Source organism: Anguilla rostrata, chromosome 8 (assembly GCF_018555375.3).
Source record: "Anguilla rostrata isolate EN2019 chromosome 8, ASM1855537v3, whole genome shotgun sequence".
In the NCBI taxonomy this organism is placed as follows: domain Eukaryota; kingdom Metazoa; phylum Chordata; class Actinopteri; order Anguilliformes; family Anguillidae; genus Anguilla; species Anguilla rostrata.
In genome coordinates this window covers 49247978-49386012 of record NC_057940.1, presented here as the reverse complement: position 1 = coordinate 49386012, position 138035 = coordinate 49247978, and the positions used below count along the sequence as shown (strand labels likewise).

General features: G+C 47.8%; 11 protein-coding genes across 20 annotated transcripts in view; 9 read left to right on the top strand and 2 right to left on the bottom strand.

Moving 5' to 3' along the window:
* Positions 1 to 7032, top strand: part of LOC135260228 (GON-4-like protein) — a 23073-nt gene extending 16041 nt beyond the window's left edge. Inside the window, 7 exon segments of the mRNA XM_064345442.1 lie at positions 1010 to 1207; positions 2266 to 2409; positions 2965 to 3261; positions 3577 to 3697; positions 4006 to 4198; positions 4991 to 5093; positions 5705 to 7032. Coding sequence (XP_064201512.1) covers positions 1010 to 1207; positions 2266 to 2409; positions 2965 to 3261; positions 3577 to 3697; positions 4006 to 4198; positions 4991 to 5093; positions 5705 to 5815 — 1167 coding nt within the window. The 3' untranslated portion in view covers positions 5816 to 7032.
* A 108-nt stretch (positions 7033 to 7140) lies between these two features.
* On the top strand, positions 7141 to 18711 carry pdia7 (protein disulfide isomerase family A, member 7). The gene is made up of 13 exons (XM_064345475.1): positions 7141 to 7465; positions 8267 to 8345; positions 8887 to 9004; positions 9370 to 9477; positions 10483 to 10612; positions 11548 to 11661; positions 12827 to 12952; positions 13494 to 13676; positions 14412 to 14520; positions 14707 to 14835; positions 15904 to 15983; positions 16483 to 16540; positions 17075 to 18711. The coding sequence occupies exons 1-13, from the start codon at positions 7305 to 7307 to the stop codon at positions 17162 to 17164; spliced, it is 1485 nt and encodes a 494-aa protein (XP_064201545.1). The 5' UTR covers positions 7141 to 7304; the 3' UTR covers positions 17165 to 18711.
* A 2303-nt stretch (positions 18712 to 21014) lies between these two features.
* cct3 (chaperonin containing TCP1, subunit 3 (gamma)) lies at positions 21015 to 29918 on the top strand. Its single transcript, XM_064345613.1, has 13 exons — positions 21015 to 21171; positions 22402 to 22463; positions 22706 to 22756; positions 23378 to 23657; positions 24329 to 24563; positions 24770 to 24956; positions 25365 to 25514; positions 26087 to 26219; positions 26587 to 26668; positions 26968 to 27148; positions 27722 to 27967; positions 28514 to 28645; positions 29196 to 29918. Exons 1-13 carry the CDS (start codon positions 21144 to 21146, stop codon positions 29295 to 29297), a joined length of 1869 nt encoding a protein of 622 aa, XP_064201683.1. The 5' UTR covers positions 21015 to 21143; the 3' UTR covers positions 29298 to 29918.
* Positions 29919 to 30143: 225 nt separating this feature from the next.
* glmp (glycosylated lysosomal membrane protein) lies at positions 30144 to 36442 on the top strand. Its single transcript, XM_064348530.1, has 6 exons — positions 30144 to 30300; positions 31294 to 31566; positions 32641 to 32835; positions 33165 to 33383; positions 34148 to 34413; positions 34846 to 36442. The coding sequence occupies exons 1-6, from the start codon at positions 30196 to 30198 to the stop codon at positions 35015 to 35017; spliced, it is 1230 nt and encodes a 409-aa protein (XP_064204600.1). The 5' UTR covers positions 30144 to 30195; the 3' UTR covers positions 35018 to 36442.
* Positions 36443 to 36853: 411 nt separating this feature from the next.
* LOC135261864 (transmembrane protein 79-like) lies at positions 36854 to 42584 on the bottom strand. 3 transcript variants are annotated; one of them, XM_064348532.1, is made up of 5 exons: positions 42434 to 42584; positions 40752 to 41527; positions 39570 to 39758; positions 38800 to 39022; positions 36854 to 38024 (listed from the first exon to the last, which is right to left on the bottom strand). In XM_064348532.1, the coding sequence occupies exons 2-5, from the start codon at positions 41323 to 41325 to the stop codon at positions 37832 to 37834; spliced, it is 1179 nt and encodes a 392-aa protein (XP_064204602.1). In that variant the 5' UTR covers positions 41326 to 41527; positions 42434 to 42584; the 3' UTR covers positions 36854 to 37831. The 3 variants fall into 3 exon arrangements, with proteins under 3 accessions (XP_064204602.1, XP_064204601.1, XP_064204603.1); XM_064348531.1 differs by lacking the exon at positions 42434 to 42584 and adding an exon at positions 42049 to 42208; XM_064348533.1 differs by lacking the exon at positions 42434 to 42584 and adding an exon at positions 41878 to 41901.
* A 241-nt stretch (positions 42585 to 42825) lies between these two features.
* On the top strand, positions 42826 to 50577 carry msto1 (misato mitochondrial distribution and morphology regulator 1). Its single transcript, XM_064345611.1, has 15 exons — positions 42826 to 43085; positions 43954 to 44089; positions 44333 to 44402; positions 44581 to 44651; positions 44836 to 44898; positions 45593 to 45743; positions 46293 to 46407; positions 46537 to 46671; positions 47087 to 47239; positions 47890 to 48021; positions 48654 to 48838; positions 48959 to 49063; positions 49478 to 49675; positions 50067 to 50077; positions 50163 to 50577. Exons 1-15 carry the CDS (start codon positions 43002 to 43004, stop codon positions 50276 to 50278), a joined length of 1725 nt encoding a protein of 574 aa, XP_064201681.1. The 5' UTR covers positions 42826 to 43001; the 3' UTR covers positions 50279 to 50577.
* A 1842-nt stretch (positions 50578 to 52419) lies between these two features.
* On the bottom strand, positions 52420 to 64782 carry haus5 (HAUS augmin-like complex, subunit 5). Of its 2 annotated transcripts, none has more exons than XM_064348528.1 (20): positions 64640 to 64782; positions 64002 to 64106; positions 63750 to 63812; positions 63564 to 63596; positions 62933 to 62957; positions 61799 to 61931; positions 61299 to 61458; positions 61101 to 61188; positions 60817 to 60908; positions 60575 to 60629; positions 59362 to 59489; positions 58698 to 58776; positions 57800 to 57948; positions 56997 to 57159; positions 56020 to 56100; positions 55346 to 55491; positions 55055 to 55151; positions 54589 to 54727; positions 53472 to 53604; positions 52420 to 53183 (listed from the first exon to the last, which is right to left on the bottom strand). In XM_064348528.1, exons 2-20 carry the CDS (start codon positions 64097 to 64099, stop codon positions 53078 to 53080), a joined length of 1968 nt encoding a protein of 655 aa, XP_064204598.1. In that variant the 5' UTR covers positions 64100 to 64106; positions 64640 to 64782; the 3' UTR covers positions 52420 to 53077. The 2 variants fall into 2 exon arrangements, with proteins under 2 accessions (XP_064204598.1, XP_064204599.1); XM_064348529.1 differs by having other exon boundaries at positions 64604 to 64700.
* A 3793-nt stretch (positions 64783 to 68575) lies between these two features.
* Positions 68576 to 104592, top strand: ubap2l (ubiquitin associated protein 2-like). Of its 6 annotated transcripts, none has more exons than XM_064345448.1 (30): positions 68576 to 68694; positions 70806 to 70943; positions 71595 to 71672; positions 72483 to 72593; positions 73676 to 73850; positions 74197 to 74292; positions 75362 to 75407; positions 78116 to 78160; positions 79821 to 79927; positions 81074 to 81133; positions 82105 to 82157; positions 83042 to 83127; positions 83607 to 83811; positions 84318 to 84528; positions 85820 to 86178; positions 86598 to 86770; positions 87598 to 87805; positions 88093 to 88132; positions 88736 to 88931; positions 90858 to 90927; positions 91404 to 91689; positions 92438 to 92526; positions 93440 to 93493; positions 94148 to 94229; positions 95310 to 95530; positions 96299 to 96404; positions 98829 to 98987; positions 101225 to 101292; positions 101919 to 102113; positions 102738 to 104592. In XM_064345448.1, the coding sequence occupies exons 2-30, from the start codon at positions 70848 to 70850 to the stop codon at positions 102831 to 102833; spliced, it is 3771 nt and encodes a 1256-aa protein (XP_064201518.1). In that variant the 5' UTR covers positions 68576 to 68694; positions 70806 to 70847; the 3' UTR covers positions 102834 to 104592. The 6 variants fall into 6 exon arrangements, with proteins under 6 accessions (XP_064201518.1, XP_064201517.1, XP_064201520.1 ...); XM_064345447.1 differs by lacking the exon at positions 68576 to 68694 and adding an exon at positions 68701 to 68863; XM_064345450.1 differs by lacking the exons at positions 68576 to 68694; positions 78116 to 78160 and adding an exon at positions 68701 to 68863.
* Positions 104593 to 104993: 401 nt separating this feature from the next.
* On the top strand, positions 104994 to 115169 carry hax1 (HCLS1 associated protein X-1). 2 transcript variants are annotated; one of them, XM_064345489.1, is made up of 7 exons: positions 104994 to 105154; positions 109247 to 109500; positions 109788 to 109963; positions 111426 to 111504; positions 112148 to 112269; positions 113029 to 113146; positions 114255 to 115169. In XM_064345489.1, exons 2-7 carry the CDS (start codon positions 109266 to 109268, stop codon positions 114332 to 114334), a joined length of 810 nt encoding a protein of 269 aa, XP_064201559.1. In that variant the 5' UTR covers positions 104994 to 105154; positions 109247 to 109265; the 3' UTR covers positions 114335 to 115169. The 2 variants fall into 2 exon arrangements, with proteins under 2 accessions (XP_064201559.1, XP_064201558.1); XM_064345488.1 differs by lacking the exon at positions 104994 to 105154 and adding an exon at positions 108253 to 108440.
* A 2289-nt stretch (positions 115170 to 117458) lies between these two features.
* Positions 117459 to 130319, top strand: LOC135261861 (aquaporin-10-like). Its single transcript, XM_064348527.1, has 6 exons — positions 117459 to 117593; positions 119085 to 119211; positions 123512 to 123649; positions 124398 to 124516; positions 125299 to 125516; positions 129040 to 130319. The coding sequence occupies exons 1-6, from the start codon at positions 117507 to 117509 to the stop codon at positions 129302 to 129304; spliced, it is 954 nt and encodes a 317-aa protein (XP_064204597.1). The 5' UTR covers positions 117459 to 117506; the 3' UTR covers positions 129305 to 130319.
* A 6607-nt stretch (positions 130320 to 136926) lies between these two features.
* Positions 136927 to 138035, top strand: part of LOC135261860 (aquaporin-10-like) — an 8622-nt gene continuing 7513 nt past the window's right edge. The window contains exon 1 of the mRNA XM_064348525.1: positions 136927 to 137162. Coding sequence (XP_064204595.1) covers positions 137076 to 137162 — 87 coding nt within the window. The 5' untranslated portion in view covers positions 136927 to 137075. The remainder of the gene's footprint in view (positions 137163 to 138035) is intronic.

Genomic DNA, 138035 nt, shown 5'->3' with positions numbered 1-138035 from the left:
GCAGAGTCAGGAACACGTCCTTTCTCTGATGCTAATGCAGAGTCAGGAACACGTCCTTTCTCTGATGCTAATGCTAATGCAGAGTCAGGAACACATCCTTTCTCTGATGCTAATGCAGAGTCAGGAACACATCCTTTATCTGATGCTAATGCAGAGTCAGGAACACATCCTTTATCTGATGCTAATGCTAACGCAGAGTCAGGAACACATCCTTTATCTGATGCTAATGCTAACGCAGAGTCAGGAACACATCCTTTATCTGATGCTATGCTAGAGATCAGGAACCATCCTTATCGATGCTAATGCTAACACAAATCAGGAGCACATCCTTTATCTGATGCTAATGCAGAGTCAGGAACACATCCTTTATCTGATGCTAATGCTAACGCAGAGTCAGGAACACATCCTTTATCTGATGCTAATGCTAACACAAATCAGGAGCACATCCTTTATCTGATGCTAATGCCAATGCAGAGTCAGGACACATCTTTTATCTGATGGTAATGCCAATGCAGGGTTAGGGTCAAAATCATGTTGGACCCTAGAGAATTATCATCAAAACGCTCAACAATCCAAAACGTTGCGAAGCGAGACGCTCAACAAATCGAAAGAACATTGGCAAAAATAAAAATGTTTCTTTTGCAGTTGTAAGCTCCAGAAAAGTTCCTGCAGATTTCTTAAAGGGGGGTATTTCTAATCGTTATTTGAACCCAAGTGTACAACATATCCCCCATCTGGTGTTATAATAGCTAATATAGGGGTGCCCAAGCTAAGGTCGGGAATATATCCTTCTGCTGGCAGAGTGACTCGCTACAATACCTTGTCATATAGAACACCTCTTAGCTTGGGGCTCAATACCTGCAACATGTTGCATATGTCGGGCAGTGTTACCCCAATGCATGCAGATACACTCATTAACGGTCACAGTGTTTGACCTCCTGACCAGTGGGGGGCGCCAAAGCAGTTTTAAAACCCAGGGAAACCTCTGTCCCAACTTGTTTTCCCCCAGGTCTGTGCGGCCGTGCGGGGCGTCCCGGGGAAGGTGGAGGAGTTCCTGAGGGTCCTGTACGAGTTTGAGCAGGGGGGAGAGGGGCGGAGCTCGGTGGAGCTTTTCGAGCAGCTGAAGCTGGTGCTGAGGGACCGGCCCGACCTGCTGTGGGACTTTGCCGCCTTTCTGAGGCCCGAGCAGGCCCGGGAGTGTGGCCTGGTACTGACCCCATAATCTGCTCTTTATCTTACGTCACACTACACCACAGGCATTTAGCAGACGCTGTTATCCAAAGCAGCTTGCAAAACCTTCTCATTTTTATACAGCTGGATATATACTGAAGCAACGCAGGTTATTACATTACATTACATTACAGGCATTTGGCAGACGCTCTTATCCAGAGCGACGTACAACAAAGTGTATAACCATAACGGACAATATCGAAACCTGAGAGCTAGCCAAGTACAGGGACAACCATAGTTCAACTTGGACCTGATGGTAAACTATTAACACTACAAGAAACGGCACCCAATCTATGGAAAAAAAAAAAAAATGAAAATACAAGTAGTCGTTAAGACAGGCGCATCAACTAAGGTTATGTACCATGCTCAAGGGTACAACGGCAGGGTCCTGCCTGGGAATCAAACCTGCAACCTGCAAACCTCCATAACCATTTTATAAATATGTCCTTGGGTACCCTTAAAGGTGCATAAAATGCATTATTCTTTATTAACAAGATCTGTGGCTTGTAGTGCGCAAAATAGTTTCTCGCTTCTGCTTGTCCATTCCAGTGGCGGGTGGCATGGCGGTTGAGTTGAGAGTGGTGGTGACTCCAGGATAAATTAAAAATGTGGTGAAAAGCTAAAAATCGAAGGGTAAAAACGGATAAATTGCTAAATGTTAGCTTGTTAATGTGTACGATTTAGTGCTTTGTATGACTGTGTGTATGGCTGTATGCAAAAGCATCTGTGTTTAGCTTTTCCCCTCTGTTTCTCTCTCTCTCTCTTTCTCTTTCTCTTTCCCCTCTCTCTCTCTCTTCTCTCCCCCCCTCCCTCTCTCTCTCTCCCTCTCTCTCTCTCCCCCTCTCCTCTCTCTCTCCCCCTCCCTCTCTCTCTCCTCCCCTCCTCTCTCTCTCTCTCCCTCTCCTCTCCCCTCTCTCCTCTCTCTCTCCTCTCTCTCTCTCTCCTCCCTCCCTCTCCCTCTCTCTCTCTGCCCCCTCTCTCTCTCCTCCTCCTCCTCCTCCTCCTCCTCCTCTCTTCTTCTCTCCCTCGCTCCAGCTTGCTGAGCAGCAGGCTTTTGAGCGCAGTCGCCATTTCCTGCGGCAGCTGGAGATGAGTTTTGGGGAAAGCCCCGCCCACTACCGCCAGATAGTGCGCGCTCTGCAGGAGGGGCCCGGCCTCAGCCCCGCAGGTCTGAGAGAGGTACACCAGGGGGCGCTGTGTGAAGTCCTCGCTCTGCAGTCTGTGGGAAAAGTGTCTGTGGACTCTTATTAAACGGGGTTCCCGCTGTACATGAATGAATTAATGAATGAATGAATGAATTTTATTATTGTGTCATGCATCACATGGATGCCCAGCCCACATGGGCTTATATGACACCAACATTTTGCATATAACAGATCCAGAGTAAATCCTAGACCTATTAAAATGCTACAGACACATATCTGATACATATACCCTGTAAATGTAATAGGCGGGGTTGTGAGATTGCTCTGATTTATATTTGAAATTCAAAGGCACTGAATTTCCATTGCAAAACACCCCTAGGTCTGTAGCTGTACACATCTTGTACAGTTTGGGTGCTGGATTTTCGATTTTAGAAGACATGTTTTGACAGTTTTTACCACGCTGTACCATTGACAAACGATGTTCTAGAGATCTTTGAAATGTTGAATCTTAAAATTTTAAATGTAAAATATTGTGGAAACCTTGTCCAAAATAAGTTTTTTGTTTTTGTTCTGTTTTTCCCTTGTCCAGCTAAAAACTCAGATGGCCTCCATGCTCAAACACCACACCCATCTTCAGGGTGAATTCTGGGATTTCTTTGATGAGCTCCACACACCCTCCTCGCAGTCAGTTCATCTGGAAGATGTGCCGTTTTCAGAGGTAGGGGAGGGGACAACTGAAGGACAGGAGAGTAGGACAAGGGCCAGAGGTCAGCGCAAGAAGGACAAGCTTCCTGTTTCACAGGAAGGGGAGGAGCCCCACAAAGCTGGACCAATGACGGTCCGGAGGAGGAAGAAGGGCAACTTTGGCTGCCGCAATACACGCAAGGTTAGGAGCGATGCATAATAGGAGGCTAATGGCGGGTTGTCATGTGGAGGAATGTGATTGGTCAGAAGGGTCGTACCAAGTGTGGCCTTTGGACTGTAATTTCAAACCAAGAAGAGAAACAAGGAAGCATTTAACACCATTAATCTTTTGTATGTGGAAAGATTCTTTTTTTTTATCTGAGTGAGTTCACTTTGAATGAAAACAGCCAAATTCACAGAACACACCTTCCATGTCAATGTGAGTCTAGTATTGGGCATACTTTCCCTAATATTGTAATAGTAAATAAGTATTATTCTGTACTCTCTCCTCTATCAGGGCTCTGTCTCCCGGGCTACGAAGGGGCGTGGTCTCTCGCCTCCTGAATCCAGCACCCCCCCTCCAGCAGCTCACCCACAGGAAAGACTGGAGGAGAGGGAGGAAGAGAGGAGGGAGAGAGGTAAGGAGATAAATGGCCCGTGTCCTGGTGAGAACTCTGTGACCCTTTAAGGTGTGACATCACAAATGCGTGATCAGAATGTTCGTAACTGAACGTTCTAATGCTGATGTAACAATCGCTGCTGGTGACTGAAAGCAATGGAGTTCTAGAACACTGATGCAGAACTTCTGAATGAAAAACATTCCAAAGAACCTGCACTTCAGAGGGTTAAGGAGGTGGTGATGCGAGAACGATCAGGTGGTAACTAGGCACGGGGTGACGCAAGAGGGAGTTGAAATCATTTCTTGACATTTTTGTTCTCTCCCAAGGTAAAGAATGTGAAGAAGAGGAGGAGCCTGAGGAAGACGACAGGCAGCGAGAGAGCGGGAAGGCTGGAGGAGTTGGAGATGCATGCGGTAACACCCCAGCCGCACACCGGACCCTGCCCAGCCCCGACCCCCCTGTCTGTGCCAAAAACGTGTCCCTCACACCCACAGGACAGAAGGTCATCCTCTGGACCAGGTACTAGCCGTTTCCACCCACCCCATCCATATACAGAGTATTCCCAACAAAGTAAACTGAGAATGGCACTCTAAAAGATAGACTGTCAGGGCAACAGATATTAACAAAACTACTATAGCATTGCAGACGTTTATCAGACGACGTACAACAAGGTATAACAACAGGAACAATATAAAAACCCATAAGAGATAAAGATACCTGACAAAGACATGCTGGTCGAATCGTCTCTTTGTAACACTGACTAAGAGCATTCAGAAGCAGTGTGCAGGTAATCCTTTTCTCTTATAGAGCCAAATAAGTAAATAATAAAGTCAAATAAAACAAGACACAAATGGTGAATTGCCGACTTCTTGTATAACTGTATAACCTGCAGTGTATTGTAATGCGATACATCGCTTAGCGTTAAGCAGTGCAATGTATTTGTGATGTATGTGACCTGTGCCTCACTGCAGTCGGCGTCAGTGTTATTAATGAGCACAGGGTGGTGAACGGCTGTCTTGTTTTCCTCCTGTGCTCCTGAGAGGGTGCCAGGTGTGATGCTTCTGGGGCCCAATAGGCTTCTGACATAATGGGCACGGTTGTTGTGTTTTTTTTAAGCTCGCGACTCAAGGTGCGCTCTACTTTTAAGTGACTTTGCTGGTTGTAACATGGGAACTCCCACGAGAGGCATTTATAACAGAGTTGAGGCTTACTGCCGGTATTTTTATTAATTTTAATGTTCACTTTGCACTTGGTTTAATATCTTTGTGTGTGTGTGTGTGTGTGTGTGTGTGTGTGTGTTTTGGGTGACAGGGAAGCAGACCGTATAATCTTGACTGCCTGCCAGCGGAAGGGAGCCAATCAGAGAACATTCCAGGCTGTATCCACTCAGCTTGGGAACAAGACAGCCAATGAGGTGAAAGATATTAAAATATCCTCTTTGTTCATTGGACAGAGAGTGCACTGGATTAAAACGGCAGCTTTTTGCCAGAAACGGTTTGACATATTTACAAGACCTACAGCCATTATACAGATGCATACATTCCCATTTGCTGAAATCTGCTTATTATCTTGAATGGCCAGTAATAGAGCCAGTACAGAGGTCCCCCAACAGAGGCAGTAAGAATAAATGAAGTGAATGCAAGAATAAATTGGGTGACATGGTTTTTGCAGTGGATAGCACTGTTACCTCACACCAAGAAGGTCGTGGGTTCGAATCCTGGCCTGGGCCTTCCTATGTGGAGTTTGCATGTTCTCCCCGTGTCCGTGTGGGTTTTCTCCGGGTACTCTGGTTTCTTCCCACAATCCAAAGACGTGTAGGTTAGACTAAGCGGGGCGGGTATCAATAAAGAGGGCATTGCTGTTAAAGAGCATGTGTGCTCAGTCAATCGGCCCTGTTTAAATAAAGTTAGCAATAAAAAATATGAGGGACCAATGAGTGAGCCAGTGCAAGTTCCTGTTGACTTGAGCCAATGAAAGGGATCGGTGTTGGAGTGTTTATAAACGGATCTCTGTGCGGTTTCCCAGGTCTCCCTGCGCTTCCGGGAGCTCGTGGACCTGTTCCACAGCGCCGCCCGGCCCGGCAACAAGGCCGGCGACCCGGACGAGCTGTCCGGTTCTGAAGACGAGCCGGACTGAACAGAACCAGGAGGGCTGGACCTACAGAGACACCCCCCCCCCCCATTGGATGCAGTGGTCTTCAAAGGGGAAGTCGGTACAGGAGAGACCGAGCCGATGTGTATTGGGTCAGAACCAGAGGAGACTGGAGTGGTGGATCCCAGCAACACCAACATACAGACCCGACTAGACCTGGGGCAAGCCACCAGACCGGCCGCTGGCTTTGGAACCTCCTCCGGACCCAAAGTTGCAGAGACCACAGAACTGAATAGATCGACTATGATTATGTTTACGTCTGCACTGCTCTTTCTGCGGTGCGAATAATTGCACACAATAACCTTTCCAGGGCTGGTCTTGGAAGGTAGACTAGTTTATTAACAACATGAGCATAAGTGGCTTGAACAGGAAATTAGTTTCTGATGAGAAGCTGATGCAAAAGGTCAGAGGATCTGACAGATGTTATAGATACTATTATAGGCAGAGTTGTGATTAATAAACAATAAAAAAACACCAAAAAGGGTACCGAATAACAGAAGAACTGACTGACCGGCAAATTGTGCTGAAGACAGGGGTTGAACTTAAATTTAATTGGGCCAGAACACTGAATAATTGTAGCAGGGAGTTTAGAAAGTACCTTCTAAATCATACATAATTAGTAATATATCCAAAAGATGCCAAATTAGCCTTTCAGTATCAACTTACCCCCAGATGTACAGTAGTACAGTATTATAACTTATTGTGCTTGTTGTATATACAGAATTGGGTTTATGACCTTACAGTATCCTTTATTTACAGTGCAATATTTTTGTATTGTTTTTTATTTGTCAGAATAAATACAGATATGCGTATCTCTAAATATGGGTGTTGAATAAAATGCTCCACTGAGAAAATGTTTTTTACTAAACAAAAGCTTGAGTTTTTTGTTTTTCATTTAATCTTTATGTACTCACACAAACTGGTTTTGGTAACATGTTATGGAGGGATATTTGTCAGATTATGATGGAAAACAATTCAAGGAAATGGACTGCTCACAGAAACCACTGTTTATAACAAATTTTAGCCACTTTTAACAAATCATTTATGGAATTACGTTTTTGTGAGTTGAACAGTTTTTCTATATAACCAGGAACTATCGTTTTATATGATTAAGTGCCTGAATCCATGGAACGTAAATGTAGCCAATTTAGGAAAAGATAGTATTATTGACACCAAGCAAGCTAGAATCAATTGCAGAACAATTGGATGTACCATGACTGACAGGGATGGGAATCCATGTCCTGTTTACATCTCATCACCACTGGCCGTTGTAACCAATAGCAAGGCGGCTTTCCGGCAATGTTCCGCGTACGGCCCGCCTCCCATTCGCTGCTCGTGAGAAAACGCCCGATACGGAGTGAAAGTGAATGTAGGGAAGATTAACAAGATCCGCAACGGTTCCGGTGCATTTTTGCGTCTTTCGGCGTTCTTTTTTTACCCCTAACAAACTCACTGTGAGTCAATCGAGTGAGACATGGCCAGAATACTGCACCTCACCCCCGTTCTCTTGCTGAGTGTGGTCTGGCTTGGAGCTGCTTCTGTCGCGGGCAGCGATGTGCTCGAGCTGTCGGACTCGGACTTCGATTACACCGCGGCTGAGCACGAGACCATGCTTGTGGAGTTCTTTGCCCCCTGGTGAGAAAATGGTTTTCTAAAATGACCGACTGTACCCGGGATCATACAAATAATTATTTTTTACTGGTGTGTGGTTTTTAGCAAGCCAGGCTCGCCTGATACGACATGATTCCGTTACTGGCGATCTTACAGTGAGCTAGCCTTAACCAGCCACTAGGAATTGGCTGCGGATTGCGGACAGGATTACCATATCTAGCTCTCTTGGTAGACATTAAACGCATCTATTCATTCAGCCAGCTGAGAAAGTGTGCTTTGGTAACAGCGTCCATGACCAGAGAAACGCAGGTGCCAAGATCCAGAAGATGTGTCACGTTATAGCTGGCGAGTTAGCGAGCTAGCATTAGCAAAGTTGGAAGTCTTGCTAGCCAGTTTAGCGTAGGATGATCCGTAGTGGGGATGTCAATATATCTTGCAGAGAAATGTAAAACCGAACATGGCACTTTCGTATGAGTTAACATTAAATATCGGACGGGACAGTAATTTCTGGGAATTAAATGGCAAGTCTTTCAGAACAATGATGCGAACAGATTGTGGTAACACAACAGTATTTCACTGTAATTGCTTGCAACATATACACTGCTAGTGCATAAGCTTCTATGAACCGGTGATAGTTGCTTTGCTTGCTAGCGATTGCATAATAGGCATCAATTGCAGTTAATTCCTTGAAAACGATTGAATTAACCCCCAACTCACAAGATAATCTAATGCCACATGATGCTGTATTGTACATAACTTTCCTTTCTGTTATCTTTTCCTCTTTCTTCCCTCGTTTTTTTTACACCACTTTTTTTACCCGGTCAGGTGCGGTCACTGTCAAAAACTAGCTCCCGAATATGAAAGCGCTGCTACAAAACTGAAGGGGACCGTGCCCTTAGCCAAGGTAAGTCGCTAGGTAAATAGATAGATAAACGTAAACTGGCATTTAGGACAGAGGACATAGGTCACGTATGAGTGCGTTCTGCAAAAGTCTGCGCCTATTTACTGGTCCTGATGGTGCGTGGGCAGGAAGATCTTAACGGACGCTGTGAGTCCGATGAGCCGTTCGGGTGCTTTAAAGATCCAACGAATGTGTGTTGGAGTTCTGGGCGGTATGACGCCCCCAAATGCGGGCAACCGCTCCTCAATTTCGTTCATGAGTTCTGTAGACCCTCTGTTTCATGCTCTGTGTCCCTAGTCGGTATGTTAGGACCCATTTAATGTGGTATATACCTAGTTTAGAGGGGAATGCAATGGGTGGTGACTGTAAAGTTGTGCAGTGTTTGCTTGTATTCTTTGAACTTTCCGAGGAATTGGTGGAACTCCGTGACGGTGGAACTCCATCAAACAGTGATGGAATTCTTTTTTTTTTTGGTGCGTGTGGGGAAATATATGTTCGTCTGACGGGATGAATCGGTTGGAATTTAATTTCTGTCGACGGCCAGGTGGACTGCACCGCGAACTCGGAGACGTGCGGGCGTTTCGGGGTTAATGGGTACCCCACGCTTAAAATCTTCCGGAACGGGGAAGAGGCTGCGTCCTACGACGGTCCTCGCTCTGCAGGTGATGTGCATGCTTGCTCGTGTGTGGCGTAAGGTGTGCATTTTGCTTACATTTCTAATTTTGCACCCAGATCCATGTTTATGAAGCCACTGTTTGTTATTAAATCTGATACTTCATCACTATTGTAGTACATATTGTATATATTATTATATATACAGCATATGTGAGCTTTCCTTTATTTTTCTGTGTGTGTGCACATGTGCGTGTATGCATGCGTGTGTGCGTGTGTATGTGCACACGTGTGCACGTGTGCGTGTGTGTGTGCATGTGTGTGTGCACGTGTGTGTATGCATGCGTGTGTGTGTGCACGTGTGTGTGTGTGTGTGTGCACGTGTGTGTGTGTGTGTGTGTGTGTGTACATGCAGATGGCATTGTGAGCTACATGAAGAAGCAGGCTGGGCCCAGCTCTGTCCCGCTGCGCAGTGAGGAAGACTTGGACTCCTTCATCAACCACTTTGACGCCAGCGTGGTGGGTGAGTGCACCTTACCTGGGGGGCAGGCGGGGCCACCCTCACCTTACACCCGAGTTTCTGTGTTACATCACACAAGGAGGGGATATCCCTTACAGGTGTGATTATTCCAGCCATGCACCTGTGCCAGGGGGCGGGGCTACTTTACCACTGATACCTAGACTGGGGGGGGCAGGTTCAATCAAACCACAGTCTTTTTTCTTCTCTTCTTTCATTTTTCCTCTTTCTTTCATTTGCCATATAAAGAGTTGCGTGGCCTTTGTAATTGCAGCAACCAGAATATTTTGCTTTAAGGGCCAGATAAAAGGATAACTATGCATACAATTGGTCATACAAGGTTTATGAGAAAGTGTGTGGTGGTTGAATCCGTTTATTTTTTGACTGGGAATATTCTCCCATGGTGGTTTTAGTGAAACCGTCAGGCACAGCCTGGATTTTGGACAGATGGTGATATTGGGGCGGCAGTGTAGTATAATGGGTGAGGAACTGGTCTTGTAACCTAAAGGTCACAGGCTTGATTCCCGGGACACTGCCGTTGTAGCCTTGAGCAAGGTACTTGAGCTGCATTGCTTCTGTATTCATCCAGCTGTATAAATGGATGCAGTGTAAATGCTATGTAGAATGTTGTGTGAGTAGCTCTGGATAAGAGCGTCTGCTAAAACCCCTGTAATGTACTGTAATGTGGCTTTATCTCTGTGTCTGTAACGAGGCCAGTTTTTAAAAAGCCGTTACGTCTGGGCGTTCGGCAGACGCTCTTATCCAGAGGACCTGAAGCTTTGCGTTGAAACCGTAGCAGATGAGGGGTGATTTCCCACCTCGTGTTCGGCGCGCTGTTAGCCGCGGTACCGTCGCTAGCTAGCTAGCGCTGGCCGGCCGTGCTTCAGAGTTCCTGCTGGATTGTGTGAAAGTTCCCTCCCTCGGTGTCCGTCTGTCCCGCCCGCCCCCGTGCCCGCCCTCGTGCCCGCCCCTGTGCCCGCCCGTGACTCCGTCCACGTCCGTGCCCCGCAGGGTTCTTCTCGGGAGACGGCAGCGAGCAGCTGGCGGAGTTCCAGAAGGCGGCCGGCGCCATGCGGGACAGCTTCCGCTTCGCTCACGCCACGGACCTGGGGCTGGGTGCCAACCACGGCCTGGAGTCCGAGTGAGTGACTGAGAGAGGGGAGGAGGAGGAGGAGGAGGAGAGGAGGGGGAGAGGAGGAGGAGGAGGAGGGGAGAGGAGGGAGGAGGAGGAGGAGGAGGAGGAGGAGGAGGAGGGGGGAGATGAGGGGAGGGGAGAGAGGGGAGGGAGGAGTGGGGAGGAGGGAGGAAAAGGAGAGGAGGAGAGGAGGAGGAGGAGGGGAGGGAGGAGAGGAGGAGGGGAGAGGAGGGGAGGAGGAGGAGGTGGAGAGGGGGAGCGGGAATAGAGGGAGAGGAGGAGGGGGGGGAGGGAGAGGGGCGAGGAGGAGAGGTGAGGGATGATAGAGATGGGGAGGGACCCGTGCTGCAGAGGAGAGGAGTGAACGATGGAAAGAGTGTGAGAGAGAGGATGATGGTGGAATAATAAAACTTTATTTATACAGCCCATTTTAATACACAGTTACAAAGGGCTTCACAATGCAGGTAATAGAAAAATGACAGAAAAATAGATGAATGTATAATTCAAAAAGATATCAGATATAAGGAAAGACAGTAAGATGAAACACTGAAGACCACAGTTGGGAGGGCCTGGTTAAGCAAATACATTTTAAGAAGATGGAGAATCTTCAGGCCTAAGCTCTTCAGGCAGGGAAGAGCTGCCTGTGAAGGCTCGACCAGCCGTCATCAGGAGTGAATGGAGGGGAAGAGAGGGGGAGACGGAGGATAGAAGGATGGAAGTTCAGGCCCGGGTAGGTAAAATAAAGGGAGGGATGAAACACGATCTGAGGAAGGAGAAGAGGAAGGAGGATGATGCTGACGGAGAGCGAAAATGAAAGGGACAGACAGACAGACAGACAGAGAGACAGAAGCACTTTCAGGCACACCGAGCTACAGAGGCCGGTCGGAGAGACTCTTCCACGATGCCCCCCCACCTCACCCCCCCATGTCTCTCTCTCTCAGGAGCGTGCTGTTGTTTCGCCCGCCGCGCCTCAACAGCAAGTTTGAGGAGGGCGTGGTCAAGTTCAGCGAGGCCATCTCTACATCCGCTCTCCGCCGGTTCATCAAGGATAACATGTGAGTGTCTGTCTCTCTCTCTCTCTCTCTCTCTCTCTCCCTCTCTCTCTCTCTCCCTTCTTTTCTCTCTCTTTCTCTCTCATCCAGTTTCTCACCCTCCATCAACTCAGTTCACTTTCAATGGTGATCTATCGCCAGGGCAACAGGAGCAGTGCCATCAAATCATATACTATAATAATAATACTATAGCTATAATAATATAAAATGCAGGCTGTGTAATTGTGCCATAATTTAATATTGAACCGAGCAATAGCTATAACTCTGTTAATGTGTTTGGAAAAATGGATTATATAAACAGTCTTTAGCCAAACGGTAATGGCATTTTACAGGTTAGTGCTGCCCAGCCCTGTTGCTGGAGATCTACCATCCTGTATGTTTTCATTTCAACCCTAATTTGGCACCGCTGTCCCTACTAATTAGCAACTCAATGAGATCTCCAATGAGGTGTGCTTTATTAAGGTTGGAGTGAAGACCTACAGGACAGTAGATCTCTAGGAACAGGGTTGGGTAGCCCTGTCTAGCTGCTGAATGAGGTGTGCTTTATTAAGGTTGGAGTGAAGACCTACAGGACAGTAGATCTCTAGGAACAGGGTTGGGTAGCCCTGTCTAGCTGCTGAATGAGGTGTATGCTTTATTAAGGTTGGAGTGAAGACCTACAGGACAGTAGATCTCTAGGAACAGGGTTGGGTAGCCCTGTCTAGCTGCTGAATGAGGTGTATGCTTTATTAAGGTTGGAGTGAAGACCTACAGGACAGTAGATCTCTAGGAACAGGGTTGGGTAGCCCTGTCTAGCTGCTGAATGAGGTGTATGCTTTATTAAGGTTGGAGTGAAGACCTACAGGACAGTAGATCTCTAGGAACAGGGTTAGGCAGCCCTGGTTTAGAGTAATTCCGTGTCCAGCAACTTCGGTTCAGGTTAGTATCGTGTGGCTGCTCGGGGGACGAGGGGCTCCTGGTGGGACTCAGCGTCTGTCTTTCTCTCTCACACTCCTTTGTTCAGGGTTTTGTTTTCTTTCTTTCTCTCTCGCTCCCTCATTTGTCTGTGCACACAACCTGACACCCTTAATCATGCATATGCAAATATTAGAGTCCTCTCTCTCTGTCTCTCTCTCTCCCTCTCTCTCTGCCCCCCCCCCCCCCCCCGCCCCTGCTGCTTTTCTCACAGCTTTGGGATGTGCCCCCACCTGACCCCTGAAAACAGAGACAGAATGAAGGGGCGGGACTTGCTGATTGCCTACTATGACGTGGACTACGTGCGCAACCCCAAGGGCTCCAACTATTGGAGGAACAGGTCAGCTCTCTCTCTCTCTCTCTCTCTCTCTCTCTGTCTCTCTCTCATCCCCCCCATCTCTCTCTCTCTCTCTCTCTTTCTTCTACCTCGGTCACACCCTCTCCCTCTCTACCACACAAAAACTGCCTAAGGCTCCACTGGCTGTAAAACAGAACCGTGCTTTGTTCTGTTAAAGCTAGATAAGTGTGCAGTATATAAATATAGGTCGTTTGAGCAACCACACATGAGCAATGGTCTCAGCTTCTTGTTGCAAGCTGCCATCTTTGCTCACAGTGAGCTTGAATATGTGGGCGTTCCCTCTCTGGATGCTGTTTATGCCTGAAAAGATGTTTCCTCCCCTATCACATTCATTCATGTGAGTAATCATTTTATTACAACAACTGCACCACACTGGAGTTCAGTCACTGTACTACACTCATAATATCATTTAATATGGATTTAAGTATATGTCTTAAGTATATTCCTGAGTAAGGACGTGCGTGTTGTGATATTTTAGGGGCAATGTGTCCTGCTGCTGAGCCCTCCTCCTCCTCTTCCTCAGGGTGATGAAGGTGGCGACGCAGTTCCAGTCGCAGGGCCTGAGCTACGCGGTGGCCGACCGGCGGGAGTTCCAGGAGGAGCTGGAGGACGAGTTCGGCCTGGCGCTGTCGGACGGGGGGGAGCTCCCCGTCGTCACCGTCCGCACCCGGGAGGGGCACAAGTACACCATGAGGGAGGAGTTCACGTGAGTTTGGGGGGGGGGGGCAGGGGGGTACCCCACCTAAAATCCAAACATTTTCACCTCCTGTTGGCGGTGCCTTGTTCAGGACGGTGGGAAACTCAATGCCTGTTGAGCCAGCCAGGGTCATCTGGACGTGGGGTAGCGATACTGTATGGAGAACACTAAGCAGTGCTGTGTCTGCCCACCAGGGGGCAGTACAGAGTCCAGTGCTGGCTGCTCCATGTCCAGATGCCGAGTCATGCAGTGAGCTCTACTCTAGCATCGACTTCACTCACATTTGAGTTTTACTTAAGAATGCACCCTCGAAAAAGAGCTTTGATGTAAAAAACTGTCTTGGTTGAGTTCATGACATTTGCTCTGTGAGCGTGTACTGGGGTACAGCAGTGTTGCATCTTACTGACGCGTGTGTGTCTGTGTCTGTGGCTGTATGTGTGTGTGTGTGTGTGTGTGTGTGTGTGCGTGTGTGTGTGCGTGTGTGTGTGTCTGTGGCTGTGCGTGTGTGTGTGGCTGTGCGTGTGTGTGTGTCTGTGTGCGCGTGTGTGTGTGTGTGCGCGCGTGTGTGTGCACGTGTGTGTGTGTGTGTGTGTGTGTGTGCGTGTGCGTGTGCGTGTGCGTGTGTGTCTGTGTGCGTGTGTGTCTGTGTGCGTGTGTGTGTGCGTGTGTGTGTGTGTGTGTGTGTGTGTGCGTGTGCGTGCGCGTGCGTGTGCGTGTGCGTGTGTGTGTGCGCGTGCTCTGCAGGCGAGACGGTAAGGCTCTGGAGAGGTTTCTGGAGGATTACTTTGCCGGGCGGCTGAAGCGCTATCTCAAGTCGGAGCCCGTTCCCGAGGGCAACAGCGGGCCAGTCAAGGTGTGTCACTGCTTCAGTAACAGCATCACGATTCTGCAGGAGAAATGTCCCCCCGTTTGAGCCTGCTATCGTCTGCCTCTCTCTGGTGTGGAGAAGGCAAACTGTCACTCACATCTCTGTCTCTGTCCGTCTGTGTGTGTGTGTGTGTGTGTGTGTGTGCGTTTTCCTGTGTGTGCGTTTGCGTAGGTGGTGGTGGCAGAGACGTTTGAGGAGGTTGTGAACGACCCGGAGAAGGACGTCCTCATCGAGTTCTACGCCCCCTGGTGTGGCCACTGCAAAAACCTGGAGCCCAAGTACACCGAGCTGGGGGAGCAGGTGCGGTTCTCCACGGAAACGCCGTGACGACCGAGCCAACCCCTTTCTTAGGGACGTCCTTGGTGTTCAATTAGTGCCAGTGTTTGGGAAGAAGTGTTAAAAAAACAACACTCGAGAGATAAGAGGAGCAACTTTCAGCTTCGCACACACTTACTATATCGGGCCCCATAGTGTACGCTATTAATATCAACCGTAATTGCAAGAGCACATCACAATTACAGCACCCTCATCTTGGTTCTCACCTAACCTCCCTCTGGAGTATAGCGTGGCTCATTCCGTTAAGGCGCTGCGCTGTGGTGCGTGGATGAGCCCCGCAGTCTCGGATCGAATCCAGACTGCGCCAGCGCCGACTGTGGCCGGTAGCTCCGACGGGTGATGGGTCGTCCCGGTGGAGGGTGGAGTCGGAGAGGGATCTGTGTTTAATTGCTCTCGAGCGACCCCCATTGGCTGAAACGGGTGCAGAGGGCGATCATGAGACTGCGTATGAACCGTCTTGTGATGCTGCTTAGCTGGGCTCTGCAATGTGAAAAGCAGTAGCTGCTGAACGGCCTGTGTGCTTCGGGGGAGTCACAGGGTGGCAGTGTAGTATAATGGCTAAGGAATTGGTTTCGGAACCTAAAGGTTGCGGGTTCGATTCCCGGGTAGGGTGCTACCATTGTACCCTTGAGCAAGGCACTTAACCTGCATCGCTTCAGTACATATCCAGCTGCATAAGTGGATTCAGTGTAAATGCTGTGTAAAAAGTTGTGTAAGTCGCTCTGGATGAAAGCGTCTGCTAAATGCCTTTAATGTAACGTGGGAAAACTGCGGACGTCTCGCTGCTCCCGGATTGGTAGAATGGTTCACGCGTGGAACGTTTAAAAAAAAAAAGAAAAAGAAGAGTAACAGAGTGAGTGCATGTGAAATCAAACACAAGGTTTTGATCACACTAAATCTCCTTCGACAGTCCCCAGCATTTGAGATGTATGGTAACATATTCTATTAAAATGGTAAACAGTTTTCACAATAAGAAGAAGAACTGCCCTCCGTGCGCTTTTACGATGTCATTGCCTCTTCCTCTCTGTCCAGCTGTCCGGTGACCCCAACGTCATCATCGCCAAGATGGACGCCACAGCTAACGATGTTCCGACTGGCTACGACGTGCAGGGGTGAGAGATGCCAAACCGTCCAGATCTCTCTCTCTCTCTCTCTCTTTCCTTTCTTTGATCCTTTCATCCATTCATTTCTACATTTCCCATCGTCCTCCTTCTGCAGTTTGATTATTTTAATGGGTTGTGCCTCACGTGTTAGCTTTGGAGCCAAGGACAATTTTGGTGGGGGGGACAACAGCAAACAAGAAATTTTCTTTAGGTCTTTTTTTACGGGGCACTAACAGTTCAACTTGATAATATTGAGGGGAAACCATTTGATGTTCTCACAAAATGTCCATGACTAGAGCGATGCCAGTGTGTTGTTGCCCTGTAATATTTGTTTTGGCTGTTTACTTGTTTAAACTTGAGTTAGAACTGAATTTCGTCCTGTTAAATCATTTTCGGATGACTTTTTACCGTCTGTCATGGTGTATCTGGTATGTGCGCATTGCATGCATGTAAACCTGAGGTTTTACACCCCTGAGATACTCCAGCTAACTGTTCGCCCCTGCCTCAGATTCCCCACCATCTACTTTGCCCCTGCTGGGAAGAAGGACACGCCCAAGCGCTATGAGGTCAGCAGGAAACCCCACACACACCACGCTTTCAGCAGTGTTCTGGAATTGCGTGCGTGTGTGTGTCTGTATGTGTGCGTGCGTGTGTCTGTGTGTGTGTATGTGTGCATGTTTGTGTTGTGTTTGTGTGTGCATGTTTGTATTGTGTGAGTGTCTGTGTGTGTGCGCGTGTGTGTGTGTGCATATGTTTGTGTGCGCTTGTGTGTGTGTGTGTGCATATGCGTGTGTGTGTGTGTGCGTGCATGTGTGTGTATGTGTGTGTATACGTGTGATTGTGTGCCTGTGTGTGTGTGTGTGTGTGTCTGTGTGTGTGTATGTGTGCATGTTTGTATTGTGTGAGTGTCTGTGTCTGTGTGTGTGCTCATGTGCGCGTGTGTGTGTGTGCATATGTTTGTGTGCGCTTGTGTGTGTGTGTGTGTGTATATGCGTGTGTGTGTGTGTGTGTATATGTGTGATTGTGTGCCTGTGTGTGTGTGTGAGAGTGTGTGTGTGCACGTGCATATTTGTGATCTAGGATCCCTCTTCATTTCCCAGGGTGCCCGTGAAGTAAAGGACTTCCTCAACTTCCTGAAGAAAGAGGCGACAAACAGCCTGGTCCTGAGTGGCGGCAGAGAGGACCTGTGAGGCGAATGGGCGGGAGGAGGGAGGAGAGGACAGGTGGATGATGGGAAATGTAGTCAATGGTTCTGAGACTGAGGGGGGGTGGGGGTTTGGCAGCCCTATTATTACAGAGTCAGAGCCCCACCCCCCTTCCCCCCACCACCACCCCCCCACCAAATCACCAACATCAGTCACCCTGGACTCACAAATTCTCTTTCCTGACCACCGTCTGGAAAGTACGAAACTCCCAACAGATCTGACTCTCCAGGTCCAGCGACACTCACCCTTAATAAGAGCGAGAGAGCAAGAGAGCGAGAGAGAGAGAGAATATCTGTCTTGGATATCTCAGCCTCCTCACTTTACAGTGCATCAGTTTCAACCTTGTCAAAATTGAATCTGTCTTTAAACCTGCTTGCAGTTGGAGGTAAGAAGAATGGAGCGTGGTACCAGCAGGCAGGTGTGTAAAGTTGCTTTCCCCGCCCTCCAAGCTGACTGCATATGTAAGCACTTTTATACATCGATTGTTAGGGTTACCAAGAAAGGCACTTCTTCCTTAAGTAATAATGGTTTCATTTTTTATTTGTTCACCCCACCTCATTTGAACGCACTGTGGGCACTGAAGATTGTGTGTTTTATATAGCTGACCAATAACGAGGATGAAATGTGAAAAATATGCAAATGAAAATACAAATATGACAAAATGTATCAGCTTGGGACAATGCCATTATTCAAACTGCTTTGCGTAATGCTACAAATCCACGTTAGTCTCGGCTTCTTCCAGCTCAGTGCTTGACTTGGCATCGCTTGCAACGCTATCCAGGCGCTCTACGGACATAGCTTCAGTTTCTCTTCTTTCTGTTTTGTATGTTGGTTACTGTTCATAGACAGGCCTGTCCAGCAGCAGGCTGAAGAACAAGGCTTAGAAACAGGAACATGGTGAACATTTTGTGAAAAGGATACAGACTCCCTGTGAACTAAATGGTATTAAAAGCAAGAGCCCATTTTAATCTGAATTTTTTATTTTTTATTGCATGTAACGAAAGGTATTTGCGTTGACGCGTATGCAGTTTTTTGAAGAGGCGTCCAAAGGAGCAGAATTAAGATGCAAATAATAATAATAATAATAATAATAATAATAATAATAATGTGGAAGAGGTTGTGCAGATAACCAAGTGAATGGTAATGTAAAGTTGTGGATGCGCAGTCCAGTCACCTCCCCTTCTCTTTTCTGTCTCTCTCTCTCTTTCTCCCTCTTTCTCCTTCTGCTTGTCGCTAACCCTTCACACTATTTCCCCAGTCTCTTTAAATATTTAAATGTGCCTCTCTCCCTCCCTCCTCTGCAGCCACAATCGCTGTTTTCTGGCCATCAGCACCCTGTGTAGGCAGCTATTAAGAGTGGAGCCATTTTTCGGCATTGTCATTTTTTCTGTTTTTTTTAAAATATTTTATTATTTATTTATTTTTAGAAAGATGGTAGCACCGATATCAGGTAATAATGTTTAATGGGCAAAATCCACTGGAAGCAATGAACGCCCCCTTTTGACTGCACAGTTGGTGCACTGAATATTTCCCGATCACTACGTCGTTTTTTTTATTACGGAGCACGCGGTCACGCAGCCGCACTTCTGATTGGGCGGCGTCGACACGAAATAAAGTTTTAAATACCTCGCTCCCATCGCAAACCAGGGCTTTTTACAGGATAATGCATGCAGAAACGCTACTCCCAGTTTTGGGTGATTGGATAACAGCATTTTTAATGCCAGATACTGTCATGGTCCTGTGTTCCTGTCTGTGTTTCCCTTGTTGGGCCGCCAGATGGCGGCACTTCTGTTTTGTGTCCTGCTCCCCTCCTGTTAATTGTATGATTGTTTCAATTGTCTCGTTATCCCATCATGGTCCCACTGTGTCTTGTATCCCCTCTTCTGGTTGATTGTTTTGATCACCTGTGTATGTTACCCTTGTCTATGTTGTCTGTGTCCTTGACTCGGTGCTGGTTCCTTGTGTTTGTCTCCTGACTTTTGTACCTCTCTTGTTTGTTCTTGAAATCTGTTGAAACTGTATGTACCTCCTGTGTTTTTACCTGACAACATGTACCTGCCTGCTTGTTTGTTCCGACTGTATGTACCTGCTTGTTCCTTGTCTCTGCTTCCCGTGTTCTGCCCCGCCTGTGTTTTTGATTTGTTGTTTTCTGTTTCATTAATATTATTTGAGTTGTGTTTTAGCCCATTGTGGCCTTGTCTGTTCCTTGTTTGTTCACCTTGTGTTAGTAAAGTCTTTGTTAATTTTCCCTTTTGAGTTTGTGTTTTTTTTCCCTCTGCGTTTGGGTCCCCCCTACCCGGACCGTCACAGATACACTACACAACTATGTCTAGAACGGTGAATAAGGTGTGTTTTGTCTTTTTTTTTTCCTCTCCAATGAAGGTATACTTTGATGCAACACCTTTTTTTTAGAAAGGTATATATTGATGCAAACGGGATACATTTATGTAGTTGAACTATGTTGTTGTGTAGAATGTCTGTGCTGTTGCTTTTTTTCCTGAAGTTGTTCGCCTTACACGCTTAAATTGCATTGCTTAATGTATGACATTTTGTTTCTAAGATGAGGAACATATACCTAGACTTGTTTTGAGGGTTTTTCTCTTCTTTTTTTGTTCAGTATGGGTCTGCCTGTTCTATCATTTGTTGTGTTTTATTTTCATCAAGAGGAAATGATAACACAAATAAAATGAACAAGATTACTTTGATAACCTTGTATCTTTGTTTGATTGTCTTTGACAGCATGCAGTCTTCAATGCTAAAGTGTATATGTAAATGCAAAGTGTAGATACAGGGGGGGAAATAGTATGCATTCATTTTGGCACCAAGCAGAAAACAAGCACGAGTGGCTCATGACAAACCTTTCCACAAAATCTTGTGCAAGTCTGTGAATCCATTCGGGAGTTATGCGCCTTTTTGTGATAGGCCACGCCCATCGCCACGCCCCCTCGTGGTAAATCGGCCTGAAAGTTACTCAGCTATACCTTCGGTCATGACCCAACGTCCATGCCAAATTTCAGGCACCTGGGGCGAAAACTGTGGCCGCCACGGGTTGGGACACTTTTGTGATCCAGCCGACCAACCGACAGACAGAGCTATAGAGCTGTGGTCACAGCTAAAAATTCAGAACCTACTCACACACTTCATACCACACTGAAGATATCAAATCTGACCATGGCCCTGCAATTAACAACTATGAATTGCCTCCATAGGGGAATAATACCATGAACATTAATTTCACCAGCAAATGCTGTGATGCAAATTCTAGCCATGATGGAAGCCACTCTATTATTAACCTTCAGTTTTACTTTTTTACATTTCTAGTTTTTACAGAAATGCCTGCATACTTGTTCTTTGTATTGCGCCATTTATATAAACTATTTCTGTTTTAAGATTTTTAATTTAATATACTTTAATGTATTTTTCAATATTATGCAGATTATTTAATGTCTGTTGTGTGTGCAGAATAATTTAGTTTTTCATGCAGTCTATAAATAAAATATTCCTTAATATTGCAATTGTTACTGTCTTAAAATGCGGCTACCGTCGCACGTATCAGCTATGCTGCAATTCAGGCTCAACAGTTAATCCCTCCAACACTCGGGAGTGCATTGCTACCAGACAAAACCTCAGATAAACTCTGGGATTATCCGTCTCTGACGAGAAGGCACTTTGCATTTTCGTCAACCAGCCTGTACTGATTTTGACTCCTGTCAATCACATGTTCATTTAACGGAGTCGTCCCTTCTACACTCGACTCCGCCAGTAGCTTGCTAAAAACCCGGCATATGGACGCTGTAAATTTAGTCTGATTATTCTGACCCACTGATTGGTGAAAACAGCTATACATCAGAAGTTCTACATCTCTTATTGGTTAATACCATCCAGAAGGCCCTCCCAAGCAACGCTCCATCTTTCTCGTGCTGCAAAGAAGGTTCGAGGCGGTTGTGACACACGCGCAGTCAAAATGATGGGCCGACCGGTACTCGTGCTGAGTAAGTACAAAAAATACCTAATGTTAGCTACCTAAATTAAGTTTCATCCAAATTAATTCTTACACCATTGTGAAAGATAGTTGCTACAAATTCGTAGATTAGCTCAGGGTACAGACGCACGCATTTGGCCTAGCCACGGATTCTAGTAGTAGGCTACTGACACGAGTGCTAGCTAGGTAGCTAGCCGGCTATTGTGCTCATTCTTTCTTGTCTTGATAAATAAGGAATGGTTCCTGTCCACGCTGGAGTGCTGCATATTTATCCGATTGTTCCTTAACCGTGTTTTTACCATGTTTGGCATATATCTATCTCTAGTTAGCCTTATAACTACTGTAACGTTAGCTAACCCATCCCAGAACAGTCGCACCCTCGCTGAGCCATAGAGACGAGAGGAACGGAACTCGTGTTTGCCCAGTCATGTTCCATGTTGTACGGATCAACTGTTTTTTCAGATAAACGGCTGACCAGCTAACCAAAGAAAACGGCAGGCAGTTTGCTAACCTCGGACGCCAATGTAATTTTTACACAGTTGCATTAGCTAACTGTAACGAGAAATGATTCGGGATTGAGGCTCACGCTATTTGTGTAGCAACAGTGAAGCCTCCGTGATTAGCTTGGTTGCCATTGACACGCCTAATGTTAACTAGAGGATATCAGTGTACCACATTTCAGGGTTGTCGCCTTTGATGTATTCGGTTGCTTTAATGTTTTCGAAGTAAAAAAAAAATGAAATAAAAGAAAAGTCTTCCTATTGTTTCCGTGTAGTCTGTACTGAAAATAAACCCATCAACGAAGAACGTCAAGCGACCAGTACTGTATGCCGGTGTTTTATGTTCCGTGGGCAGGCTCAATCAACGTTTTAACATGCCTTTAAGTTATACATTCTCATTATGGAATTTGAATTTCATTGAGAATGTGTATACGTATGAACATAGATATGAATCTTGATTTCCCCCTACAAATATGGCATTATTGGTCAAACGGTTTTTAGTTTTTTCTTCCTGTACTCCAAAACGGTAAAAAAAAACGTGCTACAGCTGTTGCACTGTTATAATGCCATAGCCAAGATTTGGTACTATATCTGACGTTTGAATATAAATGCAAAGCAATTTATTGGCTTCCCTTTATGCAATAAATGGAACAAATCCATGCATTTTCATTGTGGCATCAGTTACGTTACGTCTTGGCACTCAGAAAGACTAATCTGCGCATATTCTGTTCCGTCTGCAGGCCAGAATATGAAAAGGGAGTCTGGCAGAAAAGTCCAGACGGGGAACATCAACGCAGCCAAGGTGAGCACAGCACGCATCCGTGAAACGTATCTGACGCACTCTCCCGCGAGACCAGCCTACATAAAAAAGCGCACCGTTAATTCATCTACTTTAATTCACAGTAAAAATGACACCTTTGAAGCTTTTGTGCGTTGTGATACTTTTTCTTATAGCTTTGATTAATAAAAAAATGCGTAGCACCTGGGTTTATGATACAATATTGACTGATTCAAGATTAATTAAAATCTGTGTTTGTATTTCAGACCATAGCTGATGTGATCAGGACATGCCTTGGCCCCAGAGCTATGATGAAGGTATGTTGTCTGTGTCAGTTGATCTGTAACAATGCAACAGTGACAAGTACCGCATGCAAGTATTAGTTATGAAACTCCTCAGACGTGGATGTGTGGTAAAATGTAATTCAAATTCGACTCACTCCATCAGTAAAAGTAAAGAAAATGCAGAAAGCCAAAAAGTGAAGTGGTAATGTATTTGTAGGATTTGTAACACAGCAGAACAGACAGCAGCTTTGCTATGACTCACTCATTTCCTTTTATGGTGTCTGTTAGCTCTAGCAGTGTGTATAGTGGTTCTGCAGTCAGTGCATTCCTCCATGGGCTCAGGCACAAGTCAGGGGTCATTTAAAAATGATTAAAGGGTTTGGTCCATTAAATTGTGGTGATCATAACTCTTATGATTATGGTAATTTTTAGACTGTGATTAGAATCTGCAATTGGCTGATGTACTATGTTTTGAAAGAGAATGTCAATGAGCAGTAGTCATGGTGAACCCTAGTTGGAAGAACCCCAGTTTGAGGAGCTCTGTGGGTTGAGATTAGGGGAGTGGCCGAAATGGAGCGGCAGTTGGTTGCTCGTAGAGTTCTGCTCTGACTCCTCCCCCTCTGACTCCTCCCCCTCTGCCCCCTGCATGCACAGATGCTGCTGGATCCCATGGGCGGGATTGTGATGACCAACGATGGCAACGCTATCCTGAGAGAGGTGAGGCTCTCGTTCCCTGCAGCTGGGTGTGGTCAGAGCTCTGATTGGTCGAGGGTGTCCCTGCATTTAATGTGTGACCGTGTCATGTTCCAGTTGGCCACTATTGTTTGTGAAATTGAACTGAAGTGTTTATTAGTCTTTATCATAATGGTTGCTCTAATTTGGCAGATTTTTTTCAAAAATGTAAAAAAAATTCACAGCAGGAGAATGAACTTCTAATGAGCGTTGTTTGGTGCTGTACTCTTTCATGCAGTTTTTCTGCTACGCTTCTTCATATGATGAATTTATTGTTTGTACCATGCAAATAGTTTCCTACTGGTGTAAGTGTCACTTGAGATGGAGTGCCTTACCACTTTTTGTGGTGAGATCATTCTCCCTCAGCTTCTAGCTTAGGTTAGTAGACTGGTTGCCTCAACAGGCATGTATCGATAACGTAGCTTGTAGTTGCGGTTAGGTGGGACGCCAGTGGATTTACTTGGACAGCGAGGCTTATGGTGTCCACGTCCCCACTTTTCACGAATCCAGGCTGCAGCTGGCAGCCGTCCATGAGAGATCACTGCGGGACAGAGTAGGGGCACTCCGTCATCATAGCTACGTGACATCCATGCCCGCCTCTACGTCTGGGTACTTTCATGGGGATTTGGCTTACGATACCATAGCTAATGTGTTATAAACTGATTACTTTGTAATCTTGGCAGGAAACTGCATGCTAGCGTATGCTAGCGTGTCATTTCTATCAATGAGTGCAGTTTGCCCTGGTTCTTTCACTAGGCAGCCGGTGCAAGACTTCGTGTGTTGAAGACCTACTCAGGCTAGTCAGGTACAAGAAGCGGAGTCCTTTCTGTGTTTGGTCCACTGATGCGCTACACATGCTCGGCTGACTCTGAGGGAGGAGCAGTCTGTGCTTACGGTACTCTGACCTTTCTCCCTGCCTCCCTCCCTGTCTCTCCTTCTGTTTCTCTCTCTCTCTCTTTCTTTCTCTCTCCTTCTCTCTCCACCCCCCAGCGGGTGAGATGCTCTCTGTGGCCGAGCAGTTCCTGGAGCAGCAGATGCACCCCACGGTGGTGATCAGTGCCTACAGACAGGCCCTGGACGACATGCTCAGCATGCTCAAGGACATGAGGTACACGCCTCCTCCCTGTACCGTGTCATTCTGACACCTGCTCTCTCTCCCAACACACACACACACTGCTGCTGACACGCGCATGTGCGTGCACACATACACAGACCGACACACACGCATACACAACACGCGCGCACACACACGCGCGCACACACGCACGGTTACTGTTTCCTGGCTGGGGCTAAGACCGTCCCTGTCCTCGGCAGCACCCCTGTGGACACCGACGACAGGAAGATGATGCTGCAGATCATCAACTCGGCCATCAACACCAAGGCGCTGAACCGCTGGGCAGACCTGGCCTGCAACATCGCGCTGGACGCCGTGCGCACCGTGGAGCTGGAGGAGAACGGCCGCAAGGAGATCGACATCAAGAAGTACGCCAAGGTGGAGAAGGTAGGGGTCACGCCCGCCCGCCCACCCCCTCTCCCCAAAAGGGCAGGGGGCTACACGTCTGCCGGCCGGGGGGGGGTTCGGACCGAGCCAGGGCAGGGCCGCAGGGGAGATCACCGCTAGGCTATGAAAAACACGGCAGAATCCAGGAGAGTGACGGCTGAGGGGCTCTCTACCTGCTCCTGTGTGGGTTTAGTCTTGTATAAAACCCGGTCCCAAACTCTGGAATCTCCCCATCTCAAAGATGCTGAAAGCTGTCGTGTGGATTTGATTTGATGCCACCCGCATGTAATTCTTCTTAAAATAGGATAGAGAAGCTAATTTTTTTCTTTATTGTGTGTGTGATCGTGTGATTGTGTGTGCGTGTGTGTGTGCCCGTGATCCTGTGTGTGCGTGTGTGTGTGTGCGCAGATTCCCGGCGGGTACATCGAGGACTCGTGCGTGCTGAAGGGCGTGATGGTGAACAAGGACGTGACGCACCCGCGCATGCGACGCCTGATTAAGAACCCGCGCATCGTGCTGCTGGACTGCTCCCTGGAGTACAAGAAGGGCGAGAGCCAGGTACCGCCGACTCCGCCCACGAACCGCCGGGCTTATTCATCACTATCGGTGTTAATGAGTGAGCGTGTGCGAAGCGAGACTGTATGAGTATGTCGTTATTTATGGACTCGGTCTCAAATTCAAATGCGTCTGTTGCAGGACCAGACAACCGACACCGAGTCTCCTGGAGGTTCCCCTCTCGCTCTCGGCTTAACAGAGAGAAGGGGACTCGTTAATATCTTTCACGCTCATAGTGAAAGATCTCAAACCCCAAGTCCGGGAGAGTGTATGCATGTTATTTCTGGCTTCCTTTCAATCGGTGATCAGTTTCGGACTCAAAAACGTATAAGTCAGCAGAAAGTGCAGACCTTCAATATATGAGTTTGAGATCCCCCCTCTGGGAGTTTGAGGATCCCCGCTCCCGGAGTTTGAGATTCCCCCTCTGGGAGTTTGAGATCCCCGCTCCCGGAGTTTGAGATCCCCGCTCCCGGAGTTTGAGATCCCCGCTCCGGGAGTTTGAGGATCCCTGCTCCCGGAGTTTGAGAAACTTTGCCTCAGGTTGACCGGGAGCTCTTGGTCCTGGTCCCTTGCAGACGGATATTGAGATCACGCGTGAGGAGGACTTCGCCCGCATCCTGCAGATGGAGGAAGAGTACATCCAGCATCTCTGTGAGGAAATCATCTGCCTGAAACCCGACCTGATCTTCACCGAGAAGGGCATCTCAGGTAGGACCCCCCCTTTTCTCTCTTTCTGTCTCTCTCTCTCTCTCTCTCTCTCTCTCTCTCTCTAATCTTGCACTCTTGTTCCCTTTTTTCTAAGTCTGATTACCTTTATTGTCATGACAACCTATGTTGACAAAGCGTTTTATGAAATAACAGATGTTAACAAGGTAAGGAAGTATCTACACTGAAATGGCAGTGGCCTGTTACTAATAGAACACTAATCGATCAAGGAATGAAAGGCACAGGGGAAGCCCTCCCTGGATGGCAGCAGGCTCTTGGAACAGGATGTCAGGATGTCCCCGCGTTGGGCTCCGCCCCTTGCTGTGTGGTTTGTGACGAGCTCGTGCTTTAACTCTCCTCTCCTCTCCAGACCTGGCCCAGCACTACCTGGTGAAGGCCAACATCACCGCCATCCGCCGCGTCAGAAAGACCGACAACAACCGCATCGCCAGGTGGGCCCCGGGCCCCCGCGCCCTCTCCCCATCCTCTTCCCTCTTCTCTCCCTTTTTCTCTCATTTTCTTTCTCACTCACTCTTTCTCTCGCTCTCCTGCTCTTATGCTCTTTCCCACCCTCTCTCCCTCCCAACTTTCTCCATCCCCCTCTCTCCCTCTCTCATCACTCTCTCCATACCTCTCTCTGTCTGTCTTTCTCACTCTCTCCCTCTCTCCTCTCCTCCCCCTGTGTCTCTCTTGGACCTTCACTAACTCCTCTCTCTTTCTCTCTCTCTCTCTCCTTCCCTCGCTCCCTCAGGGCGTGCGGGGCGCGCATCGCCAGCAGGACGGACGAGCTGAGGGAGGAAGACGTCGGGACCGGGGCGGGCCTGTTCGAGGTGAAGAAGATCGGGGACGAGTACTTCACCTTCATCACCGAGTGCAAGGACCCCAAAGCCTGCACCATCCTTCTGAGGGGCGCCAGCAAGGAGATCCTGGCGGTGAGACCCCAAGATAACGCTTCTGCTTTCGACTGCCGAACGATCGAGGGGCACAGTCAGTCTCGGGCCGTCCGTGGGATAAAGCAGGATTTTCAGCCCCTTGTGATCCAGGGGACCCCCCCCCCCCCACCCATACACCCATTTATACTTTGAATATTTATTTTTTAAAAAAGGTTTTATGTTCTGAAATATTTTCCCAAATCTATTTATAGTTTTTGCATAGCAAGTCTGGCCAGGGTCCCTTTGCTGTATTTTCAAGGACCTTCGATGGTCTGCAGACGGAAACCCAGGATTCTTGGCCTTAGTACCATACTCTAGTAGCCCTGTCTTGTACCTTTGCAGCCTTGCTCTACTAGTCTTATTGAGCCAGTGCCCGTTCACAGGTATGTGATTAGAATGTTCTTAACTCAACATTCTAATGCTGATGTCATAATCACTACCGGTGACTGAAAGCAGCGGAGTTCTAGAACACTGACTTAGAGCTTTGAAAGAAAACATTCCAAAGCCTACTCTTCAGAGGGCTAATCCTGCAGTTTTGGAAAGGCGCTGACCGTCTCTGTCCCCCTCTCTCAGGAGGTGGAGCGTAACCTCCAGGACGCCATGCAGGTGTGCCGCAACGTGCTGCTGGACCCCAGCCTCTTGCCCGGGGGCGGGGCCGTGGAGATGGCCGTGTCCCACCGCCTGATGGAGCGCTCCCGCGCCCTCACCGGGGTGGAGCAGTGGCCCTACCGCGCCGTGGCCCAGGCCCTGGAGGTCATCCCCCGAACCCTCATCCAGAACTGCGGGGCCAGCACCATCCGCGTGCTCACCTCTCTCAGAGTAAGAGTCCTCCCCTGCTCCGTGCGGTCCCACTCCCTTCAAAATAAGAGTCCCAGTCACTTTATCTGTTCGTGTTCTTTACTCAAAGTTCCGAAATTACCATGTTCAGACTTAATCTGCGTGCGTATACAGCAGATAAAGTAACAAATCGAAGAAAAAGAAGGCTCTGCACACCAAAAGACGTCTCTGTCTTTTCCTTAAAGACTTGGAACAGACTTTTCAGCATTAGCACACTGAATAAGGCTTAATGCAGAAACGTTTGTCTTAAGTCTTTCATTTGAGGATATCGCTTTAAGTGTATTTGAGGCATCCTGTGGCGTGCAGAGCATTCTTTTTCTTCAATTTGTTACTTTATTTGCTGTTTACCCACCCAAATTAAGTCTGAGCATGGTAATTTTGGAACTTTTTATGACTCAGGTTCTTTACACACAAATACCCCCCCTATTGTGTTCTCTCTCACTTTCTCTGTGTTGCCTCCTCTCTTGTACTTCGTGTGACTGTGCTTGGATTCTCACTTCCTCTCTCTCTCTCCCCCTCCCTCTCTAGGCGAAACACACCCAGGAGGGGAACGGGACGTGGGGGGTGAACGGGGAGACGGGGACCCTGGCGGACATGACGGAGCTGGGCATCTGTGAGCCGCTGGCCGTCAAGGCCCAGACTTACAAGACCGCAGTGGAGGTGAGGCGCCGCGTCTGCGCGCTCGCACCCCGCCGTGCGCACGCGCGCTCCGCCGGGGCCGAAGCCTGGTGTAGCACGCTGGGCGGCGCTCGAGTAGCGGCTGTTAAATACCGAAAAGCACGCGGCTTTCTCCTGTGGGGAGGTTTTACACTGAGGATGAACCTAAATGTTTAGTTGAACTTCCGTATCTGTACATCTACATGCCAAGGATGTTGCCAAGGACTTTATAAGATAATATTTATTATTTTACTCTGATGTTTTTGTTGAGTGTCTTATTAGGAGATTCTAAGCCTGAAAACCAGGCAGACCCATCAGAACAGCAAGTAAAACAAGGAAGGAAAAAGGGGTGAAATCAAACTAAAGACAGACGTACAAAATGCACAGACTATCAAGTGAGCCGTTCCTGTAAAAGCAGAGCTTGTGCTGTTTATGTTCATGGCATCTCTCTCGCGTGCAATATTATATATTAAGGTCTGTGTATCAGTGGTGTCGTTGTGCTGTTGTGTTACAGCTCTCTCTCTCCCCCCCCCTCTCTCTTTCCCTCTCGTAGACGGCCATTTTGCTGCTGCGCATCGATGACATCGTGTCCGGGCACAAGAGGAAGGGCGATAAGGGAGGAGAGGGAATGACTGGAGGACAGGGTGCAGAGTAGAGCGAGGGAGACGGGGTGGGGGGGAGGGGGGGGTAAAAACAGAAAGGTGAAAGGAGGTTGAAAGTCTCCTCCTGAATTGCTTCCACCGTGCTATCTTTGTATCTATGCCACTCCTCTGTTAAAATGAATGCAGGCAGAACACCGAGCTGAAGTTTTTTTTCCCCAAAAAAATGTTAATGCAAACCTGTCCACCTGACTTCTCTTATGTTTACAGTCAGTTTGTAAAAGTAAAGGAGGTATTAGTTTAATGATGTGGGGCAACCCTTAGTTTGTTTTTCTGGGCCCTTGTGTGTCTGTGTGAATTTCTAATGTTAGGCAAAGTTAGTCTGACATCCACGCTGGGACCAAGGGCACGCGCTGGTCAGCACCAAGTATCCTGGCCTCGGACAAGGCCGGGAGGCTGCCTGTTCAAATGCATTTCACTTTGCGGGTTTCATGGAGTGGGTAGCAACAGAAGTGCAGGGTGTGGTCTGTGCTCGAAGACGAAGTTGGCATGGTGTCTTTGTCATGTTTTCAACCCTGAATGTGTGGTTTCATCCACACATCCAGTACTCTGTTTGGTCTGTATTAAGGTTATTGCTTCTGTTTCCAATAGTAATAAACGTGGAATTTAAAATTGTGCTGAAATGTGTCATCTTATTTGTGCATTGGAAATTATTGTCAGTGCAGTGTGATAGAGTGACAGAAGTGGGTATAAGTGCTGTAATTTTGTTTTTATGTATTTATGTGCAAAAGGGAATGGATTAACACTTTGTGAAGCATTACAGAATATTGCTGACCTTTCAATTCTAAAGGTGCACCAATAACGTTAGCAACGTAGTTAGGTCTTGTGACTAAAGCTACGTCACCTGACCAAAACTGAAGTGAAAGGCACGTGATTTGCTGCCCCAGAACAAAGATGGCGTCAGACGTTAACACCACACCGCTACATGTACTCTTTTCGCTTTTAGTTTTGCAGTTTGCTACAGGATTTATCTTCGACGGCGATAAATACAAACGGCAGGTAATATGAACGTTTTATTATCTAACTTGCTACCTATCTAGAGTATCTCAAACGTGAACAGTCATAGCGTGATAATGTGTTGCTCTGTGTTTGGTAGCTGGTTGGCAATCTTGTAAACAGAAACGTTTGGACTTCCTTATTGTATCGTTTAGCAAATAACAGTTGCCTGTCGTTGGTAGTATTTTAATTGGCTACATTTGAATGTGAATAAGTAGCTGCATTATAAACCCCGGTCATTTTCTATCCAAGGAAAATATACGGAACTAGCTGACTTGGCTGCATTGACTATATGTGGAAACATTGTTGGGAGTCAACGTGAACCGAAAGAAAACTGACATTTAAATTAGCCTGCGAGTATTATAATTATTATGTACGTATATTCTTCTTGATTAACTCCGCGGAGAGAGTATGAACAGTTCCGTTTTGCAGTCTACGTGTGAGAATTTCAGTTTGATGGAAACCCAACTGTCAAATAGTGTAGATTTTACATTAGTCAGTGATGAACTCCTCTTCCACTTGTGAACTGAACTGCGAGTCTCCTGGAAAGCGCATTCTATATATCACAGAAACTATTTTGATCACACAAACACTGGAGATGAGTGTGTGTGTGTGTGTGAATATACACATGGTTTATTCAAAAAAGCAAAAATCAAGCAGGGTTATCCGGTGACTGTGTAGCTATGGCAGTTGAACGACCTGCATATATTCTCGATATGAACGAAAGCTACTGAGCTTGTTACGAATCAGTGTTTGTGAAGAGGTCACGCGCCTACTGCTACCGACGCTTATGATAAGGTTAATGAAGAACGATCCTCTGTTGAAACCTGTTGTCCGCTTTCTGTTGTCTATACTCCCCGTTGATAGTTCCCAGGGTCAGCTAACGCGGCTCTGCTGAACATCACGTTTTCTGTACAAAAAAGTAAAACGGATCCAGAGTCCGTGCATTTGGACACCCCGTTCTCACGGTTCTTTTTTTCTCTCCATCCTTCACAGGTGTCCTTTGAGCTGAACCCGGGTCTGAACGCCTCGAGTCCGCTACCCCCTGGTGTCGGCTTGCTGCACGTGCGGGCTCTGGGGGCCAGTGACACCCTGCACTTTCTCCTCTCCAGCCTGGGCGCCCCCGCCCTGATGCTGGTGCACACAAACTCCTCTTCCTCCTCCGTGAAGGTGGACTGGCGCCGCTTCCTCTCGGGCAATACCTCCGGCAGCCTGCAGGTGGTGCCAGAGAGCAGCGTGCAGTACAGCAGTGCGCTGGTCTTCACCAGGGTGAGGATCTCACCCCCGCCTTTTACTTCGACAACAGAAAATAAATGCATCGATCTTAGTGAAGTATTATGTAGACCGTTTAGTTAAATGTGTTAATGTAGGCACAATATTGCTACGCTAAAGGGACAGTTGATTGTAGCGCTATTTGCTCTTCTTTTACTGGGGCTTAATGTTACTCTGTTTTCTGCCGCGCGGCTGCTTGTATAAACCCATTTGAATTCGCGTGTGTAGGCCTACTTTGTTTTGTAAGCCACTGGATGAAAAGAAATGCTAAATGAACGCAGTGTAATGTTATTGCGTAACAGTGATTGCTCGCCTGTGGCTTTTCTACCGTTCCACATACTGCACGTGCCCATTTCTTTTTTTTTCTTTTTCTTTTCTCTTTCGTAATTGGCTGTCTGGAACAGGTTGCTCCTGAAGCAGATATATTTTTTAATTCCTTCTTTCTCTTCTGCTTTTCTACCTAAACTTTCTGAATGTCTCCTTCATTCTGACTGAGCTGGATCTTACTCTTACTACATTTGTGCCTTGTACTGAGGCATTTGCCCCATTTTGACACCCTCAAGTCTTTTCTGTGAATTCTCCTTTTAGTTCTGAGTCCATGCAACGTTTTATTAGTAGAATTATAGCTACTCGAGTCGTTTGTTTTGGAAGTAATGTACTTTGTTAGGTTTATTTGTGCAATAGTAGCATTTTGCCTCCTGTAATGCATACTCTTGTATGTAAACATAAGCAAATTACAGATTTTTTTCATTTCAACAGAAAAATGTGCAGTGAATCAAAGAGCAATCGATACGAAGCTGCATTTCACCTTTGAAATGTGCTTCTGCTTCTGTAAATATTTGATTTATTTGTTTTTTTCCGGTACTGGACCCCTCCCCTAGTGCCCTCTGGGCTCTCCCTCTTTTTTCCTTTCTTTCTCTCCCTCTTTCTCTCATTTGTGCAAATTTGCTTTTGTTGAAGTTGTTTTGGCAAGTAATTGATGTGGCTCCCATGGATAAAGTGAAGCCCCTTCAGGAAAGAGGTGTAACTTCTTTGGGAAGTTTTAAACATGCGCCCCCCCCCCACTCTCAGGTGTGGGAGTACGAAGATAGCAACGACACGGCCGACCCCCAGAGCGTCCCCCCCTCCGGCCTCCTGCCCCCCTACGAGCTCCAGAAGTTCACCTGGCGGAACCTGGGCCCGACCCTGAACCTCACGACCGGCACCGCTCAGCTCTGCGGGGGGGACGGCGGCCCCAGCTTCACCAACGGCTCCTTCTGCCTGCAGGTAACGGGCTTCAGCCCTTTGAAGAGTCGGGGTTTAAAAAAAAATCTTTCTTCAAAATTCCAAGTCATTGGTCTAGAACTCCATTGCTTTCAGTCACCAGTAGTGATTGTTACATCAGCATTAGAATGTTCAGTTAAGAGCAAGGTATTTTTAGTCATAATCTCTCATGTTGAAACTCACCGAAAACCAGCATACACTGCGGCCCTCCAGACTGTACTTTGACATCCCCGCAGTATACGGTTACACTTTTGTCACCCGTTTGTCATACTGCGTGATGGTTTGCTTCGTGTCCGATTGGAACGTTTGATGCCTCCATTTTGCGTTCCCAGATATCTGCGTTTGGGTCCGGGGGTCGCGACCCCGTCTGGCCCGGCCTCCTCCACAGTGCAAACTCCTCCCAGTTGCGGGTGTGGCTGGACGGCATCACGCCCAGGTCCAATTTCTCCCGCTTCTTCCTGGAGCTCCAGACCGTGGGCCGCAGCGAACTCCAGAGCAGAGTGGACATCGTGAGATCCATAGACGACGAGTACACTCCCTCTATATTCCAGGTGGGTGTGTGTGTGTGCATGAGTCCGCGCGCGTGTGTTGGTGTGTGTTGGTGTGTGCATGTGCGCGCGCGATACGTATGTTAAGGTCTGTGTATCAGTGGTGTCGTTGTGCTGTTGCGTTTCAGACGCCATTGCTCCATTGCTTTCGTTTTGTTGCTGGAGGTTTGTGGTGTGCGAGCGTGAGTTTGCGAGTGCATGTTTGTGTTCTCGGAGCGCAAGTGTCTGTATTTGAGGTTCTGTCCAGGATATGCTTTATGGTTCTTGCTTGCCTTCCCAGCCAACGCAAAATGTTCACACAATGTTACTGGAATGCTTGCCAGTGTTATAATATTGCTGCCACATTGCATCAACATGGTGCGGGCATTTTGTGTTAGCTGGGCTGGTTAGCATAATTAAGTTGTGCTAGTTAATGCCTTGGTGATGTTGCGTAGCTGGTCTGGGAGTGCAGTTAGCCAGGTCTGGTGCTATTGCTCATGTAACTCTATGACTGATGTGCTAATGTTCTCTTATGCTGCTAGTAGCTCTGGATAAGAACATCTGCTATGGGAATGTATGTAATGTACAACGGGTTGTGTGCAGAGGTTTGCCCGAGTGTGGTGTGGCTCTTTTGCTTCAGAGATGCATGTTATGTTGGTAGAACTGACGTGTGCTTTGGAGATATTTAGGCTACATTTCCTGCTTGCGTTTGAAGCTGCTTTGTCCCACTCTGGGATTTGAACCCGTTGAGACCCGACTGTGCCCGTTTTGCCCGGTACCCTCCCCAGGTGTCTCAGTGGGTGGCTTCTCCGCCCAACGTCACCTCCCCGGTTTTGGGGTACACGCAGTGGAAGCCCGTGGCCTACCGCAACGCCACGCCCAGTTTGGAGCTGGCCACGCCCTGCCGGCACACGGGGCCCCTGCCCCTGCCCCGGCTGCCCCCCTCCGGCCTCGTTGGGGCCTATTTCGGGGACGGCTACCAGGCCAGCGGCCTCAACGTCACGTTCGGCATCGCCGGGGACCCCCTGTACGACGCCACCAAGTACCTCAGCTGGTGAGTGACGTGGGGAAACGCGTGGTTTGGAGAACCGTTTGTACGCTGCCGCGCCCCGCTCTTTGCGCCTCTTTTCCAATCCCATCGTTCCGGCCCACTTCCTCGGCCCAGTCACGTTTTTGCGGTGGGCGGGACTTTGACACTCTACATTCAGCCGGGCTCTACGGCGCTCCCGTTTTCAGAAACATCTGCTCCTGAAAATTGATGCGTGTTAACTGGGAAAAATCATTTAGGAGCTCATCTATTTGGGCTGCAGTAGTGCGCTCTTTCATTTTTCAACTTAGAAGCTGATGTGCTCCTTGGAAAAAAATGTTAGCGTAGATCCCTGTTGAGATATGCCTATAAGGAAGCCATTATGTGATCGTTTCTGATGGTGGGTTTCTGTGTGCATGGTTCTCCTCTCTCTCTCTCTCTCTCTCTCTCTGTGTGCAGGACTGTTCTGGTGGGCGTGGGTTCTCCCCCCGTGGACTCCTTCTCCCCGGTCGTCATGGTGATCATGGCGGTGGGGCTGGGCACCCCGCTGCTCCTCATCCTGCTGGGCGGGGTCTACATTTGCGTTCGCAAGAAGCGGGCGGAGCCGCTAGCCTACGAGCCAATCAACTGACATTCCCTTATCCCCCAACCCAACGAGCCAATCGACTGACTCTCCCTATCCCCCAGACCCCCATCTGGCTCCAGGCCATTACATGGAGATCCCCCCTTAGCCCCTCCCACAGTTACACGGGTCATATTCGCCACTAGGGGCGCGCTCACGTCACATGATGGATGATACCACCAGGGGAACTGTCTGGGCCTAGACAGCCAATGACTGAGGACGTGTAAAGGAGACAACCAATCATATGAGCCTGCTCAGAATGTCCACCAGTGGCCAGTATTTCAGATCAGAAGCATGACAAATATTGAAACGGGTGTAAATACTGGAATTATACTAATCCGTAAGGCAGCAGGGCTTGCTTTTAAACTTTTAAACATTCCAAAAACCACTTTTAAAAATAGTTTTAGCTTTTTTTAAGTGCCCTGTGCTGCTGGTTTTTTGCTGACTGTTTTATCAAATGTTTTGATATATCTTTTTTTTTTTTTTTTTTTTTTAAACCATTGTTCAGACATATAACACAATGAACTGTTAAGTGGGATTCTGTTTCTGGTCAACTGAAATAGCATTGGGGGCAATTGACTTGCCAAACCTTTCTCAGTTTACCACAAAATCATAACTACTAAGAAAATACTTTTTTTAATTGTTTTTTTTCCTGTACAAACTGAAATGTTACATAGATGAACTCCCAGCTGCTTCAGTGGCTGTGATAACGATGCAGTGTCCTCATGAACGCACAATTATATCTTGGGAAAGCTGTTTGGTAAGATGTTTACATGCGTTTCGCTACGCTCCCTCTCCTTGGAGAGTCTGTGGCCTCTCTGCTGCCCCCTGGAGGAAGGAGGACAATAAGAGTAAGAATGAGTCGTCTTGTAGTTATAGATATGAAAGAGCTGTAAGTTAGGTGCAAAAGGTCATACACAGTGCAAACTGGAAAAGAGGAGAGATGGTGATTGGTGTATAATTATCCAGTCTTTATATGAGAAGCTACTGAGGAGGTCATTTTGGTGAGTAGTGCAGTTTTTTCCTTTTTTTTCTTTCCCATCCCCTGCAAGTAGGTTGGGGGCCAAATAGGTAACGTTTTTTTTAATATAGCTTTTCACATGGTTTGGAACCAATCCGGGAAGCTCTCAAATCACTTTTTTGCAGTGTTAAAATGTGTTTCCAGCTATCCCCCCTCACCCCAAAACTCTTCTCCCTAGTTTTGCATAAATGTCAGCTCTTTAGCATTTTTACAGAAATCTGTGTGCAGTAGTGTGCAGGTACTGTTTAATAAGAGGTTCACATGTTGCTTTGCTCTCTGTTCTAATCACTAAATCTCAAAACAGGGGTTTACATTTTTTTTTAAATTAATAGAAATCATGTTTTAAGTTTCAAGTTGTAAATGATTGTTTTTAAATTATAATTTGCTTTCCATAAAGATTTGCACAACACAAACCTGGCTCTGTTGCGATTCTGTACTGTGACGGATAAACATTTTTTTTTAAGATGGTGGCCTCAGGCTTCACTGCATGTCTTCATTCCCTCTACGCAGAATAAAGCCAGGCATTTATACAGAGGAGTAGTGCGTCTTCTTCATTCGAGAAGGGCAACCCTTTGCTTTAGGCGCTTCTAAAAAAACTAATTTAGAAAATGAATCATCCTCTTCCTAATGGAACCATCTTAGTGTTGGGGCAGAGAATACCTTGACACCAAAATGCAGGTTTGCCCAGAAGAACAGGCAGTCTGCCCAGGTTCCCCTAGTTCCATGTGTGTCGCACTTGATACAGAGTGGAACTCCAGGATATATTTGTTCATCTCTCATGTTAACCTGAAGTTGGACACCAATTGGCTGAAACGCAGACCATATTCATTTTGCAATTTTAATAACTATTAATTTTCAGGCACCATGGGTCCCCCCCCACTATAAAATATAACATTTGAAAAGTGTTCAAGCATTCAAAAACATAATTGGTGGTCAATTGACCAGAAGGGAAAGTCGTCAAAGAGTGCATAAATCAATAGCTAATACTATTTTACTTATACGTGTACCATAATTCTAGCTAATGGGTAAGAGTACAATTTCACCATCAGTCACTGGAAATGGAACCGAAATCTGACAGTGTACATGATTTTAAAAAATAAAAAAGGCACAGACATGTAAACCGAAGACTGCAGTAAACTATAGTGCATAAAATACTAATAGTACAAAACAGTCCTGGTCTCCTGTAGTTAGTGTATAGACCAAAGCTTTCACCCTACAGTGCGTTTTGTTCTCGTACAGTCAAGACAAACATGGGCTTGTCCAAGGCCCTACTTCAGAATGAAAGAAACAGAACAAAACTAGACAAACTAGTACAGTCTCTTTGCCTCCTGTCTCCTATGAATCACAGTCTTGGGGGTGGGGCCTGACATGACTGTTTTTGCCCATATGCAAACCGCAAATCACAACTGGCTGTGGTGGAAACATAGAGCTGTTCCAGTTCTGCTGAGTTTCAGCTGTGTAGGAAACGTAGAGCTGTTCCAGTTCTGTTGAGTATCAGATGTGAAAAAAAAGAGCTGTTCCAGTTCTGTTGAGTATCAGATGTGAAGGAAACAGAGCTGTTCCAGTTCTGTTGAGTATCAGATGTGAAGGAAACATAAAGCTGTCTTCTTGGTGGGGAAAGCAGTATCTGACAGTATGGAAGGGATTTCACTGCAGTGTTCTCAATGCTACAATTGAGCCTGTTTCCTTCAAACCAGTGTTCTACTGGGAGGTGCCAGTCACGTCCAGAGAAGAAGTCCCAGCGTCCCCAGGTCCCGTTCGAGGCCTGGCCGCCGGCCCGAAAGGAAACGCAGCCCCGCCTCTCACCCCCAGAACCTCATGCGGGGGGGCGCGGGTGTGGGCGGGGGCTCCACGGCCAGGAGCCCGCCCCCTCCCTCCAGGGTGAAGATGAAGTAGAGGTTGGCCCCCAGCATGGGTAGAATGGGCAAGAAGGACAGGCCGAACCCCAGGCCCCTGACGGGGCTCCCCAGGGCAACAGACACCCAGTACACCAGCCTGGGGGGGGGGAGCACAGGGAAATGGGTCAGTCACAGGGGAATACCTTATCCAAAAAAGGGCAGGCTTCGTTTCAGTCTAGCGCTAAGCACTGCGATGATTTAAGAGTGGAGGGGGAGGGGGGGAATATTAATGCAGTATCACCAAGCTAATGTAGAAAATACAGGTTCCATTGCAGCTGCCATCATTTACAGAAATACACCGTTGGGTCAAGAAAGTCGTTTAAACAAGAGCTAATCTACAGTTTTACAAGCAGTTTGTAAACAGAATCAGGTGGATACACTCAGAATTCTAGCTTCTATAAACGTATGAGGAGGCTTCAGCTGTAGTCACCATTCTAATCTCTTTAACAGCACAATAAGAACTTTTCTTTACTTTGGTATAAAAGTTCAAATGCAAGCTGGCAGCCTGAAACTAAGTCTTATTGTGGTGAATAACTAAGGCACGCGTACCTAGATCCACTAGTAAGTGGCAGTACGCAATGCGAAGTAACAGCACCGGTACTCCATACTGGTGAATACCAGCCCAATTCAAACACTGGTTTATTGTAAATTTCATCCTGATGTTAGGAACTACCTCCACCTGCACCCCCCACACACCCGCCCGCCCGCCCGCACACACAGCTGATGCACAGTGGTACAGTGTGCCAGGTCATGTAGCAGAAGCAGTGACCGTCGGGGTGCTCAGGACATGGGGGAGTTTCATAAGGCGAGAATAAGGTGTGGGCTATCTGGCTAACGTGTGTAGCGGAAGATTTTTTTTGCGGTGCCTTTACCTGCCGAAGGCGAAGACGACGGTCAGCAGGGGCACCAGCTTCAGCAGGTCCTGGCTGACATAGGTGGCCATGATGGCCAGCTGCAGGAAGTAGAGCAGGAAGAGGGAGAGCGAGTCGCTGGCGTAGCGCCAGTGGACGCTCACCTCCCGGTTCTGCGCCCCCCCGTCGTACAGAGGCTTCGACGAGCTGAACCGGAGCCGGGACACCCCCAGAACCAGCACACCTGGGGGGGGGGGGGCAAAGTCACAGGGTTAAGGTCAATTAACCTTTCAAGATGTGAGATCACAAAAGTCTGATTAGACTGTTCTTAACTGAACATCATAATTCTGATGTAACAGTCACTACTGGTAACTGTAAGCAACAGAGCTCTAGAACACTGGCTTGGAATTTTGAAAAAACATTCCCAAAAAAAAAAAAATGCTCTTGGCAGGGCTATAACAGGCCACTACAGTTAAGAGTTAACCAGATCGCATGGATTCCCGGGTCTGAAATGTTCGCCGATATATTTCTTTTTTAAAATAGGTGAAACCAATACAGGCCATGACAGCTGAAGACTGTTCTCCTGTCCTTACATGATGTTCTATTACTGCGGTCCAATTCTTTGAGCAAACTGGTGTACACGACTAATTAGCTAATTGAGCCAGGGTAATTGATAGTGAAAACGAGACCCTGCACATGCACCTGTCTGGAGGTACCCGAAAGGCCGGCCGGCGTCCGGCGGCGAGCGGGAATCACGATCCCAAACGGGGCGTCCCTGCCAGCCCACTCACCCAACACAATGGGCACGGTGGCGAAGACGGAACAGCGCAGTGTGTAGATCAGCCTAAGGGGGGCGGTGCTGAGCAGCGGGGCGTCGAAGGGCAGGAAGGCGTACGCGCCCCACACCAGGAAGGGGAAGGAGACGGCCGCCGCCAGGACGAACGCTCCGAGCTTCAGGACGTCCCGGTCAAAGCAGGAACCTTAAGGAGGTGAAGGAAGAGGTCTTAATTCTAGCCCCTGTGACCTTCCATTTGAAAACGGTCCACTTTCAGTCTCCATACTTCTTAATACATTAAGTTTTCGTGGTGTTGTTCTGCAGAACAGGGGTCCCCAGCCCTGGTCCCAGAGGGCCAGGAAGTGCACTGGGGAACACTGCAGTTGATCGCTTAGCCGATTGATCAAGTGGTTGATTACAGAGTTTCAGCCGATTCCCATTGGTTACTAATTTCGAAAAATTGAAAGCCAGCAGACCCTTCAAGCCTGGTGTACAGTAAAGTGCACAATGTTTTGTGCAAGGCCTTGCTTTGTTCCGTGTGTGTCACACTTGATACAGAGTGGAACTCCAGGATGTGTTCATCTCTCAATTACACACTATATGACCAAAAGTATCTGGACACCCCTTGGTCTGGGGCTGTTGTTCATGGTTTGGGCTAGTCCCCTTAGTTCCAGCAATAGCGAATCTTAATGCGATTTTGTGCTTCCTCAGTGTGGAGAAGCCGCTTTCCTGTTTCAGCATGTCAATGCCCCCAGGTGCACAGCAAGGTCCAATAAGAAATGGTATAGTCAAGATCGCTGTGGAAGAACTTGACTGGTCTTCACAGAGCCTTGACCTTAACCCCATCAAACAACTTTTGGATCAATTGGAAAGCCAACTGTGAGCCAGGCCTAATCGCCAAACCAGTGCCTGACCTCACTAACGCTCTCCTGGCTGAATGGAAACAAATCCCTGAAGCAATGCTCCAATATCTAGTATAAAGCCTGCCCAGAAGAGTGGAGGCTGATATAGCAAGAAAGGGTGGACTCCATATTAATGCCCATAATTTTGAATGAGATGTTTGATGTCAGGTGTCCACATTTGGCCATATAGTGTATGTATTTAACAACTGTATAATGGGATTACTGCAGAGGCAATATGCACAGTATTAGTGTTACATCCCCTTCTGGAAATTACATATTTATGAAACATTACTCACATTTCGATGTGTTGGAGTTTGTTGACCAATCATAATAGGCGTCTGGTGGGGTGCCTTGGGGGCTAAGCAAGGGGTTTTTCTCAATCTCGCCCGCCCTGAAGGCCGCGCTTTCTGCCGCGTCCTTGTACTTCATGGAGGGGCGCAGAATCGTCACGTTGGGGCTGAAAACCTGGGCGGCCTTCTCCGGCATCCAGTTGGCAGAGTCGCGCTCGTCGATCATGAAGTGGTCTAGTGGCCCTTTGCCGTTCGCCTCCGCCTCCTTCGCTTTCTCCACCTCCGTCCAGCGTCCCTCCATCCTGCTCCCTCTCCCTCCCAGCTCGCTCTCCGTCCGACTTCCCGGGCCTCTCCGTGACGACGACATTGATTCCGCGCTGCCCTTCCCTCCCTCCGCCTGGCTCCCTATCCCTTCTCCCGCTCCGCATTTCTGCCTGGTCAAACCTAATTTCGCCCCCTCCTTCCTTATCTCCTTGTCTCCGGGCCACTGTAGGGTACTGGGCTCCAACCTGGCGGAGCTAACTGGCACGTCTTCGTCCGCTCCCTGCTGGTACCGGCCTAGCATCCGCGGTTCCGCCATGGTCGGGCCACAACCCGGGGCTCTGGCAGCTCCGCAGTGTCCGTCTCTGCGCGCACCTATTTGAGGTTCCCGTTCGCTTTGGACAACCTGTATGTCCGTGCAGGCTTAATGTTCCCCCCTTTCTCTCCACAATATGGAAGCAAAGGACTCCAAACACCAATTGTCAATTTCACACTCTTCCGCTTTCCCTCCAGCACAATGTCTGGAAAGAGAAAAAACTGGTTTCGGTCGTTGTTTACGCACACATGTCCCTTTTCAAAAGAAAGTTGTCGTTAGATCTAAACTCTTACACACGTTCACAATCACATTGGATTTTTATTAGTTTAGCTATTGCTGCTTTGTTGGTGCTATGATTTATTTACTAGGCTACTTGGCCTCACCTTTCGCAAACGGCGTTGTCAGCAACACTAATCTAACCTTAATCAAAAACGTAGATCTCTCAGTAGTCACAGTTTTAACGAGTCCGAATGAGTGTAAAATGCATAAACTGTTAGGAAGTGCGACAATTGACACACAACGAGAAGCACTATAGTAAGTGTATCAACTACTCACACAGACAGGAAACAACAGGTTAATTCAACACAGACTCGATACGAAACTCCACTTAGGGACACCGAAACTTGCACTTGTCCAAAAGGAAACCTGGCATACATGTGTATCTGTCTACATAAAAAGAAATAGCAAACTTGTAGGTAAATATTAAATGTCATAACCATCTCTTACCAGCCACAAACAACAGTCTGAATGTCGTAATTACTGCTGTGCCATCTAACAGCTTCTCACTCTCACGTAATCGCAGTCCTGGTGCAATAGTACTAAAATGTAAAACTTGCGAGGGAGGGGCGGGCTGGCGACAGGTGTGGCTGTGTAAACGTTTTAAAGGTGACGCGATGTGATATGCCTCACTTCCCCTCCCCCTTCTCGTCTGTCATCTATACTTTTTAAAGGCCGATATAGTAGTAACGGGCCAATATATAGTAGTGGGCCGATTCAAATAGGGATAATGTGGTTCAAATATTATGTGCACGTCGTGGATTTCTGTATAACGCATTCTAGCGATCCAACCAGACTGTCTAACTAAAGGAACAGTACCTCTTATTTTACTTACAAGAAGAAAGCTTTCGATAAAATCGGTGATTCTGTGAATTAGAACTGTGGTTCAATCACAGACGGTACAAATACAGTCGTAAGCTACCGCAAACAACGCCGATAAAATGTCGAAAGCGCACAGTTTAGTAGTAGCTGGCGACTTGTAATTAACTATTGATAGAAAGTCCACTGCCTGAGCAGTTCATTTAATGTTTACACTAGTCAAACCAATAGCGTAGCGGATTTATATTTCAGATCCAATCAGAACTCCCTGCACTACACGTGCTCTGGCCTGGCGAAGTGAAACCAAACTATCTTTCAAATTGTGAATTACAACCTCAGCCAATCATAGGAATATATGAATCCCTTTTATCCAATTGAAGAATGTGTTTTACACATCAAATGGGCGGGACACCGTAAACAGCAGCAAGTTCAGTTGAGACGCAAAGTTGTTGTCATGTCTGCAGTCATAGCGCGACAAGGCTTGGTTAGGTGTCATTATACGGATAATTTAAGAAATGATTTGATATTTTGAATAGATTTTTTTACATTTTAGTTGGTCAGAGAGCAGGTATACTCCGAACAGGATGGGTAGTGTGTGTAGAGAGATCGTGACCATACAACTGGGGCACTATTCAAACTTTGTCGGGACACATTGGTGGAATTTACAGGTTAGTGGCTAATTTACCAAGATAGCATAATATACTGATCTACGATAATCTACATTTTGTTGGTAGTTTCAGAGCTCCGATCCATATTTGTTTTAATCCTGAATGGATACAGTCTTCCTTAATTTGCTTTATTTATAGCTATCGTTCGCTAACCCACTAGCCGACATTTTAGTTAGCTACATAGCCAGTAGCAAGCTAGCTTGAATTGTATTAACTATACATTTCTACAGGAACTCCCTCGGGTGCCCAACGACGTAACACTGCATCGATTGCCACTTGGGGCAGCTAGTTAGCTTGCTAGGTTTCATCTTAATCACGCTGATACACAGCGAATTCAAAATTTTGTTTATTCATCGCCCCTGCGCTGTTCCGCAAGATTTAATGGCAAGCTGCATTCTTAGTCGAATGTTCAGTTGTGCTTGAGTAGCCTAAGTTAGATGCCGTAGAGTGTTTTGTAAACTGGAGTCCGGGGTCTCCAATCTGTCATCTCACCAATGCTTGAAATTGGTAAATGGCAAATGGACTGCATTTATATAGCGCGTTTATCCAAAGCGCTTTACAATTGATGCCTCGCATTCACCAGAGCAGTTGGGTGTTAGGTGCTCAGGGACACTTCGACACGCCCAGGGCGGGGGTCGAACCGGCAACCATCCGACTGCCAGACAACCGCGCTTATCTCCTGAGCTATGTCGCCCCATAAATTTAAGAACTATACAGGTTAATGATGCGCGGTGTGTTAGTAGGACTGCGGTCCTTGTTAAAACGAGAACTGATGGAACGAATCACATGTAAATCAGTGTAAAACGCGCATGTGGACAAAGGATTGTTATCTAGTCTTAATTTTGTCTCTGTCCTCCCTTCCCCATAGGATGCATCCCTGTCCTATGAGCCGGACTCGACAGCACCCCTTAGCGAACTGCAGAGTGATGTGCTGTTTCGGGAGGGGATGACGCTAGGGGGGCAGGTGACCTACACCCCCAGGCTTATAGCCATGGACCTCAAGGGTAATCTCACTCAATATCGGAGATGAAGATGGATGTCACGATAGTGAGAACAATACCATGATTCTGAGTTAACCCTCATACTGTTACACAGCAACAGGCCAAATCGATTGTCAGTGCAAAGATATGCATTTCAGGAAGTGACATCAGCATGCCAGTGTGTCTGTTTCTTCACGACCTCAGAACATTTTGCTCCATATATTTTTACCCCATGGTTCTCTCTCTCTCTCTCTCCGGCCCTTTCAGGAAGTCTCCAGACTTTGAGGCAGGAGGGCAGCCTGTATGAAACAGGAAAAGACACCAGTGCTTTCACATGGTCAGTCACGTGTTTGACGTCTTTCTGTGTGCGTTTGTGTGTGCGCGTGTGTGTGTGTGTGTGTGTGTGTGTTTAAATTACCGATTAGGCCCGTGTGCATTTCTAAGCAACATTGCATGTATGTGTGCGTGCGTGCGTGTGTGTGTTTGCCATCATGGCTGATGGAATTTTGTTCCAGGGAAGGGCCAATGATGACGCACAGGGAAAGCCCCCCAACAAAAAACTTATTTCTTCAGGATTTGGACAAACTATGAGGTGATTCTCTCCATCTCTCATCTCTCTTCTCACTCTCACCAGTCACTCACTCACCACTCCTCTCTCTCTCTTCAGTGACATCTGTCTTAGCTGCTCACGTCCTGTCTCTCCTCGTGTCGTGTTCACGCTCAGCCCGTCTGGCTGACTGTGCGTGGCTTCAGTAACAGTACTCTCTGTGTCCAGGAGGGGGAGATACTGTCCGAACCCGAGTTCAGCACAGCTCAGCTGCAGCAGTGCTCAGGTAAGGGGACCAGGGGCCTGTGTCACGACGCAGGGTTACTGAGGATCCAGGGTTAGCTGGATAACAACTGGAGTCAAAACCCGGAGCCCTCCCAAATCTGGAACGTGGACTGAAGTGGAAAGAGCCGCTCCGGGTTTTACTCGGTGCAGCTATTCAGCTAACTTACATTACATTACATTACATTACACGCATTTAGCAGACGCTCTTATCCAGAGCGACTTACATTGTATCCATTTATACAGCTGGATATATACTGGAGCAATGCAGGTTAAGTAACTTGCTCAAGGGTACAACGGCAGTGTCCTACCGGGGAATCGAACCTGGGACTTTTAGGTTACAAGACCAACTCCTTAGCCATTATACTACACTGCTGTCCCTTAGTGGTCGAGCTTCGTGATACAGGCCTCAGGCCTCCAGTTTCTAGACACAGTATTTTCCAACTAATACAAGTAGTTTCACCAAACTGGGCAGCATGCTGTTTCATTACTTATGTCTGTAGGGGTGTTTCTTTACCGAAGTGCATATTATTTGATTGAGGCAGTGGCCATATAAAATGGGCAGGTAAACACTGGGTCATCAAGGCACGTGCCACAATATAGGGATATGAACAGAAAATAGAGTGCCCATTGTCATATAACTGACACCCAGTCCCTTGGCCCTCCCAGCTCGAACTCTGTTTGCCGTTGCTGCACAGGGGCTGTTGCCGTGCCGACGGTGAACAGCAGTCTGGAGCATGCTCAGAAGCTGTACAGGCTGGAGGGCAGCGTGAGAGTGTGGTCGGACTTCCTGAGGATCCACCTCCACCCGAGAACCATCTCCGTCATCAACCAGTACAACCACGATGGGTATGGCACTCCCTTATCACCCGCTCTTCTTCTGTGGTAATCTGCACTGCTCCCTGCCAACGCTACTCCGCCTGTGAATTTGCAAAGGTGGTCAACGACCTTGATGTTCGCAAACTTGATATTTATATGTCAATGCAAAAAATGACCTGATGGTGTCTAGTGCAGCGTTATCTGATTTTCATTTTATTTTTTAAAATGGGTTTTACCTTTCTGACAGGAGAGTAAAGAGGACTTTTTAGTTGAAGTTAAGCCTGCAAATTATGCAAAATTCGGGCCGTAGCTTGAGATAATTTGCGCTTTACACAAAACCGGTTGTTATTAAAATGTCTAGAACGCAGTGTTTAATCTGCAAATTCATTTAGCTAATAAAATAGATTTTAATTTATTAGTTTATTTGACAGACAATATGTATGAATAGCGTTTCTGTGAATGTGACAAGAACTAGCTAGGCAGGCTAATATTCACCTGCAGTCCCAGGGCTGCGTGTTTTGAGTCGGACGGGTGCTTTACGCTGTTGTGTGCTGACTGTGCTCTTGTGTGGGTGGTCAGGGAATCCCAGCGATTGAAGGCTTTTGGCCAGGGGGAGGCGCTGTGCCAGGGGGTGGTGCTCGAGCAGCTGGAGGACCGGCTGCATTTCTTCGTGGAGGAGTGCGACTACCTGCAGGTGACCGTGGTTTTCCCCGCGCGCGTCCGCGCGACCGGATTCAACCGCGACCATCAGAGAGAGAGGGTCTCTCTGCGTTGCTGAAAGCAGATTTTTACTGCACGAATCTCTCTTCCTTTTCCCGTTCAGGGCTTTCAGGTGCTGTGCGACATTGCCGACGGCTTTTCGGGCTTGGGGTCAAAGGTCACGGAGCTGCTGCACGACTCGTACGGTGGGCGGGGCATCCTGACGTGGGGGTTGGCGCCTGTCAATCATCCGGACTCGGTGCGTAGCAGAGCTCTGATTTGTTGTAATCATGTAGCATCAATGTGGTGATGTTACACACATGGCATATACAGCTTAGGTGTTTAATGGTTATGATGCTTAATACGAGGCTGTGGTGTGTTTTCGTGTTACACTTGTATCTCCATCTAGCCCTTCTGTTGCGCTTGTATCGTTAACTTGAGGTTGCAGCTTGTCGTCATGCCTCCTAGTTTGACTTACCATAACTTTCTGACCTAGTCTGTGCTTACTGTGTGAACTGGACTTGTTCATGGTTGTTCCATGAGTATTGTACTTTATATTTTATCAGACCAGTGTTTTGTAGTTGTCCCAATGACCTTTGGTATGCACTTATTGTATGTCGCTTTGGTTAAAAGCGTCTATCAGATAAATGAAATGTAATGTTCTTTGGCTTCAGAGTCCAGTGAAGGAGTTCTACCACCTGATGAACTATGCCTTGGGCACGATCAATATGGCCAATCACAGCTCTTTCTTCTGCCCTCTGACCCTGAGAGGGGGGCTGGGCTTACGTCCGACTCCGCCCGCCTCCTTTCCCCACCTCAACTATGACGTGAGTTGGATGCGTCTCTCGTTCTTCTTTTCCATAAGACACATCATTGGCTCTGCTCAGGCCTAGTAAAACTCATAACCGTTCCAACTGAACGGGCGGCCATATTGCAGTATTTATTTGTGCCTAGGAATTGCTATTTGTTCTTTTTTTCTATTATTTTTTTTCTGGATTTCCTTTTGAATAATGCTATAGCCACCGTTGTGTAAATGTGTGTTATCTGTCTAGTGTTATTTTCTAAAGTTACTGTACAAATTTCTGTTAGCTTGCTTAGCGTTAGTGATTGATTGTTATTGGGCCTCTGAGGCTTCTTGGTGGTGCCGCATTTTGGCTACACTGATGTTCTTCATCTTCTGCACATCGTTCTGGATAAGAGCGTCTGCTAAGTGATGGTAATGTAATGTAATATCGAGGACGCCCAAAAGGACATTGGTCACTTTATATACATTATTCTAATAAATTTTTATTATTTTTTTAAAATTAAGGCTATTAATTTGTCTGGAGATTTCAGAAATCAATGGATATAAAAGGGGGTTCTATTTAAGTGACACCGACATTAGAGGATTCAGTAGATCTAGCGTTGGGCGCATTTTGCCCTCGTTCTGTCGAAGGGCTGATTTTTTTAACGCGTATCCTGCACCCCCCCCTGCCAGCCCACTCTCTGGTTCCACTCCGGCGCGGTGCTGGCGCTGGCCCTGGACTCCCTCACCGTCTCCTACAGGCTGCAGCACCACAGCGCCCCCATGTGGCACCTGGCGGACGCGCTGGCCGTCGCCGGGAGGAAGGTGAGTGGGAGCCGTCAGGGTTTGTACCCGCCGGTTAAACTGATGAGGCGCACGGACAGGTTTGACGAGGCGCATCACAGCTCAGCTGGCTGATGTACGGGTGTCTTTTTGAGGCCTGTGGGAGTGGCTGTACAGCAGTGGTGGACCCCGGGGGGTGGGGGTGGGGGGGGGAGTGGGGTTGCAGGACAAATAGGATAGGAGATAGCAAGGGAAACTGGTGGGGGGGGGGGGCTAAACCCTTTAATTAGCAGGTTTTTTGGAATGTTATTTTCAACATTCTAAGTCCGTGTTCTAGAACTCCATTGATTTCGGTCACGAGTAGTGATTGTGACATCAGCGTTGGAATGTTCGGTTAAGAACATTCTGATCACGTATTTGTGCTTAAACGGTTTAAGCAGGGCCGTCCAGTCTTTTCTGTGAAGGTCCTGTGTGGGTGTAGACTTTTCTTCTGAACTGATTCAACACATCAAGGTCTTTGAAGTCTCGATGAATTGATTTGTTGAATTGAGTGCTTTAGTTGCTTGGCTACAAAAACAACAGAAGCCTGCACCTACTGTTGTTTTAAAATGGTCGGAGAGGTGAGAAAGCGAGATGGGTAATGGTGTGTGTGCGCATGTGCGTGTGTGTGTTAGGTGGTGGCTGCATACGGGGCCATCCCCTTCCCCATGACGCAAGGCAGCAGTCTTCCCGATGCCCTGGCCGGGTACACAGACAAGTTACCATGGAGACCCCTATCAGCTTGCTCGGAGCTGGGCGACGGGTGCTGTTTCAGCCAATCGGTGACTCTGAGGGGCCTGGAGGGGCAGAGCCTTGTCAGGTGAGGGTCTGAAATTTCAGCCAAGTGGTTGAAGGCCTTCACGAACTTCACGAACGTGTGACGATAACGTTAAACACCTTGGCAACTGACTCTCTGACTCTGACCGTATCCCCCCCCCAGCCCGCTGGCCCCTGGGACGGAGCCCGCCACCCCCCTGCACAGCTCCCGAAGCGGAGAGGAGGTGCTGACCGACTTCTTGAGGACGCACTACCCATCCAGTCCTCTGTAAGTCCTGCCCCCCCGCCCCTCCCCCACCACCCAGGGGTGCAGCTAAATGCTGTACGAAACCGACAGGTGGACAAAATGTCCTCTGTGTAGCGGGCAGTCTGAAGACGGGTTACCCAACTCACACTGTCTTCTTAAGACTGCGTGTGAAATCCAGAAGTATTTAATGACAAAAAGACACGTGCAGACAGGCTATGTGTACGCACAAGCTACTTAAAAAAAATCTCATTAAAAGCCCTTTTTTTAAAAACAATTTTGTCTTTTAAATATCTTGTTAAAGCGTTTGAACATTTCTGTTGAGTCGGTAATAATGAAAACGTCTGTGCTGCATTCCCCAGGCAGTGATGCAGCCTGTCGCATTTTTTAAACGAATGTCTCTCCATCGCCTCTTTTGCTCTCTTTCTCCCTCCATAGGGCAGTGCATCTGGTGTCCCAGCCCAGTAAGGTGACCCCTCCCTTCCCCCAGATTTTCAGCCCGTACCTGGACTCCCAGGGGTCCCTGCGCCCCCAGAACATGCCCCCCAACACCGGTGAGTCTCCCTCGCTTCATGCTGTGCGGTTGACTATGTCAGAGTTGGAGTGTGTGTTTGTTTCAGATCAGCATAGCTGTGTGTAGATGCTGTAAGGAAAAAAAAACACAGCTCCGATCTTGATGAAAAAGGCTTTATTCCGATACCGACGGTGACAAAGTACATGACAGGTAATACAAGAATACCAGCAAGCACTCTGGATTCAGCTGAGTTCGTCGATCGGTTTGTGAGAACCGTGACCTAAATACTATTTCGTCTATTGGTTGCCTCGTAGCGTTGACAGATCCATGTATGCTACTGGCTGTTGTTGGTTTCAGAGTTTCTCTGTCTCTTCCTCCCAATCCCTATCATGTCACTACTGTCTCCATTTGGCGAAATCCATGAAATTGTGATATTATTATCTTGATGCATACCAATAAATGTGAGACAGAAACAGAAACAGCCTCTGACCGCCTGTGTCTCGTGCCCTGCAGGCCCAATGCCCGTGCTGCGTCCCTCAGTCCTCCGCCTGGGCCCCTGGCTGTCGAGCGCACCGCGGGCAGCCTGGACCGGAGTGGCGCTTCTGTCAGGGGCCGAATCAGCGAGTGGGAGCCCTGGACAGCTGCGCACCTTGGCGCACTGTTACCGCGACGACCGGGGCGGAGTCCTGCACTCGTCCTCTGAGGACGACGACGACGACGACTGATTGGCTTCTTTAAGAAGGCGGCGTCTCCTCCTCCAGCCCCCTCCCCTCCCCATGCCTCTGCGACATTCCGGCAGTTTCCTCCAGATTCCTGCGGACCGGGGGTCAAGGACGGGTGGCGTTATGCCAGTCATGATTTAAGTTTAAAGGATGGGTGATGGGAGGGAAAGTTTGGAAAGTACGGAAGAGGATTAGGGTCACGTGAAAAAATTTCTTGAGTTCTGACTTTAAAGTCAGAATTCTGAGAATAAAGTCAGAATTCTGAGATTAAAGTCAGAATTCTGAGAATAAAGTCAGAATTCTGATAATAAAGTCATCAGAACTCAAAAAGAAATTGCACGTGGCCCTAATCCTCTTCCGTAGGAAAGAAAGAGGAGATGTGCAAAGACAAAGAAGGGCTCTGAAGGGACAGAGGAGTTGGAGTGTGAAGGAGGACAGGAAAGTGTGGAGGAGTTCTGCCGAGCCTACGGAGCGCTCCTGTAACGTGTATAAAAACCACTTTGCTAAACACAGTGTGTGACGTGGCAGCTGAATGAGAAAGTGTCCAGTCAACAGTCCTGTTGGAATTGACTTTGTCCCAGCGATTTCGAAATCAGGGCCACGACAGTCTGTGATGTTTGTACGTGTATTGGTTTAGCCGGTGGTGAGTGCATGCACGTCTGGTCCATCTGCGAGTTCCACATCCTGGTACGAGTCAGAGAGCACAATGATGTCACGGAAGTGGTGACATTTATTCATTCTGTGAGTTCTACCCCCATTATTCTGATGTGAAATGAATCTTCCCACTGAAAGTCTCAGCTTTTATGGCCCTCCATCCATTCTCTGCTCCTTGTATAGTTGTGGCTCTAGAACGCAGATCAGTCAACAGCCAATGCATAGCAAACATAGTGAGGAATGAGCTTTATCTGCAGTCACTTGGTCCAGTCCACCATTACATAACATTACATTTATCTGGCAGATGTTTTTATCCAAAATTACGTACAATGAGTCCATACCGACAGTCATTGGAAAATACAAACACAGGTCGATAGGTACAATATGATTTTTAGTTTATACCATAACACATTGAGTCCAGTTCACACAGTAAGCATTACTTTCTGACCTAAATCTACGCTAAGTCAAACTAGGAGGCACGACAAGCTGCAACATCAAGATGATCCAAAGTACAATATAAGTGCTGGATGGAGGTACAAGTAACTCCATCAAAACCAGCACACTAGCAGTCTACTGTTTACACAGACATGATACCCAAATATTTAGGGGTTCAAGCACTGCAGGTGCTGCAGTCCTATTGGACTTGTTCTGCTTTTTAAGGAATCACACAGAACCACAGGTGCCCTATTGGGATTATGATTTTTTTCTGCCATAAAAGTATACAGCAAAAATTGTAAATCAGAGCAACCAAATTTAGCAGGTGGGATCCCATTTCCACCTGCTACTGAGGTAAGAAAACCTGCCCAGATTGGCCTGATGGTAGCCCTATAGGAAGAAAGTGAATTTGTCTAAATTCTTTTTTCCTCAGATGCCCTGGCTCATAGTAAACAAGTCTGCCATATTAAATGTTTTGCTTATTTATATTTTCTGAAAAACACTTGAAATGCTACTTCCCCTACAAAAATGCACAAATGTGTGCGTATGTTAGTGTACAGCCTCCTAAGACCAAGTTCCATCAAAAACGGATGAATAAGGAGCCAATGAATTTTGATGTTGCTGTGGATTTTTACGAAAATGCTAAAACTTCAGAACGCAATGTCTGATCATCATGAAACGTGATAGACTTTCCTCATGGCACACCCAGTACTCATGCAAAATTTGTTTTGTTTGGTCAATAGGAGGAAAAATTTGAATGTCCATACCCTAGGCTACACCCCTAGACTGACTCAAAAGTGTGTATGTGCGTGCATGCGTGTGCGTGCGTGCGTGGTGTGTGTGTGGATAGGTTTTTGCTGTGAATCCAGTCCGATAGAGAATACATTTTGTTGCGACCAAATTTTTTTGTTTTCCCCCAAATTCCCAGAAAGAAGGAAGAGTTAATTTTGTTCATTAAACGCATATGAACAAATAAATTCATAAACGAATAAAAACATTTCTGAGCAAATCCCATGCAAATTGCCGTAGCTCAACTACAAGCAAGTTATCTTCAGTGAATTGATTAGTCTTTATTTGACAGTAGAACTTACTCAGACACACTTCCAGAACAGTGAGTCAGAGCAGATGAAGAGAACAGCATACTGGGTTCAGTTCCATCAGCAGCATTATCGCTGTAGCAACAGCAGCTCACATATTCAGAAAAAATTATAATGCATAGTCTTTAGTACGAAACATCTCATCCAAATTACTATTACACACACAAAACAGACCTTATACAGAATACAGAAAAAATATTTTGCAGACGGCAAGGGTTACAAAGAAAGACTTCGTAAAACAGAAATGGTAGTAGTATGTTATTTCACTACGTATCTTCAGAAAGTAAATTCACAAACTTGAGGAATAGCTAAATAAAAGTATCTGCCTTCTGTTGAGCTATGAGTGATATGAGGTGATGGTCTGTGTCTGTGTCTGTGCTGGTGGTGTTCCTGTGCTTTGAGTGATATGAGGTGATGGTCTGTGTCTGTGTCTGTGCTGGTGGTCCTGTGCTTTGAGTGATATGAGGTGATGGTCTGTGTCTGTGCTGGTGGTCCTGTGCTTTGTGTGATATGAGGTGATGGTCTGTGTCTGTGTCTGTGCTGGTGGTCCTGTGCTTTGTGTGATATGAGGTGATGGTCTGTGTCTGTGTCTGTGTCTGTGCTGGCGGTCCTGTGTTCACTCCAAGGCCTTGGCTGCTAGTCTCCACCTCTCCAGCCATTTCTGCAGAGTCAGACCCCCCTTCTGCAGCTCAGGCAGAGCAAACTGAGCAGGCTGCTCCCACCTGTACAGAGAGAGAGAGAGAGAGAGAGACAGTGAGTGAAAGAGAGAAAGAGAGAGAGGGAGTTGGGGAGACAGAGAGAGACAAACAGACATAGACAGAGGGAGAGAGAGAGAGGGAGTTGGGGAGACAGAGATAGACAGACAAAGAGAGGCAGAGGGAGAGACAAGGAAACAGAAATCAGAGGCAGAGAGTGATGACATCTCACTATGCCCAAGACAGAGTACAACCTATAACAACACAAGCTGTAAACACATGAGAATCCCCCCCCCCCCCCGGCGTGGTGCTCACCAGTGGGCGATGGCGCTGGTGACCGGTGCCCCGTACTGCAGGCCCTGGGCCGCACGCCGCCGCAGCTCTCGAACCCAGGGCAGCAGAGTCCGCAGCAGCTCCTCCTCCGCCTCCCGCACATTCTCTAAGAGGGCTGGGCACAGCACAGCAGCAAGCTGAGGATCGCAGTGGGACAAGCATCCACCCACCCACCTGCCCATCCATCCATCCATCCATCCATCCATCCATCCATCCATCCACCCACCCACCCACCCATTATCTACACCCGCTTATCCTGGGCAGGGTCCATCCATTATCTACACCTGCTTATCCTGGGCAGGGTCCATCATTATCTACACCCGCTTATCCTGGGCAGGGTCCATCCATTATCTACACCCGCTTATCCTGGGCAGGGACCATCCATTATCTACACCCGCTTATCCTGGGCAGGGTCCATCCATTATCTACACCCGCTTATCCTGGGCAGGGTCCATCCATTATCTACACCCGCTTATCCTGGGCAGGGTCCATCCATTATCTACACCCGCTTATCCTGGGCAGGGTCCATCCATTATCTACACCCGCTTATACCTGGGCAGGGTCCATCCATTATCTACACCCGCTTATACCTGGGCAGGACCATCCATTATCTACACCCGCTTATCCTGGGCAGGGTCCATCCATTATCTACACCCGCTTATACCTGGACAGGGTCCATCCATTATCTACACCCGCTTATACCTGGGCAGGGTGCGGGGGTGGGGGCTGGAGCCTGTCCCAGAGTGTATTGGGGGAGAGGCAGGAATACACACCGGCAGGCTGCCAATCTATCGCAAGGCACACACACCATTCACTCACACACTCATAACCATGGGCAATTTAGACTCTCCTATTAGCCTAACCTGCATGTCTTTGGACTGTGGGAGGAAACCGGAGTACCCGGACGAAACCCACAGGGACACGGGGAGAACAAACTCCACACAAGGCCCGGGATTCGAACCTATGACCTCCTTGCTGTGAGGCGACAGTGCTACCCATTCCTCCAGCAGCGAGACGGTTCTCGTATTAAAGCAGCGGCTGGGGGGGCTGTGATGCGGGGCGGGGCGGTTGTGTTTTCGGGCGAAAGAGGCGCTCGTACCCTTCTGGTCCGGGGCGGGCAGGAGCGCCCGCTGCCCCTGCAGGGTGGTGCGCGAGAGACTGCGCAGCTGCAGCAGCCGACGCAGGAAGCGCAGCTCCAGCTGCTGGGACACCGTCTGCGCAGTCAGCTGCTCCGGCGCCTGAGGGGAGCAAGGGGGTCAGGAACCAGAACATCAGAGAGTGAGTGTGTGTGTGTGTGTGTGTGAGTGTGTGTGTGTGTGTGCGTGAGTGTGTGAGTGTGTGAGTGAGTGTGTGTGTGTGTGTGTGTGTGTGTGTGTGTGTGTGTGTGTGTGTGTGTGTGTGTGTGTGTGTGTGTGTGTGTGTGTGTGTGTGTCTGTGTGGCGTGCATGTGCGCTGTGTGTGTGTGTGTGTGTGTGTGTGTGTGTGCTGTGTGTGTGTGTGTGCGCGTGTGTGCTGTGTGCTGTGTGTATGTGCGCTGTGCGCTGTGTGTGTGTGCGCTCACTCACCTTGTACATGGGGAAGGCCAGGCTCTCACACAGGCTGTGGAAGGTGGGGCAGTGCAGGCGGTGGATGGACAGCTGTTTAGCAGGGACTCGCTGGACACTGAGACGCACACACACACAGAAAGCAGCTCTCACTCAGGAATAAGCTTTACTGAGGACCCATCTCAGCCAAAAACACACCCAGCAACTTCCCGCTCTGCGTCCGTTAGGGAACAGAGAAACAACCCACAAAGAGCTAGGATTAAGACTTGACGCGCACTCCTTCTCCGTCGCCTCCCCCCGGCTCATACGCACCCGTCGGTGACCCTGCGACTGAGGGCGGCCAGCGACACGGAGCCCGTCAGCCGAACCTCCTGCGACACAGTGTTCCGGAGCGCCGAGGCCGCCCCCGCCACCGCCCCGCACCGAGGCCCCAGCCCGTCCTCCGCGAAGCGCCGGACCTGCGGGCGGGGCCCGTCCAGAACCAGCGGACGGCCACAAAGGAGGGATGAGAAAAGGAGGGAGAGAGAACGGACGAACGGATTGGCTCATTTCGAGAGTCGGCAGAGTTTCACAGAAAGGAACACCGGAAAGCAAAGTAACAGCTACCATCGCGGGAAAATGCGCGAATTTCGCCAAACAAACCCGCACAAGGAAAACAACGAGGACAAACACATCACATACAGCGGCATGTCTTCCTAAGGCCATTTTTGTCCCCTGTAAGGGACATGAGCCTCTGGTCTTGATCTGAAGAACCGCATATTCTCCTGTGCTGAAGCGCACACTAGAACGGACGCGCAACAAAAAATAAATAATATTTTTTGAAAGCATTTTCACTGCAACATGCTTTAGTCATCCAAGACATTCGCATCATCTAAAATACAATGAAGTACTTAAAAAAAAAAAAGGTTGGGCTGGGTATCAGGATGACATCACTGCGAGCAGCGTCAGACTTCCCTCCATTTTATACGGCCCTGTGAGTGGCGTACCTCGCTGTGCACACGTGAAAGCTCGCTCTTGGCGTTCGAGTTGGCCTTGATCAGCCAACGGATTTGCTCCTGCTTGTTAGCCTGCAAATAAACACAGAGAACAAAACAGAATTATGAAATGACAAAAAAAAAAAACACAACGCTGCTACAGGGTGTCATGCGAGATGATGACACAGCACCTAGTTTTCCTCGCTGCTGCTCTCCTTTCTTTCAGACACTTTGAGTGCACGTCGAGTGAAAGGGCAAGAGTACATGGCGATCCAAAAATAAACAAGGAAAAAAAAAGGCAAGTGGAGCCAAAACTCCTCTGCTCTCCAAACAGACTCCTAACCCAGGCCCAATAGCAAGAAAAAAAAAACCAGCCTAAAAACATTCACTGCAAAACCCCATCCTCTCTTTCTGAGGTCATGAGGTCTTACTTAGCTTCTGACTGTTAAGCGTGGACCTGGTGTGTGTGTGTGCGTCTAGAAGAAGCATTTCTTACTGAACAGTTAAAATACCAGCCATTACTACAAGCCATAACAGAACTAGGGTATAAGTGTCAACTTCTAGTTTTTATATTTGGAAGCCTTGGCCATGTTCACAGGCTAGTGGTCAGAGGTCTTAGGATAATGGGGCTGGCAAAATGGAGAGCAAAGCGACTAGCAAAATATTGCTCAGTTTCCTCCATTATAGGCAGTCGCGGTATATGGAGGAGAAGATGTTTCTTGTACCCATAAGGTTTCCTGTCGGTGCAATTGAGATGCAAATGTGTAACCTGCATTTGGTTTGTTTTATCCTTACTGGTATGCTTTCTGCCATTGAAGTGAAGGACATCAGACAGCAACTGAAATATATTTTGGCCCTTATGATGTATTTTATAAATGTGGACTTGAATAAAGAATCAAAATGTGTGTGTGTGTATGTGTGTGTGCGCGTGCGCGCGCATGTGTGTGTGTGTACTGTATGCTCTGTGGGGCGGTCGGTCTCTCGCTCACCACCAGCTCCCGGAAGGCCGTGATGCTGTGCCACTGGCTGCGCAGGCTGCGCAGGGCTTCCTGTCTGTCCTGGGCCAGCTGCCCCAGCTGCGCACACTGCTCCTGCACACTGTCCCTCTGAGCGGCCTGCACCACACACTGCAGCTCCAGCTCAAACACCGCCCTGCGTGGGGAGGGCGAGGGGGGGAAGGGAGGGAGAGAGAGGGGGGACGGAAAGGGATAAAGATAGACAAAGACATAGATAGAGGGAGAGAAATAGATATAGATGGACAGAGATGTAGAGGGATAGACAGAGGGAGATGGATATAAGCATAGAGGGATTGAGAGAGGGAGAGAGATAAAGAAAGAGAGAGAAGGAGAGGGATAGAGGTAGAGGGACAGAGAGATAGAGGAAGAGAAATGACATCGTAGGCAGATACCTCTTTAAATCTGGGTGTAGTCACTTAAATTTTTATTTAAATTTAAATTTCAGATCGAGAAGACAGCTGAGGAAGGCCGAAATGAACAATCACATTTAAACCGAATAATAGCGATACAACTGAGCCTTTTACGGAATAATCGTCTTTTTCCCGATTCTAAAAGTGCATTTTTGAGCCACCAAGGCCTTCCTCATGGAAGCTTCCGGTCCCTTTTAAGCTTCATGTGCTGGCTCTATTCCCTGGCCATTCAGACTCTCCACAGTGCACTAAGCTCAGGAAACCATATCAGGGACACAGGGTTTCAGGTGGGCCAAATTCAGGGGTGTAAAAACTCCAGTCCTGGCTGTGCCCCTTTCTGGAGGTTATTTCAGAAAGCGCGCGTACCTGGCCAAGGGTTCGAGCTGGGCATCGCCCCCCGGCGTTTCCAGCTGCACCTGCTCGCGGAGGGCGTCGAGCTGGTCCCGCTGCTGTCGAACCCGGGCTCGAGTCCGCGCCAGCTGCACCGCAGCCCGCTCCTCTTCCTCCCAGCCCCTCTGCGGGGAGATCGCGGGACTGAGACGCGCTGGAGCGAGCGCGTTTTGGCTAGCACGCACTCGCGCGAACACGCGGCTAACGCAAACTCACTCCAGCGCGCAGCGAACCGCACTCACGCAGCTAAAACACACTCGTGAGTACAGAGAGAAAGCATACTAACTGTAGCAGACAGCATTGACACACTTATTCCCGTATACAGATAAACCATACTAACTGCAACACGTGTGCTGGACTGAGTGTGCAGTGTACTCAGGTGAGTGTGTGCTGACGATGTATTAAAGTGAGTGTATTTCAGCTAGCATGCACCACATTTCATCCACACAGCTAAAGCACACTCATTAGAGCAGATAGCTAAAACCCACTAACTGTAGCAGAGAGCTAAACACTCATTCAAATGGATAGCCAAAGCACACAGTACTATATATATATATATATATAGTTACATCCCCCTGCCGCAAAATGGGGGCGCTGGCTGCCTCAATCTGTATGGGCCGGTCTGTCTGTTTTTAGGGACCTGCACTCACCTGCAGGAGACCTATGCAGGTGATGCTTTCCCTATATAAGGACCTCATCAGAAGGAGTTCTAGCTCTCTCTCTTGCTCCGATTGCTCACTTTGCTATACCCCTACTGGGGAGCACACGGGCCTTGTAACTGGGCTGTGCTCCTAGTCTTCGGACAAACCGGGCAACAGCTTCTCCATGTTTACTTTGGTTGTATGCAGCCGTAACAATATGCGTACACCCGTACCTGTAAAAGAGACTTCACTGAAGGCAGTTCCTCTTCTTCCCTGGAGATGTCCTGAAGCTGTTTGTTCTCATAGCGAAATCTGGTTCAGTGCACATTGAGAAAGACTGTAAAGCTATACCAAAGAGACAAACGGCGCTAGTATCTTCAAATGAATTCCTTTGACACATTTCCATGGACAGGTATGCTGATGTAGACAGAGCTAGGTTTTTATCACAGAGCAAGATGGAAAAACGTTCTTACCGAATTAAAGAATGAAGGGTCATTCTGTCTAAACGTTTTAGGGCTGGCAGAATAGCTTAAGCAAAAGGGCGTGTAACAAAGCATACTTTTACACGTGCCGTGAAAATGCTAGCAGCCTTCTTTTCTGTTTATTTCGGTGTGAAACAGAGCACAAAAGTGTGTCTGGTTCCAGTGGTTGAACCTTTTTTCAGCAGAAAATGGGTCTCGTCACACCAAGGACTACAAATCCCATCTTCACAGACATAAGTTTTGCTTTGCTGCACGTTCATGAACTTATGCAAATGTTATTATGACATCATTCTCCATTAACCAATGGGAAGAAACTTTGGTACTCCCATTAAGGCAGAGGGAAATGGCCCACCCAAAATCAATAAAGGGGCTGCCTGCTAAATATGCAGGGCGTAGCACGACAGAGTGAGCTTACCGCAGGGCGGCCATCTCTTGCTCCACATCCAGGGAGGAAATCTTCTCCTGCAGCGCCCTCTGCGTCCGGGAGGCCTGGTGCAGCAGCGCGGACAGAATGTGGCCGGGGGGGTGAGAGCGGATCAGGTCCTGAAAGGGAGAGAGAACAGAATTACGGGTGGGGGGTGAGAACGGATCAGGTCCTGAAAGGGAGAGAGAACAGAATTACGGGTGGGGGTGTGAGAGCGGACCAGGTCCTGAAAGGGGAAGAGGAAGAGCATTCAAGGAAAAAGAGAGTGAGAGAGAGAGAGAGACCGTAACGCTACCTCTAGCACCATAATGGTAGACTGTACCTTTTCCGGCATGCTCCAGTCAAAATTCCTGCAGGTTTTTAAAATGGTCGTCAAAACACTGAATTACTTTTGTTGCTAAATACATAAACTTTAAGGTGCAGCACATCTATAGGTGAATATCACAAATATAAAATCCATTTTCACTCAGGAACCTGCTCAGATAAGGGATTGGTGATGGCCCCCAACATCTTACAGGGACAGCAAGAGGTGTCACTGAATCAAATGCATCTTTTTTTCTTCTAGATTTGGCTCTGTACTCCAAAATTTTAGTTTGTAATCAAATTCAAATTCACATGTAGTTAAAGTGCAGATTCTCAGCTTTAATAAAATTATATTTTTATTGTATCATTTTAATTTTAAACTTGTGTAGATATTACAGCACTTTTATACATTATTGAGGTCACTGCACATCAAGCAAGAACATAATTTGTGGTAGAGAACTTGCGCAAGGTAATGTGGGAGACTAGTGGTATTAGCTAGCTTGTTCGGCTAGCTAGCAAACAGTGATCTGCTAGCCAGCTAGCAACAGCCCAATATAGCTTTTCTGCCTGTTAGCAAAGGGTTCAGGCTGACAGATTTGACCGAGCTACCTGCTCCCACAGCACCTGGTGTGGCTAGTGTCGCTCGGTCAGATGCTACCATAAATTGTGGTTGCATCTGACACTACCAAATAAAACATATAATGGCTAACCGTTCAGAACATCGGTGTCAGAATCCAGTCCTGGGGGGGCCACGCAGTGCACTTTTCAGCACTAAGTGCTTAAGCTTAAGTCGTTTTGCTAAACAATCCAACACTTTTCTCTCAGGGCTTTAATTAGCTGCTGAAACACAAGAACCCTGAACACGTGCTGCTTGCTGTGCACACTCTCTGCGCTACCCTACCTCCACAGCACTGAGCCAGTGCTGAAACACCACTTCCCTCTGCTCCTGGGGCAAGCTGGGGGTAAAGAGGAAAAAAACAAAAACCGGTGACTGACAGAATGGGTTCGAGATCAAGACAAGTATCGTTATGCAGTATATCATGCTGTGATATTAGCACTCCCTGCTATGTGAGTGTTATGATGTAAGGATGGAGATCTGGGCAGTGGGTGGGGAGTTTAAACAGCTGCGTTAGCAGGACTCACTGCTTGCCGGTGCTGTTCACGGCCTTCAGTTCGCTCTGCAGCAGCGAGAGGAAGAAAAGCAGCCTCTCCTCACACAGCTCTCTCACTGCGCGCTGAGAAGGGAGGGAAGGAGGGAGGGAGGAACGGAGAGAGGGAAACGGAGAGATTCTTACCGCTGGGTCATCTACCCTCAGGAGAAACAATGGGAAATTTACTTGCTTTTTTAGCTTTTCGAGTATGAATGTAAAGACTGAGAGCTGATGCGCTGAGGTGGCAGGTGAGCTCGCACAGGTAGGGTGACTCACCAGGACCTGCGGCTCGGGACCGGAGGGGCCCAGAGAGTCGCCTCCGTCGTCGGGCACAGCGCCGAACACCAGCTCCACCTCCGCTTTCCTGCCGAGACAGACCGAGGCATGTGGGAGGCCCAGCCCTGAGGCCCACGCGGGCGGACGGGACGGGCGGGTTTAGGGTGGGGGGGGAGTGGAACAAGGAGGGGCCCTTACCTGCGGAGCTGTCCCAGGGCCTGGGAGTGCCCGCCGATCCCGCGGCCGCGCTGGGTCAGGGAGAGCCGCTCGTCCGCGCAGCGCCGCCGGAACGCCTGCAGCAGCACGCTCCTCCGCCGGCTCTCCTCGTCCTCCGCCCAGCTCCCGCTCAGCGACCGCTCTGCAAGAGCGCACACCGACCGCTCGCTCAAACCAGCGACCGCTCGGTCAAACCAGCGACCGCTCTGTCAAACCAGCGACCGCTCGGTCAAACCAGCGACCGCTCTGCAAGAGCACACACCGACCGCTCGGTCAAACCAGCGACCACTCAGTCAAACCACCGACCGCTCGGTCAAACCAGCGACCGCTCTGCAAGAGCGCACACCGACCGCTCTGTCAAACCAGCGACCGCTCTGTCAAACCACCGACCGCTCTGTCAAAGCAGCGACCGCTCAGTGCCCACTCTGCAGATGTGGTGCTATAGGCTATCGATAGGAGGAAGTTTATTTTGTGGAGCTTACCGTCAGCAGCCAGCTGTGTCTCGGCCACATTGATCCGACCGTTCAGCTGATCCAGCTCTGCTTTCAGATCCTCAATCTCCCTTTGAAGCTCTTGCCTCCGAGCTGCCTCACTCTGCCCCTCTACACACTCAACCTGCAGGAACAGAACATACCACTTAGTACCACATCAGCACAAACACATACCACTTAGTATCACATCTACGCAAACACATACACATACCACTCAATACCACACAAACACATACCACCCAGTACCACATCCACACAAACACATACCACTTAGTACCACATCCTCACATACACATCCCACTTAGTATCACATCTACGCAAACACATACACATACCACTCAATACCACACAAACACATACACATACCACTCAATACCACACAAACACATACCACCTAGTACCACATCCACGCTTGCACATACCACTTAGTGCCACATCCTTACAGACACATACCACTTAGTACCACGTCTGCACAAACACATACCACCTCGTACCACATCAACACAAAACACATACCACCTAGTACCGCACCCACACAAACACATACCTAGTACCATATCCCCACAAACACATACCACCTTGTACTCTACACATCCCCCAAAATTCATGAGCAACGTGGAACTCAAATTAAGTTCATTTTTGGTTCACAAAACACCTTGCTTAAGCAGCAGTTTAATAATTAGACTTTCACATAAATTCAGTTTGGTGAAAAAATAAACGTATATAAATACATCATGTTGTCAAATAACGAGTGGTTGTGCAGAGTATGAAGGACAAGTTAAAAACCGACCGAACATGCATTTGAGACCTTGGGCTCTCTCACATACTGAGAACAAGCTAAACAACTGAACCGCAAGTCAATGACTTCAATTTCTATTGCTGCACAAAATATTAACCTCTGGACTCAAGCACTTCAACGAACCGAGTCCATATTCAAAAAACCATCAAGGCCTTTTATATTTTTTCTCAAACTGACAAATTTTAGGGGATTTTCAAGGACAGTGGGAGCTTTGGCTGCCACACAAACACGCACCATTGAAACCTAACATAAGCAGAAGTATACTGGTATATTATTACAACACGCAGCAAGTGTGAAGTGGGGACAGGGTGCACGGACGGTCTCACCTCCTTATCCTGCAGCATCTTGAACCTGAGGGATTACAGGGTCAAGGCTAACCACAATGCATGGAATCAATCAAACTTTCATCTGTTTTGCACATACTGGGCCTCATTCACAAAACATGTGTACGGTCACATTTTGATCGTAAGCTGCGTGTAAGAATGTTTCCAAGAACATTTTGCCATTCGTCTTTTTTTCTTTTCTTATTTGTATTTGTTTGTGACTGTTTCCTTATGCAAATCACATGAACAAAATTGTGCATAAAATCTACAAACGGCCAACATTCATCGTCTCATACATCTGAGATCTGCACAAAAACAAAAGTCTGCACGTCTGAACCTCATATTGTTTTTTCACAGGAACATTTTTAAGGACAAAAGTAAGAATAATCTAAGAAAGGTTTTGTGAATGAGGCTCATTGAGTCTTACAATTTGCAACCTTTTAAAGGCAGTCTACTAACTTTTTCCACACCACGAAAATGCTTTGTGCTCCTGATCTCTGCAAAACCATACCATTTTCAGGTGCAAATGCTGCATGGAGAGTATTACCATGACACATAGTCACAAACTGCCTATGTTGTAAATAATGCCTGCAAATGTCGTAAAAAATTGCACATCGGTTGAAGAAAAGGATACCACTGTAAATTCCCACGCATGACTTTCACGTTCCTGGAACAGAGAGAGCAAAGTCATCAAGACTGTGCTTGCCAGAGGAATGGGTTTTACAAAAAAGACGATACAAAACAGCGGGACAATAACATAAACAGACAACTTTAGAAAGATCAAAATGCAAAAAAAAAAATGGTTGAAATGTCAACTCACCTCTGATTGTAAATATGCTGGGTTATATATTTCCATATAGAGGCTCCTTGTCCAAGACACAAACTTAAACGAGACGAAAAGAGTATTACCGTTATGTCCTGTTGAGCACGTTGACATGTTTTACTCTACTTTGGTATTTTCAAGCTATGTCAAGTATATCAAGCTAAAGTCACCATTTCACCGGTGACAACAACAACTCGTTTTGCTGTCTACAATCCGGGACAAGCGGTGAGGGAAAGCATACACACTTACGTTTTGAAGTAGCTGTCATGGGGGAGCTGGTGCGGCTGTAATTTAAATTCTTCTATTGTCCACCGCTTTAGCTGCTGGGGAAGGCTCCTGTCGCTCATGTTGGCACTGCACGTCACACGAAAACAAACCCAACAATCGGACTTCTACCCCGTTCACTGGTATTCCTCAGTATAATTGTACCAACGTAAGACATTTTACGACAACATTGCTTAATAAGGTCCTCGCCGTGCTAGAATTAGCAAGCTGGCTAGATCAGTGGTTCTTAACCTTGTTGGAGGCACCGAACCCCACCAGTTTCATATGCTCATTCACCGAACCCTTCTTTAGTAAAAAATACTATGTGCCCACTAACTGCAGACTAGACTGAGGGGTGGACCTCTGCGGCGGAGGCTCCACCGAACCCCTGAGACCGACTCACCGAACCCCTAGGGTTCGACCGAACCCAGGTTAAGAACCACTGGGCTAGATAAATAGCTTCGTTCGCTGAAATTAGATTTTGTTAGCAAGGACTGTAGTGAAAGTTAATGTAAAAGTGTAGTAAAAGTAAGCTTTCTAGCCAATTAAACAGCGGAATATTGATGTAACCACGGCCTGTCATTAACCTGAAATGATGACATAGAACACAATGTAAATTTTACCAGATCCTTTGTTTCCGAAAGTTGGTAGCCTATTTGCTGCTGACACACATTCGTTCAGTTTCCAACTTCCCGCCGCAGAAAACAACTCTTCTTCTTCTTCTTTGGTTTTGGCTTTGGTTTTGGTTGACGGACGGTAGAACCTTTAACGTGTGTCCACCGCCACCTACTGTGCTGGAGTGCGAGGCCGCCGGTCCTGGTCTACCTACATTCAATTATTTTGCTTAAACCTGCTACTCTAAGAAAACTAAAAAGAGCCTTACCCACCACCCTTTCCCCTTCCCTTTCCGTAATATCCCACATATACTCCATCCCCGCCCAGTTTTTCTGACCCTTTCAAACAATTTCTCCCTATTTACATCATGCAATTCATAAAACATCAGCACATGTTCTACCGTTTCATCTACTAACACAAATCACATAACCCTGTTTCATGTCTCCCAGTCAGTCTCAATCTACTCCATGTGATTTCCCCTCTCCTTCAATTCCAATTCCCCACCTCTTCCTTAACAGATTGGTGCATATTATAATAATTCTTCCCTTTACCACTATTGCCCCATTGATTTAGCCAGATATTGATCCCTGATTAATTGATAAATGACTTGACTTCTCTATGGCCCAGTGCTACCAGTATATCGACCCTCTCTTCTCCCAGAACTCTCGGCCACAGCATTCGGGTTCTCATTACCTTCCACCCCAACATGAGCGCCTCAACCCAGCAGAAACAAACCACCACTCCCATCCTCTCTAACCCCATCAACATTACCATTGTCTCTACAAGCAAACCCCCCTATCTAAGCTACCAGACTCCAGACTATTCAACACTGTTGCAGAATCAGCATATCACTACTCTGAGTGGTTTTACCTCCTCTACTCCTTTTAATCCTATAATCATAGCCAGCATCTTAGCTGCATGCACTGACACAAGATCGGATAGCCCAGTATAATGTGTGAGATCACATTCTGGGATATATACCCCCTGCTCCCACCTTGCCACTGGCTGAGTCCTTAGATGAGTGAGTATACTAACAGATGAATGGCACTTAACTTCAACATACCTCTCCACACATCAACTTACATACTCTCCCTCACCCCATTCTCTTCTGGTGTCAATCAAATCCAAATGGGAAAAAAAAACATGATGGAACATTTCCTAAGGTATTGACAAGCCCTATTTCTATCTCTTCAATTCCATTTTCAGCCATTTTTTGTTTCCCTTCTCTTCTCTCCCAATGGTACCTAGTTGCCATGACTGCAGGATGCCTTTCTGATCTCCCACTCAACCTTGCCCAATAGGCTAGTGCAAGTCTATCTCGCCTTAACTTCAATGGCCATTCCCCAGTTTCAACCTGCAGTGCCACAACAGCTGTTGACCTGAATGCCCCACTACACAATATCAAAGCTCTTGTCTGAATTCTGTCTAACCGTGTGAGATTTGTTTTGGCTGCCTCATCATAAAGAAAGCAACCGTTATCTGAAGATGATCTTATCAATGCCTGATACATATTCATCAATGTTTGCCTTTTCACACCCATATCCTGCCACTGCCCTCATTAAATTCAACACTTTCCTGCATTTTGTTTCAACATGCGCACAACAAAGTCTTCTGGGTATTGAAGTTTATTTCTCTCGCTCCAGGTATTATTCACCTACTCCCAAAAATAGGGGGTCACTGACGGTTCAGGAAATGGTGCAGATGGTGCACTTACATCTGCGTTCCCACAGTGCGTGATTTGGTTAATGGGTCGCTCAAGTGTACAAGCAGAGATTTTGCAGTAGGGAGATATGGCATCTACATAAATAGCTGGTTCCACCTCTAGGGGGCGACTATGAGCACTGAAACAGAAGAATGAATGGGGGTCAATGCAAGTTTTTCATAAAACTCCGGAAGAGAGAAGTCGTTTTTTTTTTATGGAAGACTCAATAGCATGACAACTGGTGCCAGTGCCAGCCCAAGTGGAAGTAGCAAATGCTGTAGACCAGGGGCTACGGTGCACATTTTAGGACATCCTCAGACCTCAACATCACTTTTCAGGCATCAGACAAAATGACATTGTTTCTCACGCAAAAATGCTTCAGGTCTCTGGAAAAACATGATCAAGTCTAAGATGAAGATGACTAAGCAGTCTCTGAGTCTTTTTGGAAATGATACTTCCCTATGGCCACTGAGTGATTTTGGCACTGATTGGCCACTTGATGGCACCATTTGAATTTCCAATATTCAAACAATTGTAACTCCTGTCTCTTTTGAGCTGGAGACTTGTATCCTACCTCACAAGGTGTCCCTCCTCATGACCAACTCTAATCCTTCAGAGCCATAATTTCCACCATTTTCAGCTTCCCACCATTTTGAATTTGTTTTTTAAAATTTTAAAGACATCTCCTACAGCATTCGACCCATCAACATGGAACTTGCATCACTTTTTTCAGGAGATCTACAAAAATGGATACAGTGGTACAGAGTACCTCCCTTTGGCTATTGCATGATTTTGGCATTGACTGGCCACTTGTTAAGTGGTTTAATATTAGCTGAGTGTGTTTGGACCCTGTGTATAGCTGCTTGCAGCTATTTATGTGTCTGAATCTATTTCCATGTGATCATTTTCACAGAGGAGGGTTCATCTAAATAGAATTGGGCCTGGCATAATGTATGGTTTGGGTGCACTTGACTGAAATAACTGATTTTGCTGTAGACATTTAGTATTTATCATTGACTACTTTAGAACATGTTTACATCAGTAGGTGTCCTGTGACAGTGCTTAGATTCTATAGGGAGCCATCAGCTGATCTCAAAGAGCTTTTGTATTGGCTAAAAAACTTGTATTCCAAGTTGTTGCCAAATTTTAGCAAAGGCAAGGCAGCTTTTCTTAGATTATTCTTTCCACCCTATAACACCAGTGGTAAGTTGATTTAAGAACTGGGGAGTTACACTTCATGGCCTAGGGTTGAATTTGCCTGGTCATCCCCACGTGTCTGGATATGGATGATTACAGCAAGGAAAATAATTCCCTTTATTAATTATTTATTTCAGGACACCAATAAAACCCAGCATTAGAGTTATCACTCATAAACGGAAAATGTAGAATTAAGGAAACAAAAATGGCCAAATACACATGCAAATTTCAGAGGTTTTTACATAATGAGAAACTATTGTTCTCGTCGTTGCGGTACAACTATTTCACGGTAGATGGCGGTATTTCACCTTCTAATTTCTTTGATTCCCTCAAAAACACATCAGGCTGATGAAAATTCAAATACTTTCATTCAAAAAATCTGCATGTCTTATTCAGGTATTACAGTTGTATTATTTTATCGTTGTAATTGATGGAAGGAAATATCATCTATTCTAATAAATTGATGGTTGTGTTATTAAATTGACTGAATTTCCCCAAGATATTTCTATTCTTTAACTTCACATAGCAAAAAGAAAACGCGCTATGTTCTCTTAATTGGTTCTTGCTATGTGTGATACTCTAGTTGCTTTTGTTGAATATGGCTGTTGAGAGGCAGGTCTACTATGTTTTTATGTTAAAAGAAAACATGGAAGATAGTGAAGACAATACTATGTTAAGTAAAACTACAGAAATGTGGCTAATTGGTTTGTAATTCTAAATTGCCAGTTTGAATCCTTAGTCGGACATTTCTGTGACACTATTGATTAAGGTCAAACTTCGATTGTGTATCATGTGTAAACCAGATATGGGCGTACAAAAAAAGCATGACAAACACTGTAGAAGGTACTTTGCCTGAAGAATTAATTAAATTGTAATATCAATATTTTCAATCTACTTTTAGCCCTCCATTTTAAAATTCATCCTCCACAAAAATGCGTCATTGAACGTAAAATCATATTCTAACATTGTAATAATGTATTTTGGATAGTATTAAGCATGAGCCAATGTCAAATTAATCCTGTCGTGTCCAATAAGAAAATTGGACACGACAGGAATGAGATATGGCGGGTCACGTGATGAGGGTATCCGTTTTGCCGAAGCCGCTGAACGGTCACATATAGCCACGTGACGCAGGTATCGGGGTGTCTGTGGAAAAAGAAACAGGTAAAATTCCGAGTGTCTCCCTTATTGTCTGGGCGAGGCAATTCGGCTAACTTTCGTACATTAAATAAGGGTCTAAGGGGTTTGGAATTTGTTCCGTTTCGACTTGGACGTTACTGAGGCCGTTCAGTCTTTTCGAAAGCTCGATTTCAGGTCTCCAGCCTGGTTTCTGGTCAGTATTATCGCCCGTTATTTGTTTTCGTTATTTGCGGCCTAGCGGCCTGGTGAGGGCCTCGGTGTCAAGTATGTAAGTTCCCCTGGCGATGGCGTTACGATGGTAAGGATAGTGAGTGATTGGCGGAGGCGAACGACTGGGCTGTTTTCTCAAACCCGAAACGAACATGGATACTAATCGGTCGGGTAAAGAGCAGCATTCGGACAAAGTGTAATTCTTGATATGTTGTTGCAGGGTGAAAATTTATCGATAGCCGGTTACTTATTTTTGTGAATATGGGGTTGAGTGCAATGGCTCCTCTATTGGCCATGAGGTGGTTAGGAGCGGAAGCAATAAAATAACGTTATTTAGGTTGTGATGGCTTTCTAAAACGAAATTACACGACGCTGCTGATATTGTTAGGAAAGAGCGATTCTGGAATTATTTCGTCAACTAGCTTGTAATTGGCCAAGAAGGAACAAGCAGTGAACGTGCAGCTACATCATTGGAGCCCGTGGCGTGCTGTGTAATAACAACAAAGCTATTTACGTGCCCAAATTATTTATTAATAATCAGTGTTTTGTGGTATGCATGTAGTTTGGCTTATTAACTACATTTTGGCAGCACGAGGCAATACATCAGTTTGGCTGAGGCGAACAAACTGGCTTGGATCGTTTAGCAGGGTGTGTGGGATGCGTAGTCAAATAGTAACGTTGCATCATTTGTGCGATATCTCCCATTTATGTCGCATCTTTAGTGGCTAGTTAGCTAAATGCTGTAGTAAATGTTCTGCCTGCCAACGCTATCGGGATATGCAACAGCTTGCTGGCCAACTGGCGGTAACGTTGGTTACTTTTGGCTCGAAGCGTTACATCAGTATTTCAAACAAAGTTTAGTTGTGAACACAGCGAAAATTACCTGTGTGACTGTACAATAGCCTGGCTATCGGAAGGCCTAACGTTAGCAAAGGTTTTTATTTTTAGATACGACTGTACAGAGCAGACAAATTCGTTGTTGTTGGACATTTTCCAAGCTGCAAATCCCTCTTGGGTTGAAGAGTATACAAAGCACTGTCGCTAGCTGGTTAACCATGCTGTGCACAAACTACTTATAACCTTAGCCAACAAACAGTGGTAGCTAGCAACCCGACACGTTGGTACTGTTAGTCGCAGCTTCATCTTCTCTTGTTGTGTATAGAAAATTTTAAAAAATGAACGAATGCTTGTCTAATGATCTAGACGGGAAGTTTTTTTCCTGGTAGTGCACTGTGTTCGTTTGTCATCGCTTCCTGCTTATCAACAATAACCTGTGGTACCCTCGCTGGCGTTCGTCTATGGCTTGTGTGTAGTAAGCCGTAGCTCGCTGCAAGTGGCACTGGCTAGTCCCATCGTTCCTTGCGTAAATTTTGACAAGCGTGGTTACCAAGTTAATTTCTTGCGGTCAGTTTCTTACCATTTAGGTTAGGTTATTCTACTAGCGATCAAATACAGTGAATATTTTATTTGACTAGACCGGAAACAAAACGGGCTCTAATGTGAAGTAAAAAAAATGAAACGCCTTGGCTGTGATTTTAACGAAAGTATAAAGACCGTGCAAAGGGGCAGTAATGACTTGCGTCTTTTGCGTGGTCTGGCACAGCTGTCAACCAACACCGAAAAGAGCACTTTTCGAAAAGGCGGGTTTGGTTTTTTTTTCGGGTCACCCAACGATGCCACGATTCGGGATCTCCTTTTCTGTCAAGAATTCTGACTAAAAGGGTTGCCACTTTATTACATTCTACCAATGCTGCTGTTTGAGACTGCGCGTGTTCTATTTTGTTTCTATTCTGTATTACCGTAGTTTAAACTCTGACCAAGCTCACGCGCAGGTATTCTCCATTTGCCTCTAATCAACATTATCAGTGATGGTTGCGTTGTTTTGATGGTTTGCTCTCCCCTCTCTCTCTCATATCTCTCCCCAGGTGTTATTCCTTTGTAAATACTGTTATTTGTATATACTGTAAATGATGACATCAGTGGGCAGCAGCCGTGCCCGGGGCAGCTGGGAGCAGACGCAGAACCAGACACAGAGCCAGACGGCGCACAAGCCCAGGCCGCAGGTACGTGCAGATTTGGACTTTGAGGGCACCTCTTTACCTTACGGGGCAGATTCTACGCTGTGCGCATGATTTGGCGCGCGTCTCGTTCGTTTAGGAGAAAACGCAAGCCGAGGAGAACCTCAGGCGTCGGCTTGGCGTGTGCAGCCTGGGGCGTGCGGGGTTTTCGGTGTGATGGTTGTGTTTGAGATTCTACACTCAATATTTCAGTGCACACCCCGCCCTGTGTGTTTCCAGAGAGACAGGGAACGTGCTGCTTTTCACTGTCACCTGACCGGTTAAGAGTTGATCTCACAGTTAGTTAACCGCAGAAAACCAGCAGCTCTCCAGACCCCGAGGCCTGTATCACAAAGCAGGATTGCTGAGTTAGCTGGATAACTGCACCAGGTTAAATGCTGAGTAAATCTGTTCTCACTGCAATCCATGTTCCAGATCTGGGAGGGTTCCGGGTTTTGCTCTGTGCAGTTATCTGACTGACTCTGCAATCCTGCTTCATCATACAGGCCTCTTGTCCAAGCAGCATTGCTTCAGGTGTCTGTTTTTGGGGGATGGAGGTTTTTGGAAGTGTAAATGGGTGAGGGGGTGGGGTATTTGGGGTTGCCGGGGGACTGTCAGAATAACGCACCCCCCCCCCCCCCCTCGTTGTTCTGGCAGGCCACAGCTGAGCAGATTCGACTCGCACAGATGATTTCGGACCACAACGACGCGGACTTTGAGGAGAAGGTCAAACAGGTAGGCCTTCCCCCCCCGCACCGTTTCGCCACCCCGTGTGGTCAGGGTGACCCGCGCCAGTGACCAAGCTCCCACCTAACTGGACTTTCCTCCTAAAACCTCTTTTCCTTCCTCCCTCTCTCTCTCTCTCTCTCTCCCCCTCCCACCCTCGCACTATCTTCCCCCTTTCTCTGTCTCTCTCTGGGTCTGTGCCAGAGCATGGAGCTTGCTTTTTCACTTCTGGGCTGAAGTGCAGAATACGTTTGTTTGAACGGATGATTGGACGTTCGAGTATCTCATTGCAATCGCACGCATAGAACATTACTTTCTTATTCTGCATGTCTTAGCTGGTCCAGCCACCCCATCCCTACATTTTAAATGCTAGAACTAAATAAGATGTAATGGAGGTTAGCTGAACATACCATGAGAGAGGTGGTCAGAGCAGCGAACGCTGCTATACGGTTCTCCTGTACCCGACCTGTAACTGCTTGCAAGGCTAATGTGCGCTGTGATGTAGATGGGCTGTAGTCGCCCTGCACACCCATAGGTTCTGCTCTACTCATGAAGTGATGTGGGGAGGGTTAGGGTTAGGGTCAGCCTCTCTCGGGGTCAGAGGACACTACCTGGCTCACCCAATCAGTGTCTCTGTTCTGGTGAGCAAAGTACCGGTTACAGGGTTACTGTCGTGCAGTTGGACCGGAAACTGCGCAGTCTGTGCAGAAACACACTTCAGAACTGCTACACACACACACACACACACCACATGCGCAGTCAGTCAAGGTTCACTCACTGTCCTGTCTCCCACGCCCCCTCCCCCCGCCCTTTTTCCAGTTGATCGACATCACAGGCAAAGACCAGGATGAGTCCATGATCGCACTGCATGACTGTAATGGGGACGTGAACAGAGCCATCAACGTGCTGCTGGAGGGCAGTCCTGACACTGTGAGTCCCGGGTCACGCGTTGGGAAATGTAGTCCGTTTCATCAGTGGGGCCTTGGGAATTGTAGTCTGTGTCATGGATGGGGTATTGGGTAATGTAGTGCGTGTCATGGGTGGGGTATTGGGGAATGTAGTCCGTGTAATGGGTGGAATATTGGGGAATGTTGTGTGCCATGTCACTTTTGTACGTTGCTTTGGATAAAAGCGCCTGCTAAATAAATGTAATGTAAATGTAATGTAGTGTCATGAGTGGGGTATTTGGGAATGTGGTCCGTTTCATGGGTGGGGTATTGGGGAATGTGGTCCGTTTCATGGATGGGGTATTGGGGAATGTAGTGCGTGTCATGGGTGGGGTATTGGGGAATGTGGTCCGTTTCATGGATGGGGTATTGGGGAATGTAGTGCGTGTCATGGGTGGTGTATTGGGGAATGTATTGCAGTTTTGAAGATGTTTAGGAGGGATGCCTTGCTTAGTTGCTGAATGGCTGCTGTAAATCGGTGTGAAAGACCTCAACTGATTTGAAAATAAAACCAAAGAAAAACAATGGCACCTTAGCTGTTTATTCGTTGTCTGCTGCATGAGGAAAATATCAGCCAAGCGTGTACAGATAATTAATTAATTGGGCCGATTATTGCAGGGTAATTGATATGTACGCAAACTAGGCTTGGTGCCAGCCCCGCTGTAGAGGCACTAACTGAATATAAGGGTGTGCTGTGGGTTGTGAAAGGTGGAGAGAGACAGGGAGACAGAGAGAGAGACAGACAGACAGACAGGCTGACAGACAGACAGACAGACAGAGAGAGACAGAATGACAGACAGAGAGGCAGACTGACAGACAGACAGAGACAGAGAGACAGACAGAGAGAGACAGACAGACAGACAGACAGACACAGAGAGTATCAGAGAGAGGCAGTGTGCTGTTGTGGTGTAGTTTGGAATGGCAGGGACAGGTTCTAGAGCAGAGCCGGGAGCAGCATTCCGTCTGCAGTCTGTAATACAGAGAGTCGTGTGTTCGGAGCGCGTCCTCGGGTGACCCTGATGCCTGCAGCGAAAGTAAACAAAATGGCCTCCTCCTCCCCTCCAGGATTCCTGGGAGATGGTGGGGAAGAAGAAGGGCGTGTCGGGGCCGAAGGAGAGCGGCCAGACAGAAGCCAACGAGGAGGGGAAGGAGAACAGGGAGCGCGGGAGCGAGCGGGACGGGGCGCGCCGGAGAGGGGGGGCCCCGCGCCGGGGCAGGGGTTCCAGCCGGGGACGGGAGTGTGAGTACAGGGGGGGGGGTTGAGGGGGAGGGGAGTTCATTGCACCCCACCGAAAAACACAAGGTAGACCCTTAGGAAGGGCACCATCTACAGAGCCTAGTCCTGAAGTGGACAGGACAGCTTATAGTGCCTTTATATATCGCAGGTCACAGCACCTGCAAACAACTTTTATTCTGTTCAGATTTTGAGATGGAACACACAACCCTCTGGTGCATACAGTGCAATTCAGTTTTATTTTTTTTCAAAGTTGATGCTGTTCACCTGCTGCCTCTAAACTTCCTGTCTCTCTCTCTCTCTCTCCCCCTCTGTGTCTCTCTCTCTCCCTCTGTCCCCCCCCTCCCCCCAGTCCGTGGGCAGGAGAATGGTTTGGACGGCGGGAAGGCCGGGGGCGTGTCGGGCCGGGGCACAGAGCGCGGTCGCCGCGGGAGAGGGAGAGGAAGAGGTAGGCCCCATGGGTCCCAGCGCCCCCTCCCACAGCCATCGTCCCCATGTGTGTGTCCAGCCCACCCCCCCCCCCCCCCCCCTTCTGTGTGCCAAGAGCTGAGCCGCCAGGCCTGCGGTCTGTCTGAAGAGCTCTACCAGGATGTATGGGGGCACTTGTTTGCCTTGTATTTGTGTGCTTTAGATGGTTTAACCCCTTTGAAGAGGATGTTTTTTTGGAACGTTTTTTTCAAAATTCGGAGTCCGTGTTCTAGAACTCCGTTGCTTTCAGTCGCCAGTAGTGACTGTGACATCAGCATTGGAATGTTCAGTTAAGAACATTCCGATCACACGTTTGTGATCTCGCCCCCTTAAAGGGTTAAATGCTCCAGCGGGCCATTCGACGGCCCCTGATAGGCTGTCCAGTCAGGGATCTGCCCCTAACCCTCCCGCCTTCCTGGCGTTAAAAGAGACAGAGAGGCCTCCTGACTGTGACCCTGCAGCCTCGTTGGGAAAGAGCCCGGAAGGCACCTCTTCCCCGGGCACGGTTTCACCTCCGCTTCCTCCGCCAAGTGATTCATTATCTGCTGCCAGGCGCCCCGTCCTGCAGTAATGAACGACCCGCTGAGCCTTTCAGTGATTACTCCTCATAACCACGGGAAGCCCTGCTCGAGCAAGATGCTGTGAAGTACAGCTGTAAGATGCTGAACTCTTCTGTAGCCCAGTCGGATCACAGTGCAATTGCATGATGACAGCAGCGGCGGGGTAATGGTTTGGAAACTGGGCTTATATCGAATGAAGGTTGCAGGTTCGACTCCCAGGTGAGGCTCTGCCATTTTGTCATTGAGCAAAGTACCTGGATTGGTTCATGTAGTCTCCCGTGTGTTTAAAAAAAAAAAAAAGAAAAAGAGAGAGCTGTTTAAGTAGCTATGGTTACAAGCATCTGAATGAGTGCCTGGATATTAATGTGTTTTAAAGAATTGTGTGTAAATGAATGAATTTAGAACTGGGTGAACAGTAAGTGGAGTGCCTTTTACTCTAGTGGTAATTTGCGAGAAATCCAAACGTGTGGTTTGTTTCTCTGCCTCCAGGGGGCGCTGGGCGGCGAGGCGGCAGGTTCTCGGCGCAGGGCATGGGGTAAGTCTGCACCCCCGCGCTCCTCTTCTCGAGCGGGGGGTGTCCGTCTCTCCGCCGCGCCACTTTCGCCCAGCGAAGCTCCTTCGCGTTGATTCCCCCCTCCCCCTCGTTTCAAAGAGCAGCACTACCCTCCCGCGCACGGGGCAGGGGAACGAGACCCGTTAACTGACCCGGAGAGCGTCCGGATTTGGCTCTGCCGCCTTCCTGAACACCACCACCGTTCAGGTGGTAACCCGGGCCATGTACAGCTATCCCACGATGCTCTCTTGTCCCTTTAATCACTATACAGTGAAGGACAAATTATCAAAATTTGTGACCGTCAGTCTAGATTTGCTCGGTGTCACCATAACTCCACGAAGGCATTTCTGTGTTCATCTTAAAGACACCCGCTTAGTTGTATACATGTACTGTGCGTTTGTATTCGTGTTTTGGACCACGCGTTGTTTAAAGAGACTTTAGCCCACCGGTAGAAGTGGTTGAAGAACCCTGCCATACACATTATTCTGAGTTGGTGTTGGTGGAGCACGTCTTGGAAGTATAAATGTGATTGTGGGCTGTGGGCTGTGGTCCAGCAGGCCAGCGTCGTGGAGGTTTGTGCTGCTCTTTGACTGGCGTATTGGGTGCGGTTGTCCTTACACTCTTTAAGTTTGGTTGAGGTGTCGAACCCAACCCTGGTCTTTGAGAGCCCCGGCGGCGAACATTCAGGGTGTGGCCATATTTCACAAATATCTCCTTGAGTAAATGTGAAGGATAACCCCATGTGTGAGTTACGTCGAGCCTACGTCTTTATTTTTGTTTGATAAAGCTATTTAAAGACTTCAGTTTGACTTGAATGTTGTTAAACTAGCTTAATTGTCCAACTCGAACGTTGTCGCATGTTATCATGTCAGAAAACTTTGTCTCTTTCCAATTTATCTGTTGCACATTTGGTAAAGCCCTTTTTAAACATTTGTATTAAGATATCTGAAGAAGACACCCTTGAGCAAGGTACAGTGACGGTACTTTTATGGACTTACTGAAAGTTTGATCATAGGAAACATTTTTGAAAGTTTTCGATTATAAGGGTTGCGGTTTTGTTTAATCAAGATATGTGTCATTTAACGTCACCCTTTTATATATATATATATATATATATGTATGTTCATAGAGAAAACTTGTGAAAGTTTGGCCGTTTAATTGCATGAGTTCTAAAGGTAATTTGGACCACGTTCAGTTTTCATTGGGGGTTAGAGGTGATGTGCTGGATAAGGGCTCTCCAGGACCAGGTTTGGGGGGTGGGGGGGGGGGGGGTTGCTGGCGGGTGCTTGGGTGTGATGTTTGTCGCGAGTATGCCTGTGTCTGGACTCTTTGCTTTTGACCGTTTGTGCTAAATGGGGGTTGGGGGATGGGGGGGCGGGGGCGGGGGCGGAGCGAGGCAGGGTACCACGTGACGTGAACCACTTGGTTGGCGTGAGCAAATCTCTGGTCACATGACCCTTTCGAACGCTGGTTGCCGCTAGTGTGCGTGAGCGCATTAATAGACTGTTGGAATCATTGTGCTATAGAGTGCTGCTTTACAGAACTGCCAGTCAAAATTGCCGTCTTTATTTTATTTTTTTACTCTTTGGAAAAGTGAGCAGTGACTCTGGATAAGAGGCAGAAGACAGAGCATACTTATTTAACAATGTTTGCCAGCCCTGACATGGTATGCAGGGTTTGTTTTAGTTTTTTTGTAGCCATTGCGGTCAGTTTACCAGTTGGGCTTTGTGTCGCACGATGTTAAAGGGTGGTGGCTTGTGGGTGTTGGAGGCGAGGAGGGTTTGGGTTGCTGTGGTGTGCGCTGTTGCAGAGGCTTGAATAACTGCGTCCTGTGCGTTTGGCTTTCGTTTGAAATTCACTAATCCTAAAAACCCGAGTGTTGTTTGAGGTGTACAAATGGACAGGCTTGTTATGTGAGCCTCTAACAGCTCTAATACCGGTGTGCTGTTTGTTTCCCGTCTCTGTCTCACACACACACACTCACACACGCAGACACACGCACGCCGTTCGCCTTCCTTCCTGCATGTGTTTGCCTCTGTTTTAATCCTGTGCTCTTCCGCCTTCTCCGCGAAGCTCACGCACTGTTTGGCAGTACCTTCGCCAGCGTCCGTTTGGTAATTGGATCTTTAGTAGTGCCGCAATCTGCCGCTTTGGGGGCATTCATGGACTTTCCAGACCGCCAGGGCCCGTTTCATACAGTACTGTGCAGTGCCCACATGCTCCGACGTGCTTCTCTCTGCAGTCGGCACATGCTAATCGGATGTTGCGCTGCTCATCTCCGTGCCTGTCAGTTTATGCAAATCTGCTAAGGGCTGCTAAAATTCTACCCTTTTCGGGTATTTATACGTCAGTGTGAATACTCCAACTGCTGAGCCGCACTTTCACAAATACTGATGTTAAACCAGCATTGTATGATTACGTATCAGTCTCTTTCCTGTGCACCCGCGAGCTCCTGAGCGTAGCTGTGTAATATAAGCTCAGCTGAAACGAACGTTACGGTATTTACAAAAGCATCTATCAGGACTGTTCAAGGAGCAGTGTAGCGGTTTCATTTTCTTGATCGCAGGGTACTTCCAGGGCCACACATGTACGCACGCATGCACGCAGGCATACACGCACACACGTGTACACGCGCACACACACTTGCTGTTCGGGCTGCTGTAACCGTTGCTGTTGTTTTTCCTCTAAAGCCAGATTGATAAGGGGGCCAGATATGATTGTACAGGAGAAGAGAGGTGAGTGGCCCATAAGCTGTGTGTCTTATCGCCCGGTGTGATGGGTGGGGTGGGGTTGGGGTGGGGTGGGGGTGGGGGGGGGGGGGGCAGGGTAATTACATTGTCATTACACAAATGTTTAAGGGCCGCATGGCAGCCGATGAATGGACACCATAGACGTAGTCACTTGCGATGACCCACTGGGGCTTTTCCCATTTGGGATCTGCGGCGAAATCCGAGTTCCCAGCTGCACGGTATACCGAAACTTCGGTACTTTTTCAGTACTTAAAAAAATAAATAAATAACTGTTTGGTATTAGAATTTTCCGATGTTCGGTACTTTTAGGTGAAATGTAAAAGCCAGGGAAATGTGTCTCGCGCATTACTGATTGAGAGGATGAAAGGTGTAATTGGTCTGAATCTTCGCTAGATGGCAGTAGCAACTAAGGTAGCCAAGTCAGGCGCTTGTGCATTCAACCTCGTTGATACAGTGCAAGCTTCTAGCGAGAGAGAGACTGAGAAGTAATGCCTCTGGCATGTTTAATTTTTGAAATATATTTAATATATTTTTCTATTGTTTAGTATTCTAACGCTATAGGCCTATGCTTATTAATTTGTTGATGAGCAGGCTTCGACTTAAAGGTTGTTAATAAACCAGGTTGTTAATAAACTGTGAATTTGAAAATGAGGTCAACCCTTGTGGACATTACGTTTCTGATCTATTAAGGTCATTTCAGTATCCTTCGGTACAGAATATCGAATCGGTATCGTTTAAATTTCAAGTACCGTTTCAGTATCAAGTATCGTGATACTAAACCTGGTGTCGGTATCAAAGTCAAAATTTTGGTATCGTGACAACATCCCAGCTTCCAGCAACCGTCCTTTTCTAGCGCACCGGGGTTACGCCGGTCGCCCGGGTTACGCCCGTCGCCCGGGTTACGCCGGTCGCCCGGGTTACGCCGGTCACCCGGGGCTCAGAAAGCTGGTCCGTCTGGGTAGGCTGGAGCTCCGCCCACATTTTGGGCCACGTTGTCAACGGCAGTGTTCCGTTAAGCCTAATTGGCTCTCCCATCACCAGGCAGTGAGACTGACAGGGGTGGTGGGCGGGGGGTGAGGGGGGGTGGGTATATGTACGAAAGACTGTGTGAATGGGTGTCTGAGTGTATTGATTATGATTATATGTCTGTTTTTGGGAGGGGGGGGTGGGTCCCTGTTGTGTATTGGTCTTTCTGTCTCTGGTTAAAATGAGTTTCGGGCTGAGTCTGTTAGTGCTGGCTCAGTGACCGTGGCGGGCCAGGTTAGGTTAATATGCACCCCCACCTCACCCCGTATCCCCTTCCATGCAGTCTTCAGAAATGTATAACAGATTTTAGCTTGGGGTTTTTTTTAAATTGATTTTATTAATTTCCCCTCCTGGCCCAGATGTTAATTCAGGAAATGTTCAGTTCCCCCCCTTCCCCTCCCTTTCAGATTCTAATTGAGGATCGGCTCCCCTGTAATGCCTCAAGCTTACACTGAGATATTTATTTCAGATGTTGATTCAGGAAGTGTGATCCCCAACCTCGCCCCCCCCCCCCCCTCCCAGACTACACTCGTCTGGCCCGCCCCTTTCAGATATTCAGCTGATGCTGATTGGCTCCCCTAAGTGCCCCTCGCCTGATTGGCTGCCTCTCTCCCTCCAGGACCTTTAACCCTGCGGACTATGCTGAGCCGGCCCAGGCAGAGGAGAACTACGGAGGGGGCGGGACCTGGAGCAACACGGGGAACCTGGAGCCTGAAGACGGAACCAGTTAGTGTCTGCCTGTCTGCCTGTCTGTCTTCCAGCCTGTCTGCCTGCCTGCCTGTCTGTCTGCCTGTCTGCCTGTCTGCCTGTCTGTCTGCCTGCCTGTCTGTCTGTCTGCCTGTCTGTCTTCCAGCCTGTCTGCCTGCCTGTCTGTCTGTCTGTCTGCCTGCCTGTCTGCCTGTCTGTCTGTCTGCCTGCCTGCCTGTCTGCCTGTCTGCCTGTCTGCCTGTCTGCCTGTCTGCCTGTCTGCCTGCCTGTCTGCCTGTCTGCCTGCCAGCCTGTCTGCCTGACACTGTCACCTCCCATGTTTACCTGTCTTTGTGTGTGCGTCTGCCTGGGTTTGCTTTATTTAGGAAGCTGAGCGGAGTCTGTCTGTGTCTTTGTGTGGTGCGGTCTGTGTCTCTGTGTGTCGGTGTGCTGAAGCGGGTGTGCGGCTCCCGGGTCCCGTGTCCTGCATCGCGGCGAGCCCCACTCCAGCGTTCTTTCTGTTCGCTGCGCGTCGTTACCACGGTTTCACTTCAGACCGCGGCGCACAGCTTGAGTTACCCGCCGGCCATGTCAAACGTGGTTCGGCTCTGTCGCTCCTGACCCATAGTCTGTGTGCGTGTGCGTGTGCGTGTGCGTGTGCGTGTGCGTGTGCGTGTGCGTGTGCGTGTGTGTCTGTGTGTGTGTGTGTGTGAGAGGTGTGGTGAGGGAGGGTTGGGTGTATGTGTGTGTGCGTGTGCGTGTGTGCGTGTGTGGTGAGGGAGGGTCGGGTACGTGTGTGTGTGTGTGTGCGTGTGTGTGAGGTGAGGTGAGGGAGGGTCGGGTGTGTGTGTGTGTGCGTGTGTGTGTATGTGGTGAGGTGAGGGAGGGTCGGGTGTGCCGTGGTGTGTGTGTGTGTGTGTGTGTGTGGTGAGGTGAGGGAGGGTCGGGTGTGCCGTGTGCCGTGTGTGTGTGTGTGTGTGTGTGTGTGTGTGTGTGTGTGTGTGTGTGTGTGTGTGTGTGTGGTGTGTGAGTGTGTGTGTGTGTGTGTGTGTGTGTGTGTGTGTGTGTGTGTGTGTGTGTGTGTGTGTGTGAGTGGGTGTTGTGTGTGTGTGTGTGTGTGTGTGGTGAGGTGAGGGAGGGTCGGGTGTGCCGTGTGTTGATCAGCCTGTCCTCCTCTCCTTCCAGGGCTCGAGTTCTCTGGGGTGGAGGGGACGAATTACCCCAGAAAATTCGACTCTGCCCCCGGTACGACTCTCACCCCGTCTGAGTTCCCAGGGAGAGACCTCCTTTATTTTATTTTCTCTCTGATTCTCCACCTGTCCTGTGCGGAGGTTAAGGAGTACACTGTATGACCGAAAGTATCTGAACAGACTTGTTTTTCATGGTTTGGGCTAGGCTTCTTCGTTCCACTGAAGGCAAATTGTAATGCTACAGCATACAATCACATTCTAGATGATTCTGTGCTTCCCCAACAGTTTGGGGAACGCCCTTTCCTGTTTCAGCATGACAGTGCCCACGGGCACGCAATGAGGTCCATATAAAAATGGTTTTGTTGAGATCGGTGTGGAAGAACCTGCATAGAGCCACGACCTCAATCCCATACAACACCTTCGGGATCAGTTGGAAAGCCAACTGCAAAGCCAGGCCTAATCACCAAATCAGTGTCAAACCTCACGAATGCTCTTCTGTTTGAATGTAAGCAAATTCCTGCAGCAATGCTCCAACATGTAGTGTAAAGTCTTCCTAGAAGAGTGGAGGTTGTTATAGCACCAAAGGGTGGACCAACTCCTTATCAATGCCCATCATTTTGGAGGACACGTTTGATGCCTGGTATCCACATACCTTTGGCCGTGTAGTGTACCTGCGGATGTGTTGAGCTTCATACGTACTGTATTGCTGCAGGGAGGCACACAGTGGCTCTTTCACAACCAGATTATCTTCGGCCCACTGGAGACCATCTGTCTGGGTCTCGAATAATGTCCCGTGAAGTCAAAAGACGTCATAAATACTACGACTGATTTCCGCATGAACGTCAAACGACCTTTCATTTGGCAAGCCAGCGAAAACGTAATTAAATTATGGCCTGTGTGAGACATCTTGCTGGTTTTCTTTTGAGTATGAATAGGTTGCAGTCATTCTCATTGGTTGAAGGGGTGAGCGGGTGTGTTTTGGGCAGCCTGTGATTGGTGCGTCTTTTGGTCTCCTTGTGTCTCCAGGAGCCTGGAGGACAGCGACGGAGGAGTGGGGTACGGAGGACTGGAATGAGGACGTGAGTATCGGGACAGTTGTTGTTGTTTTTTTGGGAGCGTCGGACTCCGGACAGCGAGGGCTGCAGTGTCTGCTGGTGCATTCTGCTTTGGCTTTTAAGTTATTACTTTAAGTGTTCTGTTTGGCTAAAGAGTCCGCACACCTAAATTAGTTTCTGCTTAAAAGAAAAGAACACAAATCTGAAGACTCTATGGCCTTTCACTACTTGAGTTTGGCACCCCTGGTTTACGTGGAAGATGTTCCTAGACTTGAAATCCCACCAAGGAACGATGCATTGTTAATAGACCACAGGAGTAACCATGACAACTATATCATAGTTACCTGAGCGGCCAGAAACCCCATAAATTAGCATCCGGTTTATAAGCTGTGCTGGAAAATAAGAACAATCTGCTACTGTAATTATTTTAGCACACAAATGGAGTGGTCTTAGTTTTAGAGTTTGGGCTCCTGCTGATTTAGGGTGTGGTCTCTGGGTTTGGGCGTGCGGTCTCTGGGTTTGGGGGTGCGGTTTCTGGGTTTGAGGGTGTGGGCTCTGGGTTCGAGAGTGGTGTCTGGGTTTGGGGGTGTGGCCTCTGGTTTGGGGGTGTTGTCTCTAGGTTTGGGCATGTGGTGTCTGGGTTTGGGGGTGCGGTCACTGGTTTGGGGGTGTGGTCTCTGGGTTTGAGTGGTGTCTGGGTTTGGGGGTGTGGCCTCTGGTTTGGGGTGTTGTCTCTAGGTTTGGGGGTGCGGTGTCTGGGTTTGGGGGTGCGGTCTCTGGGTTTGAGGGTGTGGTCTCTGGGTTCGAGGTGTGACTCTGGGTTTGGGGTGTGGTCTCTGGGTTTGGGGGTGTGGTCTCTGGGTTTGGGAGCGTGGTCTCACAGTTTTGGGTGTGTCCTCTCTCTGCAGTTAACAGAGACAAAAATCTTCACAGCCTCCAGCGTGGCCTCCATGCCCCTCCCACAGGAGAACGTCACCATCACTGCAGGACAAAGGTGAGCCACACACACCCTATACACACCCCATACACACACACCACATACCCCCACCCATAGTGCCACACCCATCCCACCGGTACCCATACACACACCACAAACACACAAACCACACCACTCCCCAACACCCATACACACACACACACACCACATACCCGCATGCACCACCGTACGCTCCCCATCATCACACACACCCCCCGTACGCCATGCACACCCCACTGAGGTAACGAAATAAAAACTGCTTGTTTACCTGAGCCCAGCTGACCCGCTGAAGTGCAGACGCACTGCTGGTTCTCTCGCCTGTTTAGCCGCTAGCCTGCTACACGTTCGGCTCCATCAGCGGCCTCCTTTAGCAGAGTGGGGAGGGTCGGAGCTCCCCGAATCTTCCAGGACCCCCCACTTTTTATTGTGGAGCGCCGGCAGGGGCCCCTGCGATTTTTCGTTATCCGTCTGTCACCCCCCCTCCCACCATCTTCTAGAATCGACCTGGCGGTCCTGCTGGGGAAGACGCCCCCGTCGTCGTCCTCGGAGACGGAAGCCGCCGCCGCCGCCGCCGCCGCCCCCGCCCCCCTGGAGCCGCCCCAGCCCCCCTCCCTGTCCCAGGCGCTGGTGTTCAGTAACTCCAAGCAAGGAGCCCCGCTGTCGCAACCCCCCTCCAGCACCCCCTACGCCCAACACAGCATGGTGAGTGACTGACTGACTGACTGACTGACTGACTGTCTGTATCTGTGTCTGTGTCTTTACACGGGCTTGGCTTCCGTCCCAGTTCCCACAGTTCAGCACTAGGCGAACATGGACCTGTGGAAAGCCAGAGTGGGGTTGGGGGTGTTGTTAGATCACAGAAATCAACAATTGACAACAATCAGAATCTGAATTACTGCTGATTTTAAAATAAATAATTAAATAAAAAAACAATATTTGCATAGGCTCTGAAGGATGCTTTTTAGTAGTGTGTGCGTTCCACCTCTCTCTCTCATTCCGCTCATTCTGTGGCACACCCTGTACTCCCATTCATTGTTTTAATAATCCCTCCCCCTCCCTCTTCTCTCCTCCCTCCTTCCCCCTTTTTCCCTCTCTTCCCCCTCTCTCTCTCTCTCTCCCTCCCTCCCCCTGTCTCTCTCCTCTCTCCTCTCTCCTCTATCCTCTCTCCTTTCCCTCTATCCTCTCCCCTCTCACCCTCTCATATCCAGGCCAGTATGCTGAGTAAGAGCTTCGCCGAGGTGGGGGACCCCAAGGGGGGCAGCGGCGGGACGACGAGCGGCTCTCAGTTCCTGGAGCAGTTCAAGACGGCCCAGGCGCTGGCCCAGCTGGCCGCCCAGCACTCCCAGCCGGGCCCCCAGAACCCGGCAGCCTCCGCCTCCTCCTCCTGGGACACCAGCCCCCCCTCCCTGGGGCAGTACGGTGAGGGAGCCATGTGCCGGCGGGGGGGGCAGGGGGGTTTTGGGGCAGGGGCAGGATGAAGATCTAGACAGAGGCCTGGTTTTGTCCCTCATTCACCATCACGTTCTACCTGGTTCAGTGATAGACAGAATTAAAGTGCAGGGGGAAGTGGGATTCGGGTGCACGTTTGTGTCAGATGGAAGTTAAAGCATTCATGGAGTGAAAGGGAAGTTTGAGACGTACTTGAATCTAGCCCATGGTGACAAACGGCAGTTTTTTTAACTCGAGCGTTCTGGAATGACCCCTTTACATTCTAGAATGCAAGCTAAAACCACCTTTATTTATAAAGCGCGTTTTAAACTGACGTTGACCGAGGCGCTGTACGACTTCAGTAAATTTAGAAAAAACAGACGGGGGGGATACCGAAACGTTACACAAAGGCAGTACACCACGATGAAGAGGACCTCAACTGGGTTCCAAGGTCCCGGAGAAAAGCTCGGCTTTCAGCCCAAATTTTGAAGGGTCAGTAGAGGGGGGGGCAGACCTAACTTACCCAACTTAGGACTACATTTGAAGTGCAGAGTAATCGTGGTAGTACCTCGAGCAATAGCGACACGCGTTCAGGTTTTCCGGAACGTTCCGAAGAGCCGCCGAGCTGGCGGGCCTCGTGCGCCGCCCGTTGGCGCGGCTTCGCAGCGGAGCGCGCTAGCGTCCGTTTGATAGCGGCCGCGAGTGAGATGTTCGCTCCTCCTTCGTCGACCCCGCTGGCTGTGTAACTTCAGGTGACCCGAGATATCCAAGGTAACCATGCAAGGTGATAATTACCTGGTTGCGCTCCTGAGCGCAGAACCAATGAACCGCTGACTCGAGCCGAAAGCTGGCCGCGTCGGAAAACGTGACGGAAGACGAAGACTTTGGTCGTCTCGTTCTCCTTTTCGTGCAAGGAGGGTGAAATTTTCTTTCTGTTCCTTGTGCAAAAAAAATCACTTGTGCCGGAAACTTTTTACAGTCTAACCAGGGAGTCCGTTCCAGGAGTTTGAACTGCAGTGCCTCCACTAACATGTTTTAGTCGTCGTCAGGGACGGGTGGGGTGAATACACCGAAGGAGTAGTTCTTGGGGTACTGAAATTTGGGACCCAAAATATTTCATTCATGGGATTTTTTAATATTATGTCAACAGTGGCCTATAGTGGTATATAATATACATGTAATGGTATGAAAGCATTTAAGAGGAATTAAAATCGGATATTGAGCATTGGTATTATGGAGGAAGAGAAGGTGTTGACAGAACCCCCTCCTGTCCCGTCTCCAGATTTGAAGTCCCAGCCAGAGTCGGGGGTCCACTCCTCCTTCACCAAACGCCAGCCCTACCAGCCCACCGCCCCCTCCGGCTCCTCCATGATGGACGCCTTCCTGCAGGACAAAGGCCCCGCCTCCTCGTCCCCGGCCCCCTCCTCCCTGCCCCCGCCGGCCGCGCCCGCCCCCCTTCCGCCCCCCTCCTCGCCCCTCTCCAAACCAATCGCCCCCGTCCCGGCCCCGGCCCCGGCCCCCGCCCCCGTCCCGGGACAGCAGGTGTCCCCCGGCTCCTCGGACCTGCAGTCCTCCAGCCCCCAGCCCCTGCAGCAGCACAAGCTAAAACCACAGAAGAAGAGGACCTCCATCACCACCAAGGTAGAGCCTTCGGTGGAGGACTCTGGGGTGAATCGCCATTGGTTTCATGGTTGGACTTTCTGTTAAGCTAACTGCTAGGGCTAGGTTTAGGGTTAGGGTTAGGGTTTGATGGGCATTACAATGTTAGGAATTGTAACTGTGCCTCCTGATTAACCTGGGCTCTGTTTCACGAAGCAGGATTACTGAGTTGGCTGGATAACTGCACAGTAAGCCTAGAACCCTCCCAAATCTGGAACATGGACTGAAATTTGGGACCCAAATTAAGGTTAAGAGAGCTGTTCTGGGTTTTACTCGGCATAGTTATGGTTATCGGTAATCCTGTTTCGTGAAATGCCCTCCCCCCAGTATAATCCAAACCCTTTTACTGGACGAGAGCGTGTGTGCCCTCTAAGCCGATTGGTCTGTTTCTCTCCCTGCAGATCCCGGCGCTGGCGGTAGAGATGCCCGGCTCGGCCGACATCACGGGTTTGAATCTGCAGTTTGGCGCTTTGCAGTTCGGTTCTGAGCCGGTGCTGCCCGAGTACGACTCCACGCCGGCGACCAGCGCGCCCGGCAACCAGGTCCAGAACAGCCTTTACACGAGCGCAAGCAGGTAGGCCCCGCCCTCTGCCTTCCCATGAGCCCCTGCTTCACTCCTCATGACTTCCATCAGGTAGAGAACTGGAGAACTGGCTCAAATACTTTATTTAAAAATGCTTTACTGCAAGATGCCACTAATACCCCTTCAGGTTACAATAAGCAGAATGTAAACGCGATTTTCACCAGTGTTGAGAACTGAAAGCACCATTTTCACCAGTGTTAAGAACTGAAAGCACCATTTTCACCGGTGTTGAGAACTGAAAGCACCATTTTCACCAGTGTTGAGAACTGAAGCACATACTTTCCACCAGTGTTGAGAACTGAAAGCACCATTTTCACCAGTGTTAAGAACTGAAAGCACCATTTTCACCGGTGTTGAGAACTGAAAGCACCATTTTCACCAGTGTTGAGAACTGAAAGCACCATTTTCACCAGTGTTGAGAACTGAAAGCACCATTTTCACCAGTGTTGAGAACTGAAAGCACCATTTTCACCAGTGTTGAGAACCGAAAGCACCATTTTCACCAGTGTTGAGAACAGAAAGCACCATTTTCACCAGTGTTGAGAACTGAAAGCACCATTTTCACCAGTGTTGAGAACCGAAAGCACCATTTCACCGTGTTGAGAACCGAAAGCACATTTCACCGTGTTGAGAACGAAGCACCATTTTCACCAGTGTTGAGAACTGAAAGCACCATTTTCACCAGTGTTGAGAACTGAAAGCACCATTTTCACCAGTGTTGAGAACAGAAATCACTGTCCACTTGTTGACTGAGGGACGCTGTATTGACACCACCTCTTCCTCCCTGTCCCCACCCCCCCCCCTCCTCTCTCTCCCAGCGAATCGGCGCCCTCCATCCCCAACCCCAGCCAGGACCAAGCGTATCAGGGCGGCGGCCTCCCCGGGGGCGGGCCCTCGTACCCCCCTCAGGCGGGGTCGGCGGGAGGGGCGGGCCAGCCCGCGCTGTACGAGCAGAGGGCCACGCAGACGCGGCGCTACCCCCCCTCCGTCTCCTCCTCCCCACAGAAGGACATGCAGCCCAGCAAGGTGGGTGCACCCCCCCCCACTTCGGTTTGAACCGGTTTTGATCCTCAGTGCGATTCATAACGGCTTTCGCACCGTCCAGCAGCTCTGCTACTCGTAACCGCGGGCAACCGATGGCCCGCCAAGCAGCCATTGGCCGCTGATGGGAAAACTGCTAATGTAACCGTTCTAAGGACAGAAGTATTAAAATGAAACATTGCACACCTTTTCTTTGTGTGCTGTTAACTCTGAATTTGGACAAAGAATGTGTCTCCTTCCCTCACGAATATAACGATGTTTTGCTCTGACAGAACGGGTTCGGCTCGATGCAGACGACGCAGTCGGTGGAAGGTGAGTTGCCGTCGGCGGCCGAGCCCGCGTTCGCCCCGGCGCCCCTGAGCTGTCGAGCCGGCGCAGAAAAATCGATGAAGGATTTTCCAGAAAATGTCTCGTTAAAAGGCTTCGTCACTGAGTCTTAATGAAAGTGAGCGTCGGCTCACGGCCTGGTTATTTTTACATTACATTACATTACAGGCATTTAGCAGACGCTCTTATCCAGAGCGACTTACACAACTTTTACACGGCATTTTACATTGTATCCATTTATACAGCTGGATATATACTGAAGCAATGCAGGTTAAGTACCTTGCTCGAGGGCACAACGGCAGTGTCCTACCTGGGAATCGAACCTGCGACCTTTCGGTTACAAGCCCAGTTCCTTACGCACTGTGCTACGCTGCCGCCATTCACTCCAGTGTGGCTCGTGCGCCAGCGGGCGGCCGTAACGCGGCCGATTTATCGACGTCTTAGCGCCGTGCGCCCCGCTGAACGGCTACGCTTCCCCAGAGAACGGCTCCAGGGGCCCGGTGGAATGTTCTGAGTGTACCTGTGTGTAGGTGCAGGATCCAGCCTCTTTCTCGCCCCTCCCCCCCTCGCCCCGCCCCCCCCCCCCAGCCGCAGCAGGTTCTGCGGTCCCCGCGAAGCCGGTCTCCGACCCGTCCGCCCCGGCTTCGGCGTCCGCCATGGCCTCTTTGACGGACAGCGCGGCCGGCCCCGCCTCTCTGATGACCGTGTCCAATCAGACGCCGCTCGGCACCTTGGGCCACGCCGAGGACTTGCCCCCTAACTCCGTCACCCAGCCCCAGCACAAGTAAGGCCACGCCCCCATAGACAAACAGGAGGGGGGTGGGGGTGGGGGGGGTCTGAAGCAGGGGTCGGGAACCCTGTTCTTGGAAGGTTGCATATTTTAATGGGCCATAAATAGGAATTGTGCTCTTAATTGTTCCATTAGCCTTTTCATTTACATTACAAGGCCAAAAGTATGTGGACACCTGACATCCAACATCTCGTCCAAAATTATGGACATTAATATGCAGTTGGTTCACCCTTTGCTGCTGTAACTACCTCCACTCTTCTGGGAAGGCTTTATACTAGATGTTGGAGCGTTGCTGCAGGGATTTGCTTCCTTTCAGCCAGAAGAGCATTAGTGAGGTCGGACACTGATTGGGTGATTGGGCCTGGCTCGCTGTTGGCTTTCCAATTGATCCCAAAGGTGTTGGATGGGGTTGTGGTCAGGGCTATGCAGGCCAGTCAAGTTCTTCCACACCGATCTCAACAAAACCATTTCTGTGTGGACGTAACTGCTCGGGGGCATTGCCATGCTGAAACAGGAAAAGGCCTTCCCCAAAACTGTTGGGGAAGCACAGAATCGTCTAGAATGTGGTTGTATGCAGTAGCACTAAGATTTTCCTTCACTGGACTAAGGGGCTGAGCCCAAACCATGAAAAACAGCCCCAGACCAAGGGGTGTCCAGATACTTTTGGTCATATTGTGGGCATGATGTGATATTTTGCTTATTCATTCTGAGGAGCTCATGACTGACAGCTTAGGACTGTTTGACTTGTCCCTGTATGGATGTTTTGCTGCAGTGCTGCCCGACCCTGTTCCTGGAAATCGGCCGTCCTGTAGGTTTTCATTCCAACCCTAATTTGGCACACCTGATTATACTAATTGGCATCTCGGCAACGCCTGTAGCTGTTGAACGAGGTGTGCTTTGGTAGGGTTGGAGTGAAGAACACAGAAAGGTAGATCTCCAGGAGCAGGGTTGGGTAGCCCTGGCCTACAGGACAGTAGATCTCCAGGAGCAGGGTTGGGTAGCCCTGGCCTACAGGACAGTAGATTTCCAGGAGCAGGGTTGGGTAGCCCTGGCCTACAGGACAGTAGATTTCCAGGAGCAGGGTTGGGTAGCCCTGGCCTACAGGACAGTAGATCTCCAGGAGAAGGGTTGGGTAGCCCTGGCCTACAGGACAGTAGATCTCCAGGAGCAGGGTTGGGTAGCCCTGGCCTACAGGACAGTAGATCTCCAGAAGCAGGGTTGGGTAGCCCGGCCTACAGGACAGTAGATCTCCAGGAGCAGGGTTGGGTAGCCCTGGCCTACAGGACAGTAGATCTCCAGGAGCAGGGTTGGGTAGCCCTGGCCTACAGGACAGTAGATCTCCAGGAGCAGGGTTGGGTAGCCCTGGCCTACAGGACAGTAGATCTCCAGGAGCAGGGTTGGGTAGCCCTGGCCTACAGGACAGTAGATCTCCAGGAGCAGGGTTGGGTAGCCCTGGCCTACAGGACAGTAGATTTCCAGGAGCAGGGTTGGGTAGCCCTGGCCTACAGGACAGTAGATTTCCAGGAGCAGGGTTGGGTAGCCCTGGCCTACAGGACAGTAGATCTCCAGGAGCAGGGTTGGGTAGCCCTGGCCTACAGGACAGTAGATCTCCAGGAGCAGGGTTGGGTAGCCCTGGCCTACAGGACAGTAGATCTCCAGGAGCAGGGTTGGGTAGCCCTGGCCTACAGGACAGTAGATCTCCAGGAGCAGGGTTGGGTAGCCCTGTTTTGCTGTGATGAAATCTGCGAGTGAATCGGTGTTGATGTACACAGCTAATTGCACTAGTTGAGTAAGTATTGGGAACAGGTTGACCTGACAAAGAACCCTGAACAAAAGAAAGTAAAGGACTATACGTTTATTTATTTTCTTCTCCTCCTCCTCCTCCCTCCCTCCCTCCTTCCTCCCCCCCTCCCCCCCCAGTGCACTCTCCACACAGCCGAACAGTCTCGCCCCCTCCTCCACGGTCCGGACGTCTAACTCCACGTTACTGGTGAGTCCATGAAACGGGCCCCATTTTAAACTTCCCGCGAGATGGAGATTCCTCTTTGTGTGGCTGTCTGTCCAATGCCACCCACTTAAATTCTCTGTTATTGGTCTCAGTTTGGTTTTCCGTGTTACTCCACACGTATTTGATGAGTTAAAGCAGCTAATTAGTTATCTCCCCTCACACAGTTACTTTGAAACAAGTTGCTGTTTAACCCTTTGAAGAGGAGGTTTTCGAGAATTTTTTTACCCCCCAAAATTCGATGCGTTCTAGAACTCCATTGCTATCAATTAGCAGAAATTGTGACATCAGCATTAGAATGTTCAGTTCAGAACATTCTAATCACATATTTGTGACCTCACACGTTAAAGATTTGAAACCTGCAAGTCCCTGCATCTCAAGAGTGGGCATCAGTTTTACCACTGGAATAAAAAAGGTAATTTTAATGTTATTTATGTCTTTTTTTTCTGCTTTCTCTTCAGCACTCTGGTGTGGACGGCGACCCCGGCCTGCACTCCTTCCCCTCGTCCGTGGCCTCTTCCTCGGTCGCCTCCTCCTCCTCGGTGTCGGCGTCGGCCTCCCTCAGCGGCCCGCCCCCCTCGGTCACCACGGCGCCGGCGCCGGCCGGCCTGGGCCCGGTCAGCGGCCTGGCCATCGGGCTCAGCAGCGCCGGCTCCATGGGCCCCCCCGCCTCCTCGGCCGCCGCCTCCTCGGCCGCTCCCCCCTCCTCCTCCACCTCCTCGTCACGCGCCTCGGCGGCCTCGTCAGGTAGGGCCACGCCCTCGACGCAAACCACACCCCCCAGGGTCCCTCGCTTTCTGAAAAAAACCATTTAAGAACCGGGAAAAGTCTTGATTGTGGTCCAGTTATTATTTTTCCACTGTCCCAGGAAAAAAAAAACATCATAGAAAAAATTTAATAAATTATAATGGAAGGAAGCAAATTTTTTGGGTTCATTGCTGACCTGCTAGCTTGCTTGCTCTTGCTCACGATTCTGAGCGAACATCTCCATCCTCAGCTCTGATCTTGGAGGGCTTACCACAGATACTTTGCCCTAACTAGATTGTCAGGTTTTCCATCTCCATACCATTGAAGCTGAAACTTTGATGCACCTTAAGAATATTTATGAAGGCTGTTGCCAGGTACAGCACTGCGGCAGTGGGTGTTTTGTTTTGAACCTCCTGTAGTAGGAGAAGGGGGCAGAATGATTGCAGGAGCGGGTAATCTGGTTAGTCTACAGAATCTCTGTTAACCGCTAATGGGGTGGGGGAAAATATGGAATCCATTTCTTTTCTTGCTTGAAGTATAATCAGACTGAACGGGTGGGTCTTTTTTGGTTGCGTAGAGCTGTTACTCTTTACCTGGAAAGAGTACCTGGTTAATATTTGCATCGCGTGTAAATAATCTGGTCTGCGGTTAAGGATGATTCTGTTCTCCAGCGAAGCTGTAGCTTCTAGAACGTCATCGTTTCTCTCTCTCCTGGTCTCCCCCATCCCCCCCCCTCCCCCCCATGCAGGGAAAGCACCCCCAAACCTGCCTCCTGGAGTGCCCCCCCTCCTCCCCAACCCTTACATCATGGCCCCTGGACTCCTGCATGCCTATCCGGTGAGTACGACCCCCCCCTCCCCCCACCCCCCCTCGTCTGGTCTCACCTGCGCACACTAAAACGTAGGGTCTCACCTGTTTTAAACGGGGTGATGAGGTTTCGCATTCATAAAAGGGGTTCACCGTGGCAACTGCAGAAAATGTAGAATGTTTTTGGTGGCGGGACAAGGGGAGGACCTCAGTGGACGTTAGTTTTGCGAGTAGATTCCACGCGCCTGTTAGTTGCCGTTTTTTTACCCGTGTATGCAGTTGCCCGAGTGCGGAACGGCTTGGTCGGGTCATGTGGTCGGACCCAGGGGCCCCTGGGTATTCGAGTCCAGGCTCGTGCGACCTGCGCTCGTAACGCCAGAGTTATCGCCCCGTCGTTTTACATCGTCTGTTCGTTCCGTTGCGTTAGCTTAGCAAGGCTCTCTTATCCAGAGTGACGTGGCGATGTAGGAGAGCGTAAGCGCATTCGCTTACGCTTACGGCAGCGCCGGTCCTGGCTAACAGCGCTCCCACACCGGGCCGGAGCACGGCTGTGGGCGCTCGACCAGCTAGCGGCTAGCCAGGAAGCGAAACGCAGGTCCCGCTAACGCTACGTCCTCACGCGCTCGGAAAAGCCAGGCATCGGAAAGAAAGGTGCCGACTTGTAGCTCTGAACGTGCCGGTGGAATTTGCCTGAATTTGGGTAGAGTGCTGAACACGCCTAAAAGCCGTTTGGGTAAAAACGTGACACCGCAGGCAAAGCATCCGGTCCGACTGGTCGAGAGTTCTTAACCGCTTTTCCCGCCTTTTTTCCGGGCTCCTCCTTCGCTCTGGCTGCTGTGTCGGGGAGAAGTTGTGCGTACTACCTTTTTTTGGGTAGATCCAAAATGGCGTCCTCCCTAATCTCTGCTGCCTGTCTCCCTCCCCCCCCCTCTCAACCCCCCAGCCCCAGGTGTACGGCTACGATGACCTGCAGATGCTGCAGACCCGGATCCCGCTGGTGAGTCCCGTGGCCGTTCGGGTTCCCACCCGAGTCGCACGCGCCCTTGGGGTCGCTAAGCAACCCGGCCGGCGGCGGCCCCGGCGTCTTCCCTGCCCCAAAGAGGCGGAGCGGGGGGGGGGCTGCCCGTGCTCCCGTTCAGGCCCCTCAACGCCCCGCACGTACCTGCACACAACTTACATTTACATCACAGTTTAGGCATTCAGCTAACGTTTTCCCCAATGAGCTAATGCTCCCAAGCCGAAAAACATGTAGGAGCATCCCGATTTGATGTGCTCCCGAGTCATATTTTTCTTGTTAGCACACGTCAGTTTTCAGGAGCGAATGTCCCCTAAAATGGGAGCGCCGTAGAGCCCGGCCGACCGGCTTCTCGAGCGCCGCTCACGGCGAGTTCGAGCGAAGGAAGGCCTGAGTTTGAAAATCGCCAGCATCCACCATGGCGATTTCACAAGACCGTAATGGTCAGACTATAACTCCCCAGTGACGATAATCCTTTCTCACTGGAATTAGAGTGCGGAACAGAAGGTCGACGTTTCTTTTTGAATGAACCGTCGAACAGGCTTTTGTGATGGGGAGTGTACGTGTTTAAGCTGTGGGTCAGTTGGTCTGTTTCTCTCCTCTCTGTATGACCTGCAAGCCCATGTTTTTTTTCAGGATTATTACAGCATCCCCTTTGCCACTCCCACCACGGCACTGACGGGCAGGGAAGGAAGCCTGACCAGCAACCCGTACTCCGGTAAAAAATATATATTTATATTAAAAACACTGCCTCAACCTGTACTCCAGTAAAAACACTGTGCCTCAACCTGTACTCCAGTAAAAACACCCTCTGCCTCAACCTGTACTCCAGTAAAAACACCCTCTGCCTCAACCTGTACTCCAGTAAAAACACCCTCTGCCTCAACCTGTACTCCAGTAAAAACACCCTCTGCCTCAACCTGTACTCCAGTAAAAACACCCTCTGCCTCAACCTGTACTCCAGTAAAAACACCCTCTGTCTCAGTCTGTACTCCAGTAAAAACACCCTGTTTCAACCTGTACTCCAGTAAATACACCCTCTGTCTCAGTCTGTACTCCAGTAAAAACACCCTCTGCCTCAACCTGTGCTCCAGTAAAAACACCCTCTGCCTCAACCTGTACTCCAGTAAAAACACCCTCTGTTTTAGTCTGTACTCCAGTAAAAACACCCTCTGTCTTAGTCTGTACTCCAGTAAAAACACCCTCTGTCTTAGTCTGTACTCCAGTAAAAACACCCTCTGTCTTAGTCTGTACTCCAGTAAAAACACCCTCTGTCACTCAGAAAACCCTGTAGCTCCAGTAAAAACACCTTTGTCTAGTCTCTCGCCTTTCACCTTTTTCCTAACTGTACTCCAGTAACTTGAAGTGCAAAAACACCCTCTGCCTCAGTCTGTACTCCAGTAAAAACACCCTCTGCCTCAGTCTGTACTCCAGTAAAAACACCCTCTGCCTCAGCCTGTACTCCAGTAAAAAAACCCTCTGCCTCAACCTGTACTCCAGTAAAAACAGTCCTTTTAGTCTCAGTTCTCTGCCATTTCACCTTTTTCCTGTGCCTCTTTCACACTTGAAGTGAAACACAGTGCCACCTTTCACTTGCAGCTTTCTGCTTCTGTTGTTCCTTTCCCTCTTTTCTCTTTCTCTCTCTCTCTGTCTCCCTCGTTGTCCCTCTTTTCCCTCTGTCCCTTTTTCTCCCCCTCTCTCCCTCCAGTTCTTTCTCTTCCCTCCGTCTCACTCTGTGATTGGTGCTCCTCTCCTTCCGCCTTCGTTAAACCACGCCTCTTGTCCCTCCCCCTCGCAGCGGGTGACCTGTCCAAATTTGGGCGTGGCGACGCCTCCTCCCCGGCCCCGTCCACCACGCTGGCGCAGCCGCAGCAGAGCCAGTCGCAGACGCACCACACGGCCCAGCAGCCCTTCCTCAACCCCGCCCTCCCGCCCGGCTACAGCTACACCAGCCTGCCCTACTACACGGGCGTGCCCGGCCTGCCCAGCACCTTCCAGTACGGGCCCGCCGTGTTCCCGGTAAGCCCCGAACCCTGAACCCTGAACCCTTCATGTACTAGCCTGTCATGCTCCTGGCGACCCGTTAACCCCAAACCCCAGCACCTTCCAGTACGGGCCCGCCGTGTTCCCGGTGAGCCCCGAACCCCGAACCCTGAACCCTTCCTGTACTAGCCTGTCATGCTCCTGGCGACCCGTTAACCCCAAACCCCATCACCTTCCAGTACGGGCCCGCCGTGTTCCCGGTGAGCCCCGAACCCTGAACCCTTCCTGTACTAGCCTGTCATGCTCCTGGTGACCCGTTAACCCCAAACCCCAGACCCTTCCAGTATGGGCCCGCCGTGTTGCCGTCCAGCCGCTAACCCTGAACCCAAACCCCAAACCCCAAACCCTTCCTGTACGGGCCTGCCATGTTCCCGGTGACCCACTAACCCTGAACCCTTAACTCTGAACCCTGAACCCTTCCAGTACGGGCCCGCCGTGTTCCCGGTGAGCCGCTAACCCTTAACCCTTAAACGTGAACCCTGAACCCCGAACCCTTCCAGTACAGGCCTTCTGTGTTCCCGGTGAGCCGCGTATCCGCCAACCCTAAGTGGGCGCCCTGCATTTGGAATGGCGCTCTCCAGCAGGAGGTAGCCCGCACTTCCTGTGCCCTTGAAGTATGCTTGGTGATGCGCACTTTGCCTGGTGTTAAGTGGACTTGGCCTTGTGCTTTGTTTGTGTTAGAAGAACACGTGACCTTTGACCTCCATTTAAACATTTTTTATTGGTTTGTTTGTCCCGGCCCAGGTGGCTCCTACCTCGTCGAAGCAGCACGGCGTGAACGTCGGCGTCAACGCCTCGGCCACGCCCTTCCAGCAGGCCAGCGGCTATGGTTCCCACGGATACAGCACTGGTGAGCGACGAACGCGGACGGCGTAGCGCCACGGCGACGCGAAACCCGCTGGCGATAAGAGCACCCGCGAACGTTCCGGCGGACTCGCTGTCACTGTGTGCTTAACCTGCTACGTGCTAACTGGCTACGGAGTCAGAAATAAATGTTGCAAAGGGGGCGGGGGAGGGGGGGTGCCTTAACGATCTTATGTGAGTCTTTTATTTGAAAGTTTGTTCAGCTACAGCAGAGTTGTCAAGGTCTAATCGCCACTGGCACGTTTCTGTGGACGAGGAAGCAGTGAAACCTAGTCCACTTTGTGAGGGAGAGAAAGAGAGAGAGAGAGAGAGAGAGAGAGAGAGGGTTGTGGTGAGACATGCCGTTTGAATGAATTTACCTGCCGAGTGTCCAATTTCAGCGTGAAAATTGTACCATTTCTTCTTGTGGTCAGGTGTGTGTGTGTGTGTGCTTCATGAAAATTAAATATTCTGTCTTTTAGAGAACTGTGGGAAAACATGAATTTTCAGTTTTAAACCATTTCCTTTTTTTTAATTTTTCATTTCTTTTGCCACTTCCAAAATGAATCTGACCGAGAAAAAATTCTTGAATGTTTCTTCTGTCCGAATGGGAGAAATGTATAGTTTTTTTTTTGTTGTTGTTGTTTTTTTTTTTCCTGTTCTGCTTCGTTGTGGTGAACCGCTTTGCCACCATTGAAAGTCTGATGGCTCATTCAGCGAAGACCAAACTTTTAAGTCATTGGTGAACGCCTCACACTGCTGTGTTATAATGGTGTGATTGTAAGAAGGTGCAATTAAAAGAGACCTGAAACCATGCCTGGAAGTGTTAACTGGCTGAGCTGGTTTGCTTGTCATTTCCACTGATCTTTACATTACACTTCGTTCCCTAACACTGCTGCAGACTTTGGGCAGTTGCTTAGTGCGGTGTCCAAAAAAAAAACAAAGGCATCTTAACTACTTAAACCTGTGAATGTAGTCCAACAAACTGTAGACGGCACATAAGGTCGAGTTCCAGTGTTACGGTGCTGACCAATCAGGGGACTAGCTGCCGCCCTCTGGTCCAGCGCTGCCTCCTGATTGGTCAGTTCAGTTGGCCAATTGAATGAAAGAGTCCAGGGGGAATCCATCTGTGCGTTTAGTTAAAGGGGCAGGGAGGGTAAGGGCCATGAATTTGTGCTTCTCTTCCATTGGCGGCAGGGTGGTTCGTGGGTGGAGTCAGAAGGGGTGGGGCGGGGGGTGGCGATGTTTCCGACCACTCGGAGAGGGCTCAGGGGTGGTTTTTATGGCGCCTTCCCCACTGTACACTGCTTGCTTCTCTCTCTCTTTCACACTCACTCACTCCCTTTCACTGTTTTGTCACTAGCATTTTTTCTCTCTTCTGCTTCGTCTCAGTCACTCCTTCAGTTCATTTGGCCTTCTCTACCTCTCCCTCAGTCTCCCTGACTCTGTGTTTACATAAATCTGTCTGTCCACGTCTCTTTCTCTCTCTCGCTCACCTCATCCGCATTCCGGTCTCATCGCTCTGCCTCCATTTCTTAACAGTGCAGCCTCTCTTCCTTTCTGTCCTTCGCTGCTCTCACTCCATTTCAGTCCCCCCCCAATACTGCATTCCGCTCTCCCTTCCTCCTTTGGCCAGTTCCCTCCATCCCGCTCTCTCTGTCGTACAGCTTTTCACTTTCCGTTCCTCTGTCGCTCACAGTGTCTGCCCGGAGTCTTCCCAGAGTGCAGTGCAGGAGGACTCTGCCCGGCAGACTCTTCCCAGAATGTCCTGCAGGAGGACTGTCTGGCAGACAGATCCCACAGTGCAGTGCAGGAGGACTGTGCCCGGCAGAGTCTTCCCACAGTGCTGGAGGACTCTATCTGGCAGATGCTTCCCAGAATGCAGAACTGCGGCAGATTCCACGTGCATGCAGGAGGACTTGCCGCAGACTCTTCCCACAGTGCAGTGCAGGAGGACTGTGCCCGGCAGACCCTTCCCACAGTGCTGTGCAGGAGGACTGTGCCCGGCAGACCCTTCCCACAGTGCAGTGCAGGAGGACTGTGCCCGGCAGACTCTTCCCACAGTGCAGTGCAGGAGGACTGTGCCCGGCAGACCCTTCCCACAGTGCTGTGCAGGAGGACTGTGCCCGGCAGACCCTTCCCACAGTGCACTGCAGGAGGACTGTGCCCAGCAGACCCTTCCCACAGTGCTGTGCAGGAGGACTGTGCCCGGCAGACCCTTCCCAGAATGTACTGCGGGAGGACTGTGCCCGGCAGACCCTTCCCACAGTGCAGTGCAGGAGGTCTGTGCCCGGCAGACTCTTCCCACAGTGCAGTGCAGGAGGACTGTGCCCGGCAGACCCTTCCCACAGTGCAGCGCAGCAGTGCTTGGTTGGCTGTGTGCTTGGCGGGTGTCTAACGCGGGGGGCCGGGGCTCTGTGTGGTGTTGCAGGCTATGAGGACATGAGCCAGCCGTCTGGGAGTGGGGATTTCTGTAAGGGTGGATATAATACTGCTGTCGCTGCCGCTGCTGCCGCCGCCGCCGCCGCTGCCGCCGCCGCCGCTTCCGCGCAAAACAAGCCGGCCAGCTCCGTCACCGGGCCTGGAGTCGGTGAGTCACCGCCCCCCTCGCCACGCCACGCCACGCCACGCCTACCGCCTCTCCCCTCTGTCCGGCTGTGGGATCCTCACACGCGCACCCCAACAGCCCTTTTCCAGTCTCTCGCACTTTCTTTTCCTTTTTTTGGTCCCCTTTTTTTCCTCTTCCCTCCCCCACCCCTCTGGCTATATTTCCATATTGCCTCCTCCCCCTGCCCTCCAGCTGTGAAGCTAACACGCACGGTCTTCCACACCCCCGCCACCCCCCCCCCCCCCGGCACGCGATGCTCGCTCCTGGAGCTCGGGCGGGGACCCGGCCGCCACCGTCGCAGAGGAGCGGAGCGGGGGCGCCCTCGCGGGAACGAAGCTCGGGACGAAGCCTCCAGCAGAGCGGCGAAGCTTCTCTCTGAATCGCTGCTGGACCCAGCCAGAGTGCCTCCTTACAGAAATAAGGGCCTCCTCTGGCTCCTCCTAATGGGCACCGAGCTGCCCCAGCCGGATCACGCATCCTTCAGTCCTGCTGCGTTTGGGTTTCCCTTTAATACCACACTCACCCATCGCTGCCTCTCCTGTGCGGTCCAGCTGCGTTTGGGTTTCCCTTTAACCCCACACACACACCCCCATCGCAGCCTCTCCTGTGCGGTGTGGCTGCATTTGGGTTTCCCTTTAATACCACACACACCCATCGCAGCCTCTCCTGTGCGGTCCAGCTGCGTTTGGGCTTCCCTTTAACCCCACACAATAGGGGCGACATAGCTCAGGAGGTAAGACCAATTGTCTGGCAGTCGGAGGGTTGCCGGTTCAATCCCTGCCCTGGGCATGTCGAAGTGTCCTTGAGCAAGACACCTAACCCCTAACTGCTCTGGCGAATGAGAGGCATCAATTGTAAAGCGCTTTGGATAAAAGCACTATATAAATGCAGTCCATTTACCATTTACCACACACACCCATCGCTGCTTCTCCTGTGCGGTCCAGCTGTGTTTGGGTGTCCCTTTTACCCCACACACACCCATCGCTGCCTCTCCTGTGCGGTGTGGTTGACCAGGGCTATTCGCTGACTACTCCCCTGGCCTTTGTGCCGCCTTACAAACGTCTTTCCATCTTCATCTTTCAGACCTGGCATGTCTCTCCCTCCTCTCCTGTTTCTAGACCTCCTCATTCTAGTCTCTTTCCATGCATTAAAAAAAAAATATATATTTTTTTTTTACTTTGTTTTATCCGGTTCTTACTTTGTCGTGGATTATTCCGTCTTCGCGAGTCAGCGTCTATTTTATATTTTTCTTATTTTGTTGCAGTGGGGCTCCCTCTAGTGGATGTGGGTGTTCATTGTTAAAGATCCTTACTAAATAAAAGGGCAAACAGACTGGCTGCCATGTTGTTTTTAGAACTCTGTTCAAGTGAGGGTTCTTCAACACCCTCACGCGTACCGGTGCTCCTGGTGGATTCCTGAGAGCGCCATTGTCTTTCTCAGAATTCTTTTGTGGGGACGAATGCTCTGCCAAGTGGTGCTGAGTTGGACATGGGCATTAGGGTGTGACTGGGGGGAGAAGTCCTTGTGCATGTTAGACGGGGAAAGCAGTTCAACTCTACGTTTTCCCCTTATTCACACCAACCCATCTGTAGAGCCGGATGATTTTTATGTCAGCAGCCATACCACCATGCACTCTGCTCCTGCTGAATGGCTGAAGCTAAGCAGGTGTGTGCTTGGTTAGTGCTTGGATGGGAGGCCACCAGGGAATACTGAGTTGCTGCTGGAAGTGGTGTTGGTGGGCCAGCAGGGGGCAATCTTCCCTCTGGTCAAATAAAAACCCCAATGCCCCAGTGCAGTGACGGGGACACTGTGCTGTAGGAGATGCCGTCTTTCGGATGAGACGTTAAACCGAGGTCTCACTGTGGTCAGTAAAGATCCCATGACACTTATCGCTAAGAGCAGGGGGTTCCTCGGTGTCCTGGCTAAAATCCCAGATCTGGCTCTCGCAAAAACTTGTCACCTAATCATTCCCTGATTTAATTGGCTAAAAAAATGTCCTCTCCCTCCAGTGGAGCTGCACAATGGCCAGCAATAGAGGATTGTGGTTGTACTGGGCAGCTCCCAGGTGTGAATGAATGTGTATGAGTGTGAAGCAGGGCGTTGCTGCAAAAGAGCATCCGTGCTCAGCAAAACCTACCCTGGGTAAATAAAGGTTAAATAAATAAAAAAATAAAATGTATTTGTTTTTTTTTGTTTTTTTTTTTTTTTTTCTGCTGCAGGAGTTTCTGTGACATCCAGCAACACTGGGGTTCCTGACATTTCAGGGTCTGTTTACACAAAAACGCAGGTGAGCGAGCGCGTCCGTCACAACCGCCGCGAAACATCTAAAAATAAATAAACAAACTTAAAAAATGTAAAAGTCTGTTAACACGGAATTTTTACTTGAGGTCTTTTAGAAATGATGCCTAATTCCATGAGCCCATGAATGGAGTCGGCCATTTTAATTAAAGGAAAGGACAGGAGTCTTAAGGCAATGCTGATTGGTGACTGCATTTCATTAACCCCTTTGAACAGGTTTTTTGGAACGTTTTTTCAAAACTATAAATCTGTGTTCTAGAAGTCCTTAGCTTTCTGCCACCAGTAGTGATTGACATCAGCGATATAACATTCAGTCAAGAGCATTCTAGTCACACATTTGTGATCTCACACCTTAAATGGCTAACCTGTGGATATACAGAGGGCCAAACTGAGTTGGGAAAACCCTCTCTTTTCATTGGCTGGTGTCGCTCCTGTTGTCTTGACGAAAGGCTGGCCGCTTGCCTGATACCTGCTGAAATTCTTTTCTTAATTTTGTGTTCCTCTCCTCTTTCCCCGCTCCATTTCTTCTTTTCACATCTTTCCTCTCCTCTCTTCTAATCGCTGTCATTTCCTCTCCTCCTCTGTTCCTCCTCCTCCTCCTCCTCCTCTCTGCAGTCGTTCGATAAGCAGGGTTTCCACGCGGGGACCCCCGCCGCCTCCTTCAGCCTCCCCTCGGCCCTGGGGAGCGCGGGCCCCATCAACCCCCCCGCGGCCGCCGGCTACGCCCCCGCCCCCTTCATGCACATCCTGGCCCCCCACCAGCAGCCCCACTCCCAGATCCTGCACCACCACCTGCAGCAGGACGGCCAGGTGGGGGCTCGGACGCCGCCTCGTCTCTCACAGACCGCACGCTCGCGGCCGCGCCCGTTCGGGTGACCTCACACTGCAGCACAGCTGTGTCCGTTTGGGTGACCTCACACTGCAGCACAGCTGCGCCCGTTCGGGTGACCTCACACTGCAGCACAGCTGTGTCCGTTTGGGTGACCTCACACTGCAGCACAGCTGCGTCCGTTCGGGTGACCTCACACTGCAGCACAGCTGTGACCTCACACTGCAGCACAGCTGCGTCCGTTCGGGTGACCTCACACTGCAGCACAGCTGTGACCTCACACTGCAGCACAGCTGCGTCCGTTTGGGTGACCTCACACTGCAGCACAGCTGCGCCCGTTCGGCTAATCTCACGTAGCTTCCGCACTGTTATTCACACACCAGCGCTCTTTGGTAACTGTAATGAAAGTGCACGTGCGTGTGCTGCTACCGGTGCACAAATGCTACTGTCACTCATTCATGTCCAGACTGGGCCAGTTGTGAAATGTTGAGGTTATACGCAGGTGTCCACCACCTGGGCCCCATAGTGGCAGGAGCTGGGTTTGCTGAAAGTGTTTGGTCGTGAGTGGTGATGTCACGCTGTGCTTTCCTCCTCTCTCTGCACAGAGTGGCACTGGCCAGCGCAGCCAGAACTCCTCCATCCAACAGAAGTCCCAGGTCAACAAGCCGGCTTACAACAGCTACAACTGGGGGGCAAATTAGTACCACCACCCCCCCGCCCTCTTCAAACGCCCCTGGCCCGGCCCACCAACCAACCAACCTGTCCTGTGTCCCAAAACCTGGAAGAACCTCCCACTTCCCCCTCCTTACCGCCGCCTCCTTACCCCACTGTCTCCGCCCCCCTGCGGACCCCACCCATCTCCAGTTCTCTCTCCGTATGTCATGCCTGCAGTACCTCGCCTGGCCACTGGTGTACTGAGAGGGTTGGCACTGTGGGCGGGGACGGTGCTGTGGGCATGGGGGCGGAGCTTGGCAGCAGGGTTAAATGGTCAAATGAATTAACTGACCAGAATGAGAGGGGGCAGCCATTTTTAAATGGGATGTGTAGAGAGTGGTCTGAGTTTATAGTCTTCTACCCCCTCTTCTCTGTTCTGCGCAACATAGGTCTGTTTTATAAAGGAATTTTTTTCTCTTTTTTAAAGTTTTTTTTTTTTTTAACTGTTGGGGGGTGAGGGAGAGGGGCATGTGCTGGCATTTACTATTTTTGTTTGCCCTCTCTCACTCTCTCTCTCTTTTTCTCTCCCTCCATTTCCCTTTCTACCCCCCTCCCTGTTCTTTGGGGGGGAGGGTTGGAAAGGTCTCCCCACTTCCCCATGAAAGCAGAAAATGGAAGTTCCTTCTGTTCAGTTTTATTTTTAATTTTTTTTTCTCTCCATTACGTTACCAAATTTATTTTTAAAGAAAAAATTCTCAAATCGGCAATGCAGTTCTTGTAGTTTTGTTTTTTTACCAAATATATATATATATATGCGAGCGCACTGGCGTGGGTTCGTGTGGTGTGTGTGTCTGTATCTATACGCGTGTGTGTGTGTGTGTGTGCGTGTGTGCGTGTGTTTGTGTGCGCGCGCGCACGGGGGAGGGGCTATGGCTCGTTGCTGTTGGACGCGATGGGGCAGTAGTAGGCGTGGAGAGGACTCCTCACTGACTGCAGGCCCTTCTTTCCCTTGTCTTTTGCTGCAGAGAAATGCACTTTTTTTCCCACCTTATTTTTTCAACCTGTATTTTCTGCAGGCAAAAGATTATTGTTTTTATTTTTTCATTTGTCGTTATGTCGTCATTACATCCAGTTATCAGTCTGGTCTAGGGGTCTGGCAAATGGGGGGAGTTTGGGCTCTTGACACACGCAACCCCCTGTTCTCCCCCTCTCGTCCCTCCCACGCCAGCGGAACAAGCTCGCTCCTTCAGACTCGGCAAAAACATGGACCGGATCGCCGCTCGCTGGACCGGAGTTATGCTGGAGAGGCTGCCCTCTCGAAAAGTCCAGGGCCCCCCCCCCCCCACTCCCCACCCCCAAATCTGCACCGAATGGAACCAGTCCATGTTCCCTTCGACCCCCATGTGTATAAGTGTTGTGTTCTTTTTCTAACCCCCCCCCCTCCACTCACCCTCCCACCCCTCCACCCTTTCCCTTCTTATTATATTATTAGGAAACTTAAAAGCCGTGATTAATGATGGACAGAGTTGTACAATGGTTTTTGTTTGTCAGTGACTCTTTTCTTTTTGTACTGTGCGTTCAAAAGAATTTAAATGGATAAACTTGTCTTGTATATATATATAAAAAAAACACAAGTACTGTAGTCTGTTTTGTTTGATGGCTTTTTTTCCCCCCCTCAAATTCTCACCCACAAACTTGTTCGTTTTTTTGTTTTTGTTTTGATTTCCTATGTTTTTTATTTTGTAAACTATATAAATATATATATATAAATATTAAGGAAATAAACAAGAAAAAGACATTTCATCATTTGGATGTGAATGTCTTTTTATTGATTCATTATTTTTTATGTTGGACATCACATTGTCTGATTAGTCAGCAGTTTTATTTTTTCCTCCTACGGTTGGACATTAGTTTGTGTTGGGTTTGAGGGACACTCCCACGTTGAAGGGAAAGCTTTGGAGTAGACAGCAGGGGTGTCGAACTAAAGTCCCGGGTGGGAGGGGTGCAGGGCAGTATCTGCGGGCTTTTCTGGTTTCCTTTCAGTCCGCTGCCGTTTACTCAAGGATTCTGTCATACTAAACATTGGCCTCCTGCGTGGGGGGGATGGTGGTGACCACAAAAAAAGAAAACAACTGGGCTACAGTGGACGTAAAGAGCAAGGGGCTGTTTGTGAAGCATGCCTGTGTCCCGTTAGCCTTGCCGCCAGTGTTCTATATGCTGTCCCGTCACGTCTGCCCACACGCGGCGGCTAACCGAGGCCCTGGGGAACGTTCGTTGCCACTTTAGCAAACTTTTCACCACTTGTCAGCGAGACCTGGTGGAGTCCGGCAAATTCTACATGAGCAACAAGGTCCCGGTCAGCAATACCGTAAGCATATTGATTCCTGGTCCGCTCCGACGGTACATTTTGTTGCGTGTATCGTATCGGAGAAAGTGAAGCAGTGGGAAGATTCTGATCGTGGATGCAATCTCCCAAACTACGTCGTTAGCCAGTTATGTCATTCTGAACTTCTGGGCTGGTATAGTTATGAGTGTGTTGAGAGAGCACAGAGAGAGAGAGGGAGAAAAATTAGAGAGTGAAGAGAGAGACCGAAGAGAGAGAGCGTTGGATCACCCTCTGATTTGAGTTTGAGCAACAGGTGCAGGTTACGACTTCCATTCTCACGGCCCCTAATAGCTAAACCTCGACGGCCTAGAAATTGCACTGAGCCCACAATTTCTTACATGACCTTGCTTCTCTTAGCTGTTGAGCCTTAGCTGTTGAAAGCTGGGTGTGTGAGTGCTCACAGCAGTCTTGTGGGCTGGGCACCTTGAATGCATTGCAAAGCTAGCCAATTCATTTTTTTCCAATTTCTGTATCTAGTAGATATATAAGCAATACTCCGCATTTTTGGCACAATATTTTTTTGCTTCTGAATGGCTTGCTGCAATAGGAGTGCAGCACACCCTCCACATTTAAGCTATAGTGAAGTCACTGGTGGTTTTTACATTACATTTATTTGACGGATGCTTTTATCCATAGTGACGCACAATAAGTGCATACCAAAGGTCATTGGAACAACTACAAAACACAGGTAGAACAACTAAGGTACAATACTCATTATGTAACAGTTCTCCCAAGCCATGAACACATTAAGTCCAGTTCACAGAGTAAACATAGGCTACCACTTGGTACCGCTTTTCTTGGAATTGCAATGTCTATCGGATGACTTTGGCACAATTAAGCATTTTGAATTTGGTTGGTATGGCTTCCGGGAATAAGCTCAGCTTCTTACCTGTGAATCTCTAATATGCACCTTTCCTCAAACCTGGCTGAACTCCCTCCTGCTTGAGGAAATATGACAAAAAAGTGAGCTGAAATGCTAGTTACCGTAAAAAATGTAGACCACGCACTAGAATTTTAAACGAAGATAGCTTAACCCTCCTATTATGTTCAAATTAACTAACAACTTTTATGCTTGGCGTCAATTTGACCCCAGCAATATAAACCTGCAGAAAATAATTGTAACGAAGTGTTACCAAAGTTTCTCTCTCAGCTACTTTAGGCCTTTCTACTGACCATCTTAATACCCCAGTAAATAAAACATGACTCCCCCCATCCTCCCCTTATACATCAAGTATTGATTTTATATGACTATTGCGAAATATGCAAATGACTGTACAATCTCATTCTTTGACCTAAAATGGAAAACAAAGTATGTTTTGGTGTTTGCAGGGCTTTATGTGCTCATTAAAAAAGAAAAATAACATTTGGAAAGAAACACACTTTTTATTATCAAGCTTAGTAACATTTTATGTTCGGGGTCAATTTGACCAGAGGGAAAAAATATTAAAAATGTCAAACATTTCAAATGTTTAGGTTCAGAAAACACTTCAGAACATCAATAAGTAACATATGACAGTTAGTCAATAATGAAGAAACGCCAATAAAAAGTAAATTAATCACCAGAATTGAGTTTTGATAAAATATGAACATGGCAGCTCAACTAGGTACCCGTGGGTATCAATTCTTAATTCAGACGAGATAGGTGCAAGTTTGTTACGCTCCTGTCGACCCTGCCTTGTTTCCCTGTCATCAAAGCGTATAATGTGGGCGAAAACATCATGTAATGTCTCCAGAGACTTTGTGGCTAGAAAAATTGCCCTACCAGTGTCAGCATTCCAAAGGCTTGCTGTTGTTTCACCTTTTGACTTGTACACTGCCAAAATAAGCAACCCAATATAGGATTGCTAGTGGGTCACATCCCGCTCTTTCCAATTGTCACTATACACATGCCACCCCTCTAAGTTTGTCATCTCAAGAATATCCTTTTGCATTGATGGTGTTATGAAGAGTTCAAATGCAGACTTTATGTCTTGTACATGACTGCTAGCATATCTGGTGGGGCCTGGAACCATTTTGATGACATTAGCAGCACTAAGTCTACCCTGTCTTTCAACTGGGGATCCGAACCATAGTAGTTCTCCATTTTTGGAAGTGAACATGTCAGTTCTTGGTGGTTGAGAGATGACAGGGGTGTTTCTTGGGGGTTGAGAGATGACAGGAGGGTTTCTTGGTGGTTGAGAGATGACAGGAGGATCTTTTGGTGGTTGAGAGATGACAGGACGGTTTATTGGTGGTTGAGAAACAAAAGGAGGGTCAGAATGTGGTATCTCAAAGGCTTCATTCTCATCATCAGAGGAGGATGCCACATAGTCAGGGTCCTCCTCAACATTATCCTCAGACTCAGACATATCCTCATCTAAATCACTTTCACCCTCCAAGATCTGTGACAGAACCTCAGTAGCAGAAATTATATACCTCTGTCTGGTGGTCATTGTCAAAATCTTTAGTTGAGGCACAAATGCAAAGAGAAATGGTTTAGAGGGCTGTGTGTGCAGCCCTTATTATAAGAATGATCGGAGATCTCGTGGGAACTATGTTTTCTCCTCACACACATGCATGCTCTCTCTCTCTCTCAAACACACACACACACACAAATTCATGTGAAAGTGCCCTCAGCCAACACAACAAAAACAAGATCAAAATGATGGTTTTATATATCAATAGAGTTTGGGGTCAAAATGACCCCAACAACACCGATGCGTACAACATGTGTACAGGACATTTAAAATAATTTTTTCAGTTAATTTCATGTTTGCCATGTTTTCCCCATAAAGTTAGGAAAAGTTATGAAATATCTAGTTGAAAAAAATATGGTAACCATATTTTTAGAGACAGTAAACATTGAATGGGGTCAATTTGACCCCAAACATAATAGGAGGGTTAACAGAGCTTTTTCAAGTGCAGATGGCGTGATCGACGTTTACATTTTTCCATATTTCCTTTTTTTTAAAGCAAATTAAATATCAGGGCATGCAAACTGCACGTGAAATAAAAGCCATGGTTGAAAATACTGTATTCACTGAGACCGTAGTTCTACTGGTGTTGCTGGTGCTTATTATCTAGGTTTTACGGTGTTAAATTACCGGATGTTACATCATTTTCAGAAAGTCATGACGTTTCCGTGTCACTAGTTTGCAGTTGCTTGCCAATGTGAGGGGCACTAACAGTGATAGTGTAATACTAGTATAAGGCATTAAATGAGCGTATTTGATTTGTTTCGTGGGTTTTTTGGGGTGCCTGGAGGACAACATCGTGGAGATGGCCGAAGGTATGATTAGGACATTGACAGTATAAAAATAAGTTGAATTTTGCTAGTTTCTCAATTGTTGCGAGTGTGTTTTTAGCAACTTGGCTGGTTAGCTTGTAGCTAGACTAGCAAGGACATTGTAGTAGGCTTGCTTCTGTCAAGTAGAAAACACGTTGACGGCTAGCTCAAGAACTGGCTTTCTGAATACTCTGTAGCTACCACTGGCGTGATAACTGATTAACCACCGACGTTTAGATAAGTTAGCTAACGTTATTTCTTTCGTGTTATTGTATTCTGGAAAGTTCTTTGGATAATGGACCCACAGTCGGCAGTATCTACGTTAGGGAATCTTGACAAGCGACGAGTTTGCAGGTTTAGATTATGTTATTTTATTCTAATTGGCTAATCTTACATGGAATAGGCGGTGAAAATTTATGTTTTTTCTAGAAATTGGCTGACACCCTAGTTAGTCCCCTATGGGGAGCTAGTGGACCATTTGAGTGTTTTGGCAGTAGCAACTTAATGTCACCACTGTATCAGTTTAATGAGGCACATAAAATGTTGCAGATGGCTATGGATAATTACCCTCGATATTTTCGTTCTGCGAATAGTACACATGTTGTGAATAGATTTGGATTTAACTTCGTGGAGTTACCGCACTGGATCAGGAGAATTGAATCCGTTATATTTAAGTATTAAGGGTGAAAAATGTTCAAGATTGCATGACAATGATTGTAAAGTTAATTGGGACGATTGCAATTCGTACGAACAATCTGGGCTGCACAAAATGTATCAAGACTGCTGACTGGTTTGAGCTATACACGCAGGGATCCTTTCTTTGACACCATGACTCATGACGATGACGATGACGATGATGAGGACGGCCAAGATTTCTTCTTCGGCGGCTACGATCAAGACTACCAGGACCCGTTTGACGAGGCTATGCGTTTCGGGTTTAGCTTCGGCCCGAGCGGACTGCGGGTGCAGGAGCCGCAGTTCTTCGGCGATGTCTTCAGGGAGATGGAGGAACTATTCGGCCGACTAGGCCAGTGGGAACAACAGCCAAATTTAGGAAAATTCGGTAAACGGCGTTCACTGATGCAATGTTTAACTTTTATACGTTTTCTCATCTGTGTTCTGTTGTATGCTAGTATACAGCAGTTTGATACAAGGTTTCACATAGCTTTGGAAATTACACAGCTACCTTTGAGTAACTTAATTTAATTTGGAGTAAATTGAAGTTGAGACAGCATTTTTGTTCTTATAACCCCTGACCCACGTGAACCCCCTACACACACTCACACCTTAGTAGTCCGGCCCATGGTTTGGGGAACCCTGCACTAACTCCTCTCTCCTCCCTCACTGCAGGGGTCCCCAGTATCGAGGCTCCGCCTGCTCAGGACGGCCCTGAGGGGGGCGGGGCAGGAGCCAGTGGGCAGTCCCTCAGGGACTTCATGCTGAAATCCCCGGACAGCCCCCCTCGTCGCCCCTCAGAGGCCCCGCCCTCCAGCTCCCCGTTCCCTCATTGGAGCCCCTTCCCTAAGGTTTGGGAACACCACACCTGTCCCAAGCTCACGCACAGACACACACACACACGCACACACACAAACACATGCACATACACATACACACACACACACACACACACACACACACGCATACACACACACACACACACACACACACACACCACACCTGTCCCAAGCTCACGCACAGACACACGCACACACACACACACACATGCACGTACCCACATGCACACACAAGCAGGCACTCACAAACACATGCACACACATATACCCCAGCATCTTCCAGTCACGCACACATACACACACACACACGCTGTCCAGCATCTTCCAGTCACATGCTGGCAACCACTTGGTAACCCACCAGCTAATGAATTGTGTTATGAAGTTGTGTTATGAGCACACCGAGGAGCTTTTCTTCAAATGTCGACAAGTTTTTCTCTTCCCTCCGTGCCTTTTCCCTAACATTTTCCTCTTTCTCCCCCCCTCTTTCTTTCTCTCTAATTCATTCATTCATTTCAGTTTCAATTCAAATGCTTTATTGGCATTGCATATTTCAAAATGCATATTTCCCAAGCGTAGTGATGACAGCAATCAGTTGTAGTAACTACAAAAAGAACAGCCATTTATTAACTACTACGTATTATTATTCAGTGGTGTTTATTTTTGTTTCCAATATACAGTGTTCCTCTATTGTTAATGTTTACTCATTATTCCTCTAGATGGCAGACTTAGACATATTGAGCTGAGTGAGGCTAATTTGTTGGCATGAAATTCATACAGTAAATATTGCCAAAGCATTACATAAAAAAATAAAATAAAATAAAAAAACACACACACAAATACAGTAATTCCAAATAGAAGGGGAAAAGAGAGAAAAAAGCAATAGACTGTTTATACTAGGATTTAGTTAACTGCAATTATATGTACAAGTTGAACAGGTAACACATTGTACCTTTTACCTGGGTAGTTTCTCACTGTCCCTCAGGTTGTGACAGGCTGAAACACATTCTGCTGTGAATGGGGCTGCTGACCCACTATTTTCAGCTTTTCTGTGTTTGTCAGCGAGGGAAATGATTTTATAATTTTAGAAAATTTGTTGAAATATGTTTTCCTTATTTCAGACTATTTTTCACAGGCTAGGAGGAAGTGCATCTCTGTCTCCACCTCTCATGTCTTACAGTGACCACACAAACGTTCCTCTTTGGGCAACCATGACTTTTTATGTAAACCTTTTTCAATTGTTAAGGTGTGGTCACTGAGCCTGTACTTGGTCAGGACTAATCTCTCTCTCTCTCTCTCTCTTCCCCCCCCTTCTTTCTTTGTCTCTCTCTCTCCCCCCTCTCTCTGTCTCTCCTCCCTCCCTCTTTGTCTCTCTCCCTCCCCCTCTCTGTCTCCCCCCTCCCTCTCTCTCTCTCTCTCTCCCTCTCCCCCCCCCTTCCCCCTTCCCGTCCTCGTTTCCTTCCTGTCTGTGACGCAGTTCGGTGACATTTGGAGAGGAGACGCGAGGAGAGGAGGAGGAGGAGGAGGAGAGGAGGATGCGCCGAGGGAGGACCGAGGTAGGAGGCCGGCGGGAGGCTCCGTCCCGCCGTTTCCGCCGTGGAGGAGCAAAGCTGGCGACGCGGCCGAGGTCATCGCAGCCGCGCCTTTCAGCCGCAGCGCAGCGTTCCCCAGTCTCTGCCGGGCGCGTCGCCCTGTCGCCACGGTGTTTCCCGCCCAGCGTACCCGCGGCGCAGCGTGTTTTCCAAAACCTGCATCCTCGCTTTTTGTCCCGTGTCACGTTAAAAAAAAAAAAACTGTTATTCCTGTTTGCTTTCACCTCAGCTTTTACCTGCTTAACCCATTCTGTTTGCTGTGATAGATCCCTTGTAGCATTTCTGCCACATTCCATTCTACTGCTACTTTGCACCAGGCTGGCCAGTGGAGGATGGGCCCCCCCTCCATAGCTGGGTTCCTCTACAGATTTATTCCCATTGGGGAGTTTTTTCTCGATGCCGTTTGAGGGTTTTCTCCACACTGGGAGTTTTTACCTCATGTGCCTGCTATTAGGGGGTTCAGACCTGGTGTTTGCTCTGTTTGCTCTTTTTTCTGTCTCTTGCCTTGCTACTCTGTAAGGCCTCTTTGTGACAGTTCTGTGTAAAAAGTGCTATAAAAATAAAACGGAATTGAATTCAATTGAATTGAAAAATTGAACTCCCCCAGATCTGGACTCGAGGGTCTCCTCCGAAGGTCTGGACCAGATTCTGACCCCCGGACCGGCCCGGCCCAAGACCAGGTCCTTCTTCCAGTCGGTCACGGTCACCAAAGTGGTCAAACCAGACGGGGTGGGTAACGTGGGATCTCCGTCCTCGTTTCGTCAGGGTGTCAATTTGATGCCCAGTAACTTATTTTGTGCCTGTGTTTCTATTTTTTAAAACCGTTTGTTTGAACCTTTTTGTGGTGACTTGGCTGCATATGTCTTTGTGGCATTGCACGATGAGCAGTTGCTTGGCAACAAGTTCCTAAGTGTCCATTAGAATGTTGCAACTTAGTTACTGTGGAGTTCTTTTGTTTGCACGAAAAAAAAACCCCCTCTGAGACAGGTGCTCCCAAATGGCTTTTTGTTGTGAAAACAGAATCACGTGATTTGCACAAACCTGACGTGCCGTGGGTGGCAGAACCTTGATTAACGTTCACCTTTTTTTTTTTTCCATGCAAGTTTTGTGCAAATTGAAAATGTTGACCTGATATTCCAGTTACCCTCCACTTTTCTAACTTTAAAAAAAATGCAAGTATCTGTTAAGTAGTTTTAATTTGTGTACTCAGTGTTCATTTCCCGTAGACATGCAATAAATCCAGGAAAAGACCCACAGCGTGAATTAAATGTGGCCCGTTAGGCCATCTCTCCAGTTTCCTTCTCTTTCTTCTCTTCCTCTCTGTCTTTATTCTCTCACTGTGTTCTCCTCACCCTTTTGCTTTCTGACTCATCTACCTCTTATTTCTGCTGCCCTGCCTCATTATGTCTCTCTCTCCCTCCCTTTCTCTCTCACACACCCCCCCCCTCCCTGTCCCCCCCCCCGCCCCCCTCTCTCTCTCTCTCTCAGACAGTGGAGGAGAGGAGGACAGTGAGAGACGGGCAGGGTAATGAGGAGACCACAGTCACGCGCTCGGGCCCTGTGGACGACAGGGGGCCACAGGATCTACTGGGCCGTTCAGGACCCAGTCAGTACTGCACCCCCCCTCTCAACCCATACTGCAGCTAACACACACCGCACACACACACACACATACACACACAGACACACACTCGCACACACTCGCACACACTCACACACACACACATACACGCATACACACACACATCTGCACACACACACACACACACACGCACACACATACACACACATACACACACAGACACACACTTACACACACACTCACACTCTCACACACACACACACACACGCATACACACACACATCTGCACACACATACACACACCCTCACACACACAAACATACACACACATACACACAACCACAAACACACAACTACACACACACAGACTCACATACGCACACACACACACAACCACAACCACACACACACACACACACACATACACAACCACAAACACACATCTACACACACACACATGCATGCACATTACCCACGTTACAGCAGGGATGTCAGACTCCAATTTTGGCGAATCACAACGTTAGCTTTTTTTTTTGATGCATTTCAGTACCAAATTGGTTAAGACATTGATTGGCTAAATAGTCTTTGCACCTTGTATTCAAAGCCTATGTTTGGCATCGCGCTCCTCCTGGACTTAATGTCTTGTAAAAGCAGTAGTTTTAGCCACTGGAGATGTTACCAGAAGCAGGTTAGCATAGCCTCCGCTGCTGACTTACACAGTGACCTTGCAGTGGCTGAATTGGCTCAGAATTGAAATTGCTAGTTCTGACCACGCTTTAGCCTGTCCTTAGTCCTCAGTAACTGACAAGACGCGTTTGTCCCTGCTCGGTTTTACCCATTAATTGTTCATTTATTTACTGCCTCTCGCCCAATGCACGCTAGGATAGGCTCCAGCCCCCCCGTGACCCTGAACAGGAGAAGTGGGTATAGATAATGGATGGATGCATGGATTATTAATCTATATTTGTTTCCTTGCCCTCTCCATAGTATTCTTTGTCACAAGATTGAAATTTATGTGAAGTGGAAGTAAAAATTTTACTCTTTTTCTTGCGTGAGAGCGTCTTCAAAGTTTGCTACCGTGGCTGCAAGTTTAACTTTTAAAAAAAATTTTTTTTATTTTGTTTTCCTCCAGGTCTCTCCTCCCCCTCCACTGACCAGCGGGACGAAGGCTCCGTCTTCGCCAGGTACTTTGGAGGATTTACGGGGCGATAAGGGTCTGGGAAGAAAGGAGGAGTCTGTCAGAGAGCGAGCTCCGCTCTCTCATTGCTCCTTTAATTACATTGGCTGCCTTGCCGTTGCCATGGCCAACTCTTGGAGTTCCTGTCGGGGGGGGAGAACTGCAACCCTGACAACGCAGACTGGTGTGGTTTTAACTCTTGAGGGCGTCGGCTTTTCCAAGGTCATCCAGCCGGGAGGAGCTTGAGAGTCCCACCGTGCTGCGGGCTCCTGCTCGCCTCTGCCGGACGCGCTGGAGAGACGGAGCGCGTTCGTCTTCGGTGTGGAAATTAGTTTCGTCGGAAATGTAACCAAGTCGAATGAGCTGAAATTGAGGAAAAGTGTGAATAGGCTTCGTTATGTACAATGTTTTCCCCTCCTTACGTCGGCCAGCTCGCTCTGCGTGTGAGTTTAGCGCTGTTCTTCTGCAGAGCTCTTCAGTTCATCTCCTCTTCCTCTCCGCTCACTGATCTGTGAAATGTAGCTGTGCGAATGGGGTGAATTTTTACCACGTAACCCTTTGAAGAGTAGGTCATTTAGAATAAAAAATAAATTCTAAGCCATTGTTCTAGAACGCCATTGACTTCATTTACCAGTAGTGATTGTTACGTCAGCATTAGAGTGTTCAGTTGAGAACATTCTGATCACATGTTTGTGATCTCACACCTTAAAGGGTTAAACTGGACTTGACAGAAAACACTGATACTGACAGGATGTGTTTGTGTTTCTCAAAAAAGTAATACAGCTTTGACTAAGAAATGAAACGTATATGCATATTTTATTTTTGTAAAGTGTAATTTATGAATTATGGGAATAAATATTGGGGTATGCACTGGTCTGTGTTTTTACTCTCCGAAATCCAACTACCTTTTAAAACGCTCCCTACTCGTGCGACTGTGGCCAGCTACATGTCTCCCAACAGGACGTCCCACCAGAGGCGTGGTAAGAAATCGGCTTGAGACCGTGGAGCACCTGCTTGGGGAAGAGGGGCATTAGAGGGACATTCGGTCAGAGAGAGAGCCGTCCTTGTGCTCCTGGGAAAGGCATCACATTGCATGTCAATCACTTGAATCCTGGGGTGACAATCCAGTCGTGTTAAAATGGAGGGTTCCAAAATGCAAACAAGTTCTTAGGGGACAATGGACTCTCTTTATAGCGCCTTTCACGATCTCAAGGGGCGTTACGCTGCGTGGCGGGGAAACGCCTTTCGACCGTCACCAATGTGTAGCGTGCGTCTGGGTGATGCACGGCGGCCATTTCGTGCACGAATGCTTACCGCCACACTGCCTGGACGAGATGCCTGTTTCCAAGGTAGTGAAGATGATCATCTCCTATGAATCAGTGAGTGGTGTGCGTTTATGCACTGTGCAACAGCAAACTGAAGCAGGTGGATTAGAGTCAGCAGACTGCAGTATTTGGGATGGAGATAAAGTGAGTGTTTTCAGTGTTCACTGGAGAGATAAAGGCATTGTAGGCCTGAAGTTGCTCTCAAAAGAAGCAGTCTGATTATCAGTCAAGAAACATCATAAATTGATAAGCTTCCAGTTCCAGGGAAGTTTCTATATTTATGATCATGCTTCTTGAGCATGGAATCTGAACAGGTCAATAGATATTGTTGGTATCCAGCTGTCCTATACAGCCATTCTGTAATGACTAATTGCAAACGGTTTTTTGTTTGGCTCGGTTATGATGGTTGAATACTTAGTTGCCCATTATAGTGCTTATCACTATGTCTTTAACCCTATCTAGTGATACAGGGGTATGTTGGGACATTCAAATGTGGTAGAAGGTTTAGAACCCTGATTGCATTACACAATGGAAATGTTCTTTCATGAAATTGCTGCAGCTATTCAGGGATCTAATGTGTGGTATGCACCCGAAATGACTTCTTCAAAGACAAAAACAATAAGGCAATGCAGTAATAAAACTTTCGAAAGATTTCAAAACTACGATATATCTGTGTAACAACTATATACTTCCCAGTTCTCTAAGGTTCATAACGCTTATTGTACGTTGCTTCGGATAAAAGTGTCTGCTAAATAAATAATGTAATATTCTTCAATCCTGATAAATTTGCATTAAAACTGGCATGAACTTGCAAACAATTCTGATCATCTATACATGTATGTTTGGCTTGTGTTAGACCCCCGCTTCAGGCTAAAACCTCATCATTATATATGTGTTCCTGTAAAAGGTTAATGTTTGAACCGAAAGTAAGAGTGAATGCACTAGGCCTAACACAGAGCTTCTGATGGTTTTGTAGGTGCTGTTGCATGCAGAAAATCAGCTAGAGACTGCTGAAATCATGTATGAACTTTGATGTGAATCATGAATGAACTTTGTACACTTATTAACTCAGGGCATCTGCCTGTGCAGCGTATTGGAAAGGGACGGGAGAGAGTGAAGTGCTTTGGAGCCCTTTATGGGGATATTTAATTTAGATAGAACCGTGATTCTCAAAGTGGGGGGGGGGCGGCGAGAGTGGGGGGGAGTGGACGGGGCACACAGAGACATTGGGGGGGGGGGAGACCATTACAGACCAAAATAGCATCCAAGGAGAATCAAAAATGTCGTCGAGGGGGCTCCAAAAAACTCCCTGTTGTCGAAGGTGCAAAGGGGGACCTGACTGAAAAAAGGACTGTCAATACAGTGCACTGCAGCATCTGGAGTTTTTAGAATATAAAGTGTATAAGTGGTAAGCATGAGAAGTTGATAAGATATTTGACATAGGAATGAGATTCATAGATATGTCGCTACAACTGAATGGCCATTTGTTTTTCAAAAATGCTACCAAATTACAGTAGTCTGGTGGAAAAAAGATGTGCTACAACCAAAATTACTTCTGCAAAGATGGCCAATCAGTAAGACAAAAACAGTAAGACAATGTAGTAATAAAACTTTAGATGTCAAAACTGCTATATATCTGAATAAAAACTATCATTCCCAGTTCTATAAGATTCATTTAAAGGACTACCACTGCAATGAAATGCTGAAATCAACAGGTGCTCCCCCTCCATGGTACAAACACTGACGTAGACTATTGGAGTATAAAAGTCCAGGATAATTTAGCTCTCGCATTCTCTGGCACCTGTGAGCGCTCAGGCTCGGACGTCCTGCCCCGATCAGTGTCAGAACGGTCCAGGGTTGGCGGTTTCGCGCTGGCACAGAGATGGACTCCGTGTTCAGGAGAGTCCGGATCCAGAGCCGTCTGCTCAGACAGTGCCTGGCCGAGTGTTTGGGAGTCTACGTCTTGATCGTGAGTATTTTGTCGAATCTGGTTCCGTGTGTGTACGTATAGTTTGACGCGTTCTCTGGAGTGTTCCTGTGGATTTGTTTTCCTCTGATCATTGTGCTGAGGTTGTTCTGCATTCCAGCTCTGATCCTCCACTGTCTTTGTTGTTTCCACGCTGTCTTGTCTTCAGTACGTGGGATGAACCCGAATACAGAAACAGAGGCATCTTCATCTCGTCTTATCTTATCTGCCAATCGTTACCTGTCAAAGTGCAATGATTGCAGACAGCAGAATGTGGTGTGTTATTGCCAAGGCCATTTTTGTGTTGGAAAACAAGATGAAACGCTCAGCTCAGCAAAGAAAAGATTTAATGGTTGACAATACTAAGTGCAGATTCTCAATCAGTGGCCCTAGGCACAGGTGACTAGCCCTACATTTTTGGACTGCTGTGACAAAATGTGTAACAAAAAGACAGACCAAAACTTGCATGTGTTACAGCTCTTCCTCTCTCCTTCGCTCCTTCTTTCTTCTGTCCTCTTTTTCATCCCCTGTTCATATGTGTTATGATCCCAGCAGTCCGTGCATCACTCGAGTCATGTGCTTCCTCCCTGATTTACCCTTTTCGCTGGCCGCAGTTCTCTTAAGGTCCCAAATAGTCTCTTACGGGGAGCTTCTGTGGGTTGACTTAGACGGGAAAGCTGGAGGAGACTTTGACCCTAAAACTAACGAGGGAAATCAGACTGTCCTGATTCAGCAGGTTAATGTGTGAGAGTATTAGACAGAAGCACACACTCACACACACACACACACACATATACACACACACATACGACATATATATACACACATACATACGCACATATACACACACACACACACATACAGACACACTCACATGCACACACACCTCTCACACACACATACGCACATATACACACACACACACACACACACAGGCACACTTACATGCACACACACACATACATATACACACTCTCTCTCACACACACACATGCGCGCGCACACACACGCACATGTACACACACACACATACATGCACATATATATACACACACACACACACGCACACACACACATACGCACATATATACACACACACAGTCCCGTACTGCTATCCTTGTGAGGACTTCCCATCGACTACATTCATTCCATAACCTCTAACCTCTAACCCTAACCCTAACCCCAACCACGACATGCCTAACCTTAACCCTAACCTTAACCTAACCCTAACCCTAACCCTAAGTCCTAACCCTAAAACAGCCTCTTGACCATGTGGAGACCAGAAAAAGGTCCCCACAAAGATACATTTTCCTCATCTTTCTATCCTTGTGAGGACACACACTCTCACAGAGTCGGCGGTGTGAAAGGCCTCTGTTGCCAGGGAGCTGGGAGTTGCCCCAGTGTAGCGCTCCTGTCCTTGGGCTCCGGTCAGTACGCGGCGGGGGTGTGGCTCGGCGCTCACAGCTGACAGGGCCGCTCTTTGTGTAACCGCAGGTGTTTGGCTGTGGGGCCGTCGCCCAGGTGACGACCTCTGAGAACACCAAGGGGCAGTACCTGTCCATCAACCTAGCCTTTGCCCTAGGCACCACCTTTGGAGTCTATGTCTCTCGAGGCGTGTCAGGTTGGCATACATCCTTTATTTCTATCCTCTGTGTTATATTTGCCCGATACTGCTTCTTATGTTTAATTGTTTGCTTTTATCTGGTTTCATTTTGTTGTTCTTATTTCCTGTGATTTTATATTTCTTATTTACATTTTTAGTTTTTTTTCAATCTCCAATGCTTTTCATTTTACAGTTCCTTATATTGTTTGTGTGTCATGCTGTATTGCCTGCAAGGTGCTACATTATTATTATTATTATTATTATTATTATTATTATTAATAGTAATAATAATAATAATAATAATAATAATAATAAAAATAATAATACTTTTTTATTCATTTACACCATTATACTCTCTTACACACACCATCATAGAGAATAGTATTATGTGTGAAAGAGAATGAATGTATGTGCGAGAGACTATAGTAGGCCTAGTATGTGTGAGAGTTTATGATCGTCTGTGTGTGAGAGAATCGTCAAGATATACAAGAAATGGAGACAGCTTCTGCTTACCGGTTCCATATATTCCTATGTGAGGTGCTCAGTGGCGCATGAAGCCAATTCATGGAGGCTGCCATGTTTGACTGAGGGATTTTGGCACAAGAGCGTGCGCACTGGGTACCTACACGTGAAGGATCACGGTAAACGCAGAGCAATGATGCTAACCCGCGGGGGTGCGCTCCGAAAATGCTTTCAAATCGTCTGACGAACTGTGGCTTTGCTGATGTATGATTTTGTGGAAGAAGTGACTTATTGTGACGAGGCCATTTCTAATGTGGTTTCAAACATTTCTGTGAGTTAAATTAATACATAAGACAGTCAACATTTTTATAGAAGCATTCAGCAAGACATGTACAGTACATTACATTAGCTAGCTACGTACTTATAAAAAGGTTACGCGAGCTAGCAAGACTGAAATGCAGTGAAAAGTTGTGGTTAGCTAGCTAACTAAATATCTATCAAGTTTCACCAGCTAGAGATTGAGCTGTCCTCTGACTAGCCCCAGCCAGCTAGCTAGACAGTAGAGCAGTTGTAGCTGGCTAACTTTTCCAAACGATACAAACATTCGTTGGCAGTTGACTGTAAGTAATTATATCTAGCTATCAGGCTAGCCACAACTTCTGACTTGTTTAAATTCTACAGTCAAGAAGTGTGCACTCAGCCATTTTGTGTTAGGGAGCTCTGTTTTTTTAAAAGAAGATAGACAAATGACTTCCAAAATAAATAGAAATGTGATCAGTAACTCTGTGATTTGATTGTAGTCTAATACTTTCTAAAGCTGTAAATGACTCCTTACCCTACGGTCACACGGGGCGACACAGGAGGGAGATATACCGCTGTCGCTTGTCGCTTATGGGCGTTCCTGGCTTGTGGTTACCAGGTTACAGAACTAAACAAGTAGTCTAGACATGATTGCACATTTGTTTCAGCAACGTCTGCCTTCACTCCCATTGGTAGTCGCTGTGTATTTCGCTCAGTATTTGCATAAAATAGACCTCTAGTCTATTTTTGTCCCGCCTACTTCGCTTTGCAATGGCCGCTTGTCTCTTGTTGCTGTAAATTGCTGTAAAAAAATAAGAGTTTGTCACCTACTGCAATACTGGCTCGTTTTCATTGTTTACAGTGTGGCAAGGTTCGGTTTGTGGGAGGAATTCAGAGCAATTAGAGGACCACGCCTACTGGTTAAATAGGCACACACCTGGATTATGTTATGAATCAGTCCAGGATTAAAAGTGTGCTTGTTTCCACAGTAGGCGTCTGAGACCGGGGATCCCCCACAACAACGAGAGAGAGCACATACCGTCTGGGAAAGGCTGAAAAGTGACCATGTGATTTCATTTGTTTTGTATTTATTATTTTAGTTCATTGTTTTTGCCCAGATCCCTTGAGGGTGACAGGTGAAGGTTTTTTCGTTTGTGTTCTTGGGTGAACGAGCTCTCTCTCGCTACTCCTAATAAAACGCCAGAGTTATCTGAAATTTCCACATCTCCCTGTGTCCAGCTCTTCTGTCCCAACCAGGGTGGTCACGGCGTGTGACATATTTGGTGGGCGAAAACCCAGGGCGGAGGAATCTCTGAAGATGGAGGGCGCTCCGCTAGTGCGGATGGTGAAGCAGCTAGCACAGACGCAGGAGTCGCGACACCGAGCCCTCTGCAGCCTGCAGGAACATCAGCAACAAGCGATGCGAGCTAGCGCATTGCAGGCTGCGGAGCGAGCCACCCCGGCAGAGTTGCTGAAGGGAATGGAGCCACCGGAAGTAGCCGCGCGAACTTTCGTTGTCTGCAGTCGGTCGGCCCTTCGCTCACGCTCGGCAAGTCCTCGACTCCTGCTGACGCCGGCTGCAACCGGAGTGCTGCATTGTCCTTTTATCGCAGCAGAGGGGGGAGGTGGTCACGGATGACGGCGATGCAGGGGAGGGGCCATCTGGTAGGCAAACCCCTGGTCCTGGTGAGGCAGAAATGTCTGACACAGGTTCGGGGGGTGGAGGGAACTAATCTCCCTCCCCTGCTCTCCAGAGTGACTGACTTTGCCCTCGAACAGTCGATTGGGAGGCTTCTCAACCAGCAGAGGGCAGTGACATACCCCTATTTTTGTATTATTTAGGATAAGTTGTATGGGATGAGCAGCGGGTAGCACTGTCACCTCACAGCAAGAAGGTTGTGGGTTTGAAGCTTGACTTGGGGCCTCTCTGTGTGGAGTTTGCATGTTCTCCCCGTGTTCGCGTGGGTTTCCCCCGAGTACTCCGGTTTCCTCCCACAGTCCAAAAACATGCAGGTAGGCTAATTGGAGACTCTAAATTGCCCATAGGTATGAATGCGTGAGTGAATGGTGTTTGTGCCTGCGATAGATTGGCGGCCTGCCCAGGGTGTATTCCAGCCTCTCGCCCCAATGCACGCTGGGATCGTCTCCTGCACCCCCCACGACCCTGCTCAGGATAAGCGGGTATAGATTATGGATGGATCAGATGAGTCGGGACCCATTTACAAACGAGGATAGCACAGAACTTTTAGTGCCAAAAAGCCATCAGAAAATGGGTTTTCAGGCAGCTCACAACAAACTGATGGCAGGTCATTTGGTGCGGGACAAGACACTTAGCCGTATAATGGCTCAGTCTTATTAGTCAGGCATACGGGGTTACATCCGCCAGTGGTGTGCAGACTGCCCAGAATGTCAAAAAGTAAATCCAGCAGCCATCCCAAAAGCTCCTTTCTGTTAAAAGAAACTTGGGAGGAGGGTACAAGCCAAAGTAAAAACGAAATTCAATACGTTTTGGACCTGTGAGCAAAGCCGCATTCACTTGGTAAAATTGCACATAAGCATTCAGTGGACGGAGCTGTGACAGGTGATGTACACTTACTGAGCGCATAATGAGTTATCCAAGAAATAATAAATAAATAGGCAAAATGCAAAAATTACAAAAAATCTTGATAAATTTGGCTTATGTATTATTATATATTAATATAATTGTCATATTTGATAATGATGTGTGTGAGAAAGTATGATGGTGTATGTGAGAGAATATAATGGTGTGTGTGTGAGAGTATAATGGTGTTTGTGAGGGTGAGAGAGTATAATGGTGTGTGTGAGAGTGTATAACGGTGTGTGTGGGAGAGTATGATGGTGTATGTGAGTGAGTATAATGGTGTGTGTGAGAGTGTATAATGGTGTGTGTGAGAGTGAGAGAGTATAATGGTGTGTGTGAGAGTGTATAATGGTGCGTGTGGGAGAGTATGATGGTGTATGTGAGTGAGTATAATGGTGTTTGTGAGAGAGTATAATGGTGTGTGTGAGAGAGTATAATGGTGTGTGTGAGAGTGTATAATGGTGTGTGTGAGAGGAAGTAGAATGGTGTGTGTGAGAGAGTATGATGGTGTGTGTGAGAGGAAGGAAAATGGTGTGTGTGAGAGAGTATGATGGTGTGTATGAGAGAGTATTATGGTGTGTGAGAGAGTATGATGGTGTGTGTGAGAGGAAGTATGATTTATGGCCTAAATGGCCTCTCATAGTTATGGGTTTGCCCTCCTTTGAGCGCTGGAGCTAAAGTGTGTATGCATGTGGTAAGTGTGTTTTGTGGTAAGCGTGCTATGCGTTTAGTGTGCTGTGCGGTAAGTGCACATGTGGTAAGCGTACTATGTGGAAACTGCTATTTAGTAAGTGTGCAATGTGATAAGGGTACTATACAGTAAGTGTACTATGTGGTAATTTTGCTATGCGGTAAGTGTGCTATGCGGTAAGGGTGCTATACAGTAAGTGTGCTATGTGGTATGTGCACTATACATTAAGTGTTCTTAATGGTGAGTGTGCTCTCTCTGTCCAGGAGCTCACCTGAACCCCGCAGTCACCCTCAGCCTGTGCATGCTGGGAAGGCACCCTTGGAGGACTCTGCCCTTCTATGTCTTCTTCCAGGTGTTTGGGGCCTTCCTTGCCGCTGCCACCGTCGCCTTGCAGTACTACGGTGAGCAGGCGGGGATAGAAAGCACCACCATACTGAAAGTTTCTTTCCATACAGGAGAGGGTTAAGCAATGTATGGAGTAGCTTTTAACCATATTCAGAAGTTATTATCATGTGGAGCAGTTTACCAGGACTTGCAGCAGTGTCAGGAGTTTGTTGGTCCGTTCAAGACCTAATCAGAGTGGACACAGAGATAGTTAATTTTTTTATTACATATCTCTATGCTTCAATATTAGCATCAGCTAAATATTAGCTTTTACAGTTTACTAGGGTGAAGTTTATATGAGAAACACAAAAAATATGAATCAAATATGAATCAGCATGTATGTGTGTGTGTGTGTGTTTGCACGCACGTGTGTGTGTGCACCCATGTGTGTGTGTGTGTATGTGCGTGTGTGCGTGTATGTGTGTATGTGTGTGTGCGCATGTGTGCGTGTGTGTGTGTGTATGTGCGTGCGCATGTGTGTGTGTATGTGCGTGCACACGTGTGTGTGTTCGTGTGTGTATGTGCACGCATGTGTGTGCGTGTGTGTGTGTGTGTATGTGCGTGCGCACGTGTGTGTGTGTGTGTATGTGCTTGCGTGTGTGTGTGTGTATGTGCGTGCGCATGTGTGTGCGTGTGTGTGCGTGTGCGCATGTGTGTGTGTGTGTATGTGCGTGCGCATGTGTGTGTGTGCGTGTGTGTGCGTGTGCGCATGTGTGTGTGTGTGTATGTGCGTGTGCGCATGTGTGTGTGTGTGTGTGTGTGTAGATGCCATTATGCACTTCAGCAATGGGCAACTGACTGTAACAGGACCGACTGCCACCGCTGGAATTTTCGCCACTTACCCTGCAGATTACCTCAGTCTGTGGAGTGGCTTTGTGGACCAGGTAAGCTCACCTGAGTCTTTTGCAGATCACTGCTACTGTTCTTCTTCTTCTTATTATTATTATTATTATTGCTGTTGATGTTGTTGCTGTTGCTGTTGCTGTTGTTGTTGTTGTTGTTGTTGTTACTGTTGGTGTTGTTGTTGCTGCTGTTGTTGTTACTGTTGCTGTTTGTAACAAGTGCTGCAGTCCTTCTCCCCACAAGCCACACAATCCTCTATTCTCGGACGCACACAGGTTTTATTTCGCTTGGTTTCAGACCGTACATACACGAACACAAACTAAACCAAACCGAAACAAAACACACACGATAAGGGAATCGCTCGGCGTCGCTCCCGCGAGCGTTTCATTCCAGCGCCCCGGTCTCACTGCAGGCAGAGCATATAAACAATTAGCAATTACTTGAGATTGCACACACCTGGGGTTGTAGCGCCAGCAAAACCGCTCCCTCTCCGCCCGCAGATGGCGCCCTAACCACACCATCCCTCCACACTGTTGCTGTTGTTGGTGTTTGTGTTGGTGATATTGTTTTTGTTGCTGTTGCTGTTGTTGGTGTTTGTGTTGGTTTTATTGTTGTTGTTGGTGTTGCTGTTGTTGTTGATGTTGTTGGAGTAGCTATTGCTGTTGTTGTTGCTGTTCTTGTTGTGGTTGCTGTTGCTGTCGTTGATGTTGTGGTTGGTGTTGGTGTTGCTGTTGTGATGTTTTGAGGGTGCATTAGCCTCTCAGCTGTTAGCACACCAGCGCAGTGCCTTGACGTGCGCTAACACTGGCTGTGTCCCGGGCAGGTGATTGGGACTGGCATGCTGCTGGTGTGCATCCTGGCTGTGGGGGACCGCAGGAACACCCGCATCCCTCCTGAGCTGGCACCGCTTCTGGTGGGCCTGGTTGTCCTGGTGATCGGGATATCCATGGGCGTCAACTGTGGCTACGCCCTCAACCCGGCCAGAGACCTGGGGCCCCGGCTGTACAGCTATATCGCGGGCTGGGGAGAGCAAGTGTTCTGGTAGGTCACCCTTACACCCTCTGCTAATGCACACAGACATTACATTACATTTATTTGGCAGACGCTTTTATCCAAAGTGATGTACAAAAGTGCATTTCATGGTCATGGACAACTACAAAACACAGGTTCAATAAGATACAATACTTATTTTGTACAGCTATTTCTAGCCGTGAACACTATTCTGACCTAACCTCTGCCAAGCCAACTAGGCAGAAGAACAAGCTACAATATTAGGACAAATACAAATTACCAAAATGTGCTGGGATGGGGAAACAGAACAAGTTCATGAGGGGGGGGATTTATAATGAAATATACAGAGTGGTGGTAGTTAGTCCAGGTATAGTCTGAAGAGATGAGTCTTCAGACCATGGCGGAAGATGGGTAGTGAGGGAGAGGTTTGAAGAGGAACAAGGAGTTTGTTCCACCACTGGGAAGCTAGGGTGGAGAAGCTCTGTGCAGAGCGGAGTGGTCGAGTAGACGTATAGGATTGAATCGTGCCCTGCAAGTAGATGGGGGCTGTCCTGTTGGCTGCAGTGTAAGCGAGGGTCAGGACTTTGAACCGGATCCTGGCAGTGACCGGTAGCCATTGGAGTGATCGCAGCAGAGGAGTGACGTGGGAGAATTTTGGAAGGTTGAAGATGAGTTGGGCAGCGGCATTTTGAATCATCTGTAGTGGCTGTATGGCACAAGCTGGCAGGCTTGCAAGGAGAGAGTTGCAGTAATCAAGGCGGGAGGTCACCGTAGCCTGGATGAGCAGCTGGGTAGAGTGCGTAGTCAGGTATGGTCGAATCCTTCTGATGTTGTACAGAAGGAATCTGCAGGACTGTGATGTTGCCTTGATGTGCTCCTTGAGGTCCAGTTGGTCATCCAGTACCACCCCCAGGCTCTTTGCAGAGTGAGAGGCAGTCACTGTGGTAACATCAACCATGATTGAGAGCTCATGTAGTAAGGAGGTCTTGTATGGAAAGAAGAGCAGCTCAGTTTTGTTGAGGTTGAGCTTCAGGTGGTGACTGGCCATCCAGGTAGAGATGTCAGCACCGGAGGCAAGTGAGCAGAGGGGGGAAAAAAAGAGTTGCGTGTCATCTGCATAACAATGATAGGAAAAGCCATTGATAACTGAACCAAGAGATTTGGTGTATATGGCTAACAGTAGAGGACCCAGTACAGATCCCTGCGTTACTCCCGTGACAAGGGGATGAGAATCAGAGGCAGACCCCATCCAGGTGACCTGGTAGAATCTATCTGCAAGATAGGAAGCGAACCAAGACAGGGCAGTCCCAGCAATGCCCATCTCAGCCAAGGTGGAGAGGAGTATTTTGTGGTTGACCGTGTCGAATGCTGCAGACAGGTCAAGAAGGATCAGGACAGAGGAGAGGCGTTAGGCTCTTGCAGTGGCAAGTGCCTCCGTCACAGCCAGGAGCGCAGTCTCTGTTGAGTGCCCGAATCGGAAGCCTGACTGGTGAGGGTCTAGCAGGTCGTTCTGATGGAGAAAATAAGTTAGTTGTTTAAGCACTGCGTGTGCAAGGGTTTTGGACAGAAAAGGTAGAAGTGATACGAGTCGATAACTCATTACATCGGAGGGGTCTGAGGTGCATTTCTTGAGGAGTGGGGTAACGCGAGCCATCTTAAAATCAGAGGGAACATGACCAGAGGCAAGAGAGAAATTAACAATGGAGGATAGATAGGGAAGGATCTTGCTGGAAATTGATTGGAGGACTGTAGATGGGATGGGGTCAAGTGGACAGGTGGTTGCATCATGAGAAGTGATGAGTTGTAGTACATCGGAGTCCTCCAGCATCTCATAGGTCAGTGTGGCCGTGGGTTTGTCCTGGGGGGTTGGGGGGCTCACTGGATGGGCAAAGGAGTTCCGGATTTTAGCCACCTTTCCTTCAAAGGTGGCCAGAAAGTCATCTGCGGAAAGGGAAGAGGGAGATAGGGGTGGAGGAGGAATGAGGAGGGAAGAGAAGGTGGAGAATAGTTTGCATGGGTTAGAGACACATGCACTGATCTTAGATTGGAAAAATGAGGCTTTAGCTGATGTGAGGGCAGATGTGAAAGTTGCCAGCAGGGTATGATATGTAGTCAGGTCATCAGAGGATCAGGATTTCCTCCACTTCCTCTCTGCAGCATGCAGTGATGTTCTGCTGGAGCGTAGTGACTCAGTCAGCCATGGGCAGGGGGGTGAAGAGCGTGCTGATTTGGAGACAAGAGGACAAAGTGAGTCGAGGGACTGGGAGAGGCAGGAGTTGAAGGTGGAGGTAGCAAGATCAACTGGCAGGTTAGAGAAAGAAGCAGGAGGGGGAAGTATAGAGAGAGCAGTGGAGATGAGGGAGGATTATGACAGAGTAGAGAGATTTCTTGAAACCTACTGTGGGTGAACAGTTGAATGAATTGTGGGGGAGTAAGTAGGACAGGGAGAAAGAAAGTGGTCTGAGACATGGAGGGGCGTCAGCGTGAGTTGGGGAATGGAGCAGCTTCTGGTGAATACAGTCTAGTTGGTTACCAGCCTTGTGTGTGGGGGGAAAAGAAGACTGGGAGAGGGCAAAAGAGTGGAGGAGTGAGGCAACCCTGGATAGCTGGGAGGTCTCTGGTTGGAGACATACAAACTAATATTGTGACAAAGCAGGGCACTACTTTGTCATGCTGAATAATTTACAGCCATTGGAGAGAAAGAGTATCTTTAAAAAAAAGGCATTTATTCAAAAGATTTACAGCAAGGAACTTGCATGTTTTTCATGGAAGAGACCTCAACCCTACAAAATGGCCCCCACCTGCTCATCACACACCTGCTTTAAAGACATGCCAATTATAATCGCCAGCAGGTGTGCCACTAGCCTTAATCAGTCACACATTTAGACCAGCGGCAGTTTAAGGTAGACTGAAGTAATGTGTTAATTGCTGAATTAATCATTGTTTTCCCAAATCAGCTGAAACAACTGTTTACAAAATAGTTACTGATTAATCCTCTTCAGATACAGATGGGCTTCAAAATCCATTATCATTTATCAAAAGCATTATAGAAATAGCTAAAAATTCAGTAAATTGGTAATGAAAATGAAGAACTTACATTGTGTTTTGAACATAATGAAAATTGGAAATCTGTAGCAATCATTATTTAATTTGTCTGATAATCCATACATTGTCTCTCAGTACAAAATAAATGTAAATTTTGAGATTATAACAGATTTCTATATAACATTAAAACATTTTAAACAAATTTCTAGTGAAGAGGCCTTCATCTTCATAAATATAACACACACTGATGCTAATAATGTAATATTAAGTAATGATGGATCAAACTAAAGCTAATGGATATTCAGAAAGTAGTGGTGGTAGATGGTACACGGTGTCACATCTCTCCCCCCTCTCTGTCTCTTCATCTTCTTCTCTCTCTCTCTCTCTCTCTTTCTCTCTCTCTCTATCTCCCCCTCTCTCCCTCTCCCCCCCTTTCCCCTTCTCTCTGTCTCTCTCTCTGTCCCCTGCCCCCTCTCTGTGTCTCCCTCTCTCCCCCCCTCTCTCTCAGGGCGGGGGGAGGATGGTGGTGGGTCCCTCTGGTTGCTCCCTGTGTCGGAGCGCTGGTGGGGTCTGTAGTGTATGTGCTCCTGATTGAGGCACATCACCCAGAGCTGGACCTTCACCTGGAAAAGGCTGACCAGTGCCAAACCGTGGACAACAAACTGGCTCTAGAGCTGGAGGGGGTCGAGCTGGACCTGAATTCCCCCAAGGGCTGCCCCAACGAAGGGCAGGAGGGCAAGAAGGCTGCAAGTGGGAAGGGTGAGGAGGGGTAGTACGGACGGCTTCGTAAATAATTATCACACAGACGCTTGGCATGCAGAGCAAGCCACAGTAGCTCAGTTAGTTTGAGTCGTGGGTGTGGTCACCCATACGCATTTATAGTGGGCACAATTTGTGACATCACTAGAACCTTTCATTCTTTTGTTGAGACACTACAGAATTCCGGGTTCCATCATGGGTTCTGAATGGAATAGAATCCGCTGTTTGATTTTGGTAATTAGATGAGAGTTCTGTTAGCCCTCAAACACGTTTTCTTAAATCCTTAATTGTGATCATGGAGAGCCCAGTGAACATAAATAGGTTTTCACAGAATAATTATTTTTAGGATATACACAATAGTGTCAGTTATAGTAAAGGCTAAAGTATGCTATTAGTTATAGGATGGTGTAGTATTGGTAATAGTGTTATTTCATAATAAATAATGAGAATATTTTTGTATTTAGTTTATTTGTCTGTGAATGCACCGTACTGAGAAGTGGGCATATATGACTTGCAAATGAGTTTTATTTGACAATGTATACTTTCATACTTTTTGCTGTTCCTTTTTCCACATTGTGAAATCCTGTACTCAAAGTACCTTTGCCAGTGATGTTATATCATATAGTTGCGATACACATTTATTTCTGTAATATATTTTCTTAAATAAACGTACTAAATTACAGTATGTGCTATGTATTTTTCCCCATTCTTCCCACATTCTCAACAAGAAACAATTTATAGAAAGCTTGACATTCACTTTGTGTAGCCATTCCAATGAAGCATTTGCAAGATGTGAATGTTATCTTATCATGTGAACATGCAGGGAGTAACATGTAACCATCAACATCACAGAAATTAAAACTGTAATGTAGGTTTTTGCCAGCAGAACTAAAAACAAGTGTATCATTTATGCTTGTCAAGAACAAGATTACTTGCCTTCATTCTTGGAAAAATCAAGTCCAGCTTCTTACACCTTGTATATCGATTGAAATATGGACTTTTATACAGCTGTTGCAATAAAAAACTTTAAAAAAAAAAAATTGATTGAAACATTGAATACACATGTAAATACATTCCTCTCCTTTGCTTCTCCAACACATTGGACCTTTCTCGCCAAACAGCAGGCCACAGTAGTGATGCATGTGGAAGAAAACCCATTTTCACTCTCTATTCCTGAGGTCAGCAGAATCAAAGTTTATTACAGCATATGCCTGAGATGGACACACTCACAAAGTAGTTCTACAGTGTTTAATGTTCACTCAAAGACAAAAAAGGCATTGCTTTAATTTACACCAGTGACTTGTTTTTTTCATGCATAAATATATTTGTTTACTATAGCCTGGTTGGGTCTGCGGTAAGTTTTTTAAAGAAGAATATGCAACAAAATGGAGGCAGTGCACTTGTATGCAGTGCTGGTTGACTCTGGGCATGCTGCCAAGTTTCATACTCCAGAAAGTACCCTGCACCCAGGCATATTAGCACAAACAAGAGTTATGTTATTTCAAACTTCCACACAAGGGACTAATGAAAGAATGACCATATTTTATAATCCACATACGGTCATTGCTTCTGCCACACACATGCTCCAAATGGTTTATACTCTGCCCATTGGTCTACATACCATCGGCATATTGCTTTGGTGTGGGAAACATTAATCAAAAACCACAAAACTAAGGGGCTGTAAGGATCACAGACCAATCACCTTCAGAGGCTCGGACGTGTTTCTGCTCTGAATGACGATGGAGGGTGTTAACAATAGAGGTTAACCTTGGTGATGCTGAACTTCTGAAGGTGTGTAGATGATAGATGTTAACATTGGTGATGCTGAACTTGTCAGGACCCAGGCGCAGAGCGGGAAAAAACACGGAACTCCAAAAAGTTGATACAAACAAGACTTTACTAAAAAAAAAAAAAAAAAAATCAGAACAAACAGAGCCACGAGGGGCATAAAACGAAAACTAAAAAAATACAAAAAAAACTGAACTACACCAGTACAGAAAACAAATGGCAGAAACGCACAGAAACACACAAGCGGAAACAAAGTAAGAAACACAAACAGGTCAAAAACACAGGCAGGTACATACGGTCTGAAACAAACACAAGGAACCAGCACCCGAGTCAAGGGGACAAAGAACTTAAATAGACAGGGGGTAACAAGACACAGGTGAACTCAAAAAACAATCAAACCAGAAAAGGAGGGGATAACAAGACACAGGTGGGAACAATGATAGAATAACGAGACAATTAAAAACAATCATACAATTAACAGGGGGGAGCAGGACACAAAACAGAAGTGCTGCCATCTGGAAAACACAGAACCATGACAGAACTTCTGCAGGTGTGTAGATGATAGATGTTAACCTTGGTGATGCTGAACTTCTTCAGGTGTGTAGATGTTAAATGTTAACATTGGTGATGCTGAAGTTCTGCAGGTGTGTAGATGATAAATGTGAAGCTTGGTGGTGTTTAACTTCTGCAGGTGTATAGATGATAGAGGTCCACCTTAGTGATGCTGAACTTTACATTACATTATATTTATTTGGCAGACGCCAAAGTGACATACAGTAACGGCATGCCAAAGGTCATTGGAACAAACTACAATACACAGGTCCGATAAGGTACAATGCTCATCAAACTAGGAAGCATTACAATCTACAACATCAAAACAATGATACAAGGCAAAATAAGTGCTGGATGGATGTACATGTAACATGAGTGGCACAGGAGGTACATGTCTAGCATGAAAGAGGGGCATTTGAGTGATAGAAATAATCGAGTAGAGTCCAGCTATAGTCTGAAGAGTTCATTCCACCCCTGGGGAGCTAGGCTAGAGAAGCTCCGTGGTAGGGACGAGTGAGAACCCTTTACCCAGAATGGCAGGGGGAGCAAGGCGCCCTGCTGCTGCAAAGCAGAATGGTCAAGCAGAGGTATAGAATTGAACCCCTGTCAAGCTCATTTACAAGCTATGTTGTTCCCATAGAGGGCGATGCTGCTCAGGCTCCCGGGAAATCACAGCCATCTCCTGAGAAAGCTACTGACATTCCTCTCCAAGCTCTCTACGTTAGAGATGGGGACTTCGCACACAAACAGAGGCCAGAGTATCCTTGGCAGGATACCGTGCTGGTAGATCCAGGCATTAAACTTGCCAGGAAGACCTGACTGGTCAACCGCTTCCAGCCAGCTTTGCTGTTGCTTGGAGCACTTTGTCGGTATACTCATCAAACTGTTGCCAGTCAGATTTGGTCTCAGGGGATGTGGCTGTAGGTGTGTGTAATGAGATTCCCATTGATGGTGTTGCCTTCATACTTTTGCCAATGACCTAGCTGACAGCAGAGTTTTGGCTACCTCAGAACTCTTTCTACCCCAGTGGCTCAGAGTGTACCTGATGAATTTGCTCCAGAGGTGTTGCTCTGGACCATTTCAATGTCTACAGATTCTAATAGTTCGCCCCTTGTGGTCTATACAGACCATAACCCTCTCGTTTGCATCCACATCTCAAACCATTCTCTCATGAGGTGTCTTTTTACAAGGCTACAACCTGGAAATCCACCACATATGTGGGTGAGACAATGTACTAGCAGATGCCCTCTCAGTAGTAAGTTGTGTTCTGTTGTCAAGTTTTTGAATTTTATTCTGGAAATTTTTGTAGTTGCCACCCATCTTGAGGGGGGTTGTGGCATGTCCTTCACAGGCTTGCCTTCCTCCATCTGCTTAGTTTATAAGAGCCTGTCCTGCAGCAATCTGGCCCCTCTCTTGCTCAACCAGGAGGACACTGGAAGAATAGTGTCCTGCTAGCCACCACTTTCCCCCTTTTTTTCTCCACTCTATGCATTTTGATACTTTAATAACCACATTTCTAATAAATCCCCTTTTGTGTTTGACTCCTTTATGTTATGGCCCTTTCAAGCCAGGATCGTAAAAGAGTCCTTTATGGTTTTAAACATCTTCATACACAATGCATTAGCATGCCAAGTGTTTATCAAAGACACACTATATACTAATTACTTGTTTATAATTCTAAGCATTCCAACAATATGGGTTTTTTTATTTGTATATTTTTAATAACAAACATTTGATGGTACAGCATAGTGCAATGAATGGTACGGGAAAGTAAGTCAGACAGCAGTAGTCTAATGCAAATACAAATTGGACCAAGTTTCTCAGTATGTTTCTCAATACTAAAGCTATTACTGAGGTTCTACTATACACAATAATAAATGATGGGGAGAAACATTTCAATAATGTCTCTGTTGGCAAAAGTGAACCTATACTTTAATGAGATTTACTGACAGACCCACACCACAGACCCCACAAATATCTTTATCTCAAAGGAATAAGTACCTAAAAAGATACCCTGATTTTTAAATTTATAGTCTGCTAGCTTGTTCCATCAGGTACTTGTAACATTGCGAGTAAACAGTTTTTGAATTGGTGGCCAGTTTACCAAAGAAATGGGCTATCAATGTTCACATCCTTAATTGTGCCTCTTTGGTTTGTCTCTGAATCTCTTTTCCAGCCTTTTATCTATTCCTTTATTATCACAGCCAACACAGCACATAGTCCCATAATTCTCATTGGCATTTTATAAACTAGACATGTTTTAGCCTTGTACTTCCTTCAACCTGATTGTCAATAGCATTCAAAATTGTCACTGATGAGTTCCGCACTTGAGTTGAATTTGAACTTCTCAACTCTAGAGAGATGTAGAGCTTACAACACTAGATACAAAGTAGAGGCGATGTTAGACTTCAGTCAATTTATGAAAATGAGTGAAAAATTTCTGAAAATTCCAGAAACTTTACCCAGCTAACGACAGCTTTGATAAAAATAACTCTAACTAATAATTCAGCACTGCGGTTAAGTGCCCACAGAGGGCCAAAATAAGTATTGATTTAGGTGTCTTTGCATTGGTGTGTTCCTGCTCATTCGTAAGCCTTTGTGTCCTCACTTTATTCAGTTTTAATAAACAATTCTTTCTATGGATGGAATAGGCAAATTGGCCTCTCCGTGTTTTGTCCATAATCTTTGACTCAGCCCGGAATATTGAACTGTGATTTGCTGCATTGCACTATGGGGTGGGCCACAGGGACCCTCTGCGTTTTGGTCGATGATGCCCACCTTCTGATACTCACTGATTAACTTCATGTGACCGGTTTTGTAGTAGCAAGGGGGGGAAACGCCTTTCAACCGCGTTTAGCGTGCGTCTGGGTGATGCACGGCGGCCATTTTGCGCAAGAATGCTCAACACCACACTGCCTGGACGAGATGCCTATTTCCAAGGTGGTGAAGATTATGTAATTGTGAATCAGTGAGTAGCGTGCGTTTATGCACTGTGCAACAGCAAACTGAAGTAGGTGGATTAGAGTCAGCTGACTGCAGTCAGGGATGGAGATAAAGTGAGTGTTTTCAGTGTTCCTATAAAAGGTTAATGTTTGAACCAAAAGTAAGAGTGAATGCACTAGGCCTAACACAGAGCTTCTGATGGTTTTGTAGGTGCTGTTGCATGCAGAAAATCAGCTAGAGACTGTTGAAATCATGTATGAACTTTGATGTGAATCATGAATGAACTTTGTACACTTATTAACTCAGGGCATCTGCCTGTGCAGCATATTGGAAAGGGGCAGGAGAGAGTGAAGTTCTTTGGAGCCCTTTATGGGGATATTTAATGTGTGCATAATTTAGATAGAACAGTGATTCTCAAAGTGGGAGATGATGGGGGGGGGGGGGGGGGGGTGAGGGCGTGAGGGTTGAAGGGGAAAAAAAAGTCCATTAGAAACCAAAATAGCATCCAAGAATGTAGAGGCTTCAAAAAATGTCCTATTGCCAAAGAGGCAAGAGGGGACCTGATTGGGAACCATTGGGTTAGAATTGGAACATGTTTTGTTGAAAATTCTCACTGATCTTCAGGAGTTTATTTTACCATTTCAGCAGCATCTTGAGTTTTTCAAATATTAAGTGTATACAGTAGTATAAATCATAAAAAGTTGATATAGGGTATTTATTTAACACAGGATTGAGATGCATTGATCTGTTGCTACTGCTGCATTAACTTTTATCTTTCATTAATGCTACCGCACCTGAATAGTCAGCTGCAAAAACAGATGTTACATCTGAAATGACTTGTTCAATGATGGCTAATGTCACAGTAATACAATGCTGCAATAAAACTTTAAAGACACTGTGCAGTCAAAATCATGATTTTAAAATGCTTATGTTATCTCTACAGACTATAAGGTTACTTACACATTGATTTTAAAAGCATTTCATACATGTATGTAACGAATTAGATTTTTTTCCCTAAAAACTATACAATGCTCGACATTGCTGCCTGGTGGAGTATTTGGTATTGGTGGTTTTGAGACCAAGATCGTGACGTCCCAAATGTTTTGCATTGACTAATGTGCGGTGGCCAAAACACTCACCGAGTATGAATATTTATGTAGTGTGCGCTCCGATGTTCATGACCAAATTCTCAAATACATATTGCGCGGGTCTACTGCTAACATTAGCTAACTATCCAGTTCAACAATGCCTTATTGTGTGATTAAAGAATGCAGAGATAGGAATGCATCTTTTCACGCCTTGCCAAAAGATCCAAGTCTCCGAAAGGTCTGGATCAATTATATGGAAAAACAAAACGGTGCAAAGTTAGAAATATCAAAGGTCACAGAATTGTGCAGTACACATCTATCTATCTATCTATCTATACATACAAACTGAGTTACTAGTTACTAACCTAGTTAACTAGATGATTATAGCGGAGTGCAGTCTTACATTTCGCTAACGTTAACTATCTATCTTGCCTTCTCTTACTAGGGAATGCAACTATCGATGCGGTGTTGATACTATAGCTAGCTAGCGTAACGATACACTCAGACTTGATGCGGTGTTGATACTATAGCTAGCTAGCGTAACGATACACTCAGACTTGATGCGGTGTTGATACTATAGCTAGCTAGCGTAACGATACACTCAGACTTGATGCGGTGTTGATACTATAGCTAGCTAGCGTAACGATACACTCAGACTGGTTGATCACCATGAGTGACTTTGGGTCCCACTTCAGCGATGGCAATGTTTTCATTTTGGCGAGGCCTAGGATTAACAGCGATGGGCTCATACATATACGGGTCAATATTTCTAATGCTGTTATTGCTGTGCTCGTTATCCGTTATTACGGTTGTATGATAACTAGCTAACGTTAGCTAACAACTGACGTTACGTGGAGGAGTGAGCGCTGATCCAGGTCAGTGTGAGAGAGCGGCCCGGGCTGTCAATCAAAAGTGAATGCATAAATAATTAGGACAGAACTGACCCGCCTGGCCAGTCTTGAGTCTTTCTATTTCAAGAAATTCAGGTTTTACATCAAAGCAGGTTTTTTTTATCTTTTCAAAGTCTAGTAGTAGAAAAGTAGAAAAATACGTATTTATTGTATTTTAGTAACTAAAGGAACAATTTAAATGTAATAAAAGGGAGGTTGCACTGGGTCTTTAAATCTCAAAACTACTACATAACTGTAGAGCTTCTACATAATTCCCAGTTCTCTAAATTTCATTTTAACTGTAAAAGAACTAATAAAAGAAGGGTTATTATTACAAAGAAATGCTGAAATCAACAGGTGCTCCCCCTCCATGATACAAACACTGACGTAGACTATTGGAGTATATAAGGCCAGGATAATTTAGCTCTCGCATTCTCTGGCACCTGTGAGCGCTCAGGCTCGGACGTCCTGCCCCGCTCAGCGTCAGAACGGTCCAGGGTTGGCGGTTTCGCGCTGGCACAGAGATGGACTCCGTGTTCAGGAGAGTCCGGATCCAGAGCCGTCTGCTCAGACAGTGCCTGGCCGAGTGTTTGGGAGTCTACGTCTTGATCGTGAGTATTTTGTCGACTCTGGCTCCGTGTGCGGACGTATAGTTTTATAGACATATTGTGGATTTGTTTTCCTCTGATCATTGTGCTGAGGTTATTCTGCATTCCAGCTCTGTTCCTCCACTGTCTTTGTCCTTTCCACGCTGTCCTGTCTTCAGTATGTGAGATGAACCCTCATACAGAAACAGAGGCATCTTCATCTCATCTTTTCTGCCAATCGCTACCTATCAAAGTGTAATTCTTGCAGACAGCAGAATGTGGCGCGTTATTGCCAAGGCCATCTTTGTGTTGGAAAACAAGATGAAACGCTCAGCGCAGCAATATGTCCAGCAACTTTCCAGATGCGTTGAAAAGATTTATTGGCTGACAAAAGTGCAGATTCCCAATCAGTGGCCATAGGCGCAAGTGACTTGCCCTACATTTGGACTGCTGTGACAAAATGTGTAACAAAAAGACAGACCAAAACTTGCATGTGCTCTTCCTCTCTCATTACATTACATTACGGGCATTTCGCAGACGCTCTTATCCAGAGCGACTTACACAACTTTTACATAGCATTTTACATTGTATCCATTTATACAGCTGGATATATACTGAAGCAATGCAGGTTAAGTACCTTGCTCAAGGGTACAATGGCAGTGTCCTTACCTGGGAATCGAACCTGCGACCTTTCAGTTACAAGCCCAGTTCCTTACCCACTGTGCTACACTCCGTCACCTTCTCTCCTTCCCTCCTTCTTTCTTCTGTCGTCTTTTTCTTCCCCTGTTCATCTGTCTTATGACCCCAGCAGTCCGTGCATCACTCGAGTCATGTGCTTCCTCCCTGATTTACCCTTTTCGCTGGCCGCAGTTCTCTTAAGGTCCCAAATAGAGCATC

Coding starts and splice junctions, on each gene's coding strand:
- pdia7 (XM_064345475.1), top strand. CDS start 7,305: ATGGCCAGAATACTGCACCTCACCCCCGTTCTCTTGCTGAGTGTGGTC. Junction 9,478..10,482: donor CTTTGACGCCAGCGTGGTGG/GTGAGTGCACCT, acceptor CGTGCCCCGCAG/GGTTCTTCTCGGGAGACGGC. Junction 16,541..17,074: donor ACACGCCCAAGCGCTATGAG/GTCAGCAGGAAA, acceptor TTCATTTCCCAG/GGTGCCCGTGAAGTAAAGGA.
- cct3 (XM_064345613.1), top strand. CDS start 21,144: ATGATGGGCCGACCGGTACTCGTGCTGA. Junction 21,172..22,401: donor CCGACCGGTACTCGTGCTGA/GTAAGTACAAAA, acceptor TTCCGTCTGCAG/GCCAGAATATGAAAAGGGAG. Junction 22,757..23,377: donor GCCCCAGAGCTATGATGAAG/GTATGTTGTCTG, acceptor CTGCATGCACAG/ATGCTGCTGGATCCCATGGG.
- glmp (XM_064348530.1), top strand. CDS start 30,196: ATGGCGTCAGACGTTAACACCACACCGCTACATGTACTCTTTTCGCTT. Junction 31,567..32,640: donor GTGCGCTGGTCTTCACCAGG/GTGAGGATCTCA, acceptor CCCCACTCTCAG/GTGTGGGAGTACGAAGATAG. Junction 33,384..34,147: donor ACACTCCCTCTATATTCCAG/GTGGGTGTGTGT, acceptor TACCCTCCCCAG/GTGTCTCAGTGGGTGGCTTC.
- LOC135261864 (XM_064348532.1), bottom strand. CDS start 41,325: ATGGCGGAACCGCGGATGCTAGGCCGGTACCAGCAGGGAGCGGACGAA. Junction 39,023..39,569: donor CACCGTGCCCATTGTGTTGG/GTGAGTGGGCTG, acceptor CCCCCCCCCCAG/GTGTGCTGGTTCTGGGGGTG. Junction 38,025..38,799: donor GTCGTCTTCGCCTTCGGCAG/GTAAAGGCACCG, acceptor CCCCCCCCCCAG/GCTGGTGTACTGGGTGTCTG.
- msto1 (XM_064345611.1), top strand. CDS start 43,002: ATGGGTAGTGTGTGTAGAGAGATCGTGACCATACAACTGGGGCACTAT. Junction 44,403..44,580: donor GACACCAGTGCTTTCACATG/GTCAGTCACGTG, acceptor ATTTTGTTCCAG/GGAAGGGCCAATGATGACGC. Junction 46,408..46,536: donor AGGAGTGCGACTACCTGCAG/GTGACCGTGGTT, acceptor TTTCCCGTTCAG/GGCTTTCAGGTGCTGTGCGA.
- haus5 (XM_064348528.1), bottom strand. CDS start 64,099: ATGAGCGACAGGAGCCTTCCCCAGCAGCTAAAGCGGTGGACAATAGAA. Junction 57,160..57,799: donor CAGCTCGAACCCTTGGCCAG/GTACGCGCGCTT, acceptor CTCCCCACGCAG/GGCGGTGTTTGAGCTGGAGC. Junction 56,101..56,996: donor CGGCCTTCCGGGAGCTGGTG/GTGAGCGAGAGA, acceptor GTTTATTTGCAG/GCTAACAAGCAGGAGCAAAT.
- ubap2l (XM_064345448.1), top strand. CDS start 70,848: ATGATGACATCAGTGGGCAGCAGCCGTGCCCGGGGCAGCTGGGAGCAG. Junction 87,806..88,092: donor AGGACATGCAGCCCAGCAAG/GTGGGTGCACCC, acceptor TTGCTCTGACAG/AACGGGTTCGGCTCGATGCA. Junction 94,230..95,309: donor GACCAGCAACCCGTACTCCG/GTAAAAAATATA, acceptor TCCCCCTCGCAG/CGGGTGACCTGTCCAAATTT.
- hax1 (XM_064345488.1), top strand. CDS start 108,370: ATGAGCGTATTTGATTTGTTTCGTGGGTTTTTTGGGGTGCCTGGAGGA. Junction 108,441..109,246: donor CATCGTGGAGATGGCCGAAG/GTATGATTAGGA, acceptor CTATACACGCAG/GGATCCTTTCTTTGACACCA. Junction 111,505..112,147: donor TGCGCCGAGGGAGGACCGAG/GTAGGAGGCCGG, acceptor GAACTCCCCCAG/ATCTGGACTCGAGGGTCTCC.
- LOC135261861 (XM_064348527.1), top strand. CDS start 117,507: ATGGACTCCGTGTTCAGGAGAGTCCGGATCCAGAGCCGTCTGCTCAGA. Junction 123,650..124,397: donor CGTCGCCTTGCAGTACTACG/GTGAGCAGGCGG, acceptor GTGTGTGTGTAG/ATGCCATTATGCACTTCAGC. Junction 124,517..125,298: donor GGAGTGGCTTTGTGGACCAG/GTAAGCTCACCT, acceptor TGTCCCGGGCAG/GTGATTGGGACTGGCATGCT.